Genomic DNA, 144,179 nt, shown 5'->3' on the forward strand with positions numbered 1-144,179 from the left:
AATTCTAGACACAGTGAGAGTCCCAAAACCCTCTACAAAGAGCCTCCCCTGCTAGCTCAGCCTCTTTCCAAAAAGTGGGGGAGGGGGAGCCTGTTTTGGTCATTGCTGGTCCAGGGCAGAGTTCTTTGGGAATCATGGCTCTGTTATTGTTTCCCCTGTTCCACTGACTTCATAGCTGAAGTCCCAGTTAGATGCTCCAGACCCTATTTTGATACAACAGCAGAATAGTTCCACCGACACCATTTTCAGGGCATTCAGCTGTGAAATTTCACTCCTTACTGGAATGTGTGGATACAGTTAGAACCCAGGGAAGAACATTATTGTAAAAAATTTAAGGCAATGCACATGCTGTTATATTCACGGGAAGCTTAAAGCAGGCTCTGCATATGCAGATACAGGTTAAAACTGTACCCCAGGCCTAAACCTCTACATACATAGGTATCTATGTGTATACACATGTAACAGCCATCATCTTGATCTGCACTGGAGATTGAACTCCAGTATGATAACACCCATTTTTTCATGCTCTGTGTGTATATAAATCTCCTCACCATATTTTCCGATTTTCTGAATGCATCCGATGAAGTGAGCTGTAGCTCACGAAAGCTTATGCTCAGATAAATTGGTTAGTCTCTAAGGTGCCACTAGTACTCCTTTTCTTTTTGAGAATAAAAAGCATAAATCTAGATAGCTTGAGCTAAAGAAGCAGGTGCTTAAAAATAATCAAACCAGTATCATCTGTGGACTGTGCACAGAGTGGAACACATAACACGTATTGACCAATGAGTTACATACTTCCTCTGGACAGAGGAAGCTCATCCCCAAGTATCTGAGGCCCTTTGAATCCCAGACAAAGCTCTGCTTATGCAACAGCCACCATCTTGGCCAACAAAAGGGACTGAACCATGTTCCAAAGCTAAACATGAACCTCAATAGTTGGAGTAACCTTCAAGCACTGTTGCTGGGGCTATAACAAACTTGTGTTCTCTGTGGATTGGGCATTGGGGGGGGGGTATGTAACATACACTGAACAGTGGGTTACACACACACACACATGCTGCAAGTTTTGCTTTTGACAATTGCAGGTCATTATACAAATACATTCACACACACTGCCATTGTCAATGAGTCGTTCAGCTCATTCAAGACAAGTGCTGGTAAAATCTTTATATCATGATACATTATCAAGTATTCTGTCTCTGATACATACGTTAAAGATAAACTATTTTAGAAATGTTTTCGTATGCTTCAAAACATGTCATCTGTCTATTTGTAAAGCTACATAGATCCTTTAGTATCGTGACAAGGTCGTGCCAGATGGCTATAGGAGAGTAATAGAAGGCAGATATATTAGCCCCAGGCTCAGTAGGTCCCTTTTCCCTGGGTAAGGTAACAGGGAAGGTTCCAGAGCAATCAGGAACCTTCTGGAGACAATTAAGACAGGCTGATTAGAACACCTGCAGCCAATCAAGAAGCTGCTAGAATCAATTAAGGCAGGCTAATCAGGGCACCTGGGTTTTAAAAAGGAGCTCACTTCAGTTTGTGGTGTGCGTGTGAGGAGCTGGGAGCAAGAGGCACTAGAAGCTGAGAGTGAGAACGCGGACTGTTGGAGGACTGAGGTGTACAAGCATTATCAGACACCAGGAGGAAGGTCCTATGGCGAGGATAAAGAAGGTGTTGGGAGGAGGCCATGGGGAAGTAGCCCAGGGAGTTGTAGCTGTCACACAGCTGTTCCAGGAGACACTCTAGACAGCTGCATTCCACAGGGCCCTGGGCTGGAACCTGTAGTAGAGGGTGGGCCCAGGTTCCCACAAATCCTCCCAACTCCTAGTCAGATACAGGAGGAGTCGACCTGGACTGTGGGTTCAGAAAAACGGTCAAGCTGAGGGCTGCCGTGAAGCTCCAAGGTGAGCAACTTCACCAAGAAGCGCAAGACCCACCAAGGTAGAGCAGGAACTTTGTCACAGTATCATGAGCCTAACTGCGAAATCTTTGGAATTTAAACATCTAAAAATGAGCTAAAATAGCCTTTCAATACATAAACATGTCTTGACTTCGAAGTTCAATATATTGGTACATTCTAAGTTGGAAGCAATGTACTTTGTGTCTCACTGGGAATCTCCATTTTCTGATTTAATTATATTATTATTTGTATTATTATAGCAGCACCCACGTGTCCACATCAGGATCTGTGCACTCTGCACACACACAGGAAAACCCGGTGGTTCCTGCCCAAAAGTGCTTACAGTCTAATTTGAAACAAGAAGCAACAAGTGAGTGTGACAAACTCCATGAGAGGAATGGGGGAGAACAGACAATGGGAACAGTGATAACTGCCACTTACATAGGTCAGGTTTCAGAGGAACAGCCGTGTTAGTCTGTATTCGCAAAAAGAAAAGGAGTACTTGTGGCACCTTAGAGACTAACCAATTTATTTGAGCATGAGCTTTCGTGAGCTACAGCTCACTTCATCAGATGTATACCGTGGAAACTGCAGCAGACTTTATATACACACAGAGAATATGAAACAATACCTCCTCCCACCCCACTGTCCTGCTGGTAATAGCTTATCTAAAGTGATCAACAGGTGGGCCATTTCCAGCACAAATCCAGGATTTGTGCTGGAAATGGCCCACCTGTTGATCACTTTAGATAAGCTATTACCAGCAGGACAGTGGGGTGGGAGGAGGTATTGTTTCATATTCTCTGTGTGTATATAAAGTCTGCTGCAGTTTCCACGGTATACATCTGATGAAGTGAGCTGTAGCTCACGAAAGCTCATGCTCAAATAAATTGGTTAGTCTCTAAGGTGCCACAAGTACTCCTTTTCTTTTTACATAGGTCAGTTACTGCACATCTTGAAGGTGATTATCTGAAAAGGTTTTTTAAAAAGTAATAATTAATTAAATGCATAAAACAAAACCAGCTCTCCTTGGCTATCATCAATGGTTGGCTGATTGCTTTCTAATGGGATAAAAGCTCCTGGTTCCAGCTCTGCAGAGCTGAGACATCAGATTTTAAAATTGCTAATGGTTCTGGACTGAATCTTACCTAATCTGGACCTTGAGTCAGGATAACTTTCAGAGGAAAGTTCCATATTTGGGTGGAAACAAAGAAGCATTTCTCTGGCCTGTTAATTTTTTTTTTTAAATAGTACCTGTTCAAAGCTACTCAGTGGTTTGAAATGTTAGAGGTAGTTCTGGTGCAGATTCATTAATAATAATTATTTTGGAGTGACCAAACTATAGGAGGTAGAATGCAGGTGAGGAAGTCAAACATGTTAAATGAATGTATCATGTGGCTCTACACTTAATCACTGGGATAGCACCATCACATGTGTGTGTAGATAACTGTACTTGTATCATGATTTTTCTCTTAAATTTCTTTGGCACTCACATTCACAAACATAAAGCAAAAGACATGCATACTGACAATACTACTAGAAAACTCATCTATCCACCTACCCACATAAGCTTTGTATTAGGCCCTGAAGATTATCAATTTCAGGATTTGCCAGACTGGGGAGGAAGTGAGTTCTGGAGTCAAGTGTTCTGTCCTCCTGTTAGATAAATCAGTTCAAGCATCCCAGATGATCTCAGAGGCTGATACACACACACACACACACACACACACACACACACACACTTTATGCACTGCAGCTCTGACTGAAGCTGATATTTATACACACAGACACACGTCCACTCCGGCTTATGCCTCCCCTCCCATGGTCTACATATTATATAAAAATTTCATAATTTCATTCTGTAGTACATGCTGAGGAACTTGGCATTTTGCCAGGTTCCAAAATGGCCTCATTTATCATCTAAATACCCCATGAAAGCCAGGGAATAAGGTCTGTAAAACAGCACAGATTAATGAAGCCACATCTACATCTTAATAGCTTTTGTGTGAGCGCAGTGCTTATGTGTGGGTATGTATTTCTATTGTCTATGGAATGGGTGTTTCTATCTCTGTAAATTTTGTGCGTGTGTGTGTCTGTGTGTGTGTGAGATTCTGTCTGTGTCGACCTGGGAATGTAATTCTGTGAGTGCAGGTCTGAATGCAGCTAGATGTGTGCGCATGTGGGTGATTTGGGGCCGGGGTGGAATTCTTTGTATTCCTATTTGTGGTGACTGTGTGCATATCTGTTTCTTTGTGTGAACGTAATGGTCTATGGTATATGTGCATGTGAAATTGTATGTATGTGTGTATGAGACAGAGAGACTTTGTGTGCATCTGTTTGTTTATGCCAATGATGGCCATTATATCATAGTATTATTTATAGCTGTCACCTCAGTGCTGGCCGATGAGGCAGTACAGGCCTTTATTTCTCCAATGTGCTGGGGGAATTTCAGATATATAAATGAATTCTGGTGAAGTAATTATCGGAACCCTCCAGAGACCTGGCTTTGAAAACAACGTTGCACATGCCAGCTTCAGAAAAGCCTTGTGCTCCTTGCAAGCTCTTCCAGGCAAGGAACACATTGCAGCTGCAAAGGTAGCATAATCCAGGACAGGGAACGGCTAGGGCTAAGAATGTCTATTTTTCAGCCTTTGAAAACTGATGCTGCAAAGGCTGGAGGCAGGAAGACTTAGGGTATGTCTACACTAAAAAATTAGGTCAATTTTACAGAAGTCGATTTTTAGAAATCAATTTTATACAGTCGATTGTGTATGTCCCCACTAAGCGCATTAAGTCGGCAGAGTGTGTCCTCAATACTGTGGCTAGCATCGACTTACAGAGTGGTGCACTGTGGGTAGATATCCCATAGTTCCCACAGTCTCCCCTACCCATTGGAATTCTGGGTTAAGCTCCCAATGCCTGATGGGGCAAAAGCATTGTTAAGGGTGGTTTTGGGTACATGTCGTCAGTCGCCTCTCCATCCCTCCCTCCCTCCGTGGAAGCAATGGCAGACAATCGTTTCGCACCTTTTTTCCTGGGTTACCCATTCAGACGCCATACCACAGCAAGCATGGAGGCCGCTCAGCTCACTGCTGCTGTTGTGAGCACTTTAAACACCTCGCACATTATCCTGGAGTATGTGCAGAACTGGGCTAAGAGACACGAGCACGAGGACGATTGTGATGAGGACATGGACACAGATGTTCCTGAAAGCATGGGCTGTGGAAATTGGGATATCATGGTGGCAGTGGGGCTGGTTGATACAGTGGAATGCCAATTCTGGGCCCGGCAAACAAGCACAGACTGGTGGGACCGCGTAGTGTTGCAGGTATGGGATGATTCACAGTGGCTGTGAAACTTTTGCATGCATAAGGCCACTTTCCTTGAACTTTGTGAGTTGCTTTCCCCCGCCCTGAAGCACAGAAATACCAAGATGAGAGCTGTCCTGACAGTTGAGAAGCGTGTGGCGATAGCCCTGGGGAAGCTTGCAACACCTGACTTCTACCGGTCAATAGGGAATCAAATTGGAGTGGGCAAGTCTACTGTGGGGACTGCTGTGATCCAAGTAGCCAATGCAATCACTGACGTTCTGCTATCAAGGGTAGTGACTCTGGGAAATGTGCAAATCATAGTGGATGGCTTTGCTGCAATGGGGTTCCCTAACTGTGGTGGGGCGATAGACAGAACACATATCCCTATCTTGGCACTGGACCACCTTGCCAACCAGTACATAAACCACAAGGGGTACTTCTCAATGGTGCTGCAAACACTGATGGATCACAAGGGACGTTTCACCGACATCAACGTGGGTTGTCCAGGAAAAGTGCATGACGCTCGCAACTTTAGGAACTCAGGGCTGTTCGAGCAGTTGCAAGAAGGGACTTACTTCCCAGACCAGAAAATTACCATTGGGGATGTTGAAATGCCAATAGTTATCCTTGGGGACCCAGCCTACCCCTTGCTCCCATGGCTCATGAAGCCGTACCCAGGCAGCCTGGACAGTAGTAAGGAGCAGTTCAACTATAGGCTGAGCAAGTGCAGAATGGTGGTAGCATGTGCCTTTGGACATTTAAAAGCTCACTGGCACTGTTTGCTGACTACGTTAGACCTCAGTGCAACCAACATTCCCATTGTTATTGCTACTTGCTGTGTGCTCCATAATATCTGTGAGAGTAAGGGGGGAGACGTTTATGGTGGGGTGGGAGGTTGAGGCAAATCGCCTGGCGGCCGATTTTGAGCAGCCAGACACCAGGGAGATTAGAAGAGCACAGCTAGGTGCGCTGCGCATCAGAGAGTCTTTGAAAACCAGTTTCATGACTGGCCAGGCTACGGTGTGACAGCTGTGTGTGTTTCTTCTTGCTGCAAACCCACCCCCTTTGTTGATTTTAATTCCCTGTAAGCCAACCATCCTCCCCCCTTCGATCGCAGTTGGCAAAGGAAATAAAGTAACTATTGTTTTGCAACCATGCATTCTTTCTTTATTAATTAAAAAAAAAAGTCAGATAACTGACAAGGTAGCCCGGGTGGGGTGGGGTGTGGGAGGAGGGAAGGACAAGGCCACATTGCTTATTGTAGCTACACTATAAATCAAAACTGTTTGAATGACAGCCTTCTGTTGCTTGGGCCATCCTCTGGAGTGGAGTGGCTGGGTGCCCGGAGCCTCCCACCCCCCCGCGTTCTTGGGCGTCTGGGTGAGGAGGTTATGGAACATGGGGAGGAGGGCAGGCGGTTATACACTGGATGCAGAGGGGGTCTGTGCTCTTGTTGGCTTTCCTGCAGCTCCAACGGATGCTTCACATGTCCGTTTGCTCCCCCATTAGCCTCAGCATCGCCTCCTGCCTCTGCTCTTCGTGCTCACTTAATGCTTTCCTGGCCTCTGCCACTGAATGCCTCCATGCATTAAGCTGTGCCCTATCTGTGCGGGAGGACTGCATGAGCTCAGAAAACATGTCATCGTGAGTGCGTTTTTTTTTCGACTTCTAATCTGCGATAACCTCAGGGTCGGAGATGATAGGGGAAGCATAGAAACATTTGCACCTGGGGGGAGATAAAAAGGGAGAGTAAAATTTAAGATGATACATTTCTGAAAACAAAAGGGAGATTCTTTCACAGTGAATCAAGCAATTCACAGTGCATAGCACATGTGTTTTAGGTACAAGGTCACATTTTGCCTTTTATATTGAGTGCCTGCCGGTATGGTGACACATCACACACGGTTGGGCAACAGAATTCTGTTTCCAGGCAGCCATTTTGGTATGCAGGGTTGGCTTCTTCCACCTTCATAACGTGTGGGAATGGTTTCAAACTGCAGCGCCATCCTTTCCCATAGCAAGCAATGCCGGTTGGGTTTCACTGGAGGGGCTGCAGTTTTCGGGTGGATATGCAGCACACACCTCCCCCCACCGCACTTCATGGCTATTCTCTGGAATGATCCCTTCACCCTCCCCCCGCCACGTGGCTATTCTCCGGGATGATGCCTTTTAGCCAAGCGCAAACAACCCAGCATGAATGGGGTCCTTTTACTGTTCCCTTACAAAAATTCCCCTATTTCAACCAGATGACCATGAATGATATCGCTCTCCTGAGGCTAACACAGAAAGATAAAGACCGAATGTTGCTTGAATACGACCAAAACCCAGGACCATTCGCTGCCATGCTTTGTGCTGTAATGATTCCAGACTACTTGCTACTGGCTTGGCATGGTAAAGTGTCCTACCGTGGAGGACAAAATAAGGCAGCCCTCCCCAGAAACCTTCTGCAAAGAGTTTCAGAGTACCTCCAGGAGAACTTCATGGAGATGTCCCTGGAGGATTCCCGCTCCATCCCCAGACACGTTAACTGACTTTTCCAGTAGCTGTACTAGCCCCGCATGCATCCCAATTCTTCAGGGCAAATCAAACATTAAACACTATTGCTTTTAAACCCTGTACTGTAGTTACAAATGTGCACTCACCAGAGCTACCTTCTCCGGCTTCAGGGTCGGGGATCCCGCCTTGGGAGGGTACTGGCTCCAGGGTGATGAAAAGGTCCTGGCTGCTGGGGAGAATGGATTCACAGCTTGCCTGCTGCACATTCTCCTCCTTCTCCTCCTCCTCTTCCTCATCCACAAAATCCTCCTCCCTGTTGCGTGAGATTCCCCCTTGCAGGTGTTGAAAGACAGTGGTGGGGTAGTGGTAGGGTCCCCCCCTAGAATGCCATGCAGCTGATCATAGAAGCAGCATGTATGGGGCTCTGATCCAGAGCGACCATTTGCCTCCTTTATCTTTTGGTAGGCTTGCCTCAGCTCCTTAACTTTCACGCGGCACTGCTGTGTGTCCCTGTTGTAGCCTCTCTCCACCATGCCCTGTGCAATTTTGGCATATATATGAGCATTTCTTCTTTTTGATCAGAGTTCGGCCTGCACAGGTTCTTCTCCCCATACAGCAATCAGATCCAGTGTCTCCCTTTCGGTCCTTGCTGGAGCTCATTTCGGATTCTGGGGGGGACTGCATGGTCACCTGTGCTGCTGAGTTCGCCACGCTGATCAAACAGAAAATGAAATTCAAAATTTCCTGGGGCTTTTCCTGTGTACCTGGCTAGTGCATCGGAGTTCAAAGTGCTGTCCAGAGCGGTCACGTTGGAGCACTCTGGGATAGCTCCCAGAGGCCAATACCATCGACTTGCGTCTGCACTACCCCAAATTTGACCCAGCAACATCAATTTTAACGCTACTCCCCTCGCCGGGGAGGAGTACAGAAGTTTATTTTAAGAGCCCTTTTGGTCAATGGACGGGGTAGGTTGTGTAGACGCATTCATTTTAAAATTGACCTAACGCCGCTAAATTCGACCTAACCCCGTACTGTAGATCAGGGCAAAGTAAATGCAGTCGAGATCCAGGTTAAAATCCAGGCTGAGTCATAAGAGAGAAGGGTCTCAGTCTGGTCTCTAATGAAGATTTGTTTACACTGCATACAAAAAAGCAATAGACCTGCCATTGTCCAATAGCCAGATCAATCCTTATGTGGAGGATTGGGAACTCTATGAAACTCCCTTTGCAGGGTTTCCTCTGTGTTGTTCTACTGGAGTAGGGACTTTGCTCTCATATAAACACCTGGAAGAGGCAGGAGGTTTCCCCTCCCCCACCCCGTATCATAGTTTTAGGGGATTTGCCAAAGACCATCGATGTCTATGTAGAGTTGCTGTGTCTCAGCACTGCCTCTGTCCTACTGGCTGATACCCCTGGACTCCCCTCACAGGAGATTCCGTAGGATGAGGGTAGTGCACCAAAGTTAATCACCATAGTGATTCAATCAGTAATATCTCTGCTATAAAATCCACAGAGGGCTGGTAAGGTCGCCGTGCTTATTCGCTGCAGCCCGCCTCTCTCCTGTACTCATTCTCTCCTCCTTACACAGAGATCCCCATGCCCACAGGAGGTTTACTGTGTGGAATGATACCCCTGTCTCAATTCCATAGGGTTTTGTCTCCTCTGACACGGAAGGCAGAGGGAATAATTTGGGCCAATGTTTCTGGTTCCTCATTATGTTGTAAACAAGAACAGCTACTATGTGATTAAGCAGCTGTTATACAGATAGTATCATCATTGAGCTTGGGTGCATACATGTTTATGTGTTGGTGCTGTGTTATATGCATCTAGGTGTGTGATTTCAGTTTGCATTTATGTGGGTGTACGTTTGTGCATGTCTGCTATAGTGTATTTGTGTGTGCATATGATAGAGTGTATATATTTTTTATGTGCGCTATGTGAAAATAGGTGTTTGTGAGCATACACATGTAGGAGTGCGAATATACATGTGTGAGATTGTGTGGGCAAAAGCATGTACGTGTGAAAGTGAGCAAATCAGTGTTTTTCCCGGTATCTGCATGTATCTGGATTTCCTGCATCCCTTCTAATTCTTGTGTTCTCTCTGTGTGTATGTGTACCCCCACTCTGCTGTCTAGGGTGACCAGATAGCAAGTGTGAAAAAATCGGGACAAGGGGTGGGGTGGTAATAGGTGCCTATACAAGACAAAGCCCAAATATCAGGACTGTCCCTATAAAATCAGGACATCTGGTCACCCTACTGCAGTCAGCCATTTCTCTTTGCCTTTTCTGCTCTTGTATTTACTGGGGCCAAATTCAGAGACAATCCCTTGACAATTTATCTTTGTTGATGACTCAGATAATTGGATACGGTGCCTTGGGAGGCTGCCAGGCATGATGTCATACCTCTGCAGGAAAAATATCCTATGCAGTTTCTTGATATACCAGTCCCTGCCTCATCCTGGGGCAACAGAAGAGCTCTGCGCTGGGGGTAGAGACCTCCCAGGTGACCGACTTAGTCCTCCTTTTTTCTTGTTCCTGCACTGGCATCTGAGGCATCTTACAGCTTTTGTAGCATATCCTGGGGAAGCCTAGAGGTCAAAAAACAAAGCAGTATGATTATTATTAATTATTTCTAATACTGTAGTACCAAGGAGCCCCAGACACAGGGCTCCACTGTGCTGAACAAACACAGAACAAAATGACAGTCCCACCCCCAAGGAGCTCACAATCTAAGTATAAAATAAGAGACAAGTGATACAGATACATGGGACAGTAGAAGGAAAGAATGAGACATTAGGAGCATGAGAAAAGGACAATAACTAAAGAATCTAGACCAAAAACTAATGGATCTAGCCAGATCAGGCATAGGGTCAACTGGCAACTAACAGGTTTGTTTAATTATCCTTTATACTGGCAGTGTGATTCCATCCATGTAAACTAGGTGGCTCACAGAAGTGTCATATCATATCCATGTGTCAGTCCTGCATCCCAAAATGGATCAAAAGAGAACCTGAATGGGTTGGTCCTTGTTGGGCAAGCAGGACTTTCCACCCCAAAGCAAGCAAGTGGGAACTTGTGACAACACAGCTAACCAGGAAGCCCTCACCACAGGATGTGGATGGAACCTTTCGACTTGAAGTTGCAGGTTAGCAGTGCTCATAAGTTGTTTCCACCTGGTGGCCTGTATGAAATGAACTGCTCACTCTCAGTCTAATTCTTACTAAACAAGAATCCACATTGTGAAAGTCTCCATCATATCTGTCACTAACTGGCCTCATGTTGGCAAGTCTCAAGACCATGCCTCCAGGAGGTGGGGCTTTAAGAATAACACCAAAATTGCATGACTTGCAATAATATCATGAGAGTTGGCAACACTCTGCCTAAGGGACCTTGGGCAAGTCATTTAGCATTAGAAATGATTCCATCAGCTTGCAAATCACCAGCAATGCATGTCGGGTAGTTCAACTATTCATTGGGATGCTCACAGAGAATATTCTTCAGTGCTTACACCAAATGGGTGACACTCTGGCTGCAACAGCAGGGCAGCCACTTGGAGAGACTTTTGTTTGCAAACCCTAATGACGATTAAGGGCTAACATGTTGAGGTGGGAAATGGCAGTTTGGGGTGTTTCCATCCCTTCCTATTTCTTACCTATGAGGGGAGACAATGAGAGTAAAGTTCAGTTGGACAGCATGGCCACCTGTTGTGCTTGTCTCCTGCCACATGATGGGATGCTGCTATGAGAAGACATGTTGTGGCAGGCTATGGAGTTTGTAATGGGGACAACAGCTAAAGCAGGAAAGTGTTCCATTCGCAGAGTGATGCTGAATGCAGGTTAACCAGTGGAACTGGTTTATTAAACTCTGTGGATTGCTCCAGCCACATGGCTACTTGCTTCCAGCCTGACTCTGTGTTTCCTGAGCCCCTGATGTCTTGTCAATTACAGTCCCTGCAGGGAACATGGGCCTTCTCACTCAAGTTCCACTGAAAGGCGCCATTTCCCCACTAGTGTTTCTGATACAGCAGAGGTCAGCATGGCTTTCTTTTTGTTTACTTCCTTGTTCTGGGCACCTATCTCTTCAATCATGTCAACAGGAATTTGGGCAGTATTCTTGTTAGTTAGTTGTTGCTCCAAAACCACGAGAAAGTGGAAAGAAAATTGGGTATAGTTTTTGAGTGGGAGTCACAAAAATGGTAGCTATTGTCTTTTGTTTTTTATTTTATTATTGCCAAAATTGAGTTTCCATCTAACCACACTATCAACCTAATAATCACATTTTTTAAAAAATCCTTCCCTGTGTCACTAACACTCAAGATTATTAAAACTGAAAGAATATTTCAAATCTAATTTCCTTTTTACAATTTACGTTCTTTGATTACCCTTTGCATTTCACTCATCCTACGACAGTGAAACCATAATGATCAGTTCCCCTTTGTGTTTCTCAAGCACTAGTCTATGGCTACTGGGTTTGGGTTTCCAATATGCCAGAGGGAAGTTTAAATCCAAAATAAGAATGTGTTATTATTGACATTCTAATTCATGTAAACCTTTCTATTTTGTAAGACTTCCCCATTCTTGTTCCTCGCCCTGTTCTTTTTAACTATATTTGGAATTTGAACTAATTACTTCAGTGTCCCCTTTAATGTACTGATCTGTTGTAGGGGTCATGATGTGAAAACTTAACAGTGATATGGGGATATGCAGTGAATGATGATAAAGGGCCTGCAGCCCTTAATCACTTGAGTAGTCCCAATGAAGTCAGGAGCTGCAGAGTCTTCTCATTCACATGAGCAAGGGCTACAGACTCTGTCTCTAAATGATTATAAACGATGTCCAGTCACTAGGGGTATGTCTACACTGCAAAGAAAAATTCAGGGTGCTAAGTGTCAGAGCCTGATTCAAGTGACTTGGGCTTGCAGAGCTCGGACTGTAAGGCTAAACATTCCCGCTTGAGCTGGAGCCCAGGCTCTGAAAGCTGGAGAGAGGGATGGGTCTTGGCTATTTTTATCCATGCAGTCCGAAACCAAGTCAATTGACCAAGGCTCTGAGATTCGATGCTGCAGGTATTTCTTTGCAGTGTAGATGTACCCTAAGGTGTCTGGCGATAGACACGTTAGGATAATTTTTAGTGTGTTTGAGATAATTTATGGGATAAAATCAGCAGGTGCTGGGATGCACATTATGAGGAGCACAGATAATGACATATTTGGATCCAACACGGCCTAATCATTTGAGTAAAAATGTTTATTTACCATGGGTACTTTCAGGAATGGTGGGTATTTATCAGCAGAACAGCTTGCACCCACGAGTATTAAAAGAATGGACCAGGGAGCAATCTGAATCACTAATGTTGATTTTTAACAAAACTTGGAACACTGGGAAGTTTCAGGGAATTGGAAAAAATGAAATGTTGTGCCAATATTTAAAAAGGGCAAATGGAATGAACGGAAATACTAGGCTGGTTAGCCTGACATCGATCCCAGCGAAAATCATGAGAAGGCGGATATATAGGACTCAACACCTTACTTCAGAGTTAGCAGTTGTTTGGGTCAGTAAAGTCAGCAAGTGTGACTTGGAGACACACATGGAACAGTTACTGTGTGTTGAGTAAGACGGGAACACAGGAGCATTTTTATAGAGTAAATTTTCTGACCATTTTTACAGTAGCCACTGGAGTCAGCAAATAATGATCCCCATCATATTACAGGTAGATTAATAACCTTTTGTAGTTCTCCCTAAGCCAATGGTAGCTGTGGGTGTTCAGCACTTTGAAAATGAAGCTACTTCTATTTAGAGGCATAAATATGGATTTTGGAGCCTCACTTTAGACACCCTAGTTATTTGGGATTCAGATTTTTCATACTTTAATATAAATATCTACTTCTTTGGCTGTAGAAAGCACAACTTCCACCTGCCCAAAACCTCCACCCCTAGTAAAAGCCCTGAAAGTCCCAGTACCTGTGACTGTGCACAGTCTGAGTTGGAAAGAGGTTGTCAAAACAGCAAAGCCCCTGGCGTGCTGCTCCTTGACAGCTAGGACTTGTGTCCCTCACCCGACTCCCTGGGAATATGAGTTAGTGACAGCTGCAGCCATGAAGTTTCAGCTGGGTTCTTAGGAAACCAGGAGAGAAAAATAGAACTGCAAGCGGGAAATTCGCAAAAGGCTTCAAAGTAACTATATGTGTGTGAGTATCTCTTTGTGTGTGTTTATGAGTGTCTTAGCATTGATGTGTTTGTGTCTGTAAGGATCTGTGTGTTTATGTAGGTGTCAGTGCTGAGAGAGAGACTGTACATGTGTGAATGAATATGAGTCTGTGTATGTATGTACTTATGTGTCTCTGTGCGTGAATGAGTCATGCATCGGTGCATGTATGTATTAGTATTTCTCTGTTCACATGCAACTATGGGTAAATATTTCAGTGCATGTGTCTCTGTGTACAGATATACCGTACCCCTGTATCTATGCAATCTGCATATATCTGTTTCTCTCTCTGTGTAAGATGACTATCTGTGTGTGTGCAAGAGAGACAGAAAGCGAGACAAGATGGATTTCTTCTGCTTCTTTTATATTTTGTTGTACCCGATTATGGCAGTTGTGACTTCTGATTTGGAAAGACTCTGATTTGGAAAGTCAAGACACTGAATGGCCATTTGAAATTGATTCATCTCCATATTATTTTGATTCTGGGATGCAGTTTTTTCAGATATTGCTGCTGCTGTGTTATTGCAAGCTCCAGTGCACACACTTAAGTTTTATCTCCACTATCCCTATGACACATGCCACTCAAAGTGATGGCTAAGCGGCTGCAACTTTAGATGACAGGAATCTGGAAAGCACACATGAAGGGCAAGCATCACACCTCTGCCTCCCAGACTGACTGTGATAGGAAACTTGGCAGTAGCAGGTGCAGCTATGCCCTACTAGCTTCCTCGCCAACCTTCATCTGCCTCTGCAGAACTATTACTTCCTTATTTAGTGTCATTATTGTGCTTGGTGCTGTACAAGTCATAGACGAAGTCATGTTCCCTGTCCTAAAGTCATTCTAAAGTAGATTGACTAATTATGTAACCTAGTTGATTTCTCTGTTTCTTAGGTTATAACCTCTTTGGGGGAAGGACTATCTTTCCATATACATTTGTACAGTGCCTAGTACAATACACCCCAATTCTGACTCAGGCCTCTGTAAAGCTCTGTAATATAACTAATAAATATTAATCATACTGGCTGGGGCTATTTAAAATGAAACTACCCCAAGAAATAGTTATTTAATTGGAACTTAGAGTAGAAGTACCTCTCTAAGTCCACAATTCCCCAAAACACTTAAGCACATGCTTAACTTTGTGCACTTAAGTCTACTGAGGAGTGTCCAGGTTTTTGGTAATGGATAGCTGTGTTTGGAAGCAGTTCGTCATTTGTTTCTCTGTTATTTTGCTTATATATAGGAAGGTTGACACCAAGTGCTTATTTGTAAGATCTGATAGGTCTAGAGATCGGTCTAGCTTCTTCAGAATTGGCTGAATTATGGCATGGTTTAGGGTGGATTGTAGGTTTCCCTCTTCAAAGGTGGTGGTAACAGTTTCTTTCAGCAGCAGCCCTGGGCGCTCCCAGGCATCTTTTATCAGCTGCTGTGACATGGTCCTGAATCACAAGTGATGACTATCTTCTTACAACACTTCTAAGCTGTCTTACTTCATGAATACACTGAAATCTGGAGGGGAGGGGAAGGGATGAAATTCAGTGGGTAGTTTTTCTGCTCTCTGCAAAGGTCATCTTGGATGTCAGTGACCTGTGCTGTGTCACTACTGGGACATACATGCTGTGACCTAGTGGCCAAACAAGGAGTCCAACCCAAGAGTCAAGTGTCGGGAGGCAGGCAGGGTCAGGTTACCAGGAGATCAGAAGCAGGAGGCAAACTTGAGAACAGAACCACAGATTGATTACCAGAGTTAAGCCAGGCCAGGATACCAGGATGTCAAGCAATGGGAGCAGGAGCAGGAAGCACAATGCACACAGTCAAGTGCAAGGTGAATCCCTGTTGCATAGACAACTTCCTCTTCCTGTCTTGTGTTAGGTTTATATAGAAACTGTGGATCAATCAGAAACCCTAGCATTCTGCCAATCAGGTTCCAGGACTGGAGTAATCTGTCAGGGTTCAGGTTCTGCCCTAGCAACTGTTAGCAGGTTGGCCAAAGTCTTGTAGACCGGAGTTTGAGATGTGCAGTCCTGACATCACCCCTTTCGAAGGGGTGCCCTCCAGGCAGTGTGTGACCAAGCTTTTTGGGGTGATTTTTATGGAATGCCCACACAAATGTGGGAGCGTGTACATTTTCCACAGGCTTCCAGATGTATTCCTTAGGACCGTATTCCTCCCAGTCCACAAGATACCATAGCCTGTCACGTTTATGTTTGGAGTCCAGGATCTCATGAACTACACATTCCTTATGGCCCTGTACTTGTACTGTAGGGGGAGGTGGCTGGGTCCAGTAAGGGAAAAGGTTTTCTGTGTAGGGTTTCAAAAGTGATACATGAAACACCAGGTGCATCTTTAGAGAGCAGAGAAGTTGGAGTTCAAAAGTAACTGGATTTACCTGTCGTAATATCTTAAAAGGGCCAAGAAACAGAAAGTCCAGCTTGCAGGCAGGCCTGTCTATGTGGCGGTGCTCCATGCAGAGCCATACTTTTTGTCCTACTGAATAGGTGGATCCTTGCTGGCCCGCATGCTGCTTATACTCCACTTTTGCCTTTTCCAGGTGCTTCTTTACTTCTTCCTGGGCCTGACATATCCACTGCACCAGGTCTGAGGCAGCTGAGTTGGGCAAAGGATGCAGGTACTTGTGGATTGAATCCGGGGTGGTTCACCTAATTGATAAAAAAGGGACTCTGACCCATAGATGCATGATCTGCGTTGTTGTAGGCAAACTCTATGTAATAGAGAAGTGAGGACCAATCATCCTGGTGATGATTAATGTAGCATCGCAGATACTCCTTGAGAATCCGGTTAGCCCTTTCAGTCTGGCCATTGGACTGGTGATGGTACGCAGAAGACAGACATGTGCAGACTCCCAGCAGGTGCAGGGCCTTGTGCCAGATCCAGGCCGTGAACTGCAACCCCCGAACCGAGGTGATGTGCCCTGGAAGGTCAGGTTGCTAATCCAAAAATGGACTGTCTCTTCAGTGGAGGGGAGGCCTGTGCAAGGTAAGAAGTGGCCCATTTTGGTAAAGTAGTCTACTACCATTAAAACTTGTAAATTTGTCAGACTCTGGTAATTCTATACTAAAGTCTACAGTGATGGCCACCCAGGGTTGAGATGGGGTATCCAAATGCTGGAGGAGACCATAGGGTTTGTGGCATGGGGTGTTGGCAAAGGCAGAAACATCACAGGAGGCAATGAACAACTGGATTGGGCGCATCCAGGGACACTAAAAGGAACAGACTATTAGTCAATATGTCTTGAAATACCCCAAGTGATCTACTAGGGGAAAATCATGGCATAGTTGTAGGACTGTGACCATTGTGGGTCCTGGGGGCACATAGACATGGTCTCTTATGTATGTGATTCCTTCAGGGAGTCATGTGGCTGCTTGGCAGTAGTAGTTTGTTCATCAGGCAGAATTTCTGAGGCAGAGGTGGAGCACATCAATCTGAGTATATCCAGATGAGCTGCAGTGACAAAGTTACAGGATTTAAGAATGAGAGTTGGTTCCTGGCTGGCATCTTGTGGGGTGGTACCGTATCTTAGAAATAGGGTATCTGCCTTGCCATTTTTGGATCCAGGGTGGTCGGATCATGAGGAAAAGTAAGAACCACCGAAGCTACCATTGGTTTAAGGCTTTTGCTTTACATAGATATTCCAGATTTTTGTGGTCAGTGATCACCTGGACTGGGTGACGAGCTCCTTCCAGGTAGTGCCACCATTTTGCAAAGGGAATTTTTTAATCATCAGGAGTTCCTTGTCAAGTATTTCATAGTCTAGCTCCGCAGGGGAGCTTCCTGGAGTCATAAGTACACGGGTGTAACACTTGTTTGGGGCCAAGTCGCTGGGAAAGGACAGCCCCAACTGCCATGTTGGAGTCATCAGCTTCTACGATTAAGGCTTTTGTGACATTGGGGTAAGTCAATATAGGTGCTGTAGTAAAGGCAAATTTCAGTTGATCGAATGCATGCTGGGCCTTGGAAGACCAATGGAATTGGCATTTTTCCAGAGGAGAGCAGTGAGTGACTTTGTTTGTTTAAAAAAATTCAGGATAAATCATCAGTAGAAGTTGGCAAACCCCAAGAAGCATTGCAGGTCACATACTGTGGGGGGAGTTGGTCAGTCTTGGATAACTTGGACCTTACTTGGGTCCATCTGGATTCCTTTTGGGGATAAGGTGAAGCCCAAGAACTCCTAGCAAAGGCACACTTCTTGAGCTTAGTGTAAAGGCCATGCTGCCACAAGTGTTCCAGGATGATTCAGACATGAGCAGTACGCTGTTCAGGATAGAGAAAATCAATGTGTCATCCAGGTAGACTACTATGTACTGGTCCAATATGTCTCAGAACACATAATTTATAAAATGTTGGAAGGTGGCCGGGCTTCAACCCGAAAGGCATTACCAGATATTCATAGTGGCCCGTACAAGGTCCAGAAGGCTATCTTCCACACGTCCCCTTCTCTGTACAAGGTTGTAAGCCCCCCCAGAGGGCCAGCTTGGTGAATATATGGCCAGCTCCAACACAGTCCAGCAGCTTGGGAATCAGGGGTAGTAGGTAACAATTCCTGATAGTTATCTGATTCAATGAGTGGTAGTCCATGCAGAGTTGGAGACTGCCATCTTTTTTTTTGACAAACAGGACTGGTGCGCCAGCTGGCAAGGTTGACTTGTGGATAATTCTCCTGGAGGTATTCTCGGACTGCTGCCAGCTCAGGTTCTGACATGGAATAAACTGGTCCAAATGGCTCTGGGCTTCAGCTCTATTGTGAAGTCATAGTCCCAGGCGGAGGTAGGGTTTCCACATTCTTCTTTTTTAAAACACCCGCATAGTCTTGGTATTTCAAGGGGAGCTCAGGCTGTAACTGAAATGGAAGGTTCTGCCTGGATGGTCAGTCCCACCTGAGTCTCTCAAGGTTTGGATGCTGGAGCAGTGCTGGAGACAAAACTCAGACAGAAAACAGATTTCCTGTGCTTGCCACCAAATGACCAGGTTGTGGAGGGTCAGCCAAGAGATACCAAGGATTGGGGAAAGTGTGGAGAATGGATCACATCAAATTGTAACACTTCTCAGTACCCCTAAATCACAGCCTCCAGGGGAGTGTTTTCCTCTGTTACTGGATCAGAAGACAAAGGGGAACTGCCAAGAGTCTCTACAAGATCAGGAATGACCTTGCATTGCAAAGGTATCTGTCAGATTTGGGCTGCTGCTGCATCTATGAAGATGTCAGCTGCATGTAAGTCAATGAGGGCTGGTAGGATGATATTTTGCAGGGATGCCCCAGGTATGTGCAACTGGCAAATGGGGAGCCCTTGGGCAGGGCTCTGGGTGTGTTCCCTCAAGACCAAAGTGTGAGGGAGCTCTTTTCCCAGGTTCCTTGAAGTTCATACAGGGAAGGTAGAGATGGAGTGACCTGACTCACAGCAGTAGAAACAGAGATGGCGCTGGCATTGTCTCTTCTTTTCTATGGAGTGAGCCATTGACGGCCCACATCCACCTGCATTGGCTCAGTAAGAAGCAGTGGAGAAAAGGTCACAGTACATAGATTGGAGAGTTGACAGCCCCCATTTTTAACTCTCTTCACTCCTGTGACCGGTTGTCTATACAGATGGCAAGATTCATAAGGGTATCCAGGCTCATGGGAATCTGTACCCAGCCTAGTTTGTCTTTAATTTCTTCTTGGAGGCCCCATCGGAAGTGGCCCACCTGTGCTGCCTCATTCCAGTCTGTATTGGCTGTGAGGCAGAATTGCGCAGCATAGGAAGCTACAGTGCCCTGCCCCTGTTGGAGCTTCCTTAGGGCAGCCTCTGCTGTTCGAGTTAGTTCGGTGTGGGTTGTCAAATAATACCGATATGGTCCCAGTTCAACACAACTGGGCTGTCGCATTCCAAGAGCGGGCAGGCCCCGTTTAATGCTTCCCCAGAGAGCAGGCTGATGGCCAGGCTCACCTTTGCATGATCAGTAGTAGAAGACTGAGGGTGCATCATGAACAGGAGGCAACACTGGTTTATGAAACCTCAGAATCGCTGGCAATTACCATCAAATCAATCCAGCAGTTGTATCAGGGAATAGGGCTGCATAAGCCGTGTGTGGATTGTGGCATACAACTGCATGATTTGTTCCTGCAGTAGATGGTTCTCTGAGATCAGCTGGACGACACAGGCCTGCAGGGCTTGGTTGGCCGCGTGAAGGCGGGTGGCCCACTCGAGTGTGTGTGGTGGCTCCTGAAGGGTTAGCCACGTCCATTCTGCTAGCATCGGGACCCCTCCTGGAGCCTAAATGACATGGGTGGCCTGACCTAAGAGTCAAAGCAGGAGTCAGGCCAGGTCAGATACTGGGAGGTCAGAGACCGAGACAGGTCATAGGGCAACCCGAGAATCAGGAGGCAGGCAGGGTCAGGTTACCGGGAAATCAGAAGCAGGGGAGCAGAACCACAGATCGATAACCAGAATCAGGTCAGTTTGGGATACAAGGACATCAAGCCAAGGGAGCGGGAAGCACAATGCAAACAGCCGAGTGCAAGGTGAATCCCTGTTGCATAGAAAACTTCCTGTTCCTGTCTTGTGCTGGGTTTATATAGAAGCTGTGAACCAATCAGAAACCCCAGTATTCTGCCAATCAGGTTCCAGGACTGGAGTCCTCTGTGGGGTCAGCGTCTGCCTTAGCAATTGTTAGTGGGTAGCAGGTTGAAGCTTAGTAGTTCTTAAGAGCCCTATGGGCCCAGGTTTGAGATCTGTGGTCCCTGACCATACATTACCAGTTCCTCATAGCATAAAGAGCAAATTTCTGGGGTGGTGTAGAGGCATTCTTGGTTGACAAAGAGAGTAGGATTTAGCCATTGTCATGGCAGAGGTTTTTAGGGAAAAATTATTTTTAAGAGAGCACTAATTTGCTCCTACATGTGAGTGCTGGGTGGGCCAGGCCATAACTGTACATGTAGTCACATTGTCAGTATAATTTAGAGCCTAATTAGGACTCAAATGTAGCTTCTAAGTTTGCGTATGTAAGTAATTAGGAAAACCTGTGTGTCTGTAGTACGTTGTTCTCCATTCCCCATGATTCACAGGGAATCCTAGAAGTTTAAACTGGAAAAATCCTATTTAGTCCATCCCCCTGGGAGTCAGTGCTGGATGGTCTCTCCTAACCTATATTCTCCAGAGCTTTGCACAATGTGGTTTCTATCACTTCCTTCAGTAAACTGATCCATATCACAGACTTCATGTACAGAGAGAATTGTTTTGCTGTTGATTTGAATGTGATTGGATTTGTGGGTGGTGGTGTCCATACCGAACATTTAAAAGCCCTTTGTGGGAAACCCAGCTACCATGTCTGTTCTCTAGTGAGAAAAGAAACTAATCAGATGCAAGCCTCTTTTTCTGAGGAGCAAAAAAGCCTGACCCATAGTGTCCCTTCCTTGTGGCCTAAATCTCCTGAGAGAGCTTCAGTTTTGGCAGATCCATCTCACATCCACAGGAAACTAATAAACTCCCTAAACTTCATTTTGCAGTGTCTGATTCTGAATTCTATGCCCCACAAGGAAATCAGAGAAGAGGAACAAAAAGATTAGGAGCTGGAATTATTAATTTTATTATTAATTGATAGGTATTTATTTGTTTATGTGGAGTCACTGATGTTCATGGTGTAGAACAGAGAAGTAAGAAGTCAAGTCCCATGCCCTAAGGCACGAACAATCTAAATCTGATGTGGAGAGATCTGAAGAGCTAAGTATATCTTACTTGGTTAAATATCAATTATGTAGCAGCGAACAAGGACAGCTGCAGTATTTGAGGGATATAAACACCCAAGAAGGAGAGAAATTGTTCAGATCAGTTAAAGGGGGACTCGAGAATAATAGAAGTGGTGGGATGAAATTTGGCAAAGGAAGATTTATGCTGAACATAAAGAAACATTCCATAATTGTGAAATCTATGAGACTGTAGAATAGTCTCTCAAAGGAAGTTAGGGAAGCTCCATTGCTTGAGACCTTTCAAACTAGACTCAACAAAGCCCTAGAGAATATAATAAATTAATTAGTTTAAGTCAGTGTAGGGCTTAAAAAATGGAAAGTGCTCTGGAAGAGCTAATTTATTAATTATATTTATTTATTATATTATGTAGGGAGTAATCCTGCACTGCTCCCCCGCCCCGGGAATGCACTAGATAGGACCTAAGGTCTTTCCCATCTCGTAATGTCTCTGACCCTGTGATCGCCAGTGATCCTGAAAATAAAGGGATGGAATTTGTGAGAATAAAGGAAAAAATCTTAAGGAGAAAACATTCTAAAGAGCCATTGATTGGATCATTGACCTTTAGAAACATCTTAACGAGTGGGTGACAAGAAAAGCTAGATACAGGGGAGAGACAACATAAGACTTGCAAACTGCATCCTGAAATACATACATGGGGCCTTAAATGAGTGCCTTGCCTGCGGATCAACGCAGTCAAAGAGACTGCCTGCTCATGGCCAGCAGGCTGTGTTCTTGGTCTGAGCTGGGCCCAGCGGATGGCATTTCTTATTCCTCTGATTTGTGCGTGTGTTACATGACTATAGAAGGAGCAATCAGTCAACTCCCAGGAACCTTAGCAACAGTCCCGTCCCCAGAAAAGGCTTGTAGTAACTGAAGCAGTGATGACTCAGCAGCATGGTCTCTCTGGCCGCTTGCTGATCCCTGGCAAGGACTCTAGCCCAAGTTCTGGCTTCCTTGTTTGGGTCAATGCTGTCTTGCTGGCACAGTAGAGGAATTTCTGGATCCAGCTGGCCTTGGCATTAGAGAGAGACTGAAAGGAACTGTTTGTAGCCAGACAGTTATTCCCTCTCCCTTTTTATTTAAAAACAAACTAAAAGTAACACAGAATCCTGTTAGTAAATTATAATGAAGAATCCAGATCATAGGCCCTGACTCCATTGGTGCTCCGGGGCTCAAGCACGCACACACACACAAAAATAGGGGGTGCTCAGCTGTTCCATGAGCCCTGGGGTTGGCTACCGATCAGCTGTTTGGCGGGCCCAGGGCTGGCCACTGATCAGCGGCGGCTGGCGGGAGGTGGGGAGAGGGGGTGGAGAGGAGTGAGCGGGAGGCAGAGGGGCCTTGGGGGAGGAGGCTAAAAGAAGCGGGGCAAGGGCGGGACCTCAGGGGAAGAGGCCAAGTGGGAACAGGGCCTCGGGGCTGAGCGGGGGTGAAGCACACACTGGGAAAAACAAAAGTCATCCCCTGTGATCCAGATGGCAGAGTTCAGAAGTGATGGATGTGGGGGCAGAGACGGCAGTAAGTCTGGGAGGCCAGTGTCCCTGATACATCATTGTGAAGAAGACAGATTGCTGGGTGTAAGGATGAGCTGGGGACATATTATAACATCACTAGAGGATTTATTTATTTTTACCGAACAAAGGGTGTGGAAATGTGGTCTTGGGTGACTGCATTCACATTTCATCAGATTTAGGTCACTAATGCAATGAGTCTGGATGGTCTCAAGTTGATTTCTCCTGAGGGAAATTTGTTTATATCACCCAACCTCATCATCCAATTAAGCATAATTCTGGAGTAGAGATAGAAGACAGATTGGGGGTTTAGTAGTTACAGGTCAGGATTGTGATGCATCACAGAACTGTGTGAGGAACCCAGCACTGGAATAGCAAAGGATTCTGCGGTTCAGCATTAAGGTGTACCAACAGTCCGGGGGATCCCATCACAAGAATAGCAGGAGGTAGTGCAGGTAAAGACTGAGATGCATTGGCAGAGCTGAGGATAAGAGAAGGGTAGAACTGGAATAACAGCGGGTACTACCAGTCTGGATTGGCTTTTTTTTGGCAGAGCTTTGCCAGGAAGTTTGGGTCCTCCTCCTTTTCATGAGCACTAAAAATTCACCGAGAAACAATAACGTATGTGTGTGTAGCAATCTGCCTTCTCAGAAACAGCAGCACCAACCCCCAATCTCTGGCCTCATTACTCGGAGCAGGAAATGAGTAAAACATAAATGACTTAAAAAGAGCCAGGAGGGGCCGTTTCTCTTCCTCGTTCCCTGGCAATGACCGTGTATAGTTACAGTTTAATCTTGGAAATGCCAGACAGCTGTTGCCGGTTGCTAGGAGACTGGCACACATTATGCAGATGTCAGGGACCTCAAATGTCTGCCGGAAATTACAGCTCATGTTGTATGAGGAGAGACGCGCATTTCCCTGTCTGGGGAGCCCAGTGGGAGCCATCATCCCCCCGTATGCACCCCACCCCTGAGATGGGGCTGAGGCTGACAGGCTATGTCCTGACAAAACCCAGCTAATTCATCGGCTCTGGGGTAAAAAATTATAGGAAAAGAATCTATAAAAAATTTATCCAGCTTTGTGTATGGGACACAGCTGGGGGTGGCGGGAGCTGGCTGGTGCAGTGCAAGGCTCTGGAGCTGGCTGCTGCATGCATTGTAGCTGGATGCCTAAAAGAGGTGGATTTGGATTCAGCTTTACTCCCATGGGGCAGGCAGGCTGGCAGCATTCCCCAGTGTTCACAGGAAAGACTGGGTTTTACTGACTTGGTACGGCAGAGGCTACTGTGAGAAGAGATAACTGGGCAAGGAACCGAGCTGAGGAAATGAATGACCAGATGCACACATGAAAAGCGATGACCTTTGGGGGAGGGTTTCAACATATGCTAACCAACACACAAACAAACTATAATGAGACAGAACATTTTAAAAACTAAAATCAGGGTATTGGCTCCATAACACCTCTAACAGGAGCCCTGCATTTTGTCAAATTCTGGGGGAGATCAAGCTGAGCTGATAGTGCAGTGTTTGTGACATCAGGGCATGTTACCATGGAAATACTGTGATGTTGCAGATTCAGCATGATGGCAGTACTTTGGCCTGCAGCTTGAGGGAAGTTGGAGGAGTAGAGGAAATAAGCCTGGTTAAAAACCACAAACCTGTGACCCGAGAACTCCAGAGAAGTGCAATACAATAGAATGGATTAATGGTTTGGTCAGATCTGCACTGACACAGTTTACAGGGCTGTATCTGCAATGCATACGTGTGTGTGCACAAGAGAGTTTGTACATGCACAGGCATAGGGGACACAGGAATATGTCTGCATGTGCAAGAGTGAAAGTGCACAGGAGAGTGTATATTCATGCAAAGATACAGGAATATCTGTATGTGCCATAGGACCAACACCCAAAAATCCTCTGGCTTCAACAGGAATGAACATCATGCACATGATATGATTCTATCATTGTTCATACCAAAGTACTTCAGACTCTTCCCCAGCCAATTACAATCTAACCAGAGCTGCTCTAGGCCTGACTGAATGGGTACCATACAATTTGATACAAAATAAATGGGTAATAATTGAAACACCAACAGAGTCGTTCATGAAATAGGTAGGATTTGCCAGATCAGACTATTGCTCTGTCTAATCAGGTATCTCAAATACTTCCTCTTGGCTATCTCAACACTAACTAAAATTTAACATGGCTAAGTTCCTAATCTTTCTTTACAAACCCACCCCACTTGGTCCATTCTTGTTACAGTTGTCTCCTCCAGGATCTTCCCTGTCACACTGACCTATAACCTGGGGTCATCTTCAACTCTTTCCTCTCTCTTGCTCCACACAGCCAGGCAGGAGGCAAATATTGCCATTTTGTCCTCCTCAATATTACTAAGATTTGACCTTTTCTCTATAAATATCTCACCCAGGCCATCAGCATTCCTCATCTTTATTAGTGTGACGTCCCCTTCTTTGGCCTGATACCCATATCTCCTGCTGCAATTTATACAAAATGAAGCTGCTAAGATTATCTTTCTTGCTCATCATTTTATGTCACTCCTTTCTTAGAATTCCTCTTCTGGGTCTACCTTCTCCACCACATCACATCTAAGGCTCTTGTGATCATCTTCAAAGTCATCTGCATAATTCTGCTTACCCTTATCTCTTATTGTGTCGCCTCTCTGTCCCTTTTGCTCTGCCGACAATGTCAGACTCATTGTCTGAATTGTCTGCTTCTCCCACAAAAGTCTCCACACCTTCTTCCATGCTCCCTCTTATGCATGGAATATATAGAATGCATGGTCCACAAGGACAACATTTTTTCATCAACTCCTGCAGGAGACCCACTTTTTTCTTCATCATCTTTGCAAAACTAGCTGACTAAATTATCTTCTTATATATTTCATTTATTTTCTCAATTTTGTGGAGGGAAGAGGTTAAATGTTAGGAGAGGGCTTTAGCAACACTGGAATTGAAGCTGAGAATTGGTGTGGGAGAAAGACAAGAAGGCTGAATTGTGAAGAGAGATGGTAAAGGGGGAGCTTTAAAAAATGTAACTTCTAAGCCATGTGTTTCTTCTCACTATGATCCCTCTGTTTGTATGTTGTATTCCTTTCCCTGACCCTTTCTTTGAGTTTGGCTTTCAGCTGTTATGCTCTTGAGGGCAGGGACTCTATCCTTCTCTGTCTGGAAAGTGCTGAGTGCATTGTGGGCATGAAAGCCATCTAATTAATTTATAACTAATAATAGTATCATGCCTCCTGCCACACCAGTTCAGACCATGGCACCTTCTCACCTAATACCTCACCTGTGCCATACTGGATTAGACCATCACTACAAATAATCCAGTATCTCACCTCTGGTAGTGGTCAATACGGGATGCTTCAGAGACAGGTGACCATCCTCCCATCCCCTTTTATTCACTTGTCCACTTTATGCATAATAGGTACAAATAATTTCTCTTTCCAAAGCTGTCCTTTGGTTCATCCAGTCTAGTATCACATCTGCTGTACAAAAATAGACCAATGACCCATCTGGTCTGGTAACTTGTTTCCAACGGGTTTCAGAGTAACAGCCGTGTTAGTCTGTCTTTTCAAAAAGAAAAGGAGTACTTGTGGCACCTTAGAGACTAACCAATTTATTTGAGCATGAGCTTTCGTGAGCTACAGCGAGCTACTCATGAAAGCTCATGCTCAAATAAATTGGTTAGTCTCTAAGGTGCCACAAGTACTCCTTTTCTTTTTGTTTCCAACAGTGCTCAATGCCAAATTCTTCAGAGGAAGGCATATGAACTCTATAATATAGCGCACTGTGCAATATTCAGTGATGGGGAGGGTGAGGGCAAGGGATAGGATTCTTTCCTAGCCCTCCATTAGCTTCTGCTCTGAAACTTGTGGGTTGAAACTTTTTTGTAGCTATCATCATTGCAAATGCTATTCTCTTTCATATAAATGGCTTTCTTCTATAAAACTTAATATTTGCCTCAATAATATAGTGCAGTAGCAAATTCCACAGTTTATCTTGCAGCTTTCTGCTTCAAGGGGAGAGAATCTGTGCCTGACAACTGCAAGTGATCTTTTATGAATCATGGTACTGAATTATAAAGGAAACTAGGAACCTCATGGAATATGTTTTCGTAGCTTTACTGTAGAGAGAGTCAGGAATATGAAAGTATGGTGAAAAATTAGGATTAAAAGAGAGTCAGGGAGTTATTTAGTGGAGGGTGAACACCTGTACTGTATTTTAGGAGATGTCCTTTACTTAGTTCCTAATATCCCACATCCTGTGTCCATACAAAAGGCATTTTGTCCTGTATTTCAGCAGCACATCCTACAACGTAAGATGTATGCTTTTCTACCATGAATAAAACATCCTTTGTTTTCTTGAAACATAGATGGTCACCCTATTTAGGGACAGAGAGGCTGTTCTGGAGAGGTGGAAGCAGCATAAGGAAGGTGATGGCAGATGGATTTACTTCCTGTTGTGGAGAGAAGATAAGGGGAAGTGAAAAAGGTGTCTGGAATTTGAGGAATCTAGGAAATGGGATGCAGAACATCAAGAAGTTGGGAACTCTTCTATAATATGAACGTATCACATAGGGCTTGTGCTGGATGGAAATTCAGACTTGTTCCATTGTATGGAACTATCTCCACTGTTAGGGGGTATATATAAACAGAGTCTACAAGCCTTAATACTACTATAGCTTAACGTCTCCATTAGATCAATTGGCAGAGACCTGTATTTTTGCAATGGCAGAATCTGGGTTTTCCACAGTGGTGTGTGTGTGATTCAGCTGGTGACCAAAGTACCTACTGGCCAAGGATTTGTTATAAAAACACTGCATTGTCCCTAGGAATCATGAAAACTCATCTCTCACAACCAGTGAGCACTTTGCCAATAGCATGCCAAGGTGACAGTAACTGGGGGAAGGGAAAGATATTGGAAAGAAGAACAAATGGGGCCAGGTAAACAGCACTGCAGTAGCTGTGGTTGCCATGGTGACCAGAGGGGGAAAGGAGGCGGAGGAGAAGGAAGAGGGAAGCATATTGATCGATAGTACTGTGCCAGCTCATCTGGCTTCTATCCATGTGCTGCTACAGAGGGAGAGAAAATCAAAGAGCCACACACAGAGCAGACAGCGCCTGAGATTCAATACGTGGCAGCAGCTCGATCAATAGATTGTTGGAAGGTGGGTAATTGACTCCCATTCTGCTCAGGAGAAGCAGATGCAGGGACAGAGATGTGTTTGTTAGCTGCAGATTCCCAGCTCTACTTTATCAACCAGTTTGTTTGTCTAGTTAATTTGCTTGTTTGCTTGACAGCTTCTCTTCAACCTGATTTCTTGCTGCATCTGTCAAAGATGAACATTGGCTGCAAGACCTGAGCCATGACTGTACTGAAGTTCCTGAGTCATTTTCTCCCACCCACCTCTTCTTTGTCTTTAGTCCACCATGACACTGAGATTTTCATGGGGGAGACTGGAGACAAAGAGAGTTTATTCTCATGGGATTTCTGGTGCTTTCTGCTTTAACCTGCCTCTGAGATTTCATAAGAGCAGTCTTTCTTGTGGAAGCTCAGTATTTCCTGTTCCGGCTGGAACCAAGAAGCAGAGAAACCACCAAAGAAATAAAATAAAATAATTAAGCACATTTTTTGCACTTAATAAAACATCTGAATTATGGGTAACGGTTCACTGTGTCCTCCACAGAGTAACTGACACCACTTCCTGCAACAAACAGCCCATTAAAACTATACGAAAGAAGAGGGAAGAACTCCACTTACTGAATTACCATCATCTCTGCCTTCAGATCTGTGGATTTTTCTTGGAGGTTTCTCTGCTAAGTACTGCTCGGTCCAATTTGGCTTAGTTTATGAGTTAATAATGAAAAATCACCCACTTACAATTCTGCTTCTTTTAAATTATATTGCTAGATTCATACTTTTGAGTTTTGTAATTCTACAGCCTGATCCAATTCCCAATTAAATCTGTGACAGCCTTTCCAACAATATCAATGAGAGTTGGGTCAGGCCCTTTTGTGAGACAGAAACAAACTCCCAGCTTTCAAGCTGGTATTTTCAATCCATTGAGACACCAGCAGGTGTGTCTTATGTATAAACTAACAGCAAGTGTCCCTGTGCCCTCTAAGACATTTTCCTTCATTTTCTTAATGAATGGGAAACTAAGAGCTTCTTAACCTCTTGGCATAAAATATGCAAGAAATAAATAGAAGTATGATAAAATGATTATAAAATAAGTTATTGCAAATGTTCACTTATCAATTCTTCAGGGAAGGCAGATAGGTAGGTGAGAAGGAATCCAATCAGACTAGAAGGTTTAAGGAAATAAAAGAATTTCTGCCAATCATGAAGGGACAAAAAAAAGCTGTCCACCACACCGACAGACATGCTTTCCACACAAAAAGGAAGTAGGAAAGTCGAGCAAAATATTGTGTATATGGTGAACAGTCAGAGGTAGGATTAGGACCACATGGTCCTCAAGCTGAGGATAACAATATATGGTCTGCCCTGCAAGCAAATAAATTAAAGTACATGTATTCCTCTAATCTAGCATCACGTCAAGAGATGCACTGCTTCTGTAAAGAAGGATATCTTATTGCTGAGTCACTGTGCCTGTCTGACATACACTAGTGAAGCAACAGGCCACATGGTAATGCTGAGAAATGTAGGATGGATCTCAGAAATTTCAGTGTAACTCCAAAGAGTCATCCACGATGTGTCTAGCCAGTTAATGTGCAAATCCAAAGGGACACCTCCCCAGTCTTCTGAAACATAGTCTTATTACTTGGAAAGATGATGTAATCAAATGCATCATGAGCATATCTGCAAGGGGCATGACATGATGCACCAGCACCCTACATCTTTCTTAGAAGATTCCTGGAAGGAATCTCTGGGGTCAAATCTGTGCCAAAAATGGAGCAGCCCCCCTAAAATATCCTTTAACATACTTTCACACCTAACCACACAGAGGCCTTGAAGATGGTATCAGTTCAAAATTGCTGTCACTTATTAAAATGCCACTTTCTAGGAATTTAGCCAGGAGCGTCACTGACAAAGTGAGCTGTAGCTCACGAAAGCTTATGCTCAAATAAATCTGTTAAGTCTCAAAGGTGCCACAAGTACTCCTTTTCTTTTTACTGACAAAGAAATAGTTCCTCTTCCTCACAAAGCAAGAGAAGTATTCATCTAGTGTGTGGCCAAGCTCAGCTACTGGGGAGAATATGATGGGATAACACAGAGAAGCCCATCTCCCAGGATGTGAGAAATGCGTGTGCTATGGTTGCCAACTCTCTAATTGCATAAAATCAAATACCCCTGCCTCGCCCCTGCTTTTTCCAGAGGCCCTGCCCCTGGCCCACCCCTTCTCTGAGAACCCACCTCCACTCACTCCATCCCCCCTCCCTCCATCACTCGCTCTCCCCAACCATCACTCACTTTCACCGGGCTGGGGCAGGGGGTTGGGGTGCAGGGGGTGGGAGGGCTCTGGCTGGGGATGCAGGCTCTGGGATGGGGCCGGGGATGAGGGATTTGGGGTGCGGGAGAGGGCTCCAGATTGAGGCAAGGGGTTGGGGTGCGGGGGGAGCGGGTATGGGCTCTGGGCTAGGTGCGTGGGCTCTGGGTGGGGCCAGAAATGAGGGGTTCAGGATGCGGGAGAGGGCTCCGGGCTGGGACAGGGGGTTAGGGTGCAGGAGGGGGGGTGAGGACTCTGGCTGGGGGTGCAGGCTTTGGGGTGGGGCTGGGGATGAGGGGTTTGGAGTGCAGGAGGGGGCTCCAGGCTGGAGCAGGGGGTTGAGGTGTGGGGGTGTGTGAGGGCTCCCGCTGGAGGTGTGGGCTCTGGGGTGGGGTCGGGGATGAGGGGCTTTGGGTGCAGAAGGGGGCTCTGGGCTGGGGTAGGGGGTTGCAGTGGGGGGTGGGGTGGACTCCAGGAGGGAGTTTGGGTGCGGGACGGGATTCTGGGCTGGGACAGGAGGTTGGGGTGCAGGAGCGGGTTTGGGGTGCGGGGTCCCGATGGTGCTTACTGTGGCACCCAGGAAGCAGTCGCCAGGACCCTGCAGCCCCTAGGTGCATGGGCGGCCAGGGAGGCTCCACGCACTGCCCTCGCACCTGCAGGCACTGCCTCGTTAGCTCCCATTGGTCGTGGTTCCCAGCCAATGGGAACTGCAGAGCCGGCACTAGGGGCGGGGGCAGCGTGCGGAGCCTTCCTGGCTGCCCATGCGTCTAGGGGCCACTGGGACCTGCCAGCTGCTTCCGGGAGCCGTGCAGAGCTAGGGCAGGCAGGGAGCCTGCCTTAGCCCCGGGCCCCTGCTGCGCCACCACCTGGACTTTTAATGGCCTAGTTGGCAGTACCTGCTGCAGCCGCTAGGGTCCCTTTTAGACTGGGCGTTCTGCTCAAAAACCGAACGCCTGGCAACCCTAGTGTGTGCAGACCCAACAGAGGAAGGACATCAGTTCTCCAGTCTATAATGCATACAATCACAAACAAGTATGAACATCAGTCTTCTAATATCAATCTGAGCAATAGTCTAACCAAAACAGTTATTCCATGGAAAAAGCAACAGGCAAAGAATGTAAAAGAAAAGTATATTCTCCTGAACAAAGCTGCCAACAACCATATGGAAGTAAATGTGATGCTATGCTCCAGCCTTTGTAGGCTGAGAGACAATTTCATAAAGAGCTGTGGCAAGTGATGTAAATCAGAGAAGTCTGTGGAAGGCTCCATTGGCTTTTAGATAAGCACAGAATCTGGCAAGTACAAACATAGCGTAAAGCCATATTGCTAAACCATTTAACTGCTGCTTCTCCACTGAATGTTTTCTGATCTAGAGTCATTTCGTTTTGTCTGCGTCCAGCCAATTCCAAAGTTAAATTTAACAGCTCTAGTAAGTTTTATTTTCCTGCTTCCTCAGCTCCACACCTATCCCCTTTGAGAAAGGAGCTGTAGAAATGGGAGATTAGGATTAAATGAGAGACATCAGTAAAAAACAAGATTTGTCAGCACTCAGAAAGCCCAGCTCAGAATCCGTTACAGTAATTCTTATCCAGCACCATAAGTACAGCCATACTGGCTCAGACCAGAGGTCCATATAGCCCAGTATCCTGTCTTCCAACAGTGGCCAGTGCCAGATGCTTCAGAGGGAACGAAGAGAATGGGGCAATTTATCGAGTGAGCCATCCCCTGTCGTCCAGTTCCAGGTTCTGGCAATCAGAGGCTTAGGGACATCCAGTGCATGGGGTTGCTTCCCAGACCATCTTGGCTAATAGTCATTGATGGACTTATCCTCTATGAACTTATCTAATTCTTTTTTGAACCCAGTTATACTAGATTCATAGATTCATAGATATTGAGGACAGAAGGGAGCATTATAATCATCTAGTCTGACCTACTGCACAATACAGGTCACAGAATCTCACCCACCCAGTCCTGCAATAAACCTCCCACCTATGTCTGAGCCATTGAAGTCCTCAAATCATGGTTTAAAGACTTCAAGGTGCAGAGAACCCTTCAGCAAGTGACCCATGCCCCATGCTACAGAGGAAGGCTCCAGGGCCTCTTCCAATCTTCCCTGGAGGAAAATTCCTTCCTGACCCCAAATATGGCAATCAGCTGAACCCTGAGCATATGGGCAAGGTTCACCAGCCAGATACCCAGGAAAGAATTCTCTGTAGTAACTCAGATCTCACCCCATCTAACATCCCATCACAGGCCATTGGGCCTATTTACCATGAATATTTAAAGATCAATGAATTGCCAAAATCATAGTATCCCATCATACTTTTGGCCTTCACAACATCCCCTGGCAACGAGTTCCACAAGCTGAATGTGCCTAGTGTGAAGAAATACAGTACTTCCTTTTGTCCAAAACCTGCTGCCTATTAATTTCATTGGCTAATCCCTGGTTCTTGCGTTATGTGAAGGGATAAATAACACTTCCTTATTCACTTTCCCCACATCATTCATGATTGTATAGACCTCTATCATATATCCCTTAGTCATTTCTTTTCCAAGCTGAAGAGTCTTAAGTCTTTTTAATCTCTCCTCATATGCAAGCTGTTCCATTTCCCTAATCATTTTTGTTGCACTTCTCTGTAACTTTTCTAGTTCTAATATATTTCTTTTGAGATGTGGTGACCTGAACAGCATGCAGTATTCAAGGTGTGGGCATACCATGGATTTATATAGTGGCATTATGATAGTGGCATTATGATATTTTCTGTCTTGTTATCTATCCCTTTCTTTCCCTGTCTCTTTTCACTTTTTCTTTCTTGTTACTTCTTCCTCTTCTCTCAATCTTTATTTACACTGCTCCACTGTTTCTCTCTTTCCTCCCTCCCTCTTCTCCACCAGCTAGTTTTCCCTTGCTATTCTTCACCTGTGAAATAGCGTACCTCTCCCTCACTAATCAGGCCAAGGCCACATCAGCACAGAGCTGGCTTTGTCTGCATAGCTGCCCTTGCCCCTAAGGGGCCACAAAAAGTGGAGAGTGCCTGAGTCAGGGGCAGGTATCATCTTGGTCTATTGGTTCAATTTCACAATGCAATTATTTGTCATATGGGACAAAGGCAAACAGGTGGGACCCATCTTCATGGTCTCACTGCAGAATCAAGGCAATCACAGGGGTGAAACAGCCAGCTGATGTCACCATGCAAGGCACAGGCAATGATGGTTTTAACACCACAACTGCACACCACACCTGGTGCCTGAGTAGCCTTTATATTCAGTGTCTAAGTTCCTTTTACCTTCAGGCACTATGTTTACACCTACTGCATCTTTGCATCTCTCCACTTGCTCACCAGCTGAGAATTCTTGACCTCTTCTTCAAGGCTCTGCATAACTCCACCGTGACCTGCATCTCTGATCTTGTTTCTTACCATATCCCCCCACCATCCTCTTCACTCTGCCAACAATGGTAGCCTCACCATTCCCTTTGTGTCCTTCCCCAGCTCCCATTTCCATGCTGTGCTCCATCCAGTGGAACAAGGATAGTCTCTTGCTTCATATTCTTAGGAGTTGCATAATAGGGATTACCTTTAATATTCTATAGGAGATTTAATATTTTTTTCCTAGTCAGCACAGCAGAGATGAAGAGAAGAAGGTATCCAGGTGAGGAATCCAGGGAGAGAAGAGAAAAGTAACACAGAGTACAGTGAATGTGGGCAAACAGCAGCCCGGATAAGCAAGGCATCAGACACAGATCTATGTGGGATATACACCCAACAAGCTTCTGGTATCACAGAACCTCAGTCCCTGCACTGCAGCATGGATGGTTTTAGAGCAGATCCTGTTTCCATAGCAACAGTACATGTGAGAGCTGCCTTTGGAGAGCAAATTCAACCCTTCAGGAAGGTGAAAAGCAAGGCCGACCTCACACACAAGCTCGGTGAGCAGCCACATCACAGGCAAGCTGTTCAGCTCTCAGGCAAGTCCTGTCTCCTTAGGCTATGTCTACATTATGATCTAGGGGTATGAATTCCTAGCTCGCATACATATATTTATGTTTGCTTGAAGTGAGCTAGCATGATTATAAGCAGTAGTGTAGTGGCGGTAGCATTTACAGCAGCTGTGGAGGCATGGCTTAGCCATGCCAAGTTCATACCAACAGGGGTCAGGTGGATTTGTACTCAGCACAGTTAAACCATGCCACAGCTGCTGCTGCCCATGCTACCGCAATTACCCTATTTATACTTGCGCTACTTCTCACCAAGCTAGCACGAATATGTGTATGTGAGTTGGGAATCACACCCCTAGCTGGTAGTGTAGACAACCTCGGAGAGAGGAAAGGGACTAGGGACCGAATGCCTAGGCAGCAGTTCTGCGGAAAAGGACCTAGGGGTGACAGTGGACGAGAAGCTGGATATGAGTCAACAGTGTGCCCTTGTTGCCAAGAAGGCCAATGGCATTTTGGGGTGTATAAGTAGGGGCATTGCCAGCAGATCGAGGGACGTGATCGTCCCCCTCTATTCGACATTGGTGAGGCCTCATCTGGAGTACTGTGTCCAGTTTTGGGCCCCACACTACAAGAAGCTTGTGGATAAATTGGAAAGAGTCCAGCGAAGGGCAACAAAAATGATTGGGGGTCTGGAACACATGACTTATGAGGAGAGGCTGAGGGAACTGGGATTGTTTAGTCTGCGGAAGAGAAGAATGAGGGGGGATTTGATAGCTGCTTTCAACTACCTGAGAGGTGATTCCAGAGAGGATGGTTCTAGACTATTCTCGGTGGTGGAAGAGGACAGGACGAGGAGTAATGGTCTCAAGTTGCAGTGGGGGAGGTTTAGGTTGGATATTAGGAAAAACTTTTTCACTAGGAGGGTGGTGAAACACTGGAATGCGTTGCCTAGGGAGGTGGTGGAATCTCCTTCCTTAGAAGTTTTTAAGGTCAGGCTTGACAAAGCCCTGGCTGGGATGATTTAATTGGGGATGGGTCCTGCTTTTGAGCAGGGGGTTGGACTAGATGATCTCCTGAGGTCCCTTCCAACCCTGATATTCTATGATTCTATGATTCTCTGCCAGAGCCACCTAGGGAGACAGGAGCATATGAAAGAGCATCTGCTGGCTTGATTCAACCTCCCACCCAGTTTCTGGGTCCTCACAAAGTATCAGGAAATAGTGAAAAGTTGAGCCAAACCCACAGTGGGTGCTGGCCCGTGGTCAGGATAGGAGGCTAAGCAGGAGTATCCCACAAGGAAGGGAGTATGGGAACAGTTACCTGTCAACATCTGCCTCCTGCACACCTGCCTTCCCCTGTCTCCCATTAACTGCTACTTCTCCACTGAATGTTTTCTGATCTAGAGTCCTTTGGTCTTGTCTGCATCCAGCCAATTCCAAAGTTAAATTTACCAGCTCTAGTAAGTTTTATTTTCCTGCTTCCTCAGCTCCACACCTATCGCCTTTGAGAAAGGAGCTGTAGAAATGGGAGATTATCATTATTAGGATTAAATGAGAGACATCAGTAAAAAACAAGATTGTAGAGAAGTGATGAAGGAAAGAAGTCAAAGAAAGGCCAGCAGATACTACAGAGGTTGCTCAAAAATAAAGCTGGCCAGGAAATGGTTTTCCTGTCCCAAAAATGTTTTTCAAGAATTTGAAGTGTTTTTCTATCCTGAATCTGGAAAAAAAGTCAAACTCTCAAAAATGTTAATTTACCAACAAGCTGAAAAAAATTCAGTTTAGGTTAATGAAATCGCTTTGTTTCAATGCAGACCTTTTTTGTTTAACAAAAAATACTATATTGAACTTATATTTCAAAATGAAAAGTCATTTCAAACAAAAAAACAAAACTTTTCAAATGGGACCTTGTGACAATTTCAAAACTTCTTTTTCCAATTTTTTTCCGAAACGAGAAACTCATCAAAACTGACCCTTTCCCACAAGCAGTTTTGGTTCCAATGATTCTGCATTTTCTGACAGAAAAAAAACCATTTTGTCAAAAAATTCCCAACCAGCTGTGCTTAGAATCATCAGCCTTTGTCAGTCCCCCTGCAGGAAGAAGGTCTCTTCACTGCTATTCCTAACTATTCATCTCTATAGACCAATCTCAGTCCAGATTTTATTTTACAATTGATTTAAAATATTCCAAAATCAGCTAAATATATCTCAAATATATATCTCTGAGGTCAGAGGGCTCAAGTCCCAGAATTGGCCTGGGCATCTTCCCAGTGCTGATGCTGCAATACAGCCGGAGCACAGCAGGTGTGCTTTACTGTTGGACCTGCATCCTTCAGAGGAGATCTTCAAAAGTCTGTTCTGCAAAACTCTGGTGTCTGCTCGGATGAAATTAAGGAGTAGGAGGTAGATAATAATTAATGATTTGCACTTATATAGGACCTGTCATCTGAGGACTTAAAAGCCTTTTACAAAAGTAGATATGTATCATCCCCATTTTACAGACAGACCTCCAAAGCCAAGCTCATCCAGTGAGTCAGTGGCAGATTTGGGAAGAGAACACAGGTCTTCTGACAAGCAGACCCCTGCTCTAACCAGTACACAATGCTGCCTCACACAGTGCTTTTCAAAAAGAATTGGTGACAATCCTCGTGTCCTGGCTGGAATGCCTTTGTTCAGTAAAAAAAAAAAAAAAAAAGCTCTGATATCTGTGAATGAATACAGGATGGCTGCTGCCTTTAATCTCACAGTCAGCATGTTCCAGTCCAGGCCAGTAGTGACTGAAAGCTGTTCACTGGCCCATGTGAAATAAATTTGGTGGGTCTCAATCTAGTTTCTACTTAATTGGTGTCCATATCATAAAACCCATCACATTTGGCGCTAACTGGCCCCCTTGTTGGCAGTCCCAGCAGAGAGGCCAAAGGCCAAATGAGTCACAGAGACTGAACTTTTTTCTCATCTTCAGAGGGGTCCTTCCAGGGTAGGGCTGAAATAATATTGTCAGGGCAGGGTGTGTGCACATTTGAGAAAACTTGCACTGCTGCTGCCTGGATGCTATCTGTCCTGTGAGATTTTCTGTATTTGGGCATTAGTCTGACATCTTTTACCAGATTCACTTCACACAAAATACAGGAAATAAAAAAGACAAAGAAAAATAAGTTAAACACTAATAAATAAACGTTTCAAGGAATGATTTCATCTTACTGACTGTGGAAGTATGGTAGGGATCTGAGCTTAAGCAAATCAAGCGGGCCCCTTATCCATATTTCTTTCCTATATTCTGAGTGAAAGCGGCAGCAGCCAGAAAAATTGAAACATCAACAATTAATTGGAAATGTTAAGTCTGTTGTTCGTGCAAAAAGCATAAATATTTATATCCTGAAGGCTGACTTTTGGGTTCTCTCCTCAGCAGGAAGAGATTTACATTTTAAATAAAGATTTTTTTCTTTCTGCTCCTCAGTAAATGTGAGCAGTTTATTATCCCCTTAAATGAGAGTCTTCTGGCCCAATCCTGCAGTCCTTTTGCACATACACTCCCATCAACTTCAATAGAAATTACATGTATGTAAAGACTAAAGGATCAGTTCTCTTATTTACAGTCAGAATGAGAGGGAGCCTGAAACAGAAAGTTAGGACTTGAGATCACAAAATGAGGAGACGGATGAAATTAATGACTCCTGAGATACTGAGTTAATTTTCGAAATCTGTCTTCCATAAGAAAACAATGAAAAAATGGTTGGACAATTAGAACATAAGGAAGATTTTACACTATTAACTATTGATAAAGAGCAGGGAGAGAAATACTTGGAAAATGTAAGCATACCAGTACACTGGGCTGAATGATTTGCTCTTTAGGGTGTTTAGGGAATTAGCTAACAAACATATATCACCCATTGATTTTAGAAAAGTCATGGAACTCTGGTGACATATGAAATATTTAAGAAAATCAAACATAGCCCCTGCCCCAGTGCTCTCCCCAGATTCCATCTCCCCTCTCTTCTCTTCACCTTGCTCCTGTAATACTGTCCCTGCCTCCATCTCCCCTCTTCTCTCCCTTCCTGTCATTTCCCACATTGGTGCCAAAACTGACCCAGCCTCCCTCTCATTTCCACTCACCAGTTATTCCCCACTTTGACTCCTGTGCTCTGCTCTTTCACTTCCATCTCCTTTCCCCTTTCCTATCGCATTTCATTTAATCCCACACTCTCTGCCCCACCTACTATCTACTCTGCTGGTACTCCCCCATCGCCTTAGCTCTGCCCCTGTCTCCATCTCCTCTCCCATACCTCTGCAACCTCACTTCCCATGCTTGCTCTCCCTCCATCTGTTCTCCCCTCAGCAGTCACTCTCCACCTCAGACCCTGTGCTCTTCCCTATTTCATTCTCAATCTAAAGAAACCTCAGAACGCTTCTTTCACTAGATGGAGGCTGGATTTACCTTCCCTCGTCTCACCCTCCAGTACCCTTCCTTTTTCTATTTTAATCATTTTTATCTTTGTCTGATTATTATTATTATTACTATTATTATTAATAATAATATTTAAAACTATGCCTTGCCTTGTATACACTGGGATTTTAACACAGTAGCACAGGGGTGGGCAAACTTTTTGGCCCGAGGACCACATCGGGGTATGGAAATAATAATAATAATAATAATTAATAATAATACATTTTAACACTGAAAAAACCCCTGTTACTAACTTTTCCATAACTGTTGTTTTTCACAACGTGTTGCACATGTCTATTCCAATGTAGGTGTGCGCTCACTTTGAGCACAGCCCCTGGAAAGTTTTCTCTCAGTGGTGTCTGTTGGTATCTGTTGGGTCAGCTCTGGATTTGGCCGAGTGGTGTTGCAATCAGCATGGCAATAAACTCCGAACCCTCCACCTGCACAGCTGCTTGAGAATCACCTACATTGGAATGGACATGTGCAAGGACTTGAAGAAAGAAAAAACGGTTACTAACCTTTCTGTAACTGTTGTTCTTTGAGATTTGTTGCACTTGTCCATTCCAACACCCTCCCTCCTGTCCCTCTGTCGAAGCTGGTTGGCAAGAAGGAACTAAGGGGGCTGTGGGTCAGCAGGACCCTTTATACCAGCGCGATGAGTGTGCGACTCCAGGAGGCATCAGAGCCGACCAGATGGAGGGAAAACTTTCCGTTGGCTGTGCTCGGGGCGAGCACACACCTACACTGGAATGGATATGTGCAAGCACTCCAAGAAGAATGTAAGTTGCCAATAAATTCCAGCAAAATGCCCTGACAGTGAGATAGCTGTGAACTCCTTTGTACATTTCAAACATGGCTGGACACACCCTTGGAGAAAAGACTGTAGGGAATAATCCTCCCCTGGCCCCTTGGTAGTCTAGTAGGATTTTTCTGTCTTTAACGTCTATGATTCTGGAACATTTCCAGCAGTTACGTGAGGTTCCCAGACTAAGACCTTGACCGTCCCAGACAGTGCATGCTGCCTCCTGTTTAATAGTGGACACTGTACCCTTTGATGAAGCTTGGGTTCTCCAAAGACAACTTTCAAACTTTGGGAGCAGCCCCAACTCCAGGGCACGGACAATGTGGAGGGAAGAGAGATCTGAAGTGCCAGTGTTAGTCTGTGGCTCCATGCTAGATATTAATTAGTGCAGATCATCCCAACAGGGTCAGCAGACCAGGCCAAGGACCTCAAGAAGCTCACCTCATAGTAATCACCAGGATAGTACTTGCTCCTTTGCCCTTGACTCCCAAGAAGGTAAAAAAGAAAGCAAACAGTATGATGGGAGAGTGATTGCATCCACCTCTGTTTTGCTCCCTTGTTTCTGAGACCTCAGAATTTCAAAGCAGGATTTTTTATTTCATTTATTTTTTGTTAACATGTTTTTTCCTCTGGGACTAGTTCTCCTGGTTCTCAGTCATTTCCTCCTGTTTCCATGGCAACTACAGCTGACTCATATGTGTGGCTGCCATGGAAACGGCACTAGTGCCCCTTTGAAAGGCTGCACTGAAACAGGAATGAGATTTGCATCTCTGGTGCTGTGTGGAGCAAACCTTGTCTGACTCTCCTGGGGAGGACATGAGGCACACTGTATAAATTCAATACAAAACCCAAACTAAATCCTTTCTCAGAGGGATTTTGAAAGCTGGTGAAATGGGTACATAGTAGAGAAATTGGATACTTGGGTTTGGCTGCTCAGGGTTGTAAAGGAATTTTCAGTGCGTTGTGGGCACACCAATTTCTTTGGAAAGACCAGTTACAAGCTGGCCATCTAGCGAGAGGCTAGAGTTTACCTGGACCAGCTAGCACATTTAAAACTATGCCTTGCTTTGTATACACTAAAAGAAAAGGAGTACTTGTGGCACCTTAGAGACTAACCAATTTATTTGAGCATGAGCTTTCGTGAGCTACACTGGGATTTTAACACAGTAGCACAGGGGTGAGCAAACTTTTTGGCCTGAGGACCACACCTGGGTATGGAAATTGTATGGCAAGCCATGCTCATGAAATTGGGGGTTGGGTGCGTGAGGGGGTGAGGGCTCTGTCTGTGGGTGTGGGCTCCGGGGTGGGGCCAGAATGAGGAGTACAGGGTGTGGGAGGAGGCTCTGGGCTGGGGCACGAGGTTTGGGTATGGTGGGGGAGGGCTCTGGCTGGGGGTACAGGTTCTGGGGTGGGGCTGGGGATGAGGAGTTGGGGTGCAGAAGGGTGCTCCAGACTGGGACCGAGGGGTTGGGAGGGCAAGAGGGGGATCAGGGCTGGGGCAGGGGGTTGGGGCACGGGAGGGGGTCTGGGGTGCAGGGTCTGGGCAGCGTTTACTTCAACCAGCTCCCAGAAACAGCAGCATGTTCCTGCTCTGGCTCCTATGCGGAGGCACAGACAGGTGGCTCTGCGTGCTGCCGTGGTTCCCGTCCTATGGGAGCTGCAGGGCCAGCACTTGGGGCGGGGACAGTGTGTGGAGCCTCCTGGCTGCCCCTACACATAGGAGCCGGAGTGGGGACATGCCGCTGCTTCTAGGAGCCACTTGGAGCCACGGCATGCATTGAGCGGGGCAAGCTCTGGACCCTGCTCACCAGCGGAAGCTCTAGAGCCACATTAAAATGTCTGATGGGCCAGATGCGTCCCCCAGGCCGTAGTTTGCCCACCCCTGCAGTAGCATGTCAGCTAGCACATCTTAAAATACACCTTTTTCCTAGTGAAGACAAGGCCAAAGATTGTATAACCATGTATAACTAGGATGCTCTCCTCCTTACTTTAGTTACATAATGACAAAGAGAAAAGGAGTACTTGTGGCACCTTAGAGACTAACCAATTTATTTGAGCATGAGCTTTCGTGAGCCAGAGCTCACTTCATCAGATGTGTACCGTGGAAACTGCAGCAGACTTTATATACACACAGAGAATATGAAACAATACCTCCTCCCACCCCACTGTCCTGCTGGTAATAGCTTATCTAAAGTGATCAGCAGGTGGGCCATTTCCAGCACAAATCCAGGTTTTCTCACCCTCCACCCCCCCACACAAATTCACTCTCCTGCTGGTGCTAGCCCATCCAAAGTGACAACTCTTTACATAATCAAGTCGGGCTATTTCCTGCATAGATCCAGGTTTTCTCACTTCCCCCCCACCCCCATACACACACAAACTCACTCTCCTGCTGGTAATAGCTCATCTAAACTGACCACTCTCCAAGTTTAAATCCAAGTTAAACCAGAATATCGGGGGGTGGGGGGGGAAGGAAAAAACAAGAGGAAACAGGCTACCTTGCATAATGACTTAGCCACTCCCAGTCTCTATTTAAACCTAAATTAATAGTATCCAATTTGCAAATGAATTCCAATTCAGCAGTTTCTCGCTGGAGTCTGGATTTGAAGTTTTTTTGTTTTAAGATAGCGACCTTCATGTCTGTGATTGCGTGACCAGAGAGATTGAAGTGTTCTCCGACTGGTTTATGAATGTTATAATTCTTGACATCTGATTTGTGTCCATTTATTCTTTTACGTAGAGACTGTCCAGTTTGACCAATGTACATGGCAGAGGGGCATTGCTGGCACATGATGGCATATATCACATTGGTGGATGTGCAGGTGAACGAGCCTCTGATAGTGTGGCTGATGTTATTAGGCCCTGTGATGGTGTCCCCTGAATAGATATGTGGGCACAATTGGCAACGGGCTTTGTTGCAAGGATAAGTTCCTGGGTTAGTGGTTCTGTTGTGTGGTATGTGGTTGTTGGTGAGTATTTGCTTCAGGTTGCGGGGCTGTCTGTAGGCAAGGACTGGCCTGTCTCCCAAGACTTGTGAGAGTGTTGGGTCATCCTTTAGGATAGGTTGTAGATCCTTAATAATGCGTTGGAGGGGTTTTAGTTGGGGGCTGAAGGTGACCGCTAGTGGCGTTCTGTTATTTTCTTTGTTAGGCCTGTCCTGTAGTAGGTAACTTCTGGGAACTCTTCTGGCTCTATCAATCTGTTTCTTTACTTCTGCAGGTGGGTATTGTAGTTGTAAGAAAGCTTGACAGAGATCTTGTAGGTGTTTGTCTCTGTCTGAGGGGTTGGAGCAAATGCGGTTGTATCGCAGAGCTTGGCTGTAGACGATGGATCGTGTGGTGTGGTCAGGGTGAAAGCTGGAGGCATGCAGGTAGGAATAGCGGTTAGTAGGTTTCCGGTACAGGGTGGTGTTTATGTGGCCATTGTTTATTAGCACTGTAGTGTCCAGGAAGTGGATCTCTTGTGTGGACTGGACCAGGCTGAGGTTGGTGGTGGGATGGAAATTGTTGAAATCATGGTGGAATTCCTCAAGGGCTTCTTTTCCATGGGTCCAGATGATGAAGATGTCATCAATATAGCGCAAGTAGAGTAGGGGCTTTAGGGGACGAGAGCTGAGGAAGCGTTGTTCTAAATCAGCCATAAAAATGTTGGCATACTGTGGGGCCATGCGGGTACCCATAGCAGTGCCGCTGATCTGAAGGTATACATTGTCCCCAAATGTGAAATAGTTATGGGTAAGGACAAAGTCACAAAGTTCAGCCACCAGGTTAGCCGTGACATTATCGGGGATAGTGTTCCTGACGGCCTGTAGTCCATCTTTGTGTGGAATGTTGGTGTAGAGGGCTTCTACATCCATAGTAGCCAGGATGGTGTTATCAGGAAGATCACCGATGGACTGAAGTTTCCTCAGGAAGTCAGTGGTGTCTCGAAGGTAGCTGGGAGTGCTGGTAGCGTAGGGCCTGAGGAGGGAGTCTACATAGCCAGACAATCCTGCTGTCAGGGTGCCAATGCCTGAGATGATGGGGCGCCCAGGATTTCCAGGTTTATGGATCTTGGGTAGTAGATAGAATATCCCAGGTCGGGGTTCCAGGGGTGTGTCTGTGCGGATTTGATCTTGTGCTTTTTCAGGAAGTTTCTTGAGCAAATGCTGTAGTTGCTTTTGGTAACTCTCAGTGGGATCATAGGGTAATGGCTTGTAGAAACTCGTGTTGGAGAGCTGCCTAGCAGCCTCTTGTTCATATTCCGACCTATTCATGATGACAACAGCACCTCCTTTGTCAGCCTTTTTGATTATGATGTCAGAGTTGTTTCTGAGGCTGTGGATGGCATTGCGTTCCGCATGGCTGAGGTTATGGGGCAAGTGATGCTGCTTTTCCACAATTTCAGCCCGTGCACGTCGGCGGAAGCACTCTATGTAGAAGTCCAGTCTGCTGTTTCGACCTTCAGGAGGAGTCCATCTAGAATCCCTCTTTCTGTAGTGTTGGCAGGGAGACCTCTGTGGATTAGTATGTTGTTCAGAGGTATTTTGGAAATATTCCTTGAGACGGAGACGTCGAAAATAGGATTCTAGGTCACCACAGAACTGTATCATGTTCGTGGGGGTGGAGGGGCAGAAGGAGAGGCCCCGAGATAGAACAGCTGCTTCTGCTGGGCTGAGAGTATAGTTGGATAGGTTAACAATATTGCTAGGTGGGGTGAGGGAACCATTGCTGTGGCCCCTTGTAGCATGTAGTAGTTTAGAAAGTTTAGTGTCCTTTTTCTTTTGTAGAGAAGCAAAGTGTGCATTGTAAATGGCTTGTCTAGTTTTAGTAAAATCCAGCCACATGCTCAAATAAATTGGTTAGTCTCTAAGGTGCCACAAGTACTCCTTTTCTTTTTGCGAATACAGACTAACACGGCTGTTCCTCTGAAACCTGTCATAATGACAAAGAGCCATAGAGTAAATGTGCTTCCATTTATCTGTTTGATTTTCCACATTGTCTGCCTCATATGGCTCTGTCCTGCAGGAGTAGCTGCATATATACTATGTGGGGTAGTGGCTATGCCAGGCCCAAGCTTGCTATACCCTCACACAGGAGGACAGCATGGAAACAAGCTAGGAGTATCCCCCAGAATCCCTGCCTGACCACCACTGGGCATGGTGCCCAGAGGCATATTGCCTTTGAGTGGCAGTGCTTGAGATGAAGGTTTGACTATGACTGCATTATTTGTTCTGTGTTTATTGAAATTCTTGTTTTGATGTTCCATACTTTTTTGACTTGTGTATAACCTGTTGGTGTTGTGGCCATTGCCAGAATCATACCATCATAGAATATCAGGGTTGGAAGGGACCTCAGGAGGTCATCTAGTCCAACCCCCTGCTCAAAGCAGAACCAATCCCCAACTAAATCATCCCAGCCAGGGCTTTGTCAAGCCTGACCTTAAAAACTTCTAAGGAAGGAGATTCCACCACCTCCCTAGGTAACGCATTCCAGTGTTTAAATGTTTATTTGCTCTTTGTTTTTCTCTCTAGGAGCCATCACTTGGAGTGGAGTTGACAGGATGACAGACCACCAGGCCCCTTCATGAGGCCCAGTGAATCTCCGCCCTCTTCTACCTTTTCCAGTGGATTCCCCAGAGATTATACTATTCATCAGGGGTAACAGGGAATGACTACTCAGTGATGGAGTACTATGGTACTATGGGGAAGTCAATATATTTCCTTGGGGATATTTTGGGTGGGGAACTAGAAGTGGGGAACCTATATTTGTTTCCTCACTGATGTCCCTTTTCTGTCCTATGCTTTTCAACACTCTGGAGGCTGTATATATTCTTCTGGGGGGTGCAGGCCCCCAGGCAACGCAGAATAAAGGGAATTTTGAAAGGGAGACTCATGTGTGTTAGACTGTACAATCTGTAATTTTTCCTTAATTTTTATTTTGGCAGAGGAATCTCTGTTGGTCCCACTGATGTTTTGTAAAAATAAATAAAATATATGTTTTTAGGAATGTTTCATCTTCTGTGATTGCTTGGGGAATGGGGTTTGGGACCAAGAAGGCTATACATGCTCTGCCTCATGTGATCCTGGGCATGCCCTGAACAAAGGTCAGGTGGATAGTCAAAGGCAACTCCCATTTCACCTCCTGAGTTAGTCCTACTTATGCCAAGACTAGATAAGCCGCATATGTCTGGGTGCATGGGAACTCAGTCAGGGCATCTGAAAATCTGACATGAGCAGTCAACCCTTAGCCTCGCCTCTGTCCTGCCCCCTTTGTTCTCTACTCCCACTCAGGTTCCTGTTTTTGGGAGTGGTCTCTAGCTCCTCTCTGCCTCCCTCAAGAAGGGCAGGGGTTATGGCAGGGAGCACTCAAGGCAGCATGAGGTCAGAGTGTGCTAAATTTGGTATGTTCTCTACTCCAGTTATTTGATTCCCCTTCTGCCCTTCTTCTCTCTGGCAGCTACTGCCAACAGAAGCACATCACATGGTATGATTGGTGCAGCTCCATCTTAGAGGAGCCCCATTTTGCTCATTCACTGACTATCTGGGCTGCAGAGGACTGCAATCAACTCCATACAAAGATGGGCAGCAGGCTTTCAGCAATTCCCTTTACAGATGTGCACTTGCCTCCCAGTTGTTTTATATGAAAGCAGTCACAATCCAAACATTCCAATTCCTGCACCAGTGCATGACTTTGAGGTGGGGTGCCTTTGGCAGCTTTCTCTTCAGTTAAACCCAATGTGCTGTTAGTGGAGGGAGAGGGAGAGAGTAGGAGAAATGAGAGAGGAAAGGGGATCATGATGGGCTCCCAGGAAGCTTCTGGCAGATGGCTTAGTGGCAGCATATAGGCCCATCCCGCCTAAAACACAGAGCATATCATTCACCTCATTCCTGAAACTGTCCTGGCCTACAGTATATTGGGCAATAAGCACCAGTCCTCTAACCACTTCCACTGGCATTCCCAGGACTTACGGGACTTCATCATAGCAAGACAACACCAAGATAGCACACTGCAGGCATTTGTGAATGAAGCCACACCAACCTCTAGCAGCTGTGTGAGGATTATTATCTTTTTTATACAGACAGGGAAACTGAGGCACATACAAGGAAATTATTTTGGAGAAAATCCAATAAAGCTCACCTTTCATTTATGGAGGGTGGAATCAATATACCTTGCCACCATTTATGTTGGGAGGAGGAATGTAATAGCTTTCCTTTAGTTATGGGAGGTGGAATCAATGGACCTCACCTCCATTTACATGGATAGGGGCCAACTCAATATGGCCCACCTTCATTTCTGGGGGTGAACTCAGTGCAGTTTGCTTTCCTTTATTGGTGAGGAATAATTACGGAGAAGTTTCATGTGGATGGTTGGTTGGACTTGACATGGCCCATCTTCCTTTAGAAGAAGTTGACTCAATATGGCTCTCCCTTTATGTGGAGAGGCCCCAGTACAGCTTGACTTACTTTATCTGAGAGGTTTCAGAGTAACAGCCGTGTTAGTCTGTATTCACAAAAAGAAAAGGAGTACTTGTGGCACCTTAGAGACTAACCAATTTATTTGAGCATAAGCTTTCGTGAGCTACAGCTCACTTCATCGGATGCATACTGTGGAAAGTTTAGAAGATCTTATTATACACACACAAAGCATGAAAAAATACCTCCTCCCACCCCACTCTCCTGCTGGTAATAGCTTATCTAAAGTGATCACTCTCCTTACAATAAGAAAAGGAGTACTTGTGGCACCTTAGAGACTAACCAATTTATTTGAGCATGAGCTTTCGTGAGCTACAGCTCACTTCATCAGATGTTGATGTAGCTCACGAAAGCTCATGCTCAAATAAATTGGTTAGTCTCTAAGGTGCCACAAGTACTCCTTTTCTTTTTGCGAATACAGACTAACACGGCTGTTCCTCTGAAACCTCTCCTTACAATGTGTATGATAATCAAGTTGGGCCATTTCCAGCACAAATCCAGGTTTCTCACACACACACAAACTCACTCTCCTGCTGGTAATAGCAGCTTCTGAGCAGCTTCCCCACAAGATCTATAGCTGGCATAATTCTTTCATCACAGCACCATGCATTCTCCAAGGATGTGGCTGATCCTTCTGCATTTCTGAGCTACTGTTCCAGACATGAAGCTTGTTATTGCTTTCTCTCAAAAGGACACTAATTACAGTTATCCTATATATACCCCCAAAGGATCCCTCTCATAAGAGAGGTGAAAGTCCAACAGGGAAGCATGAGACCTTTTCTGTAATCACCTATTGAAAGTCAAGCTTCCTGTAACTGGTTAGTTCAGGTGCAGGGGAGAGTGGGATATGGAGTCTTTCACATTTAAGTTACTGGTTTAACTGTAGCTCAGGTTATCAGTGACTGAAAGTGACTTCTATTTGATGGCCATGTGGGGATCTATGTGACATGAGCTGGTGGGTGTGATGTTGCACTTCATAATGCTTTATAGAAATATGCTTATGAATGTAAATATGACATAACTGGAATATGTTTTATGCTAGATATGCCATTTAACATATATTTTCAAAGGTTATGTTCTACTGCATGTGTTCATCCTATTCGTATGCATGTATCATTTTTATATCTGAAGTTATGAGCTTTGGCTCTATGTTTGTATTTAAAGTGTTTGCTGTAGAAAGCATCTAAGGCAGATTTGATCAACATAGTGTGAAGAGGTTATTCAAGTAAATGGAGGTACTTGGTGAACAATGGACCTTCATAGATGCCAATCCATATCTGAGCTTTCCTCAGAACGTCCCTGTAGAGAACTGAGTCATGCATGGACATGTGACTTGCCCATGTGACTCCAAGATTCCATCTTGTAGCTGGGATTCTACACAGTGGGAGGGAGGGGTTTCCACCCACAAGATATAGTTTCCACCCACTATATAAAGTCCGGGGAGACCCCTCCATTTTGTCTTCAGCTGGCTCAAGAGGTAGCCTCTCCATCCCCAAAGGATACCTGAAAGAAACTGGAAAAAAGGACAGTAACTAAAGGGGTGTGAGTGATTGCTGAACCCAGACTAGAAGGAGACTAGTCTGTAAAAGAAGCTTACTGGAACATCTCTGAGGGTGAGAGTTCATCTGTAATTACTTTCTTACTGTATTAGGCTTAGACTTGGGTGTTTTATTTTATTTTGCTTGGTAATTCACTTTGTTCTGTCTATTACTACTTGGAAACACTTAAATCCTACTTTCTGTATTTAATAAAATCACTTTTTACTTATTAACCCAGAGTATGTATTAATACTTGTGTGTCGGGGGCAAACAGCTGTGCATATCTCTCTATCAGTGTTATAGAGGGCGAACAATTTATGAGTTTACCCTGTATAAGCTTTGTACAGGGTAAAACAGATTTACTCAGGGTTTGGGCCCCACTGGGAGTTGGGCATCTGAGTGTCAAGGACAGGGACACTTCTTAAGCTGTTTTCAGTTAAGCCTGCAGCTTTTGGGGGATGTGGTTCAGACCTGGGTCTGTGTTTGTAGCAGGCTAGCATGCCTGGCACAACCAGGCAGGGCACTGAAGTCCCAAGCTGGCAGAGAAAACAGGCTCAGAGGTAGTCTCAGCACATCAGGTGGCAGTCCCAAAGGGGATTTCTGTGAGCCAACCCATCACAGTGGGTTTCAGTACAAGTCCTAGAGGACATATCGCAGAACAGATCATAAAAAAATACCAACATAATTAGCCACCTCATTGCAGCAAGTCCAAGGACTGAAAGAAGCACAGAGCCTGAACTCTTCTTGCACTCCTATTAATACTTAACATTTTATAAACATTACCTAAATACGTCTCAGAGGCCCTCTGGGAGGTAGGTCATTATTATCACCATTTTACTGATGGGGTAACTGAAGCACAGAGAGGTTAAAACATGACATGCTTAAAGTCACTCAGCAAGCAAGTGTTGCAGTCAGTAATAGGGCCCAGAAGTTCTAACTCCCAAATCTGTTCTCTATCCACTAACAGCTGCCTCACCAGTGAGCACCTTGAGAGGGTGCTATACGGGTAAGAACATTATAACTAAACAAGTATTATACTAGAGAAAGTATTGTAACTAGTGGGTGTGATATATGGGAACCAATAACACAAGGGGTACCTTTCAGAGGGGTGCACAGGGAACCAGACGCAGACCTCGATACTCTTTACCCTGCTGTCCCCCTAACACTAGAGAAGGACAAATAGTTTTGCTGTATTCTGTTGCTGTGACAAGTGGAAGGATCAGCACTCGGAATTATGAAGGGGTATTGCTGTGGGAAGTCAGCTGGTAAAATTTCAGCAGCACATGAGGAAAGGCTTGCAGTGCCACTAGACAGACCTTTCAGTCTAACTATCCCAGCATCTGCAGCTCCCATTTCAAGGTGAAAAGATATTAGATAAACGTAAATGCAGGGCACTTTACTAATGCTACAGAAAATGCAATACATTGAAATCTTACAGTCCCTACTGGCCTCTTGCCAAGCTGTTCCTTGCCTTTTGCTGCGCACTATGTGAAAATGCAGTAAGAACAAGGGGGAAACAGAGGGATGCTGTTTTAGGCCAAGGTCTGATGCCTTATTGGTTGGTGAGGGGTTACAGTGCACATTTTTGATAGGCAGGAGATTTACGAGGTGGAATGCAGCCACTGTGCCTTTTCAGTCCTCACAGCAGTAGGCAGGTTTATTTCCATCACCACATTGCAGCAGCGTCATTGCTTCTTCATAGCGGCTGCTTTTAATGCTCCTGTATTTAAAATTGTACGTGTCTCTACATGAAACAGGGCTTTCGCAGTCTGCCTTTTTATATCTTGTCAGGTTGGCTGGATAGACAGGATGCGTATGAAGGGCTATTCTACCATGGATATGATTCAGTAACAAGTTTCTTTCTATTTAGAGTCCTCTTGGGTTTTCCACATTCCTTTCCTCAGAGCCCCAGTCTCTTTCCATCTTTCCATTTCTCTTCCTCCCTTCAGATCCAAAGGTTAGCCCTACTCTTTCCCATGCTTTCTTTCCTCACATCCCAGTCTGTCCTAGCCTTACTCCCCCTCCCCTTCCTGTACCAGTCCCAGAGCCCTTCTGTAAGATGCCCATCCTTGGCTCTCCATGTAAGCTCCTCACTTTCATCTGGAAGCCTTCACATCCTAGTTCTCGTCCTCCAATCTCAGTCACCTCTGTAAACCTGTTTAATGAGGGATCATATATTTCACTGTCCTAATATAGCACTAAATTTGAGAGAGAGAAAGAGAGAGAGAGAGAGATAATGTCACTGGGTAAGTCAACATCTTCCCTCAAATGACTTTGGGAATTTTTCAGCACTTCTGGATGACTGTGGGAGCTCTGCTGCTACTGAACTCCTCAGAGACACAATAGATTCAGGGTCCCCCACCAAGCACTTTGGGGGACAGGATCAGAATTTAAAACAACTTTGACAGATTGGAGATTTGTACTGAAATCAACAATATGAAATTCAATAAAGATAGTGCCAAGTACTTCACTCAGGAAGGAAAAATCAAATGCACAACTACAAAATGGGGAATAACTGCCTTGGTGGTAGTACTGCTGAAAAGGATCTGGGTGTTACAGTGGATCATCAGCTGAATATGAATCAACAATGTGATGCAGTTGTGAAAAAGGCTAATAATATTCTTGGGGTGTATTAACAGGAGTGTGGTATGTAAGACCCAGGAGATAATTATCCCACTCTACTCAGCACGGGTGAGATTTCAGCTGGAGTACTGTGTCCAATTCTAGGCACCACACTTAGGAATGTTGTGGACAAGTTGGGGGTAGTCCAGAGGAGAGCAACAAAAATAATACAAGGTTTAGAAAACCTAACCTATGAGGAAAGGTTAAAAAAACTGAGCATGTTTAGCCTTGAGAAAAGAAGACTAGGGAGGACCTGATAACAGTCTTCAAATATATTAAGAACTGTTATATTGAAGACAGTGATGAATTGTTCTCCATGTCCACTGAAGGTCAGACAAGAAGTAATAGGTTTAATCTTCAGCAAGGGAGAATTAAGTTAGGTATTAGGAAAAACTTACTAACTATAAGTGTAGTTAAGCTCTGGAATAGGCTTCCCAGGGAGATTGTAGAATCCCCACCATTGGAGGTTTTTCAGAATAGGCTGGACAAATTCCTGTCATGAATGATCTAGGTTTACTTGGTCCTGACTCGTACACAGGCTGGACTTGATGACTTCTTGAGGTCTCTTCCAGGCCTACACTTCTATTATTCAATCCTCTAGATAGATGGGGGGAATTCATCTGTGACCTGTGGTCTCTTTGCATCAGTGGAGCAGTGTAGTGCAGGTATAAGTCCTTCCAGAAATATCCTTAATGCAAAAGACCCTCTCCTGGAGTGTCAATTCTGGTTGTGCATGGCTTCCCACAGAAGGTCCTGGTGAATGTAGCGTTCTGCAGTGTGCTGAGTAGGGGGTGTATGTCAAGGGGTAGCCAGAGCAGACCTATTCCCAATGATTCTGTACTTCTGCAGTATCTTAGAGGGGCAGCTGAGGCAAAACTTAGGGCAGTCCTTCTCATGCACCCAGAGGCCTCAGAATCAGTGAAGCACAATCCATGTTCCCTTTGTCTCTGTGCTCGTCTTAGCGCTGGCATAGGAATTAATCTTGCATAGAGGCAGGAAGGTGAGGAAGGTGATGATTTGCGATATGGGATGGATTCTTAATACCTTATCTGCATGAAATGACCACACAGACCTTTCATATTCCCTCCATCTCCACTTCATTTTGCATTGGGAAGCTGGGAGCAGAGGACACAGTAACAATCTTCCTGTTGCAAAGAGCCCTGCTCTGCATTATTCATGTGATTCCTTCCTATTTTGCACACTTATGTCAGTCCTCATGCAGCTAAAATATATGTTAAATGATTCACTCTCTCTTTCTCTCTCTTTCCCTCTCTCTTTGAAATGGGAATGAGAGAATTTTTTTAAAAGAACCTGTGATTAGACTTTTCCCTCCTTCTCCCCTTCCCCACTCACACCACAACTCACAAGATACATGTCTGGTCTCTTGATTTGAGTGAATGTCTAGTACAGACTGAAGTGGAGCAGAAGGGACATAACTGGGAAAATCTCCAGCAAAATCTGTCCCTGTTATATTGATCCAAATTTCATAAAGTCTAGAGAGGGAAAATCCCTATTATGGTAAGATATCTCATCTATCCTGTCCCCAGCCCAAAGACCTTTGTGGAATAGCCCCCTTCTTCATATATTGCTGTGCTTCACCCAATTCAGTTTTAAGGGGATTGCTTTTTAAACTCCCCTGTTTGCTCTGTATCCCCCTTTTTAATCCAAGCAATGGGGATTCCCCTCTTTTTCTTGAGAAACTTCCACAGCCACATCTCAGAAAGATCCTAAAGGGTAGTTGTAGGTAATTGCTCTACCTCTTTATCTTGTACAACCTGAATGATGCAGTTGAATGCCTTACCCAATATCTGGCTGAGATTCAGGTATGCATAATTGTTAACTGACTAAAGCTCAATTCAGACTGAGGTACTGATGGTAGGTTGAGGGAAGCAGCCAAAGAAGATGGCAAAGGTAATTATCAGCCCCTTTGACTGCAGATGTCTGTCCACCATTGGTCATCTGAGTTTGCATCATAGGGGTGCTGTTAGAGTCTGAATTGCTTTTAGATGATCATAGGGCAGCAGTCACCAGCACTGTATTTTTCCATCTGTACATGATCAGGAGCTCACAAACTTTTCTCTCAGATGAGGACCATACTACTGTCATTCATGCATTTTGTCACTTTAAACCCACTGTGATGAGCTCCACGAGGGGATCTACTTTTAATCTATTTCAAAACTGAAGCTACAGCAGTATGCAATAGCCTTCGTGTTAACTGTGATTTCTCATCATGAGACACCAGTGCTTGGGGATCTAAAATGAGTTCCCATTGGTTTCTTGGTGGAGTTTACACTGTTTGTTCTGACCTACAGAGCCATGAATGGTCCGAGACGTGTAATTGAGAAATTGGTGAGGTATTGCATAGCTGTGATCAGCAGAGGCACATGAGCTGAAGCCCAGTCAGAACAGGAGAGGCTGCTGCTAATAGGGCAATCTGTTAGGGATTCTCAGTTTAGGAATTTGCTCTCTTCTTGTTCTGAAATAGCCTTAATCTCTTGAACTTCATGGCATGCTGCAAAGAGTATCTGTTTGCTAGGCTTATGGAACTTAAGAATTGCCACTGAATCTGATCAGTTTGTTACCCATCTCTGACAGTGACCAGTATCAGATGCTTCAGAGGAAGGTACAAGAAACCTGGAAGAGGGCAGAGGATAGGATGTGATGGGACTTTAAGGTATATTGGGTTGTTAGGAATTTTTGACTGATTAATTTAACAGCAATTTGTGTCAGCTATGCTGATGAGTAGTATTCTTTGTACAAATTTTTGTTTTAAGTAATCACCAGGTGTTTTGAACTGGGATTCGTGTGTTCTTTTGTATTTAAATAAAAAGAAAGCTCATGATCAGGACACTTTTTCTGATATTCACCCTGAGTATGTCTTTGTCTCTTTTAATCTGCCTTACTAGTTAAACCCCCTTTGAACAACCTGATCATTTCCTCTCCCTCATTAGAGTTTACACCCTCAGACATTTATAGGCCCTCTCAGATCTGTTCCTCTTTGCAACACTGCCAAGTTAGCTGATTGTTCTAGCATCACCAGCCAGAGTTAACTGCATCGGAGCCAAGCAACTGCGTAATGGTGAAGCAGCACAGAAAGCTTGGGTGAAAGGGAATCATCATCTTGTTCCCTCCCAATTCTGACCCTACATGTGAAGTTGTACTGAGGGCAGTGCCTATATCAGTGGTAGAGCAAACACACTCATGGTTCCCCCTGCCAGGATATGGCAATCAGTTTGCATCTCTGCTTCCTGTAATGCAGATTTCTGAATTGGCCTCTTGGCTCAACTCAAGCACAGGATCAGTTTTTATCAATTTAGTATTTGATATGTTTAGGAATTGCATCCTGCTTTGGCCCCCCCAGCAGATGGCCAGGATGATCTCCTTTCTCCTGGCCGCTTCTGTCTCTACGATCACTACAGCTGGTTATTCTTTTGAGAGGAGAAGGAGCATTGCCATTCAGGGCATTTTACCATCTATTACTTTTCCTTTTTTGCATTTTAAAGCCCTACGAGCACCAAAATGTGCTTGGCTTCCATCTTTCACACTCAGCAACAATACTGCAAAATTGAGGGGGGAGGGTGTTGGCTGCAGTGTGAGTTCCTGGGGACTGAACTGCTCATCAAAGGGACTGGTATCCAGGCAACAAGCCTCCCTTGCCTTAAACAAGCAGAAACAGCTGGGAGTTTTGAAAGCTAAGGAGAAACTACTATAAAGAGAGAGAGAGTGAGAGGCAGAGAGGGGGGAGCCATGTTATTTTGAGTAGGTTATTTCTGCTCTCACATCGGCATGACATTCAGCCCAGCTATGACCACCAGTGCAGCAGCCCAAGTGCTGGAGCAGGCAAGCTCCTTGCCAGGTCCCTGATAAGAGAAGGGAAATCAGAGCATATTTTATCTTCAGATTTACAATACTTGGGGAAAGGTTATTAATGCATTTCCCAGGAACAGTTCCCCATGTCATAGGTGCCAACTTCTCATGGCACCAGTGGATGCTTGCGCCCCCCCGCCCCCGGCCCCGCCCCAACTCCACCCCTGCCCCGCCCCCATTCCAACCCCTTCCACAAAGTCCTCTCCCCAACTCCACCCCCTCCCTGCCTTTATTGGACCCCTCCCCAAATCCTCGCCCTGGCCCCGCCTCCTCCCCTGAGTGCACCGCATTTCCCCTCTTCCCCCCTCCACCCTAGGGTGACCAGATGTCCCAATTTTATAGGGACAGTCCCGATTTGGGGGTCTTTTTCTTATACAAGCTCCTATTACCCCCGACACCCTGTCCTAATTTTTCACACTTGCTGTCTGGTCATCCTGGGGGAAGAGGGCGAAAGCGGGCATGCTGGGGGGGAATGGGGAGGAGGGGGCATGCAGCACGCTTAGGAGAGGAGGTGGAGGTGGAGGTGAGCTGGGGCAGGGCGGGGAGCTGCTTGTGGGTGCAGAGCACCCACCAATTTTTCCCCGTGGGTGCTCCAGCCCTGGAGCACCCACAGAGTTGGCGCCTATGCCCCGTGTGTGTAATAAGGATAATCATACATTCCTAATTCACACAGGAATTATGAGGATAAATTCATTAATGTTTGTGTAGCTCAAATACTATATGAATTGTTCCCAGTGAAGTAAACAGAGAGGAAGAAAGCAACACTGGAGCATGCAGGTACAGCCAGCTGAAGCACTTGGAGCTCCCACACATTTGGGGACTCCACAGTTAAGCACTTGAGCATTTATTACTATCTTTAATTTCCTAAACAATAACTGCTTCACTTTTCACAGGCACCAGAGGCTGCCTGTGTTTTAGATCTTACATTAATATTGTCATAAAGCTCCAGGAATCTGGCTTCTGACATTTACTAGAACTCCAGATACTACGACTTCAATCTGAGACTTCTCCTGGGGCTTTGCCAGGCAGGTGCTGGGCTGGGTCACAAGGAGTTCTCCAGCAGGGGCAGGGAAAGGCTTTCTAGAGGGGTTGACTGGAGTGGACTCTCTTCCTAAAAACTAAGAACTGCTTGGTTCCTTTCCTAGGGGAATATTAACCCCATCTCAGCTGAGTACTCTCACCTCACTGAATCTAGGCCTGCTACCCACTTCTGCTGGGGCTGACTCCCACTCTGAGGAGAAGGAAAAAAGTCCCATTCTCTTAGTGGACAAACCCAAACCCTCCTCTTATAATGCTTCTATTTCGTGGGACTGACTTGGGTATTTCAGGAGCTCTCCAGCTGAGGAGGAGCCTGACAAGCCATGTCAGTGCCAAATAAGCCTTCCTGAGGATTTGGAGAGCAAACTGCCATTCCTAGTTCTCCTTTTTCTCAGTCACACTCATCCCACCCTCCTTCACTTCTTCCCTCACCCCATCTACCTCCCCACACAGCTCCTTCTCTTCCACATCCCTTCCTTCCCTTTCTTCTCTGGCTTCATTCTTCTCTCTCTCTCTTCTCCTTTCCTCTGCATTCCCATCCTTTCCTCTCTCCTTCAAATTAGATCCTACCACCTTATCCTGGTGAGATGGATCGCCTCAACTGATGAGTGAGTGGGGCTCGTATGAGGTGCTCCTGCCCTTATCCCAGGCATGCACTGACCCTCCAAATGCCCCTCTCTCTGGGGTCTATCTTGGTTTTGACTTTTTCCAGTGCCCTCCAATGCCTCTGCTGAGGAGCTCACAAAGTGCGATTTGCCAAGAGAAGAGAAATAAACCCCGAGGGTCTTGGGAGGAGCATTCCAGAGCTAAAAATAACCATGGGTCAGCTGTGAATGAGCCTGAGGCTCCACTCCTCTTCCCTCCCCCACTCCCGCAAGCTGGTGTTGCAGTCATGGAGAGGACAAACAGTCATGATGAATCCTCTGTCTCTAATACAGTTCCTTCCCGACCCCCCTTGGCTTCCCCACTGCCAGGGACTGTAATTGCTACACAGCTACAGAAAGAGGGAAACAACATGAATGAAAAAGAACCTGCCCCAAAATAACTCTTTGCCTGCTGTCACCACATCACCCACAGATCAGCTGTTTCAAGGAATCAGAGACCTAGCCCTGGTCTACACTAAAATGTTACATCAATGCAAGCCACCTTGCATTGTCCTAATTGTGCATTATCTACACTTAAGTTTGTCTCCCATCAATGTAAGCTCTCTATTATGCTGACATAGTATCACCACCTCCCCAAGCTGAATTAAGCCATGATTGATGTACTGAAGTCGACAAAACTTTAATGTAGACACTGCATTGCCTATGTCAACCCTACCAATCCTCCCTCAGCTGTCCCACAATGCTCAACACTGATCGCTCTGGTCATCATTGTGAACTCTACTGTCCAGAGGTCATGGAGACCAGAAGCCCCTCCACTCTTTACAATGCCATGAATTTTTGAAATCCCTTTTCCTGATTGTCCATTTTGGCAAGCGCACCTAGCAACTCTCCATTGTGATGTGCAACTTCCCAGCTGACCATGCTGGCTACACGCTCTAGATCGGGGTGGGCAAACTTTTTGGCCCAAGGGCCACATCTGGGTATGGAAATTGTATGGCAGGCCATGAATGCTCACAAAATTGGGGGTTAGGGCATGGGAGGGGGTGAGGGCTCTGGCTGGGGGTGCGGGCTCTGAAGTGGGACCAGAAATGAGGAGTTCAAGGTGTGGGAGGGGTCTCTGGGCTTGGGCAGGGAGTTGGGGGGTGAGGGCTCCAGCTGGGGTTGCAGGCTCTAGGGTGGGTCTGGAGATGAGGGGTTGGGGGTGCAGGAGGGTGCTCCTGGCTGGGACCGAGGGGTTTGGAGGGCGGGAGGGGGATCAGGGCTGGGGCAGGAGGTTGGGACACAGGAGGGAGTCTGGGGTGTAGGGTCCAGGCAGTGCTTACCTCAAGCAGCTCCCAGAAGCAGCAGCATGTTGCCCCTCTGGCTCCTACGCGGAGGCGCGGCCAGGCAGGTCTGTGTGCTGCCCCATCCGCAGGTGCCACCCCTGCAGCTCCCATTGGCTGCGGTTCCCAGCCAATGGGAGCTGTGGGGGCCGCACTTGGAGTGGGGGCAGTGTGTGGAGCCCCCTGGCTTCCCCTACACGTAGGAGCCGGAGGGAGGACATGCCGCTGCTTCCGGGAGCCGTGTGGAGCCACGGCACGCATGGAGTGGGGCAAACCTGCAACCCCTCTCCCTGGCTAGAATGCCACAGCAGGGCAAGTCTCAGACCCCACTCCCCAGCAGGAGCTCGAGGACTGGATTAAAACATCTGTAGGTCCGGATGTGGCCCCCTGGCCATAATTTGCCCACCCCTGCTCTAGATGCACTCCAGCCTGGAGCACACAGGAGATTTTGGATCTGCTGGGCTTGCGGGGAGAAGAGGCTGTGCAAGCAGAGCTATGGACTAGCTGTAGAAATATAGACACCTATTAGCAGATTCTGCAGGGGAAGCAGGAGAGGTGGTACAACAGGGATCAACAGTAGTTTCACTTGAAGGCAAAGGACATGTGGCAAGCATATCAGAAGGCCAGGGACTCCAACAGTTGATCTGGTGCCGAGCTGCAGACCTGCTGCTTTTACAAAGAGCTTCATGCCATACTTGGCAGAGACCCCATCATTACCCTGCACACCACTGAGGATACCGCCAAGGAGCCCATGTCATAGGCCTCTGGTATGAACAGAGAGGATGAGGAGGAGGTAGAGGAGGAGAATGGGGGACATGCAAACAGAGGGTCCAGCTATGCTGCGAGCCAGAATTGTTTGAGACTACACTGCAGTCCAATCAGTCTTGGCCGTCGAGCATGGGCAAGCCAGATGGAGGGGAAGGAGATGGAGGGGAAGGAACCTACAGGAAGTGTGTAAATTTATTTCCTATTGAATGGGCGCCCCCAACTTAGCATGATTCTGCGATCAACTTTTCATTAATTTACTCATACTTGAAGAGGTAGCAATACAACAAAGGGAGATAGTGTTGTTATCTGATTTCATTCACGTGTAGAGTTAGGCTGGGGGGTGGGGAGCATGCAGAGAAGTTTGTTTATATGCACAGGGATGTCCCTTGAATCTTCCTGAGAGATCTCAATTAAACTTTCATGGAGGTACTCTGCAGCCTTAATTCTTCATCCGTGGTAGGACACTTTCCCATGTCAGTCTGTGATAACTTCGGCTAGCATAATTGCAGTAAACAGGCTAGCAGCATACGGGTGGGACACCAGCAGCAGCTGTACTCTCTGTGCCTTCGTAACCCTTAGGAGTGAGCTAACAGCTAAAATTCCCACTGTCTGTGGAAAATGGTGTCAGTATTCAGTGTCATTGCCCTATACTCACAGTTTCATGCAACTGAGCAATTCCCTCCTCATTTCCCTCACCCCTAGTGGGCCATACAATCCATGGTGGCTGCTCTGAGTCATGCTGTGTACAAGGACTCCAAAAGACAAGTGGCAATAAACATGTCTTGTTTAAAACTTTAGGTGAGCAAGGGAAGGGAACTCTGAATCTTAACTTTTGCTGCCTGTTGTGACTATACTGACAATGGTACCTCTGTGTGTTTTATCTGCAGCTGCTGATTGTGGCTTGAGGGCTTCTCCCTCCACACTAACGGAACACCTGAGCTAGATAAGGAGAAGAAAAAAGAGGACTCGGGATGACATGTTCAATGAGATCCTGAAAGCCAGCGCTGCATCAGACCTTGAACAGAGGCCCTGGAGGATGAATATTGTAGACTGTATGGAGAAGGAAAGAGCAGACAGGAGAAAGGACCAGGACTCCTGCAGGACAAGGAGAGGGAGCTGCACCAAGACATAATGGGGCTTCTCTGGCAGCAAACACAGATGCCACAGCCTCTTGTGGACCTACAGGTTCAACAATCCTGGGCTTGCCTCCTTTTGCAATCCAGAGAGAACTCCAATATAGCACCTCCCTACACCCCGGCTCTCCACACTGGCATCAGGGACTGCATCCCTACCCCTAACACTCCACACTGGGGAACATAAAGGACAACCAGAGCTTCACATACATCAACTGTGGCTCTCACATGTCAGTGAGTGTGTAGCTAAAATGGACATGAATGTTCCTTCCCCTTCTTTAATCTCTGTTGCATAAATTTATTAAGGTTTAATGTATTTGCTTTTAACTGTCATAAATATAAAGGGAAGGGTAACCACCTTTCTGTATACAGTGGTCAGTGGCAAAACCCTTTCACCTGTAAAGAGTTAAGAAGCTAAGGTAACCTCGCTGGCACCTGACCCAAAATGACCAATGAGGGGACAAGATACTTTCAAATCTGGAGGGGGGGACGACGACAAAGAGTTCTGTCTGTCTGTGTGATGCTTTTACCAGGAACAGATCAGAAATGCAAGCCTTCCAACTCCTATTAAGTTAGTAAGTAACCTAGCTAGAAAATGCATTAGATTTTCTTTTTTTAATGGCTGGCAAAATAAGCTGTGCTGGATGGAATGTATATTCTTATTTTTGTGTCTTTTTGTAACTTAAGGTTTTTTGCCTAGAGGGATTCTCTATGTTTTGAATCTGATTACCCTGTAAGGTATTTACCATCCTGATTTTACAGAGGTGATTCTTTTACCTTTTCTTTCATTAAAATTCTTCTTTTAAGAACCTGATTGATTTTTCATTGTTCTTAAGATCCAAGGGTTTGGGTCTGTGTTCACCTGTACCAATTGGTGAGGATTCTTATCAAGCCTTCCCCAGAAAAGGGGGTGTAGGGCTTGGGGGGATATTTTGGGGGAAGATTCTATTGTTTGGAAAATAATTCATCTTTATTAGTTCCCAGCATATGCTGTAGAATGCTTGGTGGTAGTGAAAGCACACACTTACTTGTTTTGTACACTGTGATCCAAATCACAAGATCAGTGACAAACACAGTGTAGTAATCATAAATGTACAACGAGCACCACAAAATTAATAGGTGCATTGTTAGTGTTATATTCATAGATGTGCACCAAGCACCACACATTTCCTAACAGTCTCCCAAACTGCAGGACCAGGTAGAGCACAGTACACCACAATGCATTACTGTAGCACACTGTTAAACTGCTCTTTCAAAGCTTCCCTGAGCTGTATAGCTGTGTGTTGAGCTCTTCTGATAGCCCTTGTGTCTGGCTGTTCAAACTCAGCGGACAGCCATTCCAGCTTCACCCCAGCAGCAACTTTTCCCTCTTTACTATATTTTACTTTACTTTATTACGGAGGACACAGCAGATAATTATAACCATTGTCACATTTTTCTGAGGTCCAATCTTGTGAGTAAACAACACTAGTGCCCCTTCAATCTACTAAAAACACATTCAACGGTCATTCTGCACCTGTTGAGACAGTAGCTGAATCTTTTCTTGGTGCTGTTGAGGTGGCTGGTGTACGATGTCAGGAGCAAGGGGAGTAAGGGGTAGGCTGGGTCCCTCGGGATCACTATTGGCATTTCAACATCACCAATGGTAATCTGCCAGCTAGGAAAGAAAGTACCTGCTTGTAGCTTTCTGAACAGTCCTGTGTCCTTAAAGATGTGAGTGTCAGGTATCTTCCTGAACCAGCCAACATTGATGTTGGTGACGCATCTCCAGTGAGCCATTGGTGCTTGCATAACCACAGAAAAGTAGCCCTTTCTGTTGATGTACTCTGTGGCAAGGTAGTCTGGTGCCGAAGTAGGGATATGTGTGCTGTCTATCACTCCACAACAGTTCAAGAACCCCAGTGCTGCAAATCCATCCATTATGTCCTGCACATTGCCAAGAGTCACAGTCCTGCACAGCAGGAGAGAATTAATAGCCCTTCACACTTGCATGACAAAGTCCCCCATAGTGGATATGCCAACTCCAAAATGATCTCTCACTGACCGGCATTGCAAGTTTCCACAGTGTGATCACCACTCACTTCTCCACTGTCAGTATGGCTCTAATTCTCGTGTCCCTGTGCTGGAGGAATGGGGCGAGCTTGGCACACAGATCCAGGAATGTGGCCTTCCGCATCTGAAAGTTCTGCAGCCACTGCTTGTCATCCCAAGCCTGCACTACGATGCAATCCCACCAATCAATGCTCACTTCTTGGGCCCAGAAATGGCACTCTACTGTTTGCAGCTGTTCTGTGAATGCTACCAACAATCTGAAATTGGTTCTCACTATGTCCCACAGAAATCTGCCGTCCAGGAAATCATCATGTTCCCTGTGGCTCTTCTTACAGCTCTGCAAATACCAGAGGATCATGCATCCTGTGCTTGCAACACTCATGACAATAGTGTAGAGCTATGCGGCTCCATGCTTCTGTCAGAGATGGCATCCCGTGCAGGTTTGTGGAATTTTCAAAATAGATGCAAAAATTATGGGATAGAGATGGCATTATTGGGTGGAGAAAGCAGCATGATGGAAACTTGACCTCGCAGTCCTAGTCACCTCGTTTCTGCCCCAGCATGCATTGCCAAAACTTCCCAAAAGACAGTGTGCTGGATGGTGGCAAGTTGTACACTGGAATACTTACCCAGGGTGCACTGCACTATGCATTGAAACGTATTCCTGGTGAGTACTTGCAGAACTGATGTAAGGAGACAAGTATGCATGCACACAAGCAATATACTAACTGTGGCAATATACTAACAATATACTAACTTTATGCTGGTGTAACTTGTGTTGGCAAAAGTTTGTAATGTAGACATGCCCCTAGGGAAGGAAACAATCTATAAGGTCCCATCTATCAGGTCCCTAATCTGAGCACTAATGTCCAATTATTCCCTACAGTTTATCCCAGTCAAATATATTGAAATAGGAAATTCCACTTAAACCCAATAAACAGACATGACTCTCAGCATCTGTTTCTAACTGTGGTGGAAGTGAGCACTGCTCTTCCGTCAGGGCTCTGTCCAGGGCTGATTAAGAATGATCTATGAGGATGACACTATGTGGACCACAAAACAGCATGACATAATGTCCAATGTTTGATGAGACATAACTATAGAAAATAACACTAGGAGAGGTAGAGATTCTGTACATTTTAAGGGCCCTAGCGCATGGCTCCCATCAGTACTAGCTTAGTCAGTGTGTTTGTGTTATGTCGTGCTGTGTACAAGGGAGAGGAGGTTTCTAATATGGCTGGAAATACCAATTGGCAGTAATAATACAGTTATTCTTCTACATGCTTTATAAATATTACATAAAAAAAGTTAAAAAGCATTAAAGTTGCAAAGTCAAGTCTCAAAAGTTGGGAAATGCCAGAAATGTGTATGTATTACACTACAGTCTTTAATTACATGATCACATATTTTTTTCACAGGACCACTGTCTCATTCAGGGCATAAGATAGATGGTACACAACGAATGAGTAGCTAGTCAATGTTTCTTTTTATTCTCATTATTCACTGTGTGGCGCCATGCATTATTTACTGTACACCATCCAAACCCTTCATTGAAAACAGAATTATTAATTTCCTCATGGGCTTTTCTATGGCACTTCCATCATAATATCTTAGTTCTTTACAAACATTAATGAATTTACCTTCACAACACTCCTGTGAAGTGAGGTAGTAGTATTATCCCCATTTTACACATACGCAACTGTGATACAGAAATAAAAGCCAAATTTGACAAAAGTAAAATTTAGGGTGCCCAATCTGTGAATCTCAAGACTTGATTTGTCACAGTACTTTACAAATTCAGAGCAGAACTTCCACTGACCTCAGTCTGCAGCTGTGAGTGCTTAGCACTTCTTCAAATTGTACCCCAAGTGTCTCAAGTTGGGTACCCAAAATAAAGGGGAACACACAGGTGGCCAAAATGAAGAGGAACTCACATCTCTCAAAATTCTGGTTTATGTGACTTCTGCCACCTCACACTGGAACTCCGTGGGAGAGGCAGGAACAGACTCGAGTTCCAGGGTGGGATTCAACTGTCCATCCTTTCTGCAGCTCCCTGCTTCATACACTACACATCTTCCAATTTCTACACCTTCCAACTTTTACAACAAACGAGGCAGAGATACTACAAACAACACCCTCATTCATTACATAATCCTGGTACACTCCCAAAGTACAGTCCATTCTGTGCACTGAATGAGGCAAGAGTGTGGAAAAATTATATATTATCATGTAATTAAAGACTGTATCATGATGCATAGGTACAACGGGCTCAAATTAAAGTTGCATGGGCAATCTTATTTCTGGCATTTTCTGACTTTTAAGTCCTTGACTTTGCAACCTTAACATTCTTAAACATAGTTTTTTGGATGTAATTTCCTGTTTTTTAAAAACTTAAAAAAGAAAAACAAAAAATATCATCATGTGGAACCATATTAATTCCCCCATAGGTCATCAGCAGGGTTGGGACCTTTAGCTTCACAGCACAATCCTCTAGCACTTGAGTTTGTGGAGTAACTGGTAGTACTAGAAGGCTGTTATTTCTGTGTGGACCTGCCACTGAAAAGGGATGGAGACACACCCATTGCCAGTGGATTTCACAGCTATTTGCTCCCAGCAAAGGAATGGTGAGACTTAGGAATAATGGGTTCAGTTCCAGGTTTTGTGGGTCAATGAATACCCTTGCAATTATAGATCCTCCTATGTTGGCCCCCTCAGCCTCTCCCCATTCCCCTTCTGCTCCTATCCTCAACCCCATCCTCAGCTCCTACCCCTGTACCCTCCCCTACTACTATCCCCCTGGCTCCGGTCCATCCTTTCGAGCTCCTCCATCTGTTCCTGCCTCTCTCCCTTCCCTTTTCCTATCCCTCCCTCTGGTCTTCTGCCCCTCTCTGTTCCTGCCCCTATTTCCCCCTCCTGGCTGCTGTTCCTAACCCCCCTTCCATCTGGCTCCTAACCCAATTCTCTTCCCCTGGCTCCTTTTCCCATTCCATGCCCCTCTGTATTCAAGTTAGGCTGTTTCTTCCTTCTCCTGCACCAGCCTGGGTGCTAGAAGGGGGAGCATTGAGAAAGAGCAGAGACTTTTCCCCTGTTCTGATGCCCAGCAGTTGGGAAGAGCAATTGAAGGGAAAGTTCCATTCGATGTTGGGATAGAACATACTGTCACTTTGCGTGGAGGATGGATGCATGTCTAAATCCCATTGATTCAGATTTCTAAATCACTTACACCAGCAGTCCCCAAACTATTTAGTGTCGCAGCACCCCCTTACACCTGTCTGTACCCCCCCACCCCACCCCTCGGAACCAGGGCCGGGAGCAGGGCTGCGGCTCCAGGGAGAGTGGAGGGAAAAGGACAGGGTAAGGGGGCCGCAGCTGGGGGTAGGTCTGGGGGCTTAGCTGCAGCCAGGGACTGAGGCTGGGCGTGGGGGAGGGAGCAGAGCCACAGCTGGGCTGCGGTAGGGGTCAGTAGATGGGCTCGCAGGCAGATGCGGCTCCTCTCCTGGTCTTGCCCCCAGCCTTGGCCTCAGACCGAGAACATAGCAGTGGCCGAGGCTGGGGTCTAGGGTTGCCAGGCATCTAGTTTTCGACCAGAATGCCCAGTCGAAAAGGGACCCTGGCTGCTCCAGTCAGTACCGCTGACCGGGTTGTTAATAGTCTGGTCGGTGGCGCAGTGGGGCTAAGGCAGGCTCCCTGCCTGCCTTGACTCTGCGTAGCTCCCCGGCATGTCTGGCCTCTAGGCGCAGGGCCATCAGGGAAGCTCCGTGTACTGCCCCCCCCCCCTTCAGCGCCAGCTCCCCATGGCATGGGAACCGCGGCCAATGGGAACTGTGTGGGCAGTTCCTGGGGGCACAGGCAGCCTGCACCACACAAAGCCGCCTGGCTGTGTCTCCGTCTAGGGTCGGACATGCCGGCCACTTCTGGGAGCAGTGCGAAGCCAGGGCAGGCAGGGAGATTGCCTTAGTCTTGCAGTGCTACTGACTGGGAGTTGCCTGGGGTAAGCACTACCCAGCCAGAGCCCAAAACCCCACCTGCACCCAGCCCCTGCCCCAGGTGGGAATCCCCTCCTGCACTCTAACTCCCTCCCAGACCCCGCAACCCCAAATGCACCCCAACCCTCTGCTCCAGGTCAGAACCCCTTTCCACACTCTAACTCCCTCCTGGAGCCTGCACCCTGCACTCCCTCCCACACTCCAACCCCCTGCCCTAGCCCTGAACCCCCTCCCGCACTCCAAACCCCTCGGCCCCAGCCAGGAGTCCCCTCCTGTACCCCAAACACCTCATCCTCAGCCCCACCCCAGAGCCCACACTCCCAGACAGAGCCCGCACCTGCTTGTGCACCTCAATCTCTTGCCCCAGCCCTGAGCCCACTCCTGCACCCTGAACCCCTCATTTCTGACCCCACCCCAGAGCCCGTACCCCCAGCTTCAGCCCTCACCCCTTCCCACACCCCAAACCCCTGCCCTAGCCCAGTGAAAGTGAGTGAGGGTGGGGGAGAAAGAGGAACAGAGGGATGGGGGATGGAGGGAGTGGGGTCTCAGAGAAGGGATGAGGCAGCCAACTACGCCACTGTGATGGGTTGGATCATAGAAATGCCCTTGGGAGCTGCCACCTGATGTGCCAAAACTACTTCTGCCCCTGCTTTCCTGCCTGAAACGAGCAAACAGAAAATAACAAACCAGCAACCACTTTGTCTGTTTTCCAGCCACCACACTTAAAACACACTTAAAATCACTACCAGTACCTCAGAGCAATCAGCTGTACACAGATCCTGCCGACTACGCCACTGTGACGGGTTGGATCACAGAAACCCCCTTTGGGACTGCCACCTGATGTGCCAAGACTACTTCTACCCCTGCTTTCCTGCCCAGTCAGCTTAGGACTTCAGTGCCCTGCCTGGTTTGAGCCAGACCCGCTAGCCTGCTGCAAACCCAGACCCAGGTCTGAACCACGTCCCCTAACAGCTGTAGGCTTAACTGAAAGCAGCTTAAGAAGTGTTCCTGTCCTTGACACTCAGATGCCCAACTCCCAATGGGGTCCAAACCCTGAATAAATCCGTTTTACCCTGTACAAAGCATATACAGGGTAAACTCATAAATTGTTCACCCTCTATAACACTGATAGAGAGATATGCACAGCTGTTTGCCCCCCACACACAAGTATTTATACATACTCTGGGTTAATTAAAAGTAAAAAGTGATTTTATTGAATACAGAAAGTAGTAAAAATTCCAAGTAGAAAAGTAGAAATTCCAAGTAGTAATAGACAGAACAAAGTGAATTACCAAGCAAAATAAAATAAAACCCACAAGTCTATGTCTAATAAAACTGAATACAGACAAAACCTCACCAGTTCCAGAAAGCTTCCTTTTACAGACTGATCTCCTTCTAGTCCGGGTCCAGCAATCACTCACAACCCGTGTAGTTATTGCCCTTTGTTCCAGTTTCTTTCTTGGGGGTAGAGAGGCTCTCTCTTTAGCCAGCTGAAGACAAAATGGAGGGGGTCTCCCATGGGCTTAAATAGACTTTCTCTTGTGGATGGAGAGCCCCCTTCTCTCTCCTATGCAAAGTCCAGCTCCAGGATGATGTTCTGGAGTCACCTGTGCAAGTCACATGTCCATGCATGACTCACAGTTTCTTACCAGGTAGCAGCCATGGGTCACATGCTGCCTTGAACATCCTCAAGTAGACTTCTTATGTGGATTGGAGCCTTCCAAGATCCACTGTACTTTAAGTGCTTCTTGATTTGCACATTCCTTTCTCAAGAAGCTGACCAAATGTTTTACAAAGGTCACTTCAAAATCAAGCCAGTACACTGCCAATATTCATAACTTTTAATACAAAAATGACATATGCCTACAAATAGGATTAATAGATTCAATAGATCATAACCTTTACATAGATATGTTACATGGCATATGTAGCATATAACTAGAATATGTTTGTCATATATACATTCAAAAGCATATCTCCATAAAGCCTTATGGGGGGCACCGTCACAGCAGGGGCGGGGTTTTGTGCTATTAGAAAGTTGGCAACCCTACTGGAGGCTGGCGCAAGGCTGGGAACAGGGCCGAGGCCAGATGTGGGGCCAGGAGCCAGGAACATGACTGGGGGTGGGTGTGGGGGGCCAGATGGTGCTCCCTCCCTGCCCCTGTGGGGGCTGGCCTGAACCCCGCTGAGCCTCCTGGACGTTCCTCCATGCTCCCCTGAGCGGGGCGCCCCACATTTTGGGGATCTCTGACTTTCACAATTTTGAAAACTGTACTAATTATCTCCATTTTACTGATGTGTACACTAAGACAGAGACACTATGAGAGGAGGTAAAATGACTTACCCAAGGTTATACAGTGAATCAGTGTTAGTGCTACTTTTAGCTCCCAGGAGTCTGTGGCTCCCAGGCCTCTGTTCAAAGCATTAGATCATTCCTTTTCTTCAAGTGATGTAGCATTTAGGGCAAAAATTAACCTAATTTTACATCAGTATAAGTGATAACAGAATCAGGGCCCTAGTAATAGACCAGAGCAGTTTCTTTCATTCTTCCAAACCTCTAGTAAATAATGGAGTGGAAAGGAAGCCATCAGGATAAACAAGGAATGCTGGAAAAGTGTCCTGGGCATCCCCACCTTTTCTTCTGAGGTCCCCTTCAGATTCTCATCATTCACAGAGGCTCTGTGAAAGTTTAGGTGATTCACCTTCCACTAGGAGAAGACTGGACAAAGCTCCTGCTAGAGCTCATCCTCAGTTCCACTCTGAGCATCTATCAGGGTAGGCAGTAGAGAGTGGCCAATAGTATTTACTCCTTCCTCTGCTCCATCTCCAGGGCCGGGCACATCTCCTGGGCAATTCAGACAGAACTTATCAGCCTGGGGAGCTAAGGATTTATTACACGTACTCTTTCCTACCTGCAGTTGTATTATTGCAGGCTATAAACTGGTCAGCTCTCTCAACCTAACAGGGTTAGGCCTTGTCAGTACTTGTAAGAGAACGCCCCAACCAACATCCAGGTTCTGCAGAAAATTATGATGGAGATTCCATTAGGGGTAAGTTTTGTTAGTCCAGGAGTATTAAGTCTTCTGTGTGGACCGGTAGTGATGAAGAGATAGGCTGCACCTCAGTTCCAAGTACAATTCTTATTCTTATATGTACTACAGTAGCGATCAGAGACCCTAATCAGATAAGGGCCCTATGTCTTAGTCACTGTACAAACACATACATAGTAAGAGACATTCATTGGCCTGAGGAACTTACACTCGAAGACAAGACATAAGAAATGGATGCAGAAACAAGGGAGGGAGGATGAGGGCAACATGATAAGGACACATTGCTACATAGACTTGCCTTGTGCATAAGCTAGGCGGTTTGAGCCATTCCAAATTTTAGTTTCAGGGTGTTTTTTTTTACTTATTAAAATAATAAACAAATAAAATAGATCTTGGGATGGTGGCTACTCAGTGAGAAGGGAGAAATGGGTAAGATCCTCAGGAAGCTGATGAGGCCTCCCTCTCCCCATAGGAAGGTGAGAAAGAGAAAGAAAAGTTTCATTATAAATTTGTTGCTTACTGCACCAGCATACTAAGCATTGTAGAGCCACAGGGAAAGACAGCCCCTACAGCACAGCCCCAGGAAGCTCATCCATGCCTGGTGGAACTTCTTAGCACCTGTGGGGATGTCATTTTCACTGTATTCTAAGCAATATCTAGTACCTAGACTCCATGGGTTCAATTCTGTGCTCACACTGGTGTAAATCCACAGTAACTCCACTGGAACCAATACATATACACCAGTGTAAATGAGTGGAAGTCTGAAGCCCAATCTGTGCAGGGATCTGTGGGCTAATAGGCAAGCTCAGGCAGGGCCTGCAACAGGGCTAGTTGACACAGAGGGTCGGAACAGGAAAAAGGTGGGGTGAAATGGTGCACTGGTTAGGGCTAGGGAATGGGCAATACTAGATGCTGGTGCTGCAATGGGTATATCTAGAGAGAACTAGGGCAAAGCGTGATATAGCATTAAGAGTAAAGCAAGGGACCAGTCTAAGGGGTAGAGGAGATAGGATGATGTTAGAAGATGCTCCATTAATCTATTACCTCTCACACTTCAAAGTGAGCCTTCTAGGTTGAAGAAAGAGAAAGTACTAATTGAGGTAGCTGGGAAAGTGCTCAACTAGAGATAGGCCCATGAGCAGAAACCTGGTTGGCAGAAACATTATTTTAGATTCCCACTCCCAGCACCTAAGACTGGAAGGCTGCCATCCTCTTCTAATTCCAAAGCACAAACAAGATCAGCCTTCCTATCCTGGCAGACTTAACCAGAAGTGAGGATTCCACCATTTTCCTCCTTAAAGAAGCAACCTGGAGACTGCCCCATACCAGTAGGCAGTAGGGTTGCCAACTTTCTAATCACACAAACCCAAACACCCTTGCCCTGCCCCTGTCCTGCCCCTGACCCGAGGCCCTGCCCCTTTCCCTCCCCTTCCCCAAGGCCCCACCCCCTGCTCACTCCATCACCCCTCCCTCCGTCGCTCACTCTCCCCCATCCTCACTCACTTTCACCAGGCGGGGGCAGAGGGTTGGGGTGCGGGAGGCGGTTCATGCTCCGGGGTGGGGCCAGAAATGAGGGATTCAGGGAGCGGGAGGGGGCTCCAGGCTGGGGCCAATGGGTTTGGAGTGCGGAAGGGGGCAAAGGGTATGGGCTCTGGGAGGGGGCTCAGGGCTGGGGCAGAGGGTTGGGATGCAGGGTGAAGGCTCCAGGAGGAAGTCTGGGTGCAGGAGGGGGCTCAGAACTGGGATGGGGGTAGGGGTGTGGGAGAGGGTGCAGGCTCAGGCTGGGGGTGTGGGCTCTAGGGTGGGGCCAGGGATGTGGAGTTTGGGGTGCAGGAGGGGGCTCAGGACTGGGGCAGGGGGTTGAGGTCCAGGAGGGGACGTGGGATGAGGGCTCCAGGAGGGAGTTTGGGTTTGGGTGGGGGTTCCAAGCTGGGGCAGGGGGTTGGGGTGCAGGAGGGGGCTTGGGGTGAGGGCTCTGGCTGGGTAGCACTTACCTCAGGTGGCTCCTGGAAGCGGATGGCATGTCCGGTTCCTAAGTGGAGAGCTCAGGGGGCTCTGTGCGATGCCCGTGCTTGCTGCAGCAGCTCCCATTGGACACGGTTCCTGGCCAATGGAGCTGCAGAGCCTCCCTGATTGCCCTGATCCTAGCGGCTTCAGGGACATGCTGGCTGCTTCCGGGAGCTGCACACAGCCAAGGCAGGCAGGGAGCCTGCCTTAGCCCCACCATGCCACTTACCAGACTTTTAGTGGCCCGCTCAGCGCTGCCAGGGTCCCTTTTTGACCGGGCATTCTGGTTGAAAACCGGACGCCTGGCAACCGAAGTAAGTGGCCAGGTACCTGCAACAGAAGTGTGAATTAGGAGACTATGATGCCTCCAGCAGCACAGTGGAGAAGACAGTGTTTTCTAGTGGTTAGCTCTGGGACGGAGACTCAAGAAGCTTAGGTTTTATTCCTGCCTTCCACTGACTAATTGTGTGGAGCTGTGTAAATCACTTCTGTTTTCCCCATCTTTACAATGAGGATGATGATACTGACTACCCTCCCAGAAAGATTGTGGGATTCAATGAGTGGATAGTTATACATCTCTTTAAAAACGTAAGTTGCTAAATAACTGCAAAGCATTATTGATGTATTATCATTAATTATTACTGCTGACCTTTGAGAAGCACTTTGATATCCTCACATGAAAGGTGCAATATGCTGTTAGTGGTAAGTATTGCTTAATTTAATTATTCAATATGCCTGGGCATTTATAATGTACCAGTTGCTGTGGTTTCTAGGTGAGGAATACACAGAACAGTACCTCAATTAATGAGACCAAATATGTTACATCACATTTTTCTAGTTATGAGTTGTACAGATGATCTCTAAAATTACATTATTAACAAAAGAGCATGTGACATGTCTGGTTCATGTGCATTTCAGTGCTGCTGTCTGTGATATGCTTTAAGATCCCCACGACAAAAGATAATATATAAATTACATTATACAAGTATTTCAACTATTTCTCTTGCAAACAAAGGTAATTAGACTCTCTTTGCACACAGTATAAGTATTTATTTATTATTAATATTATTAGTACTGTTGCTAATGTTGTAAAAAGCTATGGAATACCTGAATACTCATGGTTTTTAAAGGTTCCTTGAAATTGTTCATTTAAAAAATGGGGAGTTAAGCTTGGGTGTCTTGAATAAGTTCCAATTTGGGTATTTACAGTTTACCTTCCTGTAACGGGGTGTACTTGCCCTGCAGACAAAGGGGTTAACCCCATATTGTGGTTAGAGGAAGCCATATCCCCTTGCCACGCCTAGGTATGCTCGAACTGGAGCCTCAGCGTAAAAGGGAGCAGCCCAGCTCAGTTGAGGCTGACTGCTGAAGAGAGAGGACACACATTGCAGGCTCCCTTCCAAAAGCTGCTGGAACCCCATATCATGGAGGCCAAGTGCACGGACACCCAGGCGGATATCCAGCTGCCCATGGAAGCCCAAGAAGGGATGGAGTTGTCGGGAGCTTGCAAGCTAACGATCCCAGAGACCCAGGAGGCTTGTGGACAGCAACGCCACAAGAGGAATCAGACATTGGTGTGGTTGTAGAACCAGGACAAAGGCAGCATGTTTTGGATGGATCTCTACTGACCGAGTAGCAAACACATTCGTCGCTATCAGGCCTTTGGTTGGGACCCCTACCCCAGCTGCCACCCACTCCTGGGTGGTGGCCCACTTCCCCGCTGGCCATTAGGTCCCACAGTCCTATGAAAGAGGACAGCCATATTGACTCTGGCACCTCGGCCATGCAGCCCTGCAAGGGAGGGCAGCCATATAGACTCTGGCCACTAGGCCATATGGCCCTGTGAGGGAGGACAGTCATATGGACTCTTGGCACTAGGCCATGCGTCCCTGCATAGGAGGACCGGCTTATTGGCTCCAGCCATTAAGCCATATTACCCTGAGACTAAGGGTGGTGCCTGGACTCAGCCACAGGGCTATAACTCCCTTCTACCTGCCCCAAAGGGTGATGGGGTGTACGTGCCCAGCAACTCTTCCAAAATTTCCTCTGCAGTTTCAACTGGATAGCTTCCTATTCTAAACAACAGTGAATTGTTGCTATGTGCTGTTAAACAGCTGCCATATCCCACCCCAGGAATGGCAGCATTCCAGCAGTGGGTAAATTGAAATTAGTTAGCATTTTGGATATTTTTCATGTAAATTCTTACCTATACTGTTTCCTCTCAAGTATTTGTACACAGCCCTGCTATTCCCTCCTTTCTTCTTTTCTTTAAATTTTATGGCTTGGATAGTACAACCAGGTAGTTGTGTAGACCAAAGTGGCTTTAACCTGCCTTTATGTTCCACTGATCTGGGGGCCAGTCTGGTCCCCAACATAAGTTAGAGCAGCCTCAGGTCTAATGTGTGTCCAACTGATCACAGCCCATAATGGGCTGTGCTATAAGCCAGGGATCACTATGCCACAGGGATGCCTTGACCACACCTCTTTGTCCCTAGTCACTCCCTGTCAAGGCTGATTCCCCACTCTGGCGCTTTGAGTGCAGGAGGTGGGGGCCTGCAAGGATTCTAAAAATTAATACTTGCCACTCCAGGCTTGTATTAAACTCCCAAGGTTACAGCTTCTCTCTGACCCTGAATTGGTAAATGCTGCCACCAGCCAAACGCAAAACCCCCTTGAGAGCCCAGAAAGGCGCACCAGGCAATTCCTTCCTGTGGGGTACCCTCAAGCCCTTTCACCCCCTCTCCGGGGAAGAGCAAAGAAAGAAAAAAAAGGAAATCAGCTGTTGCCACCAGCTAATTAAACAACATGTGCACAAACCTCTTAGACACAAAAAAATCCAATTCTGTTCTTAAAGAAGGTAAATTTTATTAATAAAAAAAAGGAAAGAAAATACATCTGGGAATTCAGGCTATTGCTAGATTTTAAAGAGCAATTACAAGGATTAAGCACTAAAAATAGCTTTCTTAAGATCCAGCTTAAAGGTTACAAGCAAAACAAAAGCACCTGGGGTTAGCACGGAGGAATCCACAAGCCATAAAGAAATAAAAGAGATAACCTAATCACGTCTTCCTAGACATTTCCTGATCTCCTTACATATCAGGGGGTTTTAAATAAGTAGTTTCTAGGTATGATATTGATGATTTTTTCATACCTGGTCCAAGCTCTTACAGCATAGCTTTGTCCCGTCCCCTCTCTCCGGGAGAACAACCACAGACATAAAAAAGGAGAGTCTTGTTTCAAGTTTTAAAAGTTCTAGTCTTCCCATTGGCTCTTTTGGCCAGGTGCCCAGTCACTTCCTTTTACATATGCATAGCAGTGAGACTTTTTAACCCTTTACAGGTAGAGCAATTAGAGAACAGCTACTAAGAGGGATTTTATAGCTACTGGCTGGCTGGGTGTCCATAAAAGGGAGCTACATTTATCACACTCCCTCTGCACTTGGGTCCATGAGGAGGAGTGGCGTAGGAGCCACTCTGACATTTCTAGGCCCTATAGGATTCCCTTCTCTATATCCCAATTTTTTCATCTATATAATGGGGATTGTGACACTTATATCATGGGGGAGATTAGGTTTAATTAACTAATGTTTGTAAAATGCTTTCTGATTCTAAAATGGAAGGCACTAGTGAAGTGCAAAGAATTAATTATTATTGCTATTGATTATTATTAGGTTCTTTTAACTGGTCCTTACTGACACATTATAACCTTCTTATTCTCTTTGAGATGGACCTGCTCCGCATATGATGTCTGAGGGCAAGAAGCAGGACAAAGAGCTTGGTGATAGCATAACCTGGGAAATTTGGCTGGAGAGACGACATTTCCAGGGATGTCCAAGTAGGGCAGTAGCACAGCATTATATCAAGCCTACCCTTTAAACAGGAATCAAGCTGTAGGGTATGTCTATGCTGGAGCGCGAGGTGGAATTTCCAGTTTCAATAGATATCCCTGCACTAGCTCTGATTGACGGAGCTAGTGGATTGCGCTAGTGATCTAAAAATAGAAGTGTAGCCACAGCAGTGGTGGCAATGCAACCAAAAACCAGCCACAAAACTCTGTCTTCTCCTGTCATTGCAGCTGTTTCTCTCTTAGTTTCACTTTCCACTGATTTCCAGCAGGAACTGTAGACACTGGATAAATGGCAGCACAAGATCCATATTGACATTGTCCGAACTAACTTCCTAAATGAACACAAACACTCAAAGAGGAGAGACTGGGTGGCTTAGTAGGGCTGGGGAATTAATTATGGAGCTTTTTACATCTGGGTCACCAGATCAGGTCCAGTCTGGATTGACCCTGACAAAGACATTCCCATTTGACAGCTTTTTGGTGCTCTGATTACTCCTGAGGGCTTTCTGTGCCAAAAAATTAAAAATTCTGTGCCCAATATTTTAAAATTCTGCAAATTTTATTTGTCAAATAAATATGGAGGCTCCAGCACGGCATTGTGGACCACAGGCTACTGGCTGCACAGGGGTAGAAGATCATTCTGCAGCTTCCCCGGCCCCCAGGATATGGCTCAGCAGTGAGGCTGCACCCAACCCATACACAGCACAAGGACCAAGCTTGCGCAGAAACACCCCAGGGCCTTGGCCCTCCGTGCCAGGTGCACCAGGTATGGGCAGGCAGGCTCAGCCTGGCAGGATCCAAGTGTGGAGAGGCTTAGTGTGGGGGGATCCACGTGTGGGTTGAGAGGGTTCTGTGTGAGGCAGTCTGGGTGTGGGAGGCGATCTAGATGCACAGGGGCTTGTTGGGAGGTTCTGGGTGCAATGGTAATGAGACTCTGCAGGCAGGTCCAGGTGAAGGTGGTTGGGGCTCGGCGGGGAAGGGTCTGGGTGTAGGGGGATAGAGTTCAGCAGGGGGTCCAGATGCTGGGGGAGTAGGGCTCAGTGCGGTGGGGGTCCAGATGCAACTGGCTGGGGCTCGGTGGAGTGGGGATCTGGGTGCGGGTAGCTCATCGGAGTGGTCCAAGTGCAGAGGGAGCGGGGCTTGGCAGGGGGGTTTTGGGCATGGGTGGGGGTGGCTCTGCGGGAGAGTCTGGGTATGAGGAGATCTATGGGTGTTGAGCGGATGGGGGAGCAGCTCCCCATACAGTGATCTCTCCCTCTGCAGCTGAAGAGTAATGGATGGGGAGTTTGCAGAGCTTCCTGCAGCCTGGGGAGAAATCTGACCCATCCCCGGATGCAGTGCAGGGGAAGATGAAGTCCCATCCTCCCCAGCCCAGATGGGGACTAGCAGCTGAGCCCGGTGCACGGTAGGAGCCACCAGTTGGGTCTTCCCCAGTCCTGCTTCCTACCCCACAGTGATTTACCTCTCTGCCAGCTGCCCTGGGCACCCAAAAGACTCCCAGAAGCTTGTTCTCAGGTCACACCTGTCTTCAGGGCCCACCATGTTTCAGATGGTGCCCCTGGAGGTCATTACCAGTGGTGGCCACTGGAAAATCATGAAGTTCAGGGTGATCTGTGCCTTGCATTTACCAGTCATCCTTGGTGCCCCGGGTTTATTATCCACAACCCCCTAGTCTGCTGGTAATCAAGGACAATGGTCTTCTACTCCCTGTGGTGCCAACAAGCATGCTTCCTGAGCCCCCATCCACAGTCAATCACACTCTATGGTGCATTCCAACCCCCCAAGATTCCCAGGGGAGCAACAGATCTAAGATTCCTGTCAAATGCCTGGAGTTAATCTCGGTGTTCAACAAACAGAAGGTAGACACCCTATCACCCCAGTGCAGTTATGACTGCCCTACTGAACTCCACCCAGAGACGGAGGTTGCATTTGGATGCATTTATGCTCTCTTTGAGTCAGACCTTCAGGCCCTCTGGGAGTATCTAGAGGAAAATCTACGGAAGGGATTTATTTATCCCTCCACCTCCCCAGCTGGTGCCCCTATATTCTTTGTAGACTAGAAGGATGGTTCTCCCCAACCCTGTGTCAATTACCAGCCATTAAATCAAATCACAGTACAGAATCAATATCCCCATCTCCTTATCAATGAGTTCCTGGTGAGACACTGATCAGCCCAAGTCTTCACAAAAATAGACCTGCATGGAACTCATAACTTGGTCAGAATCTGGCAGGAGGATGAGTGGAAAATGACATTCTGATCTAGGTACAGCCATTTTGAATATTTGGTCATGCCATTTGGCCTCTGTAATGCACCTACTACTTTCTAACTTTTTATGAATGACTTCTTCAGGGATATCCTTGATCAGTTCATGGTCATATATCTAGATGACATTCTCTCATCTTCTCTGAAAATCAAGAGCTCCATGGCCACCACGTACGTATCATTCTCGATTGGCTTCACCAGAATCAACTCTATGCCAAGCCTGAGAAGTGTGAATTTGACAAGGACATAGTGGAGTTCTTAGGTTATGCCCTCTCCCCAGCAGGGCTTCTCATGGACCCCTGCAAAGTAGAGACAATAACAGATTGGAAGGCACCCTCAAATGTGCATGGGGTTCAGTGATTCCTAGGTCTTGAAAACTTTTACAGGTTTTTACATTAAGGGGTTTTCCAACCTGATAGTTCCCTTTACATCCTTTCTAAAGAAGGGAGCCAAATTTGTCTGGTCCACTGATGCACAGGCTACATTCAATCACCTGAAAGGATCCTTCATATCTGCCCCCATCCTAACCCACCCAGACCCTATTGAGGCCTTCATCATTGCAATCCCAGGCATCAGTTTCAATCGGCATAGTCTTTTCCCAATTCATGGGTTCCTGACAGCTACTTCACTCCTGTCAAGGTTCCTTCCCCACTCTGAACGCTAGGGTACAGATGTGGGGACCTGCATTAAAAACCTCCTAAGCTTATCTTTACCAGCTTAGGTCAAAACTTCCCCAAGGTACAAAATATTCCACCCGTTGTCCTTGGACTGGCCACTACCACCACCAAATAAATACTGGTTACTGGGAAAGAGCTGTTTGGAAACGTCTTTCCCCCCAAAATACTTCCCAAAACCTTGCACCCCACTTCCTGGACAAGGTTTGGTAAAAAGCCTCACCAATTTGCCTAGGTGACTACAGACCCAGACCCTTGGATCTTAAGAACAATGAACAATCCTCTCAACACTTGCACCCCGCCCCCTTTCCTGGGAAATGTTGGATAAAAAGCCTCACCAATTTGCATAGGTGACCACAGACCCAAACCCTTGGATCTGAGAACAATGAAAAAGCATTCAGTTTTCTTACAAGAAGACTTTTAATAGAAATAGAAGTAAATAGAAGTAAAGAAATCACCTCTGTAAAATCAGGATGGTAGATACCTTACAGGGTAATTGGATTCAAAACAGAGAACCCCTCTAGGCAAAACCTTAAGTTACAAAAAAGATACACAGACAGAAATAGTTATTCTATTCAGCACAATTCTTTTCTCAGCCATTTAAAGAAATCATAATCTAACACATACCTAGCTAGATTACTTACTAAAAGTTCTAAGACTCCATTCCTGGTCTATCCCCAGCAGAAACAGCATATAGACAGACACACAGACCCTTTGTTTCTCTCCCTCCTCCCAGCTTTTGAAAGTATCTTGTCTCCTCATTGGTCATTTTGGTCAGGTGCCAGCGAGGTTACCTTTAGCTTCTTAACCCTTTACAGGTGAGAGGAGCTTTCCCCTGGCCAGGAAGGATTTCAAAGGGGTTTACCCTTCCCTTTATGACAACTCCTGTGTCTTTTTCTCCCAGAAACTGATCTCCCCACAGGTCACACAGGAAGTCTGAGGAAGAGCAGAGACTTAAGCCCACATCTCCTTAACCGCTGGATCATTCTTTCTATACTAGGTAAGCACGAACACAGGTTATTAATTAATATGTTAATTAGGCTAATAAAATGGGTCGGTGCTAGCCTGTAGACACAAGGACTTTTTTTTAAAAAAGCAACACATACAAGGAAACACAATAAATGCAGCCTCCTAATAAATCAGGGTCATCAATTTGACCCCCATACATCCTTTTCAACCCATGCATAAAAGTCTGCATGAATGAATTTGTTGAAGTCAGGCTCTAAACAGTGTGACCTAAAGTCCAGAAGACTCTGGTTCTTTCTCACCAAGTTCGGAAGTGATTTCTAGAGTTGAGGAACCCTCATTTAGCCCTCCCCTCAGCCCCCAACCATTTAAACCAGAAGACAGTTATCTCAAGTGCTTTCATGGATATCAATTACTGTGAAACTATATCAGCAGGTAGGTAGGTCTCGGAGACATCTAGAACAAAACTTACTAAATCTTCATAGGCCAAAACTAGGCCATTCAGTTCTTGGGATTGGAATAGTTGAATTTCAGGACTGAATTAGCAAGTGTGTCTGGAACACTTGGAAATAGAATAATCATTAGGTTTGACTTGTCAGGGAGGAGGATATAGAGTGGATAAGGGAGAGGCTGAAAAAACAAGTGTACTTAACCTCTCTCTCTCTGGGTCCTTGCAGCACTCCCAACTCCCACCCAATCAGAGACCACTGATGACCTAGCATTCAAGACTGGGAACACAGGAGGAGATTCACAGGATTATAACAACAAAAAGATTGGTTTCAGAGTAACAGCCGTGTTAGTCTGTATTCGCAAAAAGAAAAGGAGTACTTGTGGCACCTTAGAGACTAACCAATTTATTTGAAAATGATGCTCAAATAAATTGGTTAGTCTCTAAGGTGCCACAAGTACTCCTTTTCTTTTAACAAAAAGATTATGTGTAGTTTCAATAAAGATGAAACCAGGAAATGTCATTGTGCACTACAGGGGTCATGACGTTACCAGGAAGCTTTGAAGGCAGACCTCAGCCAGACTGGGATAAACCTCAACTCAACATGTTCATCTTAACCTCAACCTGCAGCCTCACCTGCTATTCTAGCCCAGTGCTTCCCAAACAGCTTTGCTAATGCACTTTAATCCGGATCTGCAACACCCTCTTTTATTCCAGTCTTGGGCTTCCATTGCACACACTCCCTGCCCCCTCCTAAATTCTACCAAGGCTCCTCAATCCTGGTCTGCAGCATCCTTATCATTCTAATCCTGAGCTTCCCCCCCCCCCCCCCCGCCACCCCGCCTCTCTCAAAAAAATCACCTCCTCCTCCTGCTTTCTATCAATACTCTCAATCCTGACATACAGCATTCCCTGCTCTTCTAGCCCTCGGTTATTCCTATATCTTTTTCAACACACACCACTCCTGACCTGTAGCACCCCCTACCATTCCAGTCCTGGGCTCCCCTGTCCCCCAGCCTTACTGATACATCACCATTCTAAGAAGCTCAGCATATTACATTCCTAATGGCTGCAGCCTGCAAGCCTCTGAAACAGAAAGTCAGGAGACTGCTGCATGACCTTGGGAATGCAAATTTCCTTTGTGAAGTCAAAGCAAGTCATTTCCTTCCTCAATCCCTTCTCTCTCCTTGGGCATGCAAGCCTGGCTAACAGGAAAACACACACACCCATTCGCATGTGCATGAACGGACACACACAGAGCTTTGTCAATGCTAATTGCCAGAAGCCAAGCCCCAGTCATCCTGTTGACTAATTTGTCAGACATTACTGACTCAGCATTTCTGGGGGACAGTTTTTTTGAAGCACTAAATGCAATTGGAAGTAAATGGCTCTTATTGTTTTTTCCTTCCCTTCACACGGGTGTCTGCACTTATGGATAATTCCTGCCCAAGGTTTGATCTTGGCTTCAGCAGTGACACAAGAGGCCTGCTTGCCAGGCTGGGAGAGCCTCTCATTAAATCTTAATGGAATGAACAGGCTCCAGAGTGGAGGGAAGGATGGGGGAGTATGTGACCTGGATTGGGAAACAGAGCATATGCATGATCAGACAGCAGCAAGGAGACAAGTGCTGACCTGAATTATAGGTGCTGTGTGGAATAAAGACAAGAGACACCAACAAGCAGGTTCTGTCTCGAGCAAATGCCCCAAAATCTGCCTGAAATATGCAGCACTTCCTCACTTAGTGTTGCTACTGCTTGTTGCTTAAACAGCAGCCCTGGATCTGTGCCCAACCAAAAGACTCCTAGCCAAGGGCAGAAAATTTTGCTGATGAACTGCAAATGACATGGAAAATGAACACACACCCATATGCACATCCATGCACCAATGTTCCATACACAGAAACACAAACCCATGGAACTACTCCACAGATCCATATGCACATAGACAACCATGCTGCAGACATATAAATGCACACCCATGAACCACTCTGTAGACGTAAAAATACATGCCACATATACACATATCCCAAGCCACATTCATAGGAAAGCACACTCATGCACCAAAATCAGATACATATATGCACATTCATGCATCCACATCACATTCATATTCATGCACACTCATGCCACAAACATATGCATGCTCATGTTCCTATGCCACATACAGTACTCACACATTCACTCCTATACACTCATGCCATATACATACATACATGCCTATCTTTGCACACATGCATTAACCCATGCCACATTCACATACATGCACAAACATGTCACATGAACACATATATACACACACACACACACATACACATACACCTAGACCCCTGCTACATGAGTTCACTGATTCTGTATTTTGTGAGAGTCTGTGTGTGCTCTGTGAATTTTGCTGTAGAAAAGTAGTCTGTTAGAGCAAAGGTCTTTATTCTAGCAATTTAGCTTCTTAGTTTTTTTATGACCTGTTCTTTCCATAATGCTTTCTACTTTCTTCAGGTTTTGGTCTGTGTATGAATATGTTTGCTCATTTGCTCATTATTCATTTCTCAGTTGGACTGTTTGTATCATGAGTCTTAGTAGTTAGTTAATAACAACTGGCTAAGTACTGAGGTTTATATTCAGTTTTTATTTAGTCCTTACTAAAGCAAACTAGCACTGACGTCAATGAAAATTCTGCCTGAGTAAAAACTGCAGGTTTGTTAGTTGTGGTCTGAATGTGAAACTATTTAAGAGTGAAGTGTGTTCTTACTGCATTTAAGTTTTTGGCCTCCTAATGCTTTGTGAGGTAGGAAGCATGTGTTACTTCAGCTGAGTTGGTACCAGAAGTGCAGAATCATTCCTGTATATTGAGTGGCAGAGGCAATCCTGGCTCTGCCTGTAGGATTGTTGGGAGAGTGCTTGTGTGTGCATAATACCTGTTTTCAGAACTGTATGGGCAGGGATTCAATTGGAACTTTGTCTGGAGCCGATTGAATAATTCATTGCAAGTAATATTCACTATGAATTTTGGACTCTTTTTCAGTTGAATAAATATCACAAATACATATTTCCATCATTTGGAGAGCTTTGGCTTTGTTCCATTCAATTTAGTTTGCATTTACATCAGACTTCACTCTCACATAGTAGAATGAGCTGGATTCCATGGGTTATGTGGATTTCATTAAGTTTTAGCCAGCTATATCATCAGTAGATTGTATTTTTATAGTTGTCTCTTTATAATATAGAGAATCTGCAGAGCTCTTCCTCACAATGTTTTTTTAGACAGTCTGAAACTCCTTACTGCATAAAAGGTCCAGAAGTGGATAATTTGGGGTGTATTCAATTTCTGTCTCTAATAGAGTTTGTTTTACAGCTTTTTCTCCAAGAATTATGATTTTGGTCTCTTGCAGGTTGACTTGTATGGCTCATCTGTTGCTGAATGTTTTTAGCAAATTAAGATTCTTTTGAAGGCTGTCTGGTGTGGATAATAATATGATCAGGTCATCAGAATATAGCAGACACTTTATCTGAGGGTTATTGTTTTGTGGGAGCCTTAAAAACCAATGAGTATTTCAAGTTGTTTTTGATGACAAAGTCCTTCAATCATGTCAGTTCAGCTACAGATTTAAGGAACTTTACAGACTAGTCCCATGCACTTCTGAACCTCTTCGAATTCAGCCAGTTCTTCTCCTTTCAGGAGTTTATATTATAATTAGTATGTCAAGAGGTCTGCTTTGGTTACAGACTCTGAGAAGTTTATACAGCAGGCTAACTGTGGACTTCTTGCTACCCATCCCAGTTTAGCTCTGCGCCCTTATGGCTCTCTCCGCCCCTGGGAATTTCTAAACTGTGCCAGTGAGCCTACTGACTTTATATCGTTTTATATATATAGTTTTATATAGACTTTATATAGTTCAATACTCCACAATGAATGACTCAAAAAAGAATAATTCAACCTCCCTAAAATATTCAAAGACACTAACCCTGCCCTGGGAAACTCCTCCAGAGGTCAGTTAAAACAGGTCTAAGTCTCAACAGAATGTCAACAGAATGGCCCATAAATAACTGGTTCCAAAGAGAGAAGGTAAAGCTCCTTGGGCTGTATTGTATGTCAAGTGTTATAAAATACCAGACTCAGATTATATTTTTGTTCCTGCTGCAAAAATTCCTCAGGTTTTCCAGGGAAATTTTAAGTTCTATTTCCTTTGCCTGAGAATATTTTTCAGATGCAGAGAGAAATTCTCAGGAGGAGAAAATCCTGTCTCTCTTATCTCAGTGCATGTTCTTTCATTTTATTTATGAAAGGAAATGGCTTCTGCTTTCACCAGCTTCACCTAAGGAACTACTGCTACAGAAAAGTTGGAGCCTGCCAAAAAGAAGCCAGGAGGTGACCCTGTAATTCCATAGTCTCTCTCCCTCTCTCTCCTTTCCCTCTGCTCTCAGTCTCTCTCCAATATTTTATTAGTTTTTTTCATTAGCTGGGAATCAATTATTTAAACGATAAGAATTTTAGGGCCATAAACTGATCTCTGTAGGAGTTGCATGTGTATATCCAGGGCACTACACCAGCTAGTTAGCGTCTACTTCTTTGAGCGCTGCTAGCATGCCCTTCAGTCCCTGCAGAGAAATAATTACACACATTAAATTCAGCAGAGGGTTCAACCCTTGCCCCTCTGCCCAAATGTAAGGTTGATCAGCCAGATTCCCATCCCATTCTTCCACTTCTTTTCCCTCCCATTTCCAGTTGTGACAGCTTATCCAAAGAGAGCTGAGCTGTGTGTCCTGCCTTTTCCCTGGCTGAAGAATGAGTTGCTAAGTTACATTCATAGGCCCCCTTCTGCAATTAAAGGCCTTTCCTGTCTGAACAGGCTTACCAAATTAAGGAGCTCAGCTTCTGATGTTGTGGTTTTTAGTGAAGTCATGGGAGGCACAGGCAATGGTGTATATTGTCCCAGATCAGAACTGTTCACTGCTCTGAAGGAAGGAGAGAGAGCTACAACTCCTGGAGACTTAGGAAGGGAGAAAGCATAGATCCAGAGGTCCAGTTTCCCAACACAGAATACAAGGAACTCTGTTTGATTTCAGGAGGAATCCTTCTTGCCACACATTAGGGCAACCTTGGGTGCCTAGTCCTGAACACGGTATCCTCCAGAGTCCATCAACACCACTCGAGAGAATGGCCCTAGTGGAGCACTAGAGAACACCATAAGGTACTTCCTACTCTTTGGGTTTAGCATGCTCCCGTCAGCACAGCGCCTAGGAAGGATGAGACCTGAACTTGAATCTCCCCCACGAGATACATTTATTGGGAAACAATGATGTCCACTGGTTAAAGTAGGGGACTGGAAATCAGGACTCCAGGGTTCATTCATTATACATAATCCATCAATCAATTGATCAATGACATTTCTGATGCGCCCATCACTATACTATCTAGGCACCAAATACAAAATTAAGAGTTGTATTATATTTGTCCATAAACTACTCTACTTTCCTCTTTCAGTGCTCCTGCTGCTATTCTGTAAAGATTTTTTTTTTCTTCTTTCTCTCCCAAAGTTTCTCCATTAGAGAGACAAGGTGGGTGACGTAATATCTTTTATTGGAGCAACTTCTGTTGGTGAGAGAAAAACAAGCTTTCAAGCTTACACAGAGCTCTTCTTCAGGTCTGGGAAATTTACATCACAGCTAAATATAAGGTGGAACAGATTATTTAGCATAAGTAGTTAACACATATTTCAAGGGACCATTCAAGGTGAAGTGGCCTGTTAACATCCCTCCAGTTGCAGAGGTGGGGGGGGGAAGGGAAGGCAGCTGGGAGGGTGGTTGTTTCCATGATATTTATAAAAAGAAAAGGAGTACTTGTGGCACCTTAGAGACTAACCAATTTATTTGAGCATGAGCTTTCGTGAGCTACAGCTCACTTCATCAGATGTATACCGTGGAAACTGCAGCAGACTTTATATACACACAGAGAATATGAAACAATACCTCCTCCCACCCCACTGTCCTGCTGGTAATAGCTTATCTAAAGTGATCAACAGGTGGGCCATTTCCTACACCAACATTCCACACAAAGATGGACTACAAGCCGTCAAGAACACTATCCCCGATAATGTCACGGCTAACCTGGTGGCTGAACTTTGTGACTTTGTCCTTACCCATAACTATTTCACATTTGGGGACAATGTATACCTTCAGATCAGCGGCACTGCTATGGGTACCCGCATGGCCCCACAGTATGCCAACATTTTTATGGCTGATTTAGAACAACGCTTCCTCAGCTCTCATCCCCTAAAGCCCCTACTCTACTTGCGCTATATTGATGACATCTTCATCATCTGGACCCATGGAAAAGAAGCCCTTGAGGAATTCCACCATGATTTCAACAATTTCCATCCCACCACCAACCTCAGCCTGGTCCAGTCCACACAAGAGATCCACTTCCTGGACACTACAGTGCTAATAAACAATGGCCACATAAACACCACCCTATACCGGAAACCTACTGACCGCTATTCCTACCTGCATGCCTCCAGCTTTCACCCTGACCACACCACACGATCCATCGTCTACAGCCAAGCTCTGCGATACAACCGCATTTGCTCCAACCCCTCAGACAGAGACAAACACCTACAAGATCTCTGTCACGCTTTCTTACAACTACAATACCCACCTGCAGAAGTAAAGAAACAGATTGATAGAGCCAGAAGAGTTCCCAGAAGTTACCTACTACAGGACAGGCCTAACAAAGAAAATAACAGAACGCCACTAGCGGTCACCTTCAGCCCCCAACTAAAACCCCTCCAACGCATTATTAAGGATCTACAACCTATCCTAAAGGATGACCCAACACTCTCACAAGTCTTGGGAGACAGGCCAGTCCTTGCCTACAGACAGCCCCGCAACCTGAAGCAAATACTCACCAACAACCACATACCACACAACAGAACCACTAACCCAGGAACTTATCCTTGCAACAAAGCCCGTTGCCAATTGTGCCCACATATCTATTCAGGGGACACCATCACAGGGCCTAATAACATCAGCCACACTATCAGAGGCTCGTTCACCTGCACATCCACCAATGTGATATATGCCATCATGTGCCAGCAATGCCCCTCTGCCATGTACATTGGTCAAACTGGACAGTCTCTACGTAAAAGAATAAATGGACACAAATCAGATGTCAAGAATTATAACATTCATAAACCAGTCGGAGAACACTTCAATCTCTCTGGTCATGCAATCACAGACATGAAGGTCGCTATCTTAAAACAAAAAAACTTCAAATCCAGACTCCAGCGAGAAACTGCTGAATTGGAATTCATTTGCAAATTGGATACTATTAATTTAGGCTTAAATAGAGACTGGGAGTGGCTAAGTCATTATGCAAGGTAGCCTGTTTCCTCTTGTTTTTTCCTACCCCCCCCCCCCCCCAGATGTTCTGGTTTAACTTGGATTTAAACTTGGAGAGTGGTCAGTTTGGATGAGCTATTACCAGCAGGAGAGTGAGTTTGTGTGTGTATGGGGGTGGGAGGGATGTGAGAAAACCTGGATCTATGCAGGAAATAGCCCGACTTGATTATGTAAAGAGTTGTCACTTTGGATGGGCTAGCACCAGCAGGAGAGTGAATTTGTGTGGGGGGGTGGAGGGTGAGAAAACCTGGATTTGTGCTGGAAATGGCCCACCTGTTGATCACTTTAGATAAGCTATTACCAGCAGGACAGTGGGGTGGGAGGAGGTATTGTTTCATATTCTCTGTGTGTATATAAAGTCTGCTGCAATTTCCACGGTATACATCTGATGAAGTGAGCTGTAGCTCACGAAAGCTCATGCTCAAATAAATTGGTTAGTCTCTAAGGTGCCACAAGTACTCCTTTTCTTTTTGCGAATACAGACTAACACGGCTGTTCCTCTGAAACCTGTCATGATATTTATGTCCATTCTGGCTCTCTCTATTGTCACCTGTCACTGTCTTCCTCTGTGATCTAGGACAACCTCTCAGTGCCTCAGGTTCTCCACCTGGAAACTATAATTCTGACCTATGTCCTAAGGGGGAGGGATTCTGATGATTAATGAATTCATTGCAAAGGACTTTGAGATCCTGTGATGAAAGTTGCTGGAGAACGACAGAAAATTACTTTGATTATTACTCATCCTCCGTCAGGCTGCCCCTCTGTTTCAGACCAGTTTGGACCAGTGCACAAGACACAGGTATCCATTTTAACTGACTTCTTTTCCCTGTATACTGCCTTCATAATAAAAATTATGTCTGTATCACAGCTGCTGTATACTGGCTCCTGAAAGGTACTGCAACCCAAGAAAAGGTGATGCCTCCTTGCCCCGCCCTCCCAACACAGGCAGTCTCCTACTTGTTGAGCCAGACAAGAGAGGGTGCTGCTGTTTTGCTCTCCACATTGTGAGCTCCTTCTTAAAATGTTTCCTGTTTCCCCTCCCTCATGTCTCCTGCCATGAAAACAAGTGATTGCTTGTGAGCTAATCCTGTGTAGGGACTTCATTAAATAAATACAACTGGTACTAGGTTGCTTGTTTGTCTGGAGTTTCTTTTTTTGCCTTTGCTATCTTTGGAAGGCTAATCCTCTGGAGGTCACCCAGCAATTTCAGTCACCTCCAAATAACACTTACTAATAATCTTAATAAATCTGTCTCCAAAGCAGCAGCCGCTTCTGCCTGGCACTGGAGTGTGACAAGCCCCTCAGCAGCACTGCTTTGGCTGACACCCTTGTTTATTTCAGTCATAAATGAAAACTAGCATTTACTCAATAAAATTCTGAAATCTTCCAGAATATGTCCTCTGGGCAGCCGTGATTGAATATTTGCTGTTAAGGAGAAGATGGTATTGGGGACCTGAGCTACATAGATTTCTTCCCCTTTTCTTCCATCAAAACAGTCAGCTGAGCCCCTCACTTATTCTCAAAAAGAAAAGCCTAGGCTTGAATAGAGACTGGGAGTGGATGGGTCATTACACAAAGTAAAACTATTTCCCAATGTTTATTCCCCCCCCTCCACCCCCACTGTTCCTCAGATGTTCTTGTCAAGTGCTGGAAATGGCCCATCTTGATTATGACTACAAAAGTTTCCCACCCTCCCCCCCCGCACTCTCCTGCTGATAATAGCTCACCTTAAGTGATCACTCTCCTTACAGTGTGTATGGTAACACCCATTGTTTCATGTTCTCTATGTATATAAATCTCCCCTCTGTATTTTCCACTGAATGCATCCGATGAAGTGAGCTGTAGGTCAAGAAAGGTTATGCTCAGATAAATTTGTTAGTCTCTAAGGTGCCATAAGTACTCCTTTTCTTTTTGCGAATACAGACTAACACGGCTGCTACTCTGAAACCTCACTATTCTGCTTTACTTGGGTAACACAGAGTTGCAGCTGCCTAAGCTACCTCCATAAACCACACAAAAACATTGCTTGATGTTGTCTGAAAAATCAAAGCCTCCATGCCCCCATGGAAATAAGGTTACTAACAAAATTGTTGGAACCTGGGGTTATAGTCCACAAATTTCAGGACAGTGCTCTACTGAGCAGTGTAAGAGACTGGGAGTCAAGACTTGTAGGTTTTATTGCCATTTTTTTACTGTGGGCTTGTCTACACTTACAGAAGAGCTGCACTACTATAGTGCTTAGTGAAGACGATACCTATGCAAACAGGGGAGTTTCTTCTGTCGGCGTAGGTACTCCACCTCCCGGAGAGGCAGTAGCTATGTTGACGGGAGAAGCCCGCCCATTGACCTAGCAGTATAACTATGTTGCTCAGGGGTGTGGATTTTATATACACCTCTGAACAATGCAGTGATACCAACATAAGTTCTTAAGTGTAGACCAAGCCTGACTTACTGTGTGCTATCACACAAGTCACTAAAACTCTGATGTCTCAGGTTATCCTGTCTGTTAAAGAAGTCCATATATCCATTATTATATCCATCTCACAAATTGATTTTGAGGATTCATTAATACATAATAGTAAATATACAATTAATACTTATAGCACTTTGTATCTTCAGTGAGCTTTAGAAATATTAATGAATTAATCCTCACACCCCCTTGTGAGTTATGAAGATGTTACTTGGGGGGAAACTGAAGCACAAAGCGGTGAAGGGAGCTGCCTAAGATGATATAGCAGTAGTAAGTCAGGTGCAAAGATGGAAATTAACTCAAAATTTCATGTGCTCATATCACTAGACTATGTTCCCTTTCCCAGGAAGCCTACTAGCACTCTAGTTTCAGACCCATCTCAAGTTCTTTTATTTAATGGCTTAATTGGTGCTTGCTATGCACTCTAAGATCCTGGGATGACAGGCACTATGCATATTACTACTATATTCTGTCTATATGCCTCATTACATTTGGTTGACATGTGGGGCAGATTCCCCATTCTACCACTAGTGAACTACAATGTCTGTTAAGACCTGCCCCAAGTTTTCTTGACAGCTTTTCCACCTTCCAAGTTTCATAAGGGCTGAGTGACCATGCACTAGGGCAGGGCATGAATTCATCTTAGCAAACAGAGGAAAAAGGCACTTGAGAGCAATGCCAGTGGCTCAGCTTTGATTACACTAATGGGGCAGCTAGGTGGGTCCGACCCTCACTGACAGAAATCAATACAGAAAATGTTCACTATTGATACTGATCAATACTGGAACTGGCATAGTGGGGGCTGGACAGAAAGAGAGAATCCTGTTTCTAATACAAGCTCATCCTCCCTTACAGCCATCTCTGCAGAGTCAAGGCGAGGTTAAGCCGAACACTGAGAGATTTACGGGGTTTGCATTTTTATCCTACATTAAACTTTTGGCCTCACCCCTTCCAGCACCTGATTAGGGTTTTACCAACTAAACCTGCCTCCAAGATCCCACTGAGTCACTGGGGACAGACAGCTGCATTTTAGGTAAGTTATTTTTGTTTGCATCCTTTTCTATCTTTCCCTCCAAAATTATGAATCTTCTAGTCAGGTGCCAAAAGAAAGGGGAGACACATAAACCAGAACTGCCCACAGGAATTTGTGAAGTTGAAGCCTTCAACAAGTTTAAAAAGGAAAAAAAAGAAAGAGAAGAATGTACAAGGAGCACATTGTGGAAAGGAGCCTGACTCTATGAACAACCATGATAGATTAATTTTGAGACTTTTCTACAGGAACAAGAATTTAGATGGAAAGAGCTGAAGAAAAGAGGAATCAATGATTGGGGGGGGGGGGGGGGGGCGGAAGGAAGGAGAAGAAGCTGGAAACAAAAACAAAAGGGAGAGAAAGAAAAAGGTGACTGAATTTCCTTCTCACTCATGTTACTGAATCCTGAAACCTCTTGTTAACCAAGAACTATCCTCAAATTCACCATTCTGTAGAATAATGGAAAATACATGCACATGTACATACAGAGAAACACAGACCTACAAACAAATGAGACATACACAGAAATATAGACACAGAATGACAGACAAATATGGAGACATACAGATAACATATAAAGCGCCATATAGATACAGGAACACACACACAAATATGCAAAAACATAACACATGCATACATAGATATTATCAATAAAACCATCAATAAAATCCTGTTATTACTACAAGTTTCCTCCAACACTTGGCTCCCACTCTAAGGAGAAAAAAAAGCTTCTCTTTGCCAGAGATTCTCCAGAGCATTTCATTCCACTCCAACATGCAAAGATATCCCTTGTAACATGCTCTTTATCTCCATCAGCTGGGCGTGAGCAATACAACCCACTTGTGACCTTGCTCTGCAGGAGCAATAGAACCCACTTGTGACCTTGCTTTGTCACAAGTGCTTTAAAAGGGCAGCACTAGAGAATAAAGAATGTTTTATTCTGTTTACAAGTTTGAATTTTCTTTCTCCTATTTTCCTAACCCCCAACTTTTACTTAATCTATTTCCAACCCTTTCTGGCTAGCTCACATGCAATGGCAATGGCTGAACTCAGTATTGAAACATTCACAAGGGAACTGTATCTTAGCTACATGAATATAGACTGTGCATTCCCCTAAACGTGTTTTTCTCAACGAGATCGACATAGATACCTAGTGCCAGGCAGCGAAAGCTGCAGTTAGTTTCCCATCTGTCTATTTCTGCTGCAGTGTATGTGTGTGTGCATCAGGCTGTATATATATTTAACTCCACATGTTTTAATCTGAAGAGGTCATGAAACAGCAGCATAAACGCTCTTATTGTGGTAGATCGGAATGCGTTGGATCATCCACATTGTCAGGCAAGGGGCCCTGGGCAATGGAAGGTAGTGCTGACATCACTGTCTCTCTCTGGGTTTTGCTTGGAGCTGCAGACAGAGAATGCAGTGCAGTCAGTAACCCCTTCATGCCCCAGTCCAGACTCTGTCAGGCTTTCCCCTCAATCCCTTCTTTCTCGTTCTGTTTCTGCAGACACAGCCAACAAGAACAACCACTGCTGGATTGGAGGAAGGACATTTTTGGACCAGCTTAGAACTGAAAAATTCCCTTCTTTGCCTCTTTGGTGATTTCCTATCCCCCAAGAAATAAACACTACTGATTTCTACCAGAAAGGGAACAAAGGGAGTGTTTCATCTCAGTTTTACAACATCACAATAACTTTATGAAACAGTGGTATTTGTCACACACAAATATACAAACAGGCACACACAATGTATATATGATACATGTTATACATACACACATCTATATCTATTTATAGAAACTATGTAAAATTTGACATTTAAAAACCTTAGTCTTGAAGCAATTGATCTAGATCCAAGAAAACCCCCAAACTCTGTTCCTTCAGTATCTGTAGTGGGGGATAGGAGGTTCCAGTTGCAATTTGGGCTTCAGGTAGTTTATTTAAATGTGAATGGCCACGTTATTGTTGACTAGAGTCTGCTTTGCCTCCCAGACAGCTGCTGTTTCTGACCTACACATGCACACATTAATCTCACACTTGGGCAGGTATCCACAATGTCACAAGAGTCATATTATATGGAAGGTGACACTGGATCTGGGCAGCAGCCTACAGGATTTTCCAGAGGAATAGAGAATCCAGTGCTAGGTCTGAACAGTGGCATAGGGGACTTCAGGGAAATAAGGAAACCAGCATAGTTCAAGCACAGCCCTGGAGATTTCAAGTCACGTTTTGAAATGTCATTGTGCACCTGTATCACTGCATGGTTTTTAGGCTGTGTGACAGCTGGTACAATAGCAATTGGAAGAACTTTGCCTACTATGGTCTATGCAACAACTCATGGGAGAATCACTGGGGGCCCCTGAAAGCTCCTGGGCCTTAACCCTTTCCCTCACCATCTATATCTCACCCTTGTAGTGTTGAAACTGGTCAGGGAAGAATGGTCTTCATGAAGATGATTTGACTGTATATTTGCACAATTCCCAGACCAGCAACCCCCTGACTACCAAGTAGTCTCAGGGCAATTTTTTCTCTGCTCCTTTTTACTCTAGTGTAATGCAAAAAGAGAAACTAAAAAACACTTAGAATATGTCTACACAGCATTGGTAGTTACAGTGCCGCTCAGAGAGTGCTGAAGGGAAACTGCTGTTGTGTGTTCACACTGTCAGCTGCCTGCACAATAGCGTGTTCACACTTGCAGCACTTGCAGCAGTATTCGAGCAGTGCACTCTGGGCAGCTATCCCACAGAGCATCTCTTCCTCTTCTGCTGCAAAGAGTTGTGGGAAGGCGGAGGGGGTCATGAGGCAGCCTGGGTCCTGTCCCAATGCCCTGCGATGCATTGCTTCGCCTCCCAGCAATCCCTGTGCTTCCATCCGCATTTGGCGCCATCTTTCAATGGTTTGTGTACTGCGCGCTCTGGAGGAATGGATCTCGCACTGTTGACCAGTACGCTGCTCGCTCTGACTAACATGTTACGAGTGGCAGTGGAATTGTTTCTTAAACTACAAAGGCAAGAGGAGTGCAACATTGATTTCCCCATGTGTAGTAGCTACAACACAAGATTGCTTGTGGCATTCACGGAGGTGCTGAACACAGTGGAATGTCGCTTTTGGGCTTGGGAAACAAGCACTGAGTGGTGGGATCACATCGTCATGCACGTCTGGGATGATGAGCAGTGGCTGCAGAACTTTCGGATGAGGAAAGCTACATTTATGGGACTGTGTGATGAGCTCGCCCCAGCCCTCCGGCGCAAGGACACGATTATGAGAGCTGCCCTGCTGGTGGAGAAGCATGTGGCAATTGCACTGTGGAAGCTGGCTACTCCAGACTGCTACCGATCAGTCGCTAACCCATTCGGACTGGGAAAGTCAACCGTTGGACTCGTTGATGGAAGTCTTCAGGGCCATAATCGCATTCTGCTCCAAAAGATGGTGACTCTGGGCAACATGTGGATGGCTTTGCACAAATGGGCTTTCCTAACTGCAGAGGGGCGATAGATGGCATGGCATATTCCAATTCTGGCACCAGACCACCTAGCCACCGAGTACATTAATCAGAAGGGGTATTTCTCTATGGTTCTCCAGGTGCTTATGGATCACTGTGGGCATTTCACAGACATTAATGCAGGCTGGTTCAGAAAGGTGCATGATGCATGCATCTTTCAGAACACTGACTGTTCAGGAAGCTGCAAGCAGGGACTTTCTTCCCGGACCAGAAGATCACCACAGGGGAAGTCAAAATGCCCATTGTGATCCTGGGAGACCCTGCCTACCCCTTAATACCGTGGCTTATGAAGGCATACACAGGGCACCTTGACAGCAGCAAGGAGGGGCTCAACAACAGGCTGAGCAAGTGCATAATGACTGTTGACTGTGCTTTTGGCTGTTTAAAGGCCCGCTGGCGCTGCCTATATGGGAAGCTGGACCTGGCCGATGACAGTATTCCTATGCTTATATCCGTGAGCTGTAGACTCCATAATATTTGTGAAGGGAAGGGTGAAAGCTTCACTCAGGACTGGACCACTGAGGCTCAACGCCTGGAGGCTGCATTTGAACAGCCAGAGACCAGGGCTATTAGAGGGGCACAGTGTGGGGCCATAAGAATTGAGGCAGCAATTTTAAGTTGAAAGCCACTAATATTTGTTGCTTTGCTCGGGATTGCAGTGCTTGTAATGCTAAGAGGTGATTCTGATTGGTGCAGACGATGCACTATGAAGGTTTAAGAAAATTGCCTATTGCTTTGCAGGGCTCTGCTTTCAATTAATAAAATAAAGATTGCTTTCAAACCAAAACAATTCTTGTATTAAAAACAACAACTGGAGGAGAGAGACAAACAAAAAAATACATCAGCACTGTGGAGAATGGGGGAAGGGAGGGTCCAAGAGAAGGAGGGATCCCAGGACGGTTAAAGATTTGTGTATGTCCAGGTATCATCTCCAACCTTCTCCTTTGGAGTACAGTGCAGCGGGTACTTTACTTCAGCAGGGCTAAACTGCAGAGGGACAGGTGTTGAGTGCAGTGAGTACTGGGAGTCTGCAGTGCTGGACTGTGACTGGGGAGGAGTGGAATGCAGCAGGGACAGACTGGAGCCAGGAGGTCGATAAGCATGTGTTGGTGGTGTCTGTGGGGCACATAGGAAAGAGTTTTGCAACAGCGGCTGCAGGGGAGGGTGGGTTCGCAGCTGTTTGGTTTGCCATACTAGTAGCATCTGGAGCATGTCTGCTTGGCGATCCATAATGTTTAAGTGCCATTCGTGGCTTCGTTCTGGTGCGCCGCATTATCCTTTCAGTCCCTCTTCTTGGTGTCCTGCCACTCCTTCAATTCTTGTTTTTCGGCTGCAGAGTGCATCATGACTTCACGCAGAAAGTCCTCTTTAGTTCTTCGTGGCCACTTTCTAATTCTGCACAGCCATTCAGCCGGTGATAACAAAGAGGGAGGCTGGGCTCCCAAGGTCTTATCTGTGAAGCCAAAATGCAACATTTTACAGAAGCAGTATTGTTTGCAACACAGAGCCCACCGATTCAGTGATTTAAAACACAGCCACTATTCACATACCTATCATTAACTGCCTGACTCCAGGCAAGCACACATGAGCCACAAGACCCCCAGAACGGTGAGTAACCGCAGGGGCAGGGGAAATCCATGTTCCAGGACTGTACTGTACATGGGGCACGGGGCTCTTGGGGAGAGCCAGCACTGGGGGGGGGGGTTATAATCATTCCTGTCCCCACATTTTCCACAGGCTGTGTTCATTATGGAAGATATCTTCCTGCTGAGGGTGAGTAGGGAATCAAGGGAGGATCTTCTCCAAGATTGCAGCTTCTGCCCTGGCCTTTATGCGGCTCGCTTGTGTGCAGCAATGGTACCCCTCCCCCCCGGCCCCAGTGATGGCAGAGTGGTGCAGGAAAGTTACCATTAGTGGGGCAAGAAACAAAGCAGCTCTGCCAATGAACCTGCAGCAGCGGATTGCCCAGTATCTCCATGAGAGTTTCCTGGAGATCTCTGAGGTAGATTACCATGAAGTGAGGGAGTCAATCAACACTCTGTTCCACAGCTTAGACTAGGCATGTGGTGGTACACGCACCATACAGACACAAGCCTGCTTTCTGAAACCTTCCTTCCCCCAACAACTCACTTCAGCAATCTGCAAAATCAAATCACTTACCAGGGACCTCCTCTCCTGTTTGCACTTTGCCAAGATCTGACAGCTGTGACTGGCTAGCCTCCTCCAGGATAGCAAAGAGCTCCTGGCTGCATGCATCTCTGAGTCATCCTCTGCCTCTGGGTCCTTCATCCACCTCCACATCCTCATCCAAGTTTTCCTCCTCTGGCTCGGTCCACTCTTGACTGGCACATGAGCCACCGAAGTATCCACAGTGGACTTCACAGTGGAGGTGGGGTTGCCACTGAGTATCGCATTCAGCTCTTTGTAGAACTGGCAGCACGTGGGCACAGCACCAGAGCGATGGTTTGCCTCCTCCACCTTGTAGTAGGTGTTCAACAGCTCCTTCACTTTGACCCTGCACTGCAGTGTGTCCCGGTCATGGCGCCTTTCTGTCATGTATCGTGAAATCTGTCCGAAGGTATCATAATTCCTACGGCTAGAGTGCAGCTGGGACTGGACAGCCTCCTCTCCCCAAATGCTGACGAGGTCCAGCTGCCCAGCATTGCTCCAAGTGGGGGATCGTCTGATGCATGGAGCAGGCATGGTCACCTAGAAAGATGCGCTGAGACCACTGCACGCATCACTGAGCAAACAGGAAGGGGACTTTCAAAATTCCCAAGGAATCTAAGGGGTGGGGATGATGGTTGGTCACCTGAGGGCAGGGCAGTAGAGATCAAACTGATGACCAGAGAGGCAAGAACAGGCATTGTGGGACACCTCCCAGAGGCCAGTCACAGCGCTGTAATAGACCAGGGTGTCTACACTGGCACCATAACACTATACCCCCGGCGCAGAAAGCTGCACGCCTCTCGTTGGGGTGGTTTTTTTACAGCACTGCAACTGCACAATTTCTGTGCACTAAGTGGCTTGGCAGCGTGTGCACCTCAGGAGTTACACTGCAGAAATCTCCTTTACTGTGCAGAAAATTGCCACTGTAGACAAGGCCTTAGTCACTATTCAAAGAATCCAAAGGGACTAACTCTCCCCTCCCCCCCCCCATTAATGCCATGGAATTGACAGAAACACTGACCTTTCCTCCACTCCCCATTTTGACCAGGAATTACAGCAGTTTCACTGCAGGCTTTTCCATACATGGACCATGATTCCTAGACACACAAGATTATTTATTAATGTAATCTCAGCCTTAATTGAATTTCCCAGATTTTCTGGATTCCAGCCAGACTTTTGATGCAAAAGTAATATACATGGTAAGGTCTTTGGAGCAGGAACCTTGTCCTTTTACCTGCTTGGAGAAGTGCATGGTCCTCTACAGTGCTATATATAAAGAATAATAATTTGAAATTGCACATACTGGATAAACCTACATGTAGGTTCATTCAGTATGTGCCACATGTATTTAAGTAGCATAGATATGTATCTTAGTAGTGTTCATGTGTGATAACAGTATGTGGTATGTGCTTATACAACATATTGCTGGTGTGTATGCAAGATATACCGGGTGTATGTATGGATGTATATACTTTATAGGCTTTTGTGGTCCCCAGCCAGCTTCAAACAAAAGCTACATTTTTGTTACAAAGTCAACCTCATCCCTTCTGAAATCAAGTTACATTAACAAAATGTAATTCTAAAATAACACTTCATGATCCTCAGCCCAAACTTTACCCCTGAACTCAGCTTCTCCAAAGGCAACAGGAACTCATCCTCCCACCACCAGACTCCAACCATCTCCCTTTTATTCAGGGTGCAGTCTAATGAGTCACACCTGCCCAGTGAGTCTGTATTAATTGAATTGCCAGTCTCTCAAGGGTTCAACACCTCTTAACAGGGTGTGATAGGAGAATCCTGGTGCTCTGTCACGAAGTGTATGTGGGTGGGGATTATCTGTTTTTATGTTATTTGAAAGGGGTATGGTGTAAATATTTGTATGTGTGTATTTGAGCACACGTGACTACTGGGCAGAAGTTCATTTTGTTCTTGCTGGAGTCACCAGAGAGTTTTGATTTTTATTGTTTTTGCTAGGAAGGGGTTAACTAGAATGCCCTTGCTGAGCTCCACGTCTCCTTGCATTCCAGGGTAAATGGTGTTTTGCAGAGCCTGGTTACCTATGGCAACAGCAGAGGGGAATATTGCAGACGAATCTTTTGAATCACAGGATTTACAGCCCATATGTTTATTCTGCAGTGAAACACTTCCAGCTCTCTGCTTCTGATGTGAGCTGGGAACCACGAGAGGACTTTGCAGAGCCATTGAAAAGACATTGTGAGTTGGAAGCAAAGGACTTTTAATCAGAGGACTGCTTCAAAGAAGAATAAAAAACAGCAAAATTACCGCAACCTTCAAGATGGGCTAAACTAGCACTATACATAGCTATATCTAACCCCGGGCAAAGACATATACATTCTCTCTCTATATATATATGTGTGTGTGTGTGTGCAAAGCTTCTCTGTCCAAGTCTTAGATTTCAATCCTCAACTGTGCTGCAGTAGCTTTGCACTAACCACCAATGCAAAGTGGCCCTGAAGCTGGCATTGCCGGCCATAGGAGGATCAACTCAGCATGAGGTGTCTTTCTAGTGCCATAGAGCCTCTTACGGAACTCCACTCCTGTTTGAGCTGTTGGCAGCTGGCACAAATTAAAGAAGCCCTCAGGCTGCTCCAATTTATGCTGAGGGACTACTTTGGCGCAAAGGTAGTCCAGGATTGGAGGAAAACAAAACCAACTTTGCACTTTCTTCCTGAGTTGTGCTTCAGGTTCCTTGGCCATAGCTCAGGATCACAGTCTCAATCTACAAAAAAATCTGCAAATATATACTTTAGAATTTAGATACAACCTGCTTTTATATATAACATGTGCATGTACTAGTGATATCGGTCTAGATCCACAAAGGAGACTTAGATGCCATGTTGCAATGGGGGGAACTACAAAGGGGACTTAGATACCATGTTGCAACTTTATGTGACTCAGGCATCCAGGCTCCCTATACTATGCACAGGGACAGTTAGGTGCTTAAGAATGGGGCCCACAGAAGTCAGCACACTCAGCAAAGAGCGGCCTAGCTAGTCAACAGGAAGTACTGAAGCTCCACCCCTCAAAGCTAGTTAGGCACATAACTGTGGGCCAGAGGGAGATGCTCGCCTCTGCTCAGGATTCACAGCTGCAAGCCCTCTCCTGGAGTTAGGTGCATATGCCCTTTCTCGCAAAAAATTGTAGTGGTGATGTCATCATTGCTCCTCACACATACTCAAAAACCAGTGGTATTTTCCACTGAATGCATCTGATGAAGTGAGCTGTAGCTCACGAAAGCTCATGCTCAGATAAATTGGTTAGTCTCTAAGGTGCCACAAGTACTCCTTTTCTTTTTTCAAAAACCTAGTAGTTCAAGCACTCACTGAGAGCACAGGTTCAAATGCCCCCTCTGCCTGCTGTGGAGTAAGGTTTTGAAGCCAGGGCTTGCTATTGCTACAGGTACCCTAACCACTGAGCTATGGGGTATTCTTAGAGAAGGTTTGGCAATCTCTCTTGTTAAAGCTGTTCCACGTTGTATGAACCACTTAACAGTCACTGGGCTAAAGACTGCACATAAATGACTCTGTAGCTCAGTGCTTACAGCACTTATCTATGATACAGCAAACCCAAGTTCAAGTCCCTGATCCCATGCTGTATACATTCATTGGAAAAGCTTTTCAACAGGAGAGTTTGAGACAGTGCCTCCCCCCCCCCCAATAATATGCTATAATGCAGTGATTGGGGACACTCTCCTGAGAAGTGGGAGTCTTAGGTTCAAATCCCTGCTTGATATTGTGTGAGGGGGAGTGAACCTGGGTCTCCCTTGTCCTGTATGAGTGCTTCAGCTTGTGGGTTAAAGGTTATAAGGGCAGCAGGTGTGTTCTGAGCACACCTGCCAGATTGGGACTCACAGGCAGGGCAACATCTAATTTGAGGATCCTGCTGAGGCTTAGGCATTTGTGCGTTAGGACTGAGGCAGGAGTACATATGCCGCGTGGCAGATATTCAGGCACCATGGGAACTTTGCCAGTGGAAATTAGCACCTAATAACTTTAGGTAGCAGGTGAGCAGAGCTTTTGAGGATATAAGTTTTAGATTTAAGTATCTAAAGTAGCAGTTAGGTTCCTAAATCCCTTTGTGGCTCTAGCCCATTGTTATTTGTTCTCATACCTTTAATTTTTGGTTTTACATCAATCCAAATTAGATTCTAAAGCCCTCCTGGTCAGGAGTATGCCTTATATCTGTAAAGCGACATGCAAATCCATGGCGCAATATGGGAAATAAATAAATATTTTAAACGTAAGGCTAAGATTTAGTCATGGGTGTTTTTAGTAAAAGTCATGGACAGGTCACAGGCAGTAAACAAAAATTCATGGCCTGTGACCTGTCCATGACTTTTACCATAAATACCCCTGACTAAATCTTAGCTGCTCCTGGGGTACTGCTGCTTGAGGGTGGGGGGAAGAGGTGCCACTGCTCTGGGGGCACCGCTGCTCAGGCGGGCCCTGGGGCACTGCTGTTTCTTGGGGGGGCTGCTGCTGCTGGGAGGTGCAGGGTGGGGGGGCTGCTGCTGGAGAGGCGGGGGGCCTGGCACCGCTGCTGCTCCGGGACTGCTGCTCAGGCAGCCCCCAGGGCCAGCCACACTAGCCACTGCTGGGTGGCCCTGGAGCCAGCACCACTAGCTGCTGCGGCTGCAGTTGCGGAAGTCACGGCAGTCCCAGAAAGTCACAGAATCCGTGACCTCTGTGGCAGACTCGTAGCCTTATTTATACACATTATATGTTAGAGTTCAAGGCAATAACACTACTGTAGTTAAGGCTGAGAAGAACAATTCATTGTAAACATGGACAGACAGACACATAAGATTAAATTCACATGGAAACATGCAAATTACAATTTTCTCTTTGGAACTCTTGTGCCCCCATATGTTGTTCTACAACTTACTCAATAAAGAAGTAGCATGTTACATATTAACCCAGTTAATCTAGATGTTTGGGGGGGGATGCTATTTTTGTTGAATGAGAAGCTGGACATTTTGAAGGAATCTTCTGTTTGTTTCTAGAAGATCAGAAGGCAGGTCATTGCAAACTGTACTTGCTGTAACCTAGGAAGGGTTTGCCTTGCTGGTAGATATTTAACAGTCATAAAGGTCTATTCTGTGATGCTGTCTATGGAGACCCTTTCAAAGATGTCTTTGTCCAGTGCTGCAGTTGGAATTTTGCACTCTTTGGGAAAAGGAAATACTAGAGAAAAAATAAAATACAAAACGTTTTTGTTTAATCTTAGGATCTTGGGGTTCTTGTAGCTTGATTAGAACTCTGACATGGGTGTACCTGTCTTACTAAGATTTTTTTTTATGAATGATTGATATTAAAAAGCAACATTTTTTTTAAAATTAATTTCCTTGAGGAAATTGAGAAAACAAAAGCAGAATTTGGGGTTATTGTTCAGGTCATGATTTATTTGTGACATTTCTTTGACGCTGTGGACCAAGGTAGATAGTTCATAACATATTTAGGAAATGATAATGCAAATAACAGAAAGCAGAGAAGAGGGGAGGAAGAATCCATCCTCTTGCTGGGAAGAGAATGGCTTTTTAGAGTAAGGGAATAGTTATCTATTTATCTATCTATCCTCACTATTTAATATACTCATCACCACAGTATCTAGGCACCAAATACAAAACTAACATTTGGATTAGATTTCTCTATAAAGTACCCTGCTTTGCATTACTTCTAGATTCAGCTTCTTTACTTGTTTTGTTTTTATTTGTTCTGTAGAATTCCTTATAGCAGGGTGGATTTCATTAAAAGGTAGGGTTTTCAGTGTGCCATCAAAACAGTCCGGCTTGGGCTCATTTTGATCTAACTAGGTTAGGGGGGTTTTTCCATACAAATAAATCACTGAATTTACCATTCTGTTTTTGCTTCTGTCCACCTGGAATTTTAAAGCTTTTAGGAAAAGAATCAGAGGATCTGGAAGCACTAGGAATTGTGTATGGTTGAAGAACGGAGAGTAAAAAGAGCTTTTGTTCAATAGTATGTGTGTTAGTTTCTCATTCTCTACTATTTCCTGAAAACAGGGTTTTGCGGAAAAAGCTCACAGACATTTTTCCATTAGCAGAGCAAGCGGTGGGAGGTAATGGGCTTGGGGGAGGGAGGTGATAATCAGAGATCTGCTTAGTCTTCAGAGAAAGAAAAACGCTTGGGCGCCTGCTTTGCCATAAATTGCATCTGGTGGTTGGAGCTACAGCAAGTTATTAAAGCGACTGCATTAAAGTCATAATTCAGCAGGTCAGCACCAAGCACACTCTGCAATCCCTCCTCCATCATCCCTCCCAGCCCCATTTTTGGAGAGGACTAAACACCAATGGCCTGAATCAGCTCTTACTGCAGCACTTAATGACTTTTTGGGGGTTTTTTTGCCCCTTGAAGGGGTGAGGGGAAAGGGCAGAGACTTGAGGTAATTTGCTTTGGAGACTCACAGGGAGATGGAGCTGCCCATCCAAGCCTGGCTGAGGGGGAAAGGTGGAATTCCACTCCCCAAATTTAGTTTTCTCCACATGATGTATGAAGCTGTGGCAGCATCAGCACACACATCCACCAGCCCAGTGCCCCATCCATGCTGTCAAAATTCTGCTCACAGAGTTTGTTGTTTGATCCTGCTGAATGTAAGGGCTGGAGACTGAATTGCACAAACACCAAGATGGATGCAAGAGCAGCAAGATCAAGGGCTGTGAGCTGCCAAGTTAACAAACAACATTTTACTATCATTTTGTTTTAATCTGTTTGTAAAGCTCCCATCCTTCTTTATCTGAGGAAAGCACCCTCCAAAATAAAAGCTTCTGTGTTATTTTTTTTATAAAAACCAAATAAATAAAAACTCTATCAATGCCCCACAAGTCTGAGCAACCTTACATCATCCAACTTGGGTGCATCATCCAACCTTGTGATTAAGAAGAAAATCTGAGAAGAAAAAAGATCAAATAATAAAGCAATATTTCAGCCTCAGGCTTCTAAAAGACCTATTATAAGCATGAAAAATATGTATTTTTAAAATGGTGCAAAACACCTTGTTGAGAGATCCTTCTAATTGCCATTTGGTGGGTTCTGAATGTTCAAGGCCACCATGGCTGGGGTTTGGTTGTCTTCTGTAAATGTGAAGCTTTTCTCTCATCTTCTTAAGGGGTAGAAATGCCCTGGAATCACTCTTAGACCTTCAGTATATGCTTCACAGAAAAGTGCTTTGCAGCTCTGTTTTTATGGGCCTGGCTGTGAGGAGAACAGCAGGACAAGCTTCTGAGACCACAGGGTCCCTTCCTTTCTTCAGATGTTAAATATTTTCTTCATGAATCTAAGGAGGAATAGTGAAGCTGAAACTGCTGAGATGACAAGTAAGTGCATGAGGTCACCAATGATGCCAGCTTAAGAAAACTCTGAGCTCTGTGTGTGTGTGTGTGTGTGTGTGCGAGAGAGAGAGAGAGAGAGAGAGAGAGATTATGTGAGAGAAACCGAGAGAGAGGTTTGCTCCAGTATTCTCAGGGACACAACAAGGAATGATTTCTGGATGCAGCAACCTGTCTATTAGGTATACAGTATTTGTTCTATCTTTCCTGAAAACTGTGTTTGTTTTCTACTGAGTGCATAAATACATCTCTTTTGGAGATAACACCAAAATACTGGGATTCTCTTTCCATTGCCTATCAAGTCTCTAACAAATTTTCTCACGGTTCCCTTGCTGTATGACAGCTACTTTCACCCATGAGTACTGAGGACAAACAACATCCCACTTCCTGCTGGGGTGTGTGTGTGTGTGTTTAATTTTTATTAAGAATTTAGTACAGGCTTAACATCTCAGGAGACTAAAATGTTCTGTTAGTTCACAGAACAGATAATGGCAAGGCAAACTTTCCATATCACCGACTCCTGCCAACATGACTCAGGCTTGATCTACCTACCTTTAGAGGACAGAGTGAAGTTCATTCTCTATGGTCCATTCAGTCACTAGCCTTTCCAAACAAGGGGACAATTTAGAATCAATTGTGGTGATAACCTGCCAATCCAGAATTGGACTCTGACCTGCCAAAATAATGTCATATAGATTCCTGAATATACCACAGATGGCACTACAGATCAAGACCAGCATGGAACCAGTAACCTGGAATTAAAAAGCTTTAAATCCTAACTCCCATTTTGTCTAAACTGCCCAGGACTGTGTTTTCTATATTCTGCAGGAGACATTTTATCATTAGAATCTTATTCTTGAGAATTCATTAATTTCATTCATGTTCAGAAAGTACTTTGCTAATGTAAAGCATTAGATACATGCTAAGCATCATTACTGTAGTTAGTGCTGTTATTCCAGGCACCAAAACAATGAGGCAGATATTCTCATGTAAGAGCTACCACGTCCCCCAAAATGTGAGAATATCACTCAAGCTTGTAACATCACAACTGTGAAAATATTCTTCTGACAGTCTAGATGTTATTTTCACTGCCATTTCCAGCAACAAGGGGGCAGCAAGGAGCCTCAGTTAGAATTTGGAATTAAGCAAGAGCCAACATTACCGCACGGATATAATTTTTATTCCTTATTTATATTATCTCCTTAGATCAGTGCTAGAAACCTCACCCCTTGAGATATTGGACATTTGAAATAGGCAAAGCCCAGGAGATGGTACAGAATCCCACTCTGGCTTCCAGCAGATGGACTTAGATGTGACTCAATAGGCCTTTCCAAATCTTTCTTCATTCAGCATTTATTATCATTTACAGTAGAGGCTATGTGTGCACTGCAGGCTTTGGTTAATAAAGTGGTTGAAGTGCTCAACTTTCACAAGCATGGACTGAGGTTCACAAATAGTGCCCTTACAATTCAAGTGGATTCAGGCTTGATACCAATATTTCACACATTTCTATCTGCAGATGCTTTGATCAGTGGACCAGAATTTCATTTACTTTCTGTGGGATTCTCTAATGCCCTCAGCAAACCCTAACCCTGCTAGCTTTAGGAACCCTGGATACTTTCTTGAGACCTCACCCAGTTTAATAGTGTACTCCTCACAGCATTATACTTCTGGCAGTCCCTCTGCACCCTCCTCTGAAATGCCATGTTGGATCAGTTCCAGTGAAATGCCCCTAGCTTTTGGGAAATGCTTAGGACCCAGATCTAAAAATATTTACTGAGGGATTACAGAAATGCTTGGGAAATGCATTGACAAACAATAGCAAACATTAATTTCAAATCTTTAGACAAAATGTAGATATGTTTGGGAGAAATGCTAAGGACCGTTTCATTTTTCAAAATGCAGTTTAGATTGATATGGGAACTTATGTAACTCTCTAAAGCAGTGTTCTCAATAAATCACAGCAGCTATCCCTCTGCCTCCTACTGCAACAGGACATAAGAGGAACTATTTTCTCCCTCTCTCTCCCTCCAGCAATGGGAGAAGCACACCAATGTCACAAAGCTGCACTAAGTCCAGGCTCTGCCGCATAGTCCATTTCTGAGACTGCCTCGTATTCTAGGCACATCCCTATGGCAATAAAATCCTCAGCATCACATCCCGGCCATGACAGCAGAGGGAATCTGGAGTAGCTAAAAATACAGATCCTGCTGCCTCAAAAGCTTGCACACAGCAGGGGACTGCTTGTGACCTCCACACTCCCTTCCCCTGTGCCTGATGCAGACACCAAAGGCAGGTTGTGAGCAACCTCAGCTCCAAAGGCAAGTAAGAGCACCATTATTACATGGTGATGGGCACTAAACACAAACACACAATAAACCCTTTTGTGTCTGTTGGGAAGAAACAGAATTCTTCTTTCCCCCCCAGACCTGCCTGGCACGTCAGGACAGACAGGTGGGGTCTGTTGCTTTGTTGTTGTTTGTGGGGTGATTATTTCTCATTTTGCTTTGCATAGTTAAACACCCCAAAGATCCCTGGCATTAGCATGCACTATAAATCTCCAGGACACTGCAGCTGTGACTGGATTATTTATAGCTCTGCTCTTACATTACCAACTCCAAAACATCACACAAAGAGGAAGGTAATGAAATCTCCATCTCCCCAGCCGTGCTCTCTAATCTGAAACGACATTTCTAGGAGCCATTTTCACTGAACCAGGGAGTCTAGAAACAAACACATTCTTATCCTCCCACTCACAGTCAGACAAACTCACAACTCTCACGCACGTACACAATCACACATTCTTCCTCTGCTTCTCACACACAAACTCAGTAACAGTCTCATATATTCACAATCTATTCCTTTCTCACGTGTACACATACACACACATATATATATCGCCTCTTTCTCTCTCGCCTGCTCATACAAACACAATCACAAACACACCCTGTACCATAACGAGGAGCAGAATTTAGCCCACTGAAATAGCCCATATTTACACCTATTAAAGGCTACAGATTTACAACCTTGTAAGTAAGATCAGAATCTGCCTCTCACTCTCTCTCAAACATAAATATCCATAGCTGCTCTTGAAGTTGTCTCTTTCCTTAGCACCCTCTCTATGCATTAATCATTCAACATTTAAATCATTATCCACTTGCTTCTTTTTGCTTTGTCAATGAAAATTTTTAAGCATTAATTATCAAACTCATTCTCTATGAGGTTTTCTTGGCTCTTTTTAATTAGTGGGTGTAAGTGTCAATTTATAGTCATCTTGTTCCATCTTCAAAAATATCCTGTGTATCATCTACATTACAGAACACATTTTGTGTGTGAGAGAGACTGTGAATGTGTTTGAGATTATGAATGTGTGAGCTTGTGAATGCATGGACGAGATTGTGAATGTGTGTGTGATCTGTGTGTATGTAGAAAATACATGGAGATGTTTCAGCATTAGAAAGCCTAGAGTCTTGAAGACTTTATTTTACAGTTTGGATTTTATCCTATGACTAAAAAATGCTATGGATTCTAATCCCAGTGACACACTGCATTGGATCAGCCAACTTTAGGTTACAGAGCAGGAAATCTGCTTTCTGAGCTGTATATGCTCAGAGGAAACAGTAGGAGGAGGATCCAATTTTATCTGGGGGTGCTCATGACAAAGCACTCAAGCTTCACTCTCATGGTTTATAATGGAAAAGATTGGACTTTTTGGGTCCAGCACTCGTGCAATCCTGCAGTACCAAACTTGCATATGCAATCCACTGCACATGAGCAGCCCTAAAATAACAAACTAGTTTGGTGCAAACAATAACAAATCATGGTGTAACAAAATACATAGACTAGAGATTTTAGGTTATAGTGAACATTATTTTGCCATAAAGATGGGAAAAAAGTGTGAGAGAGGCTGAACTGCATTTGAAAATATAAGATCATTAATTATAAACTGATTATGGTCACTTTTGCATGTACAGTAGACCCTCAGAGTTACAAACACCTCGGGAACGGAGGTCATTTGAAACTCTGAAATGTTTGTAACTCTGAACAAAATGTTATGATTGTTCTTTCAAAAGTTTACAACTGAACATTGACTTAATACAGCTTTGAAACTTTACTATGCAGAAAAAAATGCTGCTTTCCCTTTATTTTTTTAGTAGTTTATGTTTAACACTGTACTGTACTGCATTTACTTTTTTTTTTTTTGGTCTCTGCTGCTGCCTGATTGTGTACTTCCAGTTCCAAATGAGCTGTGGTTGACTGGTCAGTTCGTAACTCTGGTGTTCATAACTCTAAGGTTCTACTGTATAACTTTCACAATTCTGAATGTTGTAGTCAACTATTCCAAAGCATAAGCTATTCCAGAGCATAAACGGTTCCCAATTTCTTTATTATGCTGGTAGGCTGCAGTTTGTATTTAATACAATGGGATGGATGTAATCAAGAAACAATTCGCTCCTTGGCAATCGTTTCCATTACCAGATGCATAGAAATGGTGGGGGCCCCATAGCTGCCAGTTTGGGATAAGACAGGCACTAGGGGGAAAGCCTTAGTTCTCTGTAAAAATAGATCACTAGACAATGTTAGATCTGAGTCAAGAAAGTAAAGTAAATAAAATCTCCAAAGCAATAGTGAAAAGGTGAGCGCTCTGGAATGCTTTCCCTCTGTTCAGACAATGGTTCAGGTTTGCCTGTTCCAAGTACAGCTATGATGTCATCCCTTTTCATAAAGCCTCCACTTTGGGGGGAACTAGATGACTAAGGGGATCAAGAAGGTGATATGAAGCTTTTCACCCAAGGGCTACAGATATTAATTCTATCCAGATTGGTTAGTGACCAAAATGTGTTGCCATCAGATGGCTAATCAATAGTCTGTGTTTGCAAGATTATGATCATTTGTATTATCGTAGCACCTAGTAGTCCTACTCATGGACTGTGACAGAGAGACCACTTGGCAAAGGGTCCCCTGGCCTGACAAACTCATTATACCAAACACATGGTTTATAGGATATTTTGTATAAAGAGTAATACCTAAGGTTTATATATAGAAAGCTTGACTTGTCAAGATTAATAATCATTGTGAGATATATGTACAGGTAATATTTAAGGAATAATGTATTTATACTGAAAGTATGCTTTATGGACTTGGAGTAACAATTAGTCATCAGGGGAAAAAATGTGTCTAAGGATGGCCCATTCAGATGGGCCAGGGTGTCACCCCACTCCACTTAGTTGGTGATGCAATTGTTTAGCCTTGTGCAATACTGAGACTTTGAACGGGAAACCATCAGAGGCAAACAATCAAACCCACTTGAATGTAAAAAAGTAACTTTACAACAAGATGGGTTCACCTGTCTATAAAGAGAAACAAAGGCTGTTTTCGGTACAACACAGAGGAGGGAGAAGCACTCTGTATTCAGTCACTGAGGAAACCCCTTGTGGAGCACGGGTGTTTTCATGAATGTTTGGATCCTGGTTCTTGTGAAACCAGCCAGCTCTGCAACACACTGAACTTTGGGGGGAAAACATACTTTATTAGATAGGAAAGGCAACTATTAATAAGTGTGTGCCCTAGTTCATGTTTTATGATTTTATTTTGTATTGTAACCATTTGTTTCCATCACTCCCTCTTGTTTCTAGTTGAATTGCTATTCTTTTTTAAATAAACCTTTGTTTTATTACAAGTGCTGAGTGTGATACATGAGCAGTGGTTTATGGCAGTAGTTCTCAGCCAGGGGTACGTGCATCCCTGGGGATACGCAGAGGTCTTCGAGCAGGTACATCAACTCATCTCTAGATATTTGCCTAGTATTACAACAAGCTGTATAAAAAGCATTAGCAAAGTCAGTACAAACTAAAATTTCATATGGACAATGACTTGTTTATACGGCTCTATGTACTATACACTGAAATGTAAGTACAATATTTATATTCCAATTGATATATTTTATAATTATATCGTAAAATAAGAAAGTAACAAGTTTTTCAGTAATAGTGTGCTGTGACACTTTTGTATTTTTATGTCTGATTTTGTAAGCAAGTAGTTTGAGTGAGGTGAAACTTGGTGGATACGCAAGACAAATCAGACTCCTAAAAGGGATACACTAGTCTGGAAAGGCTGAGAGCCACTGATTTAAGGTAAAATTAGTAAAATGGTTATACTGCTCCTATGGGGCAGAGGAACTGGGATTTCTGTGAGTAGCCAGTGTCAGGCGCTGGATAACACAGAGGAATGATTCAAAGGGACTTGGTGACTGGGGTGCACCTCTTGTTAACCTGCAAGGCAAAGACAGGCCTGGCATAGCCCCTGGAGAGTGGCTGAAAAGCTAGTGGTGTTAAGAAGCTAACATCCAGTTACCACAAGCAAAACTCCCTCACAGTGGAGGCAGGGGGTAACAAGCTGACACACAGTCCTGGGTGCCCCAAAACCCATCACATGGACTCCACTGTGCTAGGTGATATACGAATACAGATGAGTTTGTAGTTTCAGTTCAGTTGAACAGGACTGATGCCTGCCACAAAAAATACATCTCAACAGGCTCTAACTGATCCCTTTGCTAACAGCTTCAGTGAAGAGGCCAGGGTCTGAATGAGCCATGAAGACAAAACTAGCCGGTCACTCCTAGAGGCAGCCTCTCCAGTTAAGAGGTGAGGTACTGGAAACTGTAGCGAGTAGGAAGCTGGCACTGGTGTTACCCAGGCTATAGTTCTGTGAATAAACAGAAACCTTCAGTTTCCAGGGCTGTCAGCCAGCACTTTTAATTAGTACTTAAAAATAGAATAAATAAAGTTTATATTTTGTTCTACGGAGGAATATAAATAAGCAGAAACAACAGTATGTTTCCAAATAATGGAGCATCTCTCCAATGTAATGGAAGTTGTGTTGGGAATACAGCTCATGATTTTATTGCATTTATTTGTATACATATCTCTTCATGTGCATCTCTGACATGGTTAGCACACTACCAGAGCAGCAGTATAATGTGTTATTCAGCCAGTAACATATTCAAATGCAATATTACCTGTGTCAGTAATATGAAGGTTTAAAAGAATATGAGCCCAATTCTCATTTTTCACTAATGCCATTTTACTGGTTTGGCAGCGTAAAGGGACCTGCCAAAACAGTGTAAAGTGGTCTTAGTGTAAATGAGAATTAGGGCATAGATAAGCATATCTGCCTCCAAGTCTCTACTAATTTCTTTGACTGTTTATTCTGGTGTTATCACATACTGACCAGTGTATAAATAAAACACGACAAGGAATCTGAATAAGAGGGTGACAATAGCTTAATAGTTTCTCTTAGAATATAGCTGGGATCAGTGTAGAGACCATAAAAAAATTCTGGAGTTGATTAGTATCAGTCCAGTTCCTGGTGGACAACTGTTCATGTCATTACAAAAACCATCTGCAGCAACACAATTGATCCCACTGTTGGAAACTCAGCAGAGAGGCCAAGGATGAAATACGCCATGGAGTGTGATCTCCTCTTCTTCCCCTGGTATCTCCAGGTCAGGGGTGGAGTACATTGGTTGGACAGTATGGGTGAAGTTTTTACTTCCACTGCCTATGCTTTCTTTTTTTCCCCAAGGATAACTTCAGTCATTAGAGCTGTCAGTCCAATGCCTTTCATCAGCATTCAATTCTCTGAAAGAATTTTTAATGTACTCAGTTTTTCAGTATTGTATTTTATAGGCTATTTTTCTTACCTTTCATTTTCTGTAAAAACCAACTTAGTCTTTTAAACTCACATTTCCTTCTGATTTTATCCTTTTCCACTTGGCAAGTGTTGATATTTTTCTGTGACTTTCCAATGATAAATAAAAGGGAATTGAAATCAGCACGACCCCTTTTTATTTACTTATCTCTCTGGGCACTTCCATCATTGATAATATCTACAGAAAAGTGCACAGGTCTGGGGTTTTTGCTCCTGCAAAACCATCAGAAGAAGCTTACATATAGTTTAGTCTGACCTATTAAAATGGTGATGAATTTAAGTTTTGTCTTTCTTAGAAAAAGAAAAATGAACTTGACAAATCAGAGAATTGATCTGATATCAACAAGGTGAAATTCAAAAAGAACATGTGCAAAGCACTTCACTTACGAAGGAAAAATCAAATGCACAGCTATAAAATGGGGAATAACTGGCTGGGTGGTAGTACAGCTGAAAAGTATCTGGGGTTATAGTGGTATGAGTCAACAATGTGATGTAGTTTTGAAAAAGGCTAATATCATTCTTGGGTGCATTAACAGGAGTGTGGCATATAAGACTTGGGAGGTAATTGTCCCGCTCTACTCAGCCCTGGTGAAATCTCAGCTGGCATACTGTGTCCAATTCTGGGCACCATGCTTTAGGAACAATGTGGATAAATTGGAAAGTCCAGAAGAGAGCAACAAAAGTGATAAAAGTTTAGAAAATCTGGCCTATGAAGAAAGATTTAAAAAAAAACAACGGGTATGTTTAGTCTTGAGAAAAGAAGACTCAGAGGGGACTTGATAACAATCTTCAAATATGTTAAGGACTGTTATAAAGAGGATAGTGTTCTCCATGTTCACTGGAGGTAGGACAAGAAGTAATGGGCTTAATCTGCAGCAAGGGAGATTTAGGTCCGATATTAGGAAAAACTTTCTAACTGTAATGGTAGTTAAACTCTGGAATAGGTTTCCAAGGGAGCTTGTGGAATCCCCATCATTGGAAGTTTTTAAGAACAGGTTGGACAAACCTGTCAGGGATGATCTAGGTTTACTTGGTCCTGCCTCAGTCAATGCAGGGGGCTGGACTTGATGACTTCTCAAAGTCCCTTTTAGCCCTTCATTGGTATGATTCTATGAGTAGTTAAAATCTATCTAGTCAGGTCCAAATTGTCAGCCATTCTCCATTTTAGAGAGACAAAGTGGGTGAGGTAATATCTTTTATTGGACCAACTTCTGTGGGTGAGAGAGATTTCAGAGTAACAGCCATGTTAGTCTGTATTCACAAAAAGAAAAGGAGTACTTGTGGCACCTTAGAGACTAACCAAAGCTTTTGAGCTTACACAGAGCTCTTCTTTTACCGGAAGAAGAGCTCTGTATAAGCTCAAAAGCAAGTCTCTCTCTCACCAACAAAAGCTGGTCCAATAAAAAAATATTACCTCATGCACCTTGTCCCTCTCATCCTGGGACCAACATAGCTATAACAGCACTGCATAAACCCTCCATTACAGGGATGTAGTAAATTTGAATGCAATCATTCGCATATGTACAATCTGCATTTATGCATGCAAATCAGGTAATTAGGTGCAAAATTACGTGATTTGAATATGTAATGTTAGAACTGAGCAAGTAATATGCAACAAAAAAAGTATACTATTATTATTTTCTTCACAAAGTGTCTGCAACCAGACTGGGAAATAGTATTTTTTATTCAAAATTTGTCTATTTCATAAACAAATAATTTTGGGTCTTGCAGATTTGTTTGTGAACTGTTCATTGTGAATATTTCACGTTGAATTGTTTAATTACATAAGTGAAGTAGTATCGGTTCTGTTTTCTGTTTGGATACTCTGTATAACTAACCAACTCAGAACAAACTCTGAATTCTACAATCAAATCTACAATTTAAAAATTGCTGTCACTGAATATTAAAGCTTAAAATTCAATTTTTGTCAGTATTTTCACAAATAAAGCTTGAGTACTAGAATGTTCATGGAAAGTGAATAATAAAGAGTTGTAAACACAGCTGCATCAAAAATTGCTTTTGAATTCAAATATTCATTGATTTTTCTCCATTATTCATGCAACTCAATTGCCATTCAGTGTGTACAAATATGTGGTTTGCATACAAAAGCAGCTGCATATGCAGAAAAAAAGAAGCTAGCTGAAAACATTGTCCTTAGAGTCTGGGGGATTTTGAGGGGTATATGTAACAGACACTCCTTGGCAAAGGGTCACCTATTCTTTGCGACCAACTCTTGCCTCAAGCCTGACAAACTCACTACACCAAACACATGTCTTGAAGGGTATTTTTAATCCATAAGGGTAACCAGTAAGGTGTCTACAGAAAGACTAACCTATCAAGATTAATAATTATTGTGAGATGTTTATACAGATAATATTTAAGGAATAATGTGTTTATATTGAAAGTATGATTTATGATTGTGGAGTAAAAGTTAGTCACCAAGGGATAATATGTCTTGCTGGTGGCCCAAACAGGAGGAAGTTGTCATTCCATCTTAGTTAGCCAGTGATGTAATGCAAGCCTCACTCCATCTCCAGACTACCAGTGGAAAATTATAAGAAAACTGCAAACAATCACATATTTGGAGGCAAAAATGGAACATTACAACAGAAAGGGGATCTCTGAATGGAGATAAGACTGTTTCAATATAACACAGGGGGAACAGGCACTCTGTGTACTTTCACTGAGGAAACACCTTGTGAGAGGGGGGTGTTCTCATGAATGTTTGGATCCTGGTTCCTGTAAAGTCAGTCAACTCAGCAACAGAGTGAACCTTGGGGGGAGAACCTACTTTATTAGATAGAAAAGGTAACTGTTAAGGTGTATGCCCTACTGTGTTTGTTTTATTTTGCATTGTAATAATTTGTTTCCATCTCTCTCTCGTTTCTAGTTGAAGTTCTGTTCTATTCTTAAATAAGCCTTATTTTATGTTAATACAAGTGGTGTGTGTGACAAAGGAATGGTAGTTTAAGGTAAAACTGATAAATGGGGGTATACTATTCCTTTGGTATAGAGATTCCAGTATTTCTGTGAGTAGCCAATGTCAGGGGATGCATATCAATGGGGCTTGATTCAATGGGGCTTGATTCAATGGGGCTTAGGAACTAGGGTGCACTTTTTGTTAACCTGCAAGGCAAAGACAGGCCTGGCATAGCCCCAGGAGAGTGACTGAAAAGCTGGTGGTGTTAGGGAGTTCACACCCAGTTACCACAAGCAAGACTCCCTCATGCTGGATGCAGGGGCTAACAAGGTGACTCACAGTCCTAAGAACCCTGAGAACTGCCACAGTACATTAATCCCTCACTGGGTCTAAAGGGATTAACAAGAGCCTGTGGGTGCAATCAGCCTCACCCCACTATACCTGCATAAGTGTAAAACCTGGAGGGAGGAGTTAAAAGGGCTGAATCTGGCTAAATTAGGCCCTGACCAGGAAGGCAAGCAGATCTCTGGCTTTCACTCTGAGAGAGAAGCCTAGCTGGAGTCAGGGAGCTGAGCAGGACTGCTGGCAGATAGAATCTCCTGCAAGAAAGGTATATCTGCAACAGGGAGACAGGACCCATGAAGTTGCGAAGAGTGTCAGGAAGTGAGTCTGCCCACAACTCTATGGGCTGGTGAAGGGGCCTGAAAGGAACAGTAAGATTTCTGCTGACTCAGGGACCGCCCTGTGTGAGGAAGAGGATAAAACTGTCCTGCTGCAGAACCAGCTGAGGGTAGAAAGTGCTACAAAGCTCTGAAGTGAGCCTGTGAAAGAGACTCAGAGAGAGGAAAGCTAATGATACATTGGGAGTCCAGGAAGAGGTTGAAGCAAAGGCCTAAGACAGGGCAAGGTAGGAAAGAGTCCAGAGAGGCAGCAAAGAGTCTGTGTAATCAGGCCTTGACTGCCTATTCAAGGGTCACTGGACCAGAACCCAATGGAGAGGGAGGACCTGGGTTCCCCCACCAGCCAACTGAGGAAGGTGAAGTGGACACCACACCCCCAACAAGGGGTAAGGGACTAGTAAGTCTGAATTTGGATTGAGGTTCCAACTTGAAGCTGCAGCACTATTAGTTGTTGGACTACTGGTTTACCACTAGGGGCTGAGTTGCAAGAAGCAGCAGACTACTAGAGGGCCAGAACAGCTCTCAGCAGGCCCTGAGTCTGCCACACAAACAACACCAAACCCAGGCACCGGGGGATGCATCAGCCAGTGAGTCACATGCTTACATGGATACTTTCTAAAGAACTATAGTATAGTATGGTGTAAAGTAGAGCAGTCACATCCTAGGGACAATCAAATTAGAAGCATTCCCTCACATACAGACACGGGGGGCAGGGTTGGCTTAGTGCAAGATAAGCATATACCCAGAGAGGGCTTTGGGATCATCCCTGACTTTGAGCTCTTCTTCTCTCCCACATCTCCTTTGTCTGCCGATCTATCACATCTCTGCTACTCTACACATCTACCACCATGCTTCCTTTGGTTCATCGTCCTTTGTTGTGCTCTGTCTGGCTCAGAATGTCTGTTTCAGAAGGTAAACTTTTCAGGCACAGAGTGGTCTTATTGGTCTATAAGGCAGCATGTATACCTATGGTGCTCTAGTTGTAGAATGAATGAACGAATAAATAAATAAATAAATAAATAAATTCACCTCTGCTGCAGTGAATAGCCAAACCTTCATCTCCTTTCACATCTGCTACAGCAGCTCTCTTCTCTTCATCTCCACAAGTCCCAGATCTCAATACTCCAGCATGTAAAGAATTCTGCTGTCTGTGCCCTAACAAATGCAAAGAAGCACAATCATGTTGCCTCATCCTGTGACAGCTCCGCTCGTTCCCTATTCATTTCAGGATTAAGTTAAAAATGGCCCTTCGTTGTTTGTAAAATCCGGCACAGACGGACTCCCATGGACCTTGTCTCTCTGTATTCCCCTCTCTGCTCTCTCCTCTTGTCTAGCATCAACCTCTTCTCTGTTCCTTCCCCCAATTTCACCAATGTTGTTACAAGAGCCTTCTCTTCTGTAGCTCCTGCTGTCTGGAACAAACTTCTGATATCTCTGCCTCACAGACTCTCCATCTCATTTCAAATAATCACAACTAATACTTTTGTTTTCTCTCTTGCTTCTATCTCATCGTTTCTTTCTCCATCTGCTATTATTTGTTTATCCCTGTAATTTAATTATCTAACTTTTCAAAACATTTTGGACTAGTTTATATGAAAAACACTATGTAAAATAAAATTGTATTGTGGGTAATTGTTTTGCACTATTGTTTCCATTTTCCCCAGGTGTTCTTTTGCAGCTAGTTTTTAAATATGCAAACCACTTCTGTGGCATGGGAAAAACCTGCAGAAAATGTTGGACCTTTGTTTATACTCTTCTTTCCAAAAGCAACATCTGCATTTCTGTAATACTTTTACACTCTGTGGATCTGTTATAACTTATAAATACAGCTAGAATGTGTTTAGATGTATTCAATATAGTGGAAAAGATTATTTCCCTCCCAAGAAAGTGTTATATGTTAATGATGACTCATTTCCAGGAAGGGGGGAAGAGGACTGAGGACACCCCCACAGGGAGACATGCCTCTTGTCTGGACTGCATTCATTAGAACATAGGTACAGACATACTAAATCGCATCCTGTGTCCATCAAGTCAAGAATCCTGTCTCTAAAACAGTGTCCCACATTAGATGCTTCAGAGGAAGGTGCAAGAAATCTGCAGTAGAGAGACATAGGATAGTCTGCCCATGGCAATTTTATAACCTCTAATACTCTAATAAAGTAGAGATCGGCTTAAGCCCCGATGCGTGAGGTTTTAGATCTCTTCCAAAACTATTTTAGTATTTACTATTATAACTGTGGATATTCTTGTTGTTCATATAAATGACCAATCCCTTTCTGATTCTAGCTAAGTCCTTGTAATCAATGCCATTCTGTGCAATGAGTTCCACAGTCTAATTATGTGAAAAAGTATTACCCCTTTCCAATTTTGAATTTTCTACCTTTCAATTTCACTGAATGTTTCCTTGTTCTTGTATTAGGGGACAGGGAGAATACATGTTCCAAATCTATCTTCTCTGTATCATGATTTTATATAATTTTATCATGTTTCCTCTTATTCATCTCCTCTCTGAGATAAACAACCCCAAGGTTTTCTATCACTCTTCATATGAAATCTTTTCTATGACCCTAATCATTCTTGTTGCCTGTCTCTGATCCCTTATAATTCTGCAATATCTTTTTGAGATGGGGTGACCAGTACCAAACACAGTGTACTGAGTTAGGACAAATCATTGATTTATATAACGGGCATTTCAATATTGTATGTATTATTCAACACCCCATTCCTTATGCATCCCAGTATTTTTGATTGCTTTTTTTGACCATAGTTGCACATTGTGCAGAAAGGTTTTCAGTGTCCACAGTGATGCCTAGGTCCTTTTCCTGAGTTAATACATTTAATTTAGAACTCAGTATGGTGTGATAATAGTTGATAATATTCCCGCCAATGTGCATATCTCTGCATTTATCATTAATTTCATCTGCCACCCATTCACCTACTATAAGCATGATCATTACTACTGCTATATAAGCATGATCATTACTACTGCTATATAAGCTTTGTCTTTGCTCACACATCCCCTTCCTACTCTTCATCATCCCACTCATTGAGTCTCTTAAAATAAGGGACCATGTCTTAGTCTTTTGTGAAGCAACTAATACACCTTTAGCTGATACTAAATAAAAATTAATAATCAAGATAACTAACAAGATCAAAACTCAAATGCTGTCATCTTGTGACACCCTTGACTCTGATTATATGTTGCCCCCGTCCCAGAAACCACTGATTGTAGGTAGTCGCTCATTCTTGGATGTGTGATTGGAAGGGATGCCTCACCTCAAGGCCCAACAGTGGCACCTTTTCATTCTGTCTGCAGTGCCTTCACTGATTCTTAATGTCATACAAATATTTCTATGTATCTGTCCATCCAGATATGTACGTGTCCCTCATAACAGTGTACGAGCACCTTCCAAATGCTTAGATAGAAAATAATAACAGTATTTCTGTCTTCTTTCCCAGCCTCCTTTTTCTCTGCCTATGGCACACATTCTCACTTCATACTCTACTCCAGATCCGGAGTCTCCACATCTCCTTGACATGTGATCCTAAAGAGCTATATTTTTATTTCTTGATCTTTCCTGACAGCAATCCTCCCCTCTCACACCCAGAAATTTCATTTATATAAGTGAAAAAGTACAGCAGCACATCAATGTAAACTTTATAAGTCTAAGCTGTGGTAAAAGGAATTAGAAAACACTGAAGAACAAGAATGTGAGTACAGTAGAACCTCAGAGTTACGAATACCTCGGGAATGGAGGTTGTTCGTAATTCTGAAACTTTTCCCATGGCTGCAGCACAGCTGCAGGGAAGGGGTGTGGTGTGGTTTGGTCTCTATATGTCTTGGGTAGCAAAGTCTGAATTCCATTCTTGCTCTCCCTAAACATGTTGCTTGCCATTTTACACATGATTTCCTTGGTTTTCAAACGCTTCCTACCCGTTTGCTAAATACTGTAGATGTGAGTTTTTAAAGTGGACAGTGAAAATCAAATTTCGACCCAAGATCCTTTTTAATAAAAACAATTAAAAAAATTAATACAAATGTTCATTTTTTAAAAAAAATTTCAATTAAGAGAAAGTGCTTATACCAATATGTAAACTGTCCCCTGAGGTATATGCAAATCAAGCAGTGGGCTACTGTAATGGAATACAATTAGCCTGATTCATCTATCCTCACAGTTCAAAAATGAAATGCAGAATAAAAAATAATCACATTAAAGCAATATTAAAAAGTAGATTTTTAAAAATCACTTAATTATGAGTATTCAGATTTTCGTAGTGTCTAGAAGCCCTAGTCATGGACCAGGACCCCATTGTGGTAGGTGCTATATGCTTTATTTGTAACAGCAGGAAGGAGATGAATTGATTTTTAAATTATTTTTAATCTCACATTGTCCCATAAACAATGGTGCTGCATATCCACACCTGTCACTGCAGCCATACATAGCTGGACAGCAAAGACAATGCTTACTTTGATGTCATGTGCATTTCCATGGCAACCTACTTCTGTCATACACATATGATTCAGAGGGACCGTGGATAGAAATGGTGTTTAGCAAGGTGCACCCAACAAAATATCCCAGTTAACTGCTTTGATCATGAGAATTCTTATAATGACCCCATTCATTTAAACAATATTTAGTTGTAGGTAATGTGTGGCGTGTTTATGATCCAGCAAGATTCTTTACACCTGCCTCCCTAGGCATGCCCCAACACAGCTGAGGATTGCAGATCTCCAGGGAAGAAGAAAAGGGTGGAGACCTACCAAATGACAGAACCTTCCACCATGAGGAGGTTTCAAGCCCTAACTTGTAAAATATGTGCAATTCACTAATATAAAAATAAAACCATAAGAACTAAAAAGATATAGGAAAGATGCTGCAACCCATTGAAAGACCTTATGCAAGTTGCTCCTTCATTAAACACATTCAATTATCAAGAAGCACTGCTTCCTCATATGGCATAGAGATTTCTGCATTAAGAGAGACAGATACACAAGTGACTGGGAATTTCTGCATCATTTCCCAATACTTACCTGTCACCATAAACTTCCAGACAGCCCTTCAAGGAAAGATTAATTAATGGATTAATCAATTTGCCTTGGTTTCTGGTCCTTTTTAACTCAGCTTGATCAAAAGTCCATGGGAAGATAACAATTGATAGTGTCCCTTGTGCCTCCATCCCTTCCACCCCCAAAACAGTAATGATCAAGGGCTACAACTATACATTGGAGAGGTTGGCAGGGGGGAAGTTGATGGGGGAAAAAACTAAATTCAAGGCTACAACTGACATTTTTTCATGTCAAAAGCATAAGAGTACATACAACACTTATCAAGTTACATTTCTTCAAAGGATGCTTCCTTCTGATGTAGAAAAGGGAACAATCCTTCACTGAAGGAGGTGAGATAGAAGAGATGCACTAAATGCCCTTTTTCGTCTTTACACTGTAAGCTCTTCAGGGAAGGGATTATATTTATGTGTAGTGTGCAGTATCAAGAACATTAACAGCATTAAATAAGTAATGAATTACTGTAAAAATAAAGTCTATGGTTTACCCCTGGCTGGAGCCCATGCCAGAGCTTGTTCCTTAGTTTTAGTTCCACAGGTTTTGCCCCTTCCTTAAAATTATTTTTAAATGTTTTTTTCTTTACAGAAAAGTAAAAGGAGCCAAGGCCTAGTATGTCAAGTTGATCAGATCAAAGGCAGCAGCAACATAAGATCAGTCAGAGGCCTATAAATTCTAAGATCTATAATTTCCAACAATAGGCCAGATACTCAGTCCTCCTGCCCCTGTTTCCTTGCCCACAAAAAGTGGCTGCCCCACCCCAGCTGTACACCAGTCTAAACATGTTTAGTAAAAATCCAGGCTGAGGCATGATTTTTCTCCTTCACTCTTCAACGTGCTTAGCGAAAGACACAATCACAGAAATGTAGGGCTGGAAGAGACCTTGAGAGATCATCAAGTCCAGCTCCCTGAACTGTGGAAGGATCAGGTATACCTAAACCATCCATTATAGGTGTTTGTCCTGTTCTTAAAAACCTCCAATGATGGGAATTCCACAATGTGCCTTGGAAGCCCACTCCAGAGCTGGACTACCTGTATAGTTAGAAAGTTTTTCCTAAGAGCTAACCTAAAATCTTCTTCGGTGCAGATTAACCTCATTACTCCTTGTCCTACCTTCAGTGGACATGGAGAACAACTGATCACTGTCCTCTTTATAACAGCTCTTAACATATAAGAAGACTTATCAGATCCCCCCTCAGTCTGCTTTTCTCAAGACTAAACATGCCCATTTTTAAAAACCTTTCCTAAGTCATGTTTTCTAAGCCTTTTATCATTTTTGTTGCTCTCCATTGGACTCTCTCTAATTTGTCCACAACATTCCTAAAGCGTTGCACCCAAAATTGGGCACAGTACTCCAGCTGAGGCCTCACCAGTGCTGAGTAGAGTGGGACAATTACCTCCTGTGTCTTACATACAAACATTCCTGTTAATACACCCAAGAATGATATTAGCCTTTTTTGCAGTTGTCAATTTGTGATCCACAATAACCCCAAAATCCTTTTTAGCAATATGACCACCTCTTGCCAGTTATTCCCCATTTTGTAGTTGTGCATTTGGCTTTTCCTTCCTACATCAAGTACGTATGACTTTTCTTTATTGAATTTCATCTTGTTGATTTCACACCAAATCTCCAATTTGTCAAAGTCATTTTGAATTCTAATTCTGTCCTCCAAAGAGCTTGCAACCCCATTCATCTTGGTGTCATCTGCAAATTTTATAAGCATACTCTCCCCTCCATTATCTAAATCAATATTGAAAATATTGAATACCACCGAACCCAGGACTGACCCCTGTGGGACCCCACTAGATACATCCTCCCAGTCTGACAATGAACCATTGATAACTACTCTTGAGAACAGTCTTTCAACCAGTTTTGCACCCACCTTATAGTAATTTCATCTAGACCACATTTCCCTAGTTTGCTTATTAGAATATCATGTGGGACTGTGTCAAAAAACTTATTAAAATCAAGATATATCACATCTACTGCTTCCCCCCATCCACAGGGCCAATAACTTTGTCAAAGAAGGAAATTAGGTTGGTTTGGCATAATTTGTTCTTGAGAAATCCATACTGGTATTTCCTTATAATCTCATTGTCCTCTAGGTGCTTACAAATTGATTAATAATTTGTTCCAGTATCAGAGTTAGGCTGACTGATCTATAATTCCCAGAGTACTTTTTCTTCCCCTTTTTAAAGACAGGTACTATATTTGCCCTTCTCTTATCTTCTGGGACCTTCCCCATCCTCCAGAAGTTCTCAAAGATAATTGCTCATGAACTCTAAGGCCAGAAGGGACCATCATGATCATCTGGTCTGAGCGCCTACATATCGTAAGCCTCAGAACCTCACCTACCCACATGCCATTGTAGACAATCTTTTCATACCATCCCCTCCATAAACTTATCAAGCTCAGCCTTGAAACCAGTTCATATTTTTGCCCCCACTGCTCCCCTTGGAAAGCTGTTCCAGAACTTCATGCCTCTGATGGTTAGAAACCTTTGTCTAATTTCAAGCCTAAACTTGTTGATGGCCAGTTTATATCCATTTGTTCTTGTGTTAACATTGACCCTTAACTTAAATAACTCCTGGTGTTTATCCCTCTGATGTATTTATAGAGAGCGATCATATCTCCCTCTCAGCCTTTGGTTAGGCTAAACTAGCCAAACTCCTTAAGCCTCCTCTTGTAAGGTAGGTTCTCCATTCCTCTGATAATCCTAGTACCCCTTCTCTGCACCTGTTTCAGTTTGAATTCATCCTTCTGAAACATAGGAGACTAGAACTGCACATAGTATTCCAAAGGAGGTCTCACCAGTGCCTGTATAATGGTACTAACACTTCCCTATCTCTATTGGAAAGACCTCAACTGATTCATCCTAGGGTTGCATTAGCCTTTTTCACAGCTGCATCACATCAGTGGCTCATAATCATCCTGTGATCAACCAATACACCCAGGTCTTTTCTCCTCTTCTGTTGCCTCCTGTTAATATATCCCCACCCCATTTTATAGCAAATTCTTTTTGTTAGTCCTAAGTGTATGACCTCACACTTTGCACCATTACATTTCATCCCATTTCTATTACTCCAGTTTCAAGGTCATCCAAATTTTCTTGCACGATATTCCAGTCCTCCTCTGTATTGGCAATACCTCCCAACTTTGTGTCATCTGCAAATTTTATTACCTCACGTCTGGCCAAGATCATTAACAAAAATGTTAAATAAGATTGGTCCCAAGACAGTTCCCTGAGGAACTCCATTAGTAACTTCCCTCCAGTCTGACAGTTCATCTGTCAGTATGACCCACTGCAGTCTCCCCTTTAACCAGATCTTTACCCCCTTTTCAATTCTCATATTAATCCCTATCTTCTTCAATTTATTAAATAATTTCCTATGTGGAACTGTATCAAATGCCTTACTGGAATCCAGGTATATTAGATCTACAGCATTTCCTGTGTTCAGAAAATCTGTTATCTTCTCAAAGAAAGAAATCAGGTTGGTCTGTGGCAATCTACCTTTTGTAAAACATTGTTGCATTTTATCCCAATTATTGTTAACCTCTATGTCCTTAACTACTTTCTCTTTCAAAATTTGTTCCCAGACCTTGCATGCAATTGAGGTCAAACTAATGGGCCTGAAGTTTCCTGGATTACTTTTTCCCCTCCTTTCTTAAAAACAGGTACCAATTCTCCAGTTATAGGGTATGACCCCCAAATTTATGGATTTATTTAAAAATCCTTGCTAGTGGGCTTGCAATTTTATGTGCCAGTTCCTTTAATATTCCTGGATGGAGATTATCCAGGTACCTTGATTTGGTCCCATTAAACTGTTTTAATTTGACTTCCACCTCAGATGTGGTAATTTCTGCTTCCATTTCCTCATTCCAATTAGCCACCCTGCCAATATCCCTAAGCTCCTCACTACCTTTATTAAAAACTGAAGCAAAGTATTCATTTAGGTGTTGGGCCATGCCTAGATTATCTTTAATCTCAACCCCATCCTCAATTCCACTTCTTTCCTTGTTTTCTTTTTATTTATATGGCTAAAGAACCTTTTACTATTGATTTGAATTTCCTTTGCAAAATCCAACTCTGCTTGGTTTTTGGCAGTTCTTATTTGTCTATACTGTAGCGCTTTAGTATAGACAGTACCTATGCCAACAGGAGGGATTCTCCCATTGGCACAGGTAATTCACCTCCCCAAGAGGTGGTAGCTAGGTTGATGGAAGAATTTTGCATTCCCCTGACCAACATTGTTACACCAACACAATTTTCTAGTGTAGATCAGACTTTCTTACTACCAAGCGGTAGCTTTCCCTGCTGATCCGTCCCTTCTTACATTCTTTGCAGGCTTTTTCTCTTCTCTTAGGCCTGGTTTACAGTAGGAAATTAGGTCGGTTTAACTACATTGGTCAGAGTGTGAAAAATCCACACCCCTGAGGGGTATAGTTAAGTCAATCAAATTCCTCGTAGACAGCGCTAGGTCAATGGAAGAATAACTCCATCAACCTAGGTACTGCCTCTCGGGGAGGTGGATTACCTACATTGCCAGGAGACTCCTGCCTGTCAGCATAGGTACTGTCTACACTGAAGTGCTACAGTGACACAACTGTGCCACTGTAGCGTTTTAAGTGTAGACAAGCCCTTAATAACCTGCTTAAGATGCTTGTTCATCCAGTTTGGTCTGCAAACCTTGCGTAAGAATTTTTCCCCCTTGCTTGGGATACAGGGTTCAGATATGTTCTGCAATTTTGATTTAAAGTAATCCCAAACCTTCTCCACTTTCAGATCCTTGAGTGCTTCAGTCCAATCCACTTCCCTAACTACTTCCCTTAATTTTTTTAAGTTTACTCTTTTGAAATCAAGGACTCCTTGTTGCAGACCTATTCAGTATTTTTCAAGGTATCGAAGTTAGGCTGACTGGTCCATAATTCCCCATGTCCTTTTTCTTCCCCTTTTTAGAGATAGGTATTATATTTGCCCTTCTTTAGTCTTCTGGAACCTCACCTGTCCTCCAGGAGCTCTCAATGATAATTGCTAACAGTTCTGAGATTGCTGCAGCTAGTATGCTAGGATGAATTTCATCGGGCTCTGCCCACTTGAATACATCTAATTTATCCAAATATATTTGAACCTGTTCTTTTCCTTTTTTGGCTTGCACTCCTTCGCCCTTTGTTAACATTAATTGTGTTGAGATGAGAGTGCCTTCGACAGATTTTGATCATAACAATTTAAAGCAACCCTCCTGCCTTTGATTTGAATGTACTAAGCTCTTACTGAAGCCAAGGGGAGAGCTCCTATCCTCTGACACATACGCACGCTATCCTTCACCCCAGCCCTTGGTGTATTGCATCAGCAAGAACTGCAGCAGGCTCTAGCCTTGAAACCATTTGTATGAAGGACACTGAAAAGAAGCAAACAGCCTGGCATTGTAAAGCAGTGCAAGCATTTCAGACTTTTTGTGGTTATTACACAGGTTTCATTATTCTTACCTAGGAGGGAGGGGAATCAGTAGTTGGAGCAGTAATCAAAGGGCACAGTATCTGACCTTGGCTAAATCACTTAGTGGAAAACGGGTAAACTAACACAGAGTGGGTATACCCTTGCTTCCTTGGTGTTGGGATCCTTAATTAGTATTAGTAAAGCATTGAGAACTGTGCATGAAAGGACCTTGCTTATAACAGGGCAAAATATTAGTATTACCTCAGTGAGAAGCTTCTATGCTGGCCCCTATACCCCACTGGGCTCACCCTCCTCATGGCATTTGGGCTTCAGTACTCTAAGACCAGAAGTACAGTAGTACACACATTAAACTAGGAGGCAGCTGGCACAGTCAAAGTCAGGCTGCTTAAGTGGTTGTTTGCCCAAAAAGACGGAGGAAATAGTGCCCTAAGCTTCCACCATGGCTGCTTTCTCTGCACATTCCTCCTGTAATTCTGATTATTACCCAGCGTGCAGATAACTCTGAGTCAAGGCTTTGGAATGAGTGTAGCTGCCAGGAGCTGCATGCTCTGAGTGGAGAGTTACAGTTTAAGCCAAGGTGAAGCTCCTTCCCTCCAGCCAGCTGTACCCTGCCTTCCTCTGCTTCATATAGCCACCCCTTCACCTACTTGCAGAAAAGGAGATTTAAACTCCTTCACCCCACAGAGCACACACAGGGATCAGTCCCATTGAGAATCTCTCAACCTAACAGTAATCCTGAGGAGTTTAGCCTCTACTAATAAATCCCACCCCATCCCCTCCCAATCTGCTTCCATGCAAATCCACTTGTAGGTTACTTGAACAATAGCAAAACTGTAAACAGTCCTCGGTCTGGCAGCCTGCAGGGAGGGGAGGAGGAGGATGACAGTGGGGAATTCTGCTCGGCTCCTTGAAGCTGCACAGACATGTTCCACATCCCCCATTCCAATCCTCTCTGCACAGGGCAGGGGGTGGGGGGTGGGAGTGTCACATGACTGTCTAGTCCGGGGCCCAGTCAACTGGAGTTAATTCCATCTGTGTTCACATGCCATGGCATTCCAGTGCCGCCTCTCCCAGGGTTTTGCCTCTGCAAAGCAGCCAAGAACAGAGCTGCTGCTGCAGCAAGAAACTGGGGTGGGGTTTCCAGCCTGAACCTTTATTCACAGCAGAGCTAAACAAAGCAAAGTTCCTTTCTCTTTAGCAAGAAAATAAACCAGCCTTGAGCTAGCCAATCCCCCTAACAGTTCCAGGTATTTACTCACAGAATATTCATAGCTGGGGAGAAAACACAGCTTTTGCTCTAGCTCTCTTTTAAGAGAGGGAAACAATGGGAAAAAAACATCAGAAGAGGGAAAGGATAGTTATTTTCCTTCTAAGAAACCATTCTTAACCTAACATGGAGAGTAGCAGCAAACAACTTTTTGAGCTTTCTTGGTGAAAGGGCATAAAACCAACAGAGAATATGATTTAGCTACGTTTGGCTTGAAGGGAAGGGTTCTGATCTGATGCCAACTCAGCTGAAATGTAAGAAGCTTGACCCTCCTCACCCTTACCCCCCCCCTTCAAATAACCTTAGAAGGGCGCAATGGGAAGGCAATCCACACAGCAGCAGGAAGAATGCAATATCACCCAGTCAGCAGGCTTGTATGTGTGTATGAGACACTCACATTTCTTTGGCTGCTGCAGCCACCATCAGCAAAAGAAATCAAACAAGCTCCATTTCAAAAAGCCAGGAAGCTAGCTGGACTGTACAATATAGTTACCTATAAACTAGCTGGCACCAGGTAATCTAGCCCATTCAACCTCTCTGAAAATCATCTTGGACAGGCTTGTAGCAAGTGTCCCCCTCTACACCTCCTCCACTTATCTAACTGATCCCCTTTGCTTTTCTCTCTCTGTGGACTGGTTGTTGTTGTTTTTAATTCTGTGGATGGCTGACAGGGAGTGGTGGGTTTGCTAGCAGAAATTTTAAATAACATACAATCTCTCATTATTCTTTTAATGGGGTAAAAAACAATGTTCACCAAGAGAGAGTTTGATTCCTACAAAACCCTACGTGGAAGGTAAGGAATGTGGGTTTAGGCTGTATTGTTACATTCTCATGTCAAACACGTGTAGAGAGAGCCACTTTCCTCTGAGAAAAATAGTTGTGAAACAGCATCACTACAGACATGCATTTTTAATTTTAAAGACAAACAGGGAAAAAATTACATCTGCAATTGCTTTCATATTACAATGCAGACAGCTCCATTCCCTCCAAATGTTCTTTTTATTAGCAATTCTAAATGCATGGGATGAATTGTCGAATGAAATCTCATTATAAAATGTCCAAAGACCTTATGCAAAAGACCAATATCCTTATGCAATTTATACCAACACTGATAATATTTTAAAACATGTAATTTTCCTTTTATTTTGGAGGGTATAGTCACATCCTCTCCTCCTCCAGGGAATGAATATTAGGGAATATGTACAGTGTTTTTGGTAGAAGATGCATACCGTAATGGGTTCTGATGGCTGAAAGCCAAGGGGGAAGCTGTTCTACTTCAAGAATAGCCTTATAAGAGTCGGCATTACATTGACAGTTCAATACTCTACTGAAAATTTACAGGATGTGTCACTTTGGCACAGAGAGAGGCTGCTAAGGCACAACATAAACCACCCTACTGTGAATGGAGAATGGCTGCATACCAGCAAAAAGAAAATGGCAAGAACTGCACATCAACCACTACATAGTAGTACAGTTGTGAATCTCAGACCTCCAAAGAGACAAAGCCCTTTCCTTGAGGTGAAGAACATTTCTGCTTAGTTATAAGACACCAAAAGAAGCAAAGACAACGTCTATCCAGTGACTACTACACGTTTTCAAAGGTATGTTGCCAGCCAGTGTGAGTTTAAAGAGACTGTCATTTCAAAACAAAGGCACATATGACCAGTTTGGGGCTAAAATGTTGAGTGAAGCCAGGATCATGTTTGTGTGCATAACACTGCTAAAAAAAAAATCACCACAAAGATAAAAAAGATTTGTTTTAAATAAGACTTGCCAAGGTTGCTATGATCACAGCTCCTAATCAAACTGTGCAACATTTTCAACATATATAACCCATCCCCTTTGCTACAATTGTGTTAAGTTTTGTTCAAACATATAAATCTCTAGCTAAGAAAGAGCTGCCAAGTTTTTAAAAAATACCCCCTGCCATGCTTATTCTGCCCCATTTCTTAGCAACTAAAGGTCCAAATCTGCTTAAGGTAATGGCCAAAATAATCTATTTTTGAAAAGCTGTTTGCAAAAAAGTTTAAATACTTCCCTCTTTTAAATAAAAAAAGAGAGATTAGAAAAATGAAAACCTAGAGAACCGAGTACATAATATTTATAATCACAAATTTCAGCAACGATTAGGTTTTAACTGACAAATCCTAAGGAGAAAATGACACTCAAAATATATACAAATCAACTAAATCTCTATAACTGAACCCCCCCCAAAAGATTACAGCTTGTGGACATCTTCAAAAAGAAAAAAGCTGATGGAGTGGGATCAAACAAACGCAGGCTGATATGCCCAGACTGGCTGCTTAATGGGTCACAGTAAAAGAAAAGGTCACATGGTCACACAAAAAAATAAAAAACCAACCCTCCATACAACAAATGCCTTCTAGCTATGGTTAACTTTAATTAACTACAGTATTACAATTCACTTCAAGCTTATTTTCCATACATGTCTACTGTCTTTCACCTTTCCCTTGTCTGCTAAAAATCAGACTGGCATTCCTTGAAAACTGATTGTTATTTTAAAAAATACTAAATAACAACAAAAGCTTTTGGAGAATACTTAGCTATAGTTCCTTTCAATTACCTAAATCCACCAAAACAGAGTTTTCTATAATTAATGACTGATTGGAATATTACAAAAGTTGCTCTACTTATATATTCAGTTAAATCAGGATATTCTAGTTTCTGTGACATGGTTAAATGCCGAATCACCAGCAGTGTTTTATGTTTTAATGGTGGGTTAAAATCCACACATTAATATTACTTTATTCTTATTATGTGTTAAACAGAAACTTCATGCATTTGCAGTAGGTAAAAACCTTGTTGGACAGTCAATAAAACATCATTTTAATCCCGCTATCTCTGACTGGGGAATAAAATCCTATGTGGTAGCTCCATGTTCAAAAATATACACTTAAAAATACTATCAATATAAGTCCACATTTTTTAAAATGTGTAGTTTGTATTCAATAATTAACTCAGAACCTTCTGTTGTGCATTATTAGCCCAAGTTAATTACCTCAGAGGAATGGGTTATGAGATTCATAAGCAACAATACAACACTTGGTCCATGATTAAAAAAAATACAAGGTCATTTCCTTAAAACATGAGTATAATAATACCAAGGGATGAGTCTCAAAGCAGGTAGGAAAGGAAACCACAAAGTAGCAGGAGACTGTAGCTACAAAAAAGAGTAAGGATGCATAATGCACACAAAAAGACCATAGACTTAAGGCTTCCACCATTTCATTTATCACTTCTACCAGGAATAGAAACCAAGTTTATTATTAGCAGCAACCAGATACAAGGCCAAATGCCAACCAGACTGTTAAAAGTGCCTCTTCACATCAGAGTGTTTTTTTCCAAGGTCCCCAACGTTCAATGAAACTCACTGCTCACAACCTATGACACAATGCCCTAGGGATACCTCTCTGTTCTGTTAATGATACTGCAAAGGGACTTATGCTGATGTTTTTGTTTAAGATTTTCTATCCTTCCTCCCATTTGCCTCACAAAGAGGACAAAGTTCGCACTAGGTTTGTTTGCATTTTCTAGCCAGGAAGAGGCCTGTGTATTTACTTTGCCTGTTGACCACCTAATAGGTATTCCAATGCCCCACCCCTCATCTCCAGAAAATGCAAATGTCACTTTAAAAAGTTAATAAGATGAACAATCACATTTGCCCATTGCCAGTAAGAACAGATTTTAATGCAGAGCAGTTAGTAATCATTCTCCACCTGAGGGGGGAGGGGACACCACAAACCCTGAACTGCCCTACCAACTTAGTTTTCATCAAATATTCATCAAAACAAAATAAAAATCCAGTTACTAGAGGCATTAGCTATACTCAAGTGCAGCACAAACTGCATAAATTGTTAGCTGTCCTTTTTGTGCTGAGCTCAATTACATAGTCGTGCATTATCCAGAGTCCATTATCATTGCCAAGCTTCAATGAACACTTTTTAAATTTTCTAAAGTTATTAGCCACAATGCTGGACTTTTGCATAAAAGAAGGTTGAATTTTTCTAAGATTTCAGTCCTCATTAAATTGTACATGCAAAGGATGCATCGAGTGTAAAGACACTTTGCAGCTGGAAAGCTTTAGGGGGGAAATGAGATGCAGAAAAAGTAAACAGAAAATGCTTAGTCAGCAACTGTTACTGCAACATTAAAGGTGAAATGTAAACAGGCACAGAGCCAAGATCTAGATAGGTTTGATAACATCATCATACATATATGCGAGTGTGTGTACAAATGCCACAATTATCAGAATGAAATGCAAGCTTTTGGATTAAACAGACTTTTTAAAAGGCAACATGTTTTGCATCTGTTGCCCAAGCTCTGAGAAAAATAAAACTTGCTACTCAAGAAGTATTAATATCAATTGAATTTATTACAATTTACTAAGCTCCAAGGCACATTACAGTGTTCTGTTAACTACAGAAATGTATAAAGGACAAACAGAGCATGTTTTCCATGTACAGCATTTTGCTCTACTGTTCAAAAGCATCCGTGCATCAATAAAGCAAAAACAAAAAACACATGAAGATTAAAAACGTTCAGATCAATAGAAACAAACTGAAACATTTTCCTTACAAACTTGCAACAAAAAACACCCCCCAAACCACCCGCACCGTTTGCAAACAAAAAACAAAAAAAGAAATAAAGTGAAAGACTAACACTCAGGGCTCGTAAAACATAAGCTGTCACCATTTTTGTAGCAATTTTTTTTTTTTAGGCATCAACACTGGCCTTGGCAAAAAAAAAAATATTTTTTTTGTATTTTTTTGCGTTTTTTCTTTTTTCAAGAAGTGCATACATTTACAAAAATACACACCAGCAGCAGGTAATCGCTAAGGGCTATTAACTTTGTACCTAGCCAACACACTGCCAAAGAAATGAGAACAGGTATTATGGAATAACCAAACAATAGAATATTCTGTTTAACAAAAACCAGCTCTATCCTTCAAATGAAGAAGAGTACATACCTTTGTTTCAAAATATAGAAACATACGACGAAAATAATGTCTATACATAAGACTAACTTTTGCAGTTTGTTATATTCACAATTCTACATCTTCAGGAGGCTGAAGGAGTTTGATTTCCTATCTTTAAGGGTCTCTCTCCTTTTTCACTTTAACGTCCCCAGCTAAAATGGTAGCGATCTCGCCCTGCATAAATGCCCAAGGCACATTGGAACCTACTAGGGGGCACTTCTCTCCACTGGGGCAATAGACCTCGCCAGTTGCCCCTTGGGCCTTGATGCTCTCTCTGGAGCAGGGGAAGCAGAACTTGTGGCTGGGCACAGACGGACACTGGACGAAGTGGGTGTCCTCCAAGCGTTCGTGGCAAATGGTGCAGCACAGGGGCCCGCTATTGGCCATGGGGGAATCTGGAATGTTTTGGGGGTGCACTTGGTCCATACCAGGGTGGGCACTGGGGGGGGGAGGAGGGGCCACCTGCAGGTTCATGTCCCCGTTGCGGGAAGCCAAGCGACGCTGGCCCGGCACTGAGGCCGGGGACACCGGGCTGCTGCTGTTCCTGCGGGTGGAAGTGGTGGAGTGAACCGAGCTGCCATCCTTGGGCGAGTGGGCAGTGCCCAGTGTGTCGGCCACCGACATGAGCGCGGCCATGGGGGACTGTCCGTTTTGAGGGGCCGACTCGGGCGGGGTGGTCCGGTTGGAGTGAGGCCCCAGAGGCGGCGGAGGTGGGGGTGGGGGCCCCCCTCCGTGCACCGCCCCGAAGCCCCCAGCCGACATGGTGAGTTTAAGCGCTTCGCTCTGGCTGGCCATCCACTGCTGCCGCTGCTGCTCGTCACTCAGCTTCAGGGCCCCCTCGGCCGAGTCCGAGGGCTCCGGGGACGCCTTCCTTTTGCGCATTCCCCCGCCGCCGCCGCCTCCCCCGGGGCCCCTGGAGGCTGCCCCGGCCCCCTGCGCCCCGCCGACTCCAGCTCCCCCCCGGGGCAGGCTCACCAGGGCAGTGGGGAGCATGGGGCAGCTAGCGTCCAGGTAGGGCTGAGGCAACATATCCGCGCCCACCAGCTCCTTGAAGAAACGCACAGACTCAGGCAGCAGGTCGCCCAGGAGCCGCCAGTCGCCGGAGCCGTGTTTCTTCTCGTACTCCAAGTACTTGAAGCCGGAGGAGAGGCCGCGGCCAAAGTCCTTCATGCAGTCCTGGTACATCTGCTTGGCCACCCCCGAGGCGCTGGAGAAGACAGTGCCTGAGCCGCTCGGGTACTCAATGAAGAGCTTCAGCTCATAGTCCATGCCCGGCTTAGAGACTGCATCGAAGGCGAAGACGCGGCCGAGAAGTGCGTGGTCCTTCTTGAAGCGCACCTCGTAGGGGGTGCAGCCGGCCAGGGTAAGGAGCGTGTCCCGCACGATCTTGGGCTTGCTGGCCCACTCCTCGGCCCTGTTCCGCAGACTCTCGCTCAGCTCGGCCAGCGCCTCCGCGTTGCGCTGCTTCTCCTTTAGCTCCCGCTCCTGATCGCTGCTGGACACCGAACCTGGTCGCTTCCCGCAGGCCTCGGAGGACGAGCCGCTGCCACCCCCACCGCCGCATGTGCCCCCTTGGGAAGAGGCGGAGGAAGCTGGGGGCCCCCCGCCACGGCCGCTCAGCCCCCCGTGCGGTGGAGGTAGCGCCACGCCAGAAGCTGTGGGGCCGTTGAGTAAAGTCTGTGGAAGCAGGTTGGGCGGCACGTTCATCTGGGCCCCGCTAGCCCCCGGGGGGAGGCCGGGCACGAGGCCCCCGTGTGCCCCGCGGCGGGAGGAGGAGGAAGAGGATGATGAATTGGGGCTCTGGCGGTTCAACTCTGGGGGGCCGTCCTCAGGCGGCTTAGGGAAACCATTGGGGCCGCCCAGCCCGTTGGGCAGGCGGGCAGCGTGGCTGCTGCCCAGGCTTCCCGGGGGCGGTGGATATTCAAAGCGGCTGCGCTGCTCGGCTGCAGCGGCACTGAGTCCGTAGCGGTCCAGACTGGACTGGGGAAGCCCAGCAGAAGCTCCTTTGGAGGAGGCGTCCACATGGTTGAGCTGCTGTTGGGCCGCCGCGGCCGCTTCTTTGGCTGAGAGCGGCACAGCCTTGACCCCGACAGGAGGCGGGGGGCCTGGGGAACGGCCGTCCTGGAAGCAGCCATGCGCCCTCTTCAGCTGCCGGGCAGTCTCGATCACAAATTCTATGCGGTCGGCACCCTCGTAGTTCACGCAGCCCCGGCACACGGGCTCTGTGAAGTCCCAGATCATGGCCCAGGGCATGCGGGGCAGGTCGCAGAGGTAGCATGACTGTCTCCGAGACGAGGACACCTGCGCAGCGGACATGGTGGAGCTGGCTGCTGGAGCTGCCTGCTGCTGCGGAAGGGGTGGGGGTGGGAGAGGGGTATCGCTGCGTCTACCACCCCCTACTGGTACTGAAGAGGGGGACTCTCAGACCTGGTGCTATTGCCCCTTTGGGCCGGGGTCGTCTAGCTTTTCACTCACTGTGGCTGATGGACGGGGCTTCTTCTACCTGGTGCTGACACTGTTGCCCTTGGGCTGGGGGATCTCTTCTACTGTTCTGATGGGGGTGGGGGGTCGCCTTCGAGCCGCTTCTGTTTCCCTGCGTTGTCTTGCTCTCCGCTGCTCCTCCTCCGAGAAAGGAGGGAGGTGCACGGTGGAAGATGGGGGTCCCCTTTCTATTCGCAGCTGATGTCTTATGAGCTCGAACTCAGCTACCTGCTGATCCGCTGGTTAGAGAGGGGACCACAAGGAGCTGTTCGGTCCCGGGAGCCCTGGCGACTTTCCCAAGTGCTAGGCGCACAAGATGAGGGAGCAGCCCGAGGGCAGCGGCGGCGACTCGTCACGGCGGCAGCAGCATGGCGAGCGGCGCCGCCTGCTCCACACTCACATCCTCGATCGCTCCTCGGAATTCGAATTTGGAATCCTGAGTGTCACTGTGTGCTACTCTGCGTTCCAAGCCCGGCTCTGCCCCTCCTCCCCCTGCTCTCCCCCCTCTTTTCCTCCCTCCTTCTCTTTCCCCAGCTCAGATGCCACCTGGGTGGAGCCCTCACGTCACCGCCATGCTCTCTCCTCTTCCCCCTCCCTCTCTCCCCCTCCCCCCTCTGCAGTTCCCCTTTCGAGCACTGATCAGCTTCTTCCCCCTCCCCCCACTTCCTCTGTCTATGGACCTGGAGCCCACTTGTTGCTCTGAAATTGCGCATGCTCGGCATTCTGCCCGTTTCCTCCCTTCTTGTGTGTACAACAGCTGAAGCGATGCAAGTTACCGCTGGAAATGAAAGGGAGAGACATACCAAGGGCTATGTTTGGAAACTTAAACACAAGATCGCTCCCTCTCCCTCCTCCTCATGGCAGCGTCTCCAAAACGAAAGCACAGCCAGGAAGCACATGCAGAATAATAATTTTTTTTCCTGGCTGGGCTTTTTAAATTCAAATGTCTCGTTTTCAGGAGTTTAGCTACGAATCACTCCATTTAGACTCCCTGGCAATTGCACAACTTCCTGCCACCAAGTCTTTTGGTGGGTTTTACATGCAGTCCGGCTGCTAAAGCAAACGTGCAAGGTTCCCAAACTAACCATGTTTGCAATCTTTATCTGATTTCGTTTTTTCAATGATCCTAATGACAGAATGACATGATTTCAATAATCCCATTAATACATCAGGAGCTCTTCCACTTTTGTTGTGTTTAAATGAGCCCTATTTGGTGAGTGTTTAAGATTGAACTGAGAAACATCGCGCTGTGCATTGCGCAGGGGTGTAAGGGCAAGCAGGTGAGTAATCGGTGTGATATCATCTCACTAATGCTAAGGGACATAGGATTTCCCCAGCGCTGTGAGAATTCAAGGCTTTCGTTTTTCTTTTACATAGCCTTGATACGTTTGCATTAAAGTAGTAACAAGCGTAATATTCAAAGCAGCCTACGTTAATGCAAATTAGTTGTGGGTTCGTTTGACTAACAGAAAATACCTTTTACTTTCTAAATTGCGATTCTGAAACCTGAATCGTTTCCCTCCCCCTCCCTGTTGTGCACGCCAGTGCCCATGCTCAGAAGGAGGGGCTGTGGATAACCCATTTTTATTCTCACTGCAGTCAGTTTCTGTTTTTGCAGACAATGAAATTGCTGTCCACTCCCAAAGAATAATAAACTTTCACTGTTGGGACTTGATTACTAAGAAACTTGCAAGTATTCCTCTGCATACTGCAAACAGCATTGCGTCACTCACTCATATTCCAGCTCATACAATGTAACTAGCTACCCAGTGTGAGTCAACATTCACAAGGGAAAATATTGTTACACTCAGTGAAGCTGTAGGATATTTCAGCTGGTTATGTTGGATAACCTATTCCTTTATATTAATATTTATTCAACTCTCTCCCTTATTGAGCAAAAATATTGAAAAAAATTGCCATTTGATTTTTCTCTCTGTCCTGTAAAGGCAGTTCTGATTTCCATGGCATAGTGCCACTTTCCCCTATATATACATGGGCATATATACAGCATTAGCAATTTACCACTTTATATGTTGATTATAACAATGGCTATATAAAATCAATCAATTTATATTGTACTCTGTTCATATTTCACACTTTGGTGATATTTCTTTAAATAAATATATTCCCTTCAAATCACCAATACTTCTCAATTCACTAATTGTCTAAAACATCTCAGTATGTCTGCTGATAATCTATAAAGAAGGCAAAGTTAATGTAATAATTATATTTATATAATCTCTTATTTTTTAAGAGAAAGCTTGAAGAAATGCACACTATAAAAAGTTACAGAAGTGGCAGGAGCAGATAAAATATAATAAGAGAATCAATTTTGACAAAGTGACTATTTTTAAAAAGGGAAAGCTTACAGAGGCACCAGAAAAGTCCTTGAATTATTTGAGTCTCCTCTATGCAAATTTTCTGAAGGAGATGATCTCAAGGGAAAGTGGATTTCACAGTTAGGAATTTCATAACTAAATTGTGGACAAGATAGAGCAGGGGTCAGCAACCTTTCAAAAGTGGTGTGCCAAGTCTTCATTTAATCACTCTAATTTAAGGTTTCATGTGCCAATAATACATTTTAACATTTTTAGGTCTCTTTCTATAAGTCTATAATATATAACTAAACTATTGTTGTATGTAAAGTAAATAAGGTTTTTAAAATGTTTAAGAAGCTTAATTTAAAATTAAATTAAAATGCAGAGCCCCCAACCTCCCCCCCCCCCCGGAACCGGTGGCCAGGACCTGGGCAGTGTGAGTGCCACTGAAAATCAGCTCACGTGCCGCCTTTGGCACGCATGCCATAGGTTGCCTACCCCTGTGATAGAGGCTTCACAGAAGCAAGATTCAAGCAAGACAGCTGGAAAGCTAGTTAAAGTGAAAGTCTGCTTACAGCAAAAGTGATTTAGTGAAGGATGTAGGATTTCTACATTAATATGACTTCACTTGACTAAACAAGCATGTTCTCTCTGATTCATACTAGAAGGTCAGCTCTTCTATCCTTTTTACTGCTGTGTTGATCTTCATATGAGGAGAACTGGGCTATGGGAAAAGGTCACCTCTGCCCTTAAAAACTCAAATTGAGAGAGGTGAAGTTTTCCCCTTCATCTTGAGTGTCTGGGAATGCAGAACTCTAGGATATCCTGACTGTATTTCATTCCCAGGGTTATACAGACTCAACAAATGACAAGGCACTCTGTGTTTGAACCGCCCCTCATCCTGGCTCCTCGCTCCACTGAATCCTTCTTCAATAAAGTCCTTTTTTGGTAACACTCACCTCACAGTAACAGGCAGACTCCTTGCCTCAATAGAACAGTCTTTATAGAGGGTGTAAATAATCATCACCTTAGATATAATCTAGCCTCAGAAAACCATTTACAGGTGCTGTCAACTCCCTTTATAGTTTGTGTCTAGAAAGAAATTGAAGATTAGCATCTGTGACCCAACAGAACTGCCTTTACTTTTACTTGAAGAGATACAGAGTTGTGGAAATACGTTTGTTTTTCAGTCATGATTAAACCTTTATTTAAACTTTGGTCATGAGCATGTACTGTACCATTATGCAAGTAGCATTTAGGGATGAAATGCCAGCATTGCAACAATATGGCTAGCAGCAATGGTGATATCAGGAATACTGACTGAAGAAGAGAACTGCAATGTAAATGCAAATAAATGCCACAGCCGTGGCACCTTCAAAACGAACAGGTTGTCAGTATCAATCTAGTCTGTTAAAGGAAAATAGATTGAATGGTGGCAATGTAACAGACAAAGATAAAATCCATGGCTGCATTTGTCCTGGAAGGGTAGCAGTGTGCCTTTCTGCTCACCTCCCTTCTTTCTTTCATGTCCTTTACCATGCTAGTGGTAGGACAAAAGGAGTCCAGCTCAGTCTTCCTGGATTTACACCAAACAAGTCTGATGTTTATTTAGCTCTGAAATAATCCTGGAATTAAAATTACGTTTGGAGGAGGAAAAGAAAGAATCCAAACAATTAAGATACTGATTTGGTTCAAACAAACAAAAACAAAAATCAGAAAACAAAATACACAGTAGCTTGTTTAATAATAGGGCAGAAGATTAGCTGAGAGAAGGAGCTAAAGCAGCAAACAACTGATACATATGACAGGTTTCAGAGTAACAGCCGTGTTAGTCTGTATTCGCAAAAAGAAAAAGAGTACTTGTGGCACCTTAGAGACTAACCAATTTATTTGAGCATAAGCTTTCGTGAGCTACAGCTCACTTCATCAAATAAATTGGTTGTCTCTAAGGTGCCACAAGTACTCCTTTTCTTTTAACTGATACATATGTATTTCTTTCTGGTCAGAATAATCAATCAGCACTTTAGATGCAGCTTTACGGATTCTATTTAGATTACCTGAAGTTATGACCTGCCAGTAGCCCCAAAGACCAGGGGATATAATTTTCACTATCAGAAGTAAAATCTACCGTCTTCTTCCTTTAGTTGGTGGATAAATGTTACAGTCTGAGACCAATAACCCCTTTTGCTGTATTCCTATTTCCCATTTTATTTACCCAAAACATTAATTAAGAGCACAGGTGAAGCTTTAATATTAGAGAAGGAAACAAAATGATCAGTGGAAATATCAACTGAATGAATACAAACCAGTAGGCACCTTTCTAAATGCAATTAGAAGATATAGGAAGTAGAGAGTACAATGCACCATTAAGAAGCTATAAAAACAAATGTAATATGTGCCTGACTAAAAGCCAGTTAACTGGTCTCTATTCCATGCCATTCTTGTGTATTAGCTTCTATAATACTGGAATTAGTATTAATCTCATGGCAAGAGTATTATTAATTACTGATCACCAGAACATTGTTCATGATGCACAATACAGTACAACCCCAAAGTTTTCAGCAGTAATAGGACCACATGAACTATGCACTTCTAGAATAGAAGATCTGGTTCTAAATGGTCAGTCTAGGGATATGTTTAAATCTTTGTTGATATTCTGCTCTATTTGTGAATTATTTTGCACATAATCAATGCAGCAGTCATAAGCAAACTATTCCTTCCTTAGGAGCTCATCTATAGAATTGGCATTTCCCTCAGTGGTCAAAATAGTAGCTACAGCTGCAGAAAAGAAGCAGGAAGGAAAAGAAATATCGGGAGTGTGTTTACATAAATTGACCCCTGTATAGTAAAATACAAACAAAAATAATTCAGAATAAAATTTCTGGTTTTATTAAAACAATTGTATTAACACTGAAAAGTAGTCAGGCTGTGCAGGGAAGTGTGTTAGTGAAATCAAATCACAAACACTTGAGGAGGGAATTCCAGAATTTTGTCAAATTAAAAGTTAAACAGCACTGTATTCTTCTATAAACTGCCAGGAAGCATCAAAACACTTAATTACACTCTTATTCATTGTAACTATGTGTTTCTATTTATCATTTCAGTTAACTCTTCTCATCAGATTATAGTCCCTGTGCTAAAATTCTTCAGCTATTGGGTCCTCTTGAAAAGTGAAGGACTTGTTTTCAGTCTACTAGGTAGGAATTTTCATTGCTTAATTTTTATTTTTGTAAATGGTACCAATGATTTATCTCTTTATTCTATAGCCACATTTTCTCAAGTGACATTTTCCTCCCATGTGCTATCTCTGGGATTTTTTATTGCTGATTTTCCCCCTCCTTTTTTCTTGTCATATTACCATTTTCTGCACTATTGCCCACACAGTAACATTCAGGAATACAGGCCAGAGCTTTCTAACAGGTTCCTCTACCTATGAGCCCTGTTGCTGCTAATGATGATGTCAAGGACTGATCAGGGTGTACAAAATAAATCACTTTTCTAAACCACGCAAAGGTCCAGTTTCTTCCCCACAAAGCATACATGGCTCCTCTGTTATATCCGTTCCAACCAGTTTCCATACAGCTGTGAGCCCAGATTTCTGGTCATCAGTATTTGCCAAATTTTACAGTGCAAAATCAGACACCTATAATTAATTCTGTTTGCTCTGCAAATGACTTGTGACTGCTGGAGAGTGTATTTTATGTGGAGTGGTCAGAGGCTGGGTCCTCCACCGTTGTTATTTTTATTTTATCCATGGATCATGTATTCATCTTATATCCTGGGGACAAAATAAACAGTCAACAATAATGAATAAACTGAATAGGTACATTCTGTTTTTTTAAAGGCTATTCCCACCGATAGCCACTTGCACTTTCATGACAGTTAAGAATCTGCCAAACATTAGCTTAGTTACCAGCAAGACAGTCTTCCCCCTTCCCTCCACCCCATATACAGATTGTTTATCAAAACGTGCTGCCAAGAAAAATATCCCTGCTTTTGGCCTCCACCAGTGATTAATAACACTTGAGAATTGAACAAAACTTTACTGTGTTTAAAAAAAAAAAAGAAGTGGGAGGTGGGAAGGAGGAGGAGAGAAAGCCAAATTAGAAAAAGAAGAAACCAACCAAGCAAGCAGGAAAACTCAAATCTTTTAAGCTATTTGACAAAATATAATCTCCCATTCCCTCTGGAAATGGGCCATTTGAGAGAAGTGAAACACACACACCCCTGACCTCGTTATAAATGCTGATTAACACGGTGCTATTGAAAGAATGATGTTTAGGAGCACAAGACAAGGGTGGGAATAGGCGAGGGTGGGGAGGTTAAGGAGTTTTTCTTTTTATTTGGTCTTCTGTCGAGATGAGGTATGGGAGGAAAACAGAAAAAAATATAATTTACTTTTTTTTCCCAAAGACTGCCGGTAAAATTCCTAAGGGACACCAGGTGCCAAAATTAACTGTCTTAGTGTATTACTTTTAGACAGTATTGCTTAGATGAATCAAGTCAAGTCTTCAAGCAGCAGCCCAAGATAGCTGCAAGCTGAGAAAGAAGCACACATTTCCTTGTTGTTCTGTGGTAAAGCTCCGAAATATGTAGAGATGTGTTTGCTCTTGGGCTTCTCATCTCATTCTTTTCCCCTATGGGGTACTTGAATATTATGTCTCATGTTTGGTATGATGGATTTCTTTTTTTTAAATCAGGAGTATAAGAAAAAAAGCAAAATATGAGAACAAAAAAGGAAAGGTGAAAAATCGGAATGTAAAACATATATATATATATAGTATCTACTACAGTTTTCACTACTCTCCTAAAGAAATTAATATAATAAAAGGTAATAAACAGTTCTTGAACAGTGCGATATAGACTAGTGAAAACAGTTTACTGAAATTAATGGTGGTGGATTGAAGCAAACCTCCACTTTGGAATTAGTGCCAGACATAGTTTTCCTGAACCCTGTCCAACTGCCTGAGCGACAGACAATTTTCATTCTATTTGTGCTAAAGGCTTATGACTAGTGCTGGAAAATGAAGCCCTTGCCCTTGATCTCAGTGCAGATTAAAAAAAAAAGCAGAACTGTGCCAATTTGTTTCTTCTGCCAATAGAAGCCCTTGTGCCTTGGGCAATGCAAAACAATAAGAAGTTCTCATGAAAACTCTCCATTGAAAGGAAACCCACCAAGAGCCATGTCTCTCTGCTGCATTCATCAGCCAGTTTCTGAGATTCTCACAATGTCAGCAAAATGCAGAAGGCAAGGGCAGAAAATATCTACCAGCCGCTACTCAACTTTTTTTCTTTTCCATCTCTCACTTTTCAGCACTTGGTGACACTGGATATAACATGTATTCTATCATAAATAACAAAATTCCTTTCTCTGCTAATGCTGATCTTCCTACACTTCAGTACTGCGTGCAAAATTTGTGCTGTGCAGTCCCCGTTGTCTGAAGTTGATCCTATTTCTGAAGGATGAAATATACATTCGAGACACACTCATTCAGAGTTATAAACAGTGGCTACACTGTACTGCTGTCAGCCAACTAATCTGCAATTGCTTTTTCCTAGGTTATTAATAAAATCAGAATCCCAAGCAGCAGGCGTTTGCTTTCATTGTACAGTCTGCACTTGTGACATGGTACATGTGGAAAATTTTGAGTGCACTGCAGTGAATGGTCTGTGGGTTAGTTTTTAGCTTCCGCTAAGTACCTGGCAGGCTGCCATAGCTGAAGGATTCTGGGAACTGAAAGGCTCCCAAGTACAAACTGCCAGCATTAAGTAGTCCTGACAGCTCTGCTCCTTCCACACTTGGCAGCAGTTCAAAGTGCTCTTTCATTTGAAAGGCTGGAAGGCTGCCATGTGCAATGCAGATTTGCTGTGCCTGCTCTCATAAGGAACTGATAAATGCCGTTGCTGTTGCCATGGGGACAGGAGGCTATCAGAATGGCCTTGTGATCTGCAGCCTCTCAGCTCTGCAGGGTTGGGGTTTTTTTTGATGGTGAAATAAATGTTCTAGAAAAGGTTAACTCTTGAAGGGCACGAAGCGATGGTTTGAAGGACAGGGTGAGATATTGCACACTGCTCTTCCAAACAGTTTTGAACAAGATTAACATGTACCTGAAAACTATCCCAATTTGTGAAAGTCTGTCTTTGGATTTTTTGAGGGATGACTAGGAGAAGAGAGAGAAGGGAAATCCTTTCCCCTCATTCTGTCCCATCAGAAATCTCTTTCATTTCAGTGTTTTTCAACAGAATTAAATGGCTGCCCCTTTCTTTCTGTAAATATCCCTATTTGTAGTTTTCAGATGTTGGCAGGTATGAGTTAATTTATAGCTCAATCCTGCAAGCTGCCAAATGCCATCAGATCTCCTTGACGTCACTGGGAGTTGCAGCGCTCAGCAGGATTGGACCCATTATGTAGACTCCATTATGTATGATTGATGTATGCAAAAAGAAAGAAATGCTCCTTTTTTAAGAGATTTTGGTGACAATATAAAACCTGAACGTGAAACTCAGCTCATCACAGTTCCCAAGATTAAAATAAATACAGCACTCAGCTATACACAGTTTAAGTATGGCTATGAATGAGTATGTATATCTATACATATAGATAAAGAAAAACATATAGATGGCATATATTTTAACCAGCAATTTACATCCAATTTAATGTGTATAATTTTCAACACATTACTCTTTCTGTTTCTGCAATAGCAATAAAATTAGGTCCTTTGAAGACATCTTGGTGAAGCACAGTAAATTCAATTCTGTTAAAACAAGGAGAATTCTAAGCATGACATCAAATCATGGAACAATACAGTATATCTTTTCTATTTGTGAGACCATGCTATACAACTCAGGGGTATAAGTACAACATTATAGAGATCAAATATAAGAATACATCTGTGGACAAAGTATACATAAAGAGCAATTCTGCAAACAAAAGCATACCATGACTGATATTTTAAATAAAACACAAAAACAAAACAATATTTTGGGAACTTTGTGCTTTGTCAAATACCTATTTTAATGCTTCCAGTTTTGAATGCTTAATTTAAAACAAAACAAAAACCTAATCCGGCCTCTCTGCCTTTGAAACCAATATATCTGTATCTGTGTATGATATTTTTTAATTAATTGTTGAGTACTGTCACCATGTTAGACCCTGAACAAACACAAAAGAAAGTGAATCCCTGCTCCATGAATTTACAATCTAACTTTCACAGATTATACAGTTAACCAGTTGATGGTTAATCTGTAGTTTTTTCGCTTGAGATTATTCAGGTCACCCCATCTTCATTCTGGCCCTTTCTTAAGACCCATTTTTCCTATAAGCTTTCCAACATGTCCTTTAAATTTATAGTTGGATTTATTGTTAAAAAGGTTCATGGATGAGAGTGTCTGAAGTAAAGGTTTGAATGAGGATGGTGGTCATTTGGAAAAGGAGATGCGTTTCACATTTGATATTTAATATGACTAATAAGGGTTGTATGTGCAAATCTAGATAAAAGCTACATGTACACATTTATGAAGCAATTTCAACACTGCATGCAATGCTGCACTTCCTAAGCCCCCACACCACACAATGTTAGGTCAAAGGAGATATTTCTTTATAACTGTGTGGTTAAAAAATAACTGAGAAGTTTACTGTAATTCAACTGTAATTTCTTTATGATTCTCTCTGGGTTCTTGCCTATGGTTGTCATGGTAATTCTGGCCCGCTCTACACATTCTGCTCCTCTCACTGGAATTTCCTGATTATTCAGGACCCCCCCCAAATAAAAATCCACAACCCTGCTTCATTCCTATAACAGCAGAAGAGCTTATGATGTTAGTGTTAAAAATCAGTTAAAGCGAACCTGTTTGAGCCACTCACCTGGAAATGGAGATAATATAATAAACATATACATTGAAACAGCTG

The 144,179-nt window shown here is 44.3% G+C and overlaps 2 protein-coding genes and 2 long non-coding RNA genes across 10 annotated transcripts in view; 2 read left to right on the forward strand and 2 right to left on the reverse strand.

Moving 5' to 3' along the window:
- Nucleotides 1-6,355: 6,355 nt before the first annotated feature.
- On the reverse strand, nt 6,356-74,536 carry LOC125639089 (uncharacterized). 5 transcript variants are annotated; one of them, XR_012669007.1, is made up of 4 exons: nt 74,404-74,536; nt 71,482-71,582; nt 7,857-10,297; nt 6,356-6,940 (listed from the first exon to the last, which is right to left on the reverse strand). It is a non-coding gene; the product is annotated as an uncharacterized LOC125639089 (long non-coding RNA). The 5 variants fall into 5 exon arrangements; XR_012669008.1 differs by lacking the exons at nt 71,482-71,582; nt 74,404-74,536 and adding an exon at nt 71,240-71,467; XR_007357379.2 differs by lacking the exons at nt 71,482-71,582; nt 74,404-74,536 and adding an exon at nt 39,528-40,369.
- LOC142072565 (uncharacterized) lies at nt 13,699-45,798 on the forward strand. 2 transcript variants are annotated; one of them, XR_012669010.1, is made up of 3 exons: nt 13,699-13,896; nt 16,463-16,540; nt 45,324-45,798. It is a non-coding gene; the product is annotated as an uncharacterized LOC142072565 (long non-coding RNA). The 2 variants fall into 2 exon arrangements; XR_012669009.1 differs by lacking the exons at nt 13,699-13,896; nt 16,463-16,540 and adding an exon at nt 28,197-28,349.
- Nucleotides 74,537-130,846: 56,310 nt separating the features above from the next.
- Nucleotides 130,847-134,405, reverse strand: IRF2BPL (interferon regulatory factor 2 binding protein like). Its single transcript, XM_048855557.2, has one exon. It carries the CDS (start codon nt 133,785-133,787, stop codon nt 131,586-131,588), a length of 2,202 nt encoding a protein of 733 aa, XP_048711514.1. The 5' UTR covers nt 133,788-134,405; the 3' UTR covers nt 130,847-131,585.
- A 62-nt stretch (nt 134,406-134,467) lies between these two features.
- The window catches only part of LOC125639080 (uncharacterized), a 17,565-nt gene continuing 7,853 nt past the window's right edge, over nt 134,468-144,179 (forward strand). For both annotated transcript variants that reach the window (XM_048855578.2, XM_048855577.2), the window contains exon 1: nt 134,468-139,467. The gene's annotated coding sequence lies outside the window, so the exon portion shown is untranslated. The remainder of the gene's footprint in view (nt 139,468-144,179) is intronic.

This window comes from Caretta caretta, chromosome 6 (assembly GCF_965140235.1).
Source record: "Caretta caretta isolate rCarCar2 chromosome 6, rCarCar1.hap1, whole genome shotgun sequence".
Lineage (NCBI taxonomy): Eukaryota > Metazoa > Chordata > Testudines > Cheloniidae > Caretta > Caretta caretta.

Excerpts from the sequence above, each read along its gene's own strand:
- IRF2BPL (XM_048855557.2), bottom strand. The coding sequence starts at position 133,787 with ATGTCCGCTGCGCAGGTGTCCTCGTCTCGGAGACAGTCATGCTACCTC.